This window comes from Pituophis catenifer, unplaced genomic scaffold (genome assembly GCF_029215685.1).
Source record: "Pituophis catenifer annectens isolate HBS135680 unplaced genomic scaffold, rPitCat1.0.hap2 SCAF_2, whole genome shotgun sequence".
Taxonomy (NCBI): Eukaryota; Metazoa; Chordata; class Lepidosauria; order Squamata; family Colubridae; genus Pituophis; species Pituophis catenifer.
The window spans coordinates 109,559,649-109,703,827 of NW_027256882.1; positions in this window are offsets into that span (position 1 = coordinate 109,559,649).

Here is a 144,179-nt window from a genome sequence, read left to right on the forward strand (position 1 = left end):
TCCCATATTTTTGAACATTTAAAAAAGTTACATTTTAAAAATATAAATATAAATAATAACAATATCAATATTAATATCTGTATGTTTTATTTTACTAGCTATCTGACAAAAATGTTTAGCCAGGTTCTACTTCTATTTCTCCAATCAGCCAGAATATGGCTAGACTCTGTGGGTCTAGGACAACTTGGCACAACCAGCTCGATGTGGTCAGCTCACTGCCTCCAGCTTGCTACTGCCAGCTTGCCACCTCCAAATCACCTCTGTCAACTCACTGCTGCCAAGTCGCTGCAGGACAACTCCACATGGCCAATTTACTGTGTGGACAACTTGGGTGGATGGAAGGAGAGCTGGTGGCTGGGTGAGAGAGCATATGGGCAGAGTGCAGAGTGGCAGTAGCAGCCCGGGGCTTTTCATTGTACACCACTGCTGCCACCAAGCTCCAGGCCAAAGAGGCTGGAAATGGTAGAGGTGGGTGGGATGGGCGGCAGGGAAGAGGCAGCAGCTGGGACAGCCCATTTTCATACCCCTGCTCCAACTGCTGGCTGCACTGTGTTTTCCCATTCCAAGCTTCTGTCAATAAACTAAATATCAATTGATTTTGTGTCCAAGGTTTCCCAGCATTGCTCAAGGTGAGGTGGGATAGTGAGTTCTAGTTATTTTCATTTGAGCATAATTTCATCTTAGATTTTTCCTTTGTTTTTGCTCTATGTTGAACCTGCATCGCCTTCCTTCCTCTTCTCTTACCCTTCCTCTCATTTACCTCAGTTTTTCTTTGGTCATTGGGGGACACATTTCTATAGAAATGTACATAGTGATTAAATATACACTTATATTGCCTTTAAATAAACCTAGAGTTCCTTCCAAGGAAGGGTAGTTTCTCTTTCAAAATGGACGGATTTTTATTTTAGTTTCAAAAGGTGTCTTTTTGAGCATAACAAAAGTGATGGGTGAATAAGAAAGAACTGCAGTTACACACATGTACTGTCTGTTATGTCTCCACTCCTTGAACATTCTCAATTCTTCTTCTTCTTTAAAGCACAACTTTGTGACAAGGAATGTGTTTTAAAATTCAGATGGTCCCAAATTCTGTCCTCCTCATTTCTACTTAGAAGCCCTTGACTTGCTGGCTTACTTAGGAATATTGAGAACTGCTACCCAACAAAGAGTTCAAGTCAACACTGTATGCTTTATTACCTTTCTCCTGGGCTTTTTAGGCTTGTTACCACCCTTTGGTATTACTAGTGTTCCCTACATTAAGAGAGACTGTCTACTATTTTTTTATTCAACAATTCACTTGTCAGTGGGAAATTCCATGTGAAATGTTCCCCTAAAAAAGTCCTGTATTATGTCTGTAGGTATCTTGAGAGTCAAAAGAAAGCCCATCTTAATCATTACTCCTCAAGATTAGCACAATAACAAAGCACAGCCATGGAGACATGCCATCTGAAAGGACTAGTTTTCAAGCCAAAACAAAGTCTATTTAATTTATCCATATTAGAGAAGAATCTTGATCTTAGAAAAAGACTATGATAGAATAAGGCACATTTGAAGACAAGATAAATATAGACAGTAATCTAATCTTAGAGTAGGGAGTACAGCTACTGATGAAATGTTAAAACACATATGTGCATACGCACGTACATGCACACACAGAATATATATATATGTGTATATATTTCAGTATATTTCAGAATTACAGGCGGCACGCCCTCCTGGAATTCTGGTTTTCACAGTCTCTTTGCTTGTCAAACCTAATATCAAGTGAAATAACCTAATTTGACTTGGCAAAAGCTCATACAATATGGGCTTGATATCTGTGACACAGTCTTTTGAAGTTTCTTATAAACAATGTTTTCTCAGCTTTGGAACAGGGAGTGAAATAATAAACAATGTTTCTGACTCCAAAGCTGCTGCAGAAACCTGCTGATCAGCACGCAGCTCATCAGCAAGAGCAAATCTATGGTTAGGCTTCCATATAGGAAAACAATGCTAGTTACACTCAATCTTAGATGTGGCCATGCACAGTGTGTTAAAGATGATGCTTTGCTGGGTCAGCACTTGGCAGACATTAACAAGTAGCTTTGACTGAGGAACATGATCCAACCCATTCTGGTTAGGAAATTAAGTGTAATTTAAATGACCACAAATTTGGATTTTCAATCAATGCAGAATTTTGCACTGTCGGTTGCTTACATTTGAAGTAGTTTGTCAAAATAGGAAAGTTCTCATTTATGGATTGTCAAATGCAATGTGGAGAATCTGTATTTATATGTAATGTTACTGATGCAGAGGGGAACTTGCTACTGCTTTGTGCTTTTTGAAATTATTAATGGACTAAAACAAATTATATTGTTGGTGATAGTGATGATGGCAGTAACAGATTCTCTCAGTTTTATCCTCATAACAACCTATCCAGACAATAAGGCTGAGAAATAGGGATGTCTCGGGATTACTAAATAAGCTTTCTGGCTAAAATCCAGTCTTAGAAATCCCAATTCAATATGCAAAATACTGTATTATATTACCTCTTAATTTAGAGCTGTGTTTCTCAAACTTGGCAACTTAAAATGCATGGCCTTCAACTCTCAGTATTCCCTAGCCAGCCATGATTTAGAGCATGATTTCACAGGATCTAGGAAACATTGAATGGAACTGCCAAACCAGCATCTTCTGCTAATTTTAGTGCTCTTTAAAAGATAGTTCAGAGTACAATTTGCACACCTGATCAGAGATGCCCAGAAAAAAAAAATAGTATGCCTATTGGGACCGTGTTTCCAGAACTGATTTTTTTTAAATGGACAAATATTGTTATGTTTTTGACATTTGCATATTAGTAGAATAAAAAACTCTTATGGTAGTGGGTAATCTCTTTTATTCTCTTTATTTTTTTGTGTGCTACTAAAAGTATTTTTATCACGTAGTCTTTAGTCTGCAAATAGGAAAATCAATCTCTCCATGTTATACAGCAGATTTGCTGTGTACCTATTTGTTTCCTACGCACAAGTTACCAAAAAAAACCTCCAGTTAAAAGGACCCCAGGTAGAAGAACTAAGACAGTAATTTGTCTGAATTTACTGAGAGTTTTCCTGTCCAAATGTAAGCAGGATGGACTTTGCATAAAGAAAAATAGACAGTAGAATTATAGACAAAGCCTACTCACTCCCCGTTTTAAGACATTCCCAACATCAATCCTTTTGCTGCTTAAAATGGATATTGAATAATTCACTAGGGCTGTAGCAGCTCTGCTAAGTGGGAATTTCCCACACCAGAATTGGGTCCTTATCAAAAACTTCATCAAATTGTACCTTTGTACATTTTCTATATAAATAATTCAAGGCTGCTATTGCCAGACATAGAGAGACATGGTGGCTCAGTGGCTAAGACGCTGAGCTTGTCGAACGAAAGGTTGGCAGTTCAGCGGTTCGAATCCCTAGTGCCGCAAAACGGGGTGAGCTCCCATTACTTGTCCCAGCTTCTGCCAATCTAGCAGTTCGAAAGCACGTAAAAAATGCAAGTAGAAAAATAGGAACCACCTTTGGTGGAAAGGTAACAGCGTTCTATGCGCCTTTGGCATTTAGTCATTCCAGCCACATGATCATAGAGACGTCTTCGGACAGTGCTGGCTCTTCGGCTTTGAAACGGTGGTAGCACCGCCCCCTAGAGTCGGGAATGACTAGCACATATGTGTGAGGGGAACCTTTACCTTTACCATATTGCCAGACATAGTAAAAGGCCTAATGTTCTGATTCTATATGGCTAGGGGAGCACATCTCCCTAGAATTTATGGTTCTGTTTCCAGTGATAATATATGTGAAATGAAATGTCTTCAAAAATCTGACTGGAGATTTCATCCCCCAACAGAAATTGGAAACCAGCAGAGAGAACTCTGAAATGAACAGGGGTAAAAGTGTTAAACGAAAGTAAGAAGAAAACTACTATGCCAATAACACCAAGTCTTCTGAAGTTCTCAAATAATTCTTACTCCTTTCTATAGATATTCTTACATATCAACAAGGAACGCAGTTAAAGGCAGTAAACGCAGTTAAAGGCAGTAAACGCAGTTATCATTGAAGAAAAGGAAATCCAGGGAAATATCTGCAAGTTTTAGCAAAGTGGTACATCTTCAGAAAAAAGGTATGGTTCTTTGGATTTTTGTAAACTGGACAGGTCAGTGATTCCTCCTGCCTTTTTATCTTCCAACAGATATCTTCCAGAGATAACAGCTACTAATAGTCTGATTTTCCTCTTGGTGTAGAAATCCAGTTTTGAAATCTAGTCTAGCAATTCCATAGAGTGTGCCAGATTTCTAAATTGGACGTTAACCACCCAACCACCACTTGGCCTGTTGACTTTTCCTTGACTTGTTCTGTACCCTGAACTAGAAATGTTATTTCAGAGGCATATGGTTGAGCTCAATGACAAATAGTGCTGCATTAGATAGCAACTTGGACTTAAATGCCAAACAGGCAAGAATAGATCTTAGCCATGGAATCTCACCTTTCATGTGTTTTAGGATTCTCCTTCTCTTAAAAGAAATGGCATGGATTTTTACCTTCTTTTACAAATTTACATCCTGGTATCAAATATTTCTATGCCCAATTCCCGGTAAACCTAACTATTGATAATTGATAGATCGATAAGGAAGGAACAATTTCCTTTATTACTTTCAACAGGAAGCGTATTGGTGTTCTTTCCCTGTAACTCAATCAGGCTGAGAATGCCATGCATGTTTTTAAATTAAATGGAAATTAATACTGTCCAGAAGTTTAAAGTCAAAGATCAGCAGGACTTAAAAACAGTGGATATCTGGTTTCATGCCAGAGGCTTCCTTTTCGGTGGAAATGACAAGAATCTAATGGCTAAAGGACTTCCTTTAACTCTTAATGAATTAGAGGAAAAAATTACCTATAACCAGCAAAGATTTACATTCGAACAGCTGGACTCAAGTAAAACATAGAACCATGGTTGATACTCTCTCATATTTTGTACATGGCCTCGGGGTACTTTATGAGCAATAAGCTCTGTACTCTAAACTCATCCTTAATCATGAATGGTGCCACTGATTTCCAGGGAACTCATTATGTGAGTCAGAAAGACTAGCTTCAGAATTTTTTTTGTAAAAAATGTCTCTAAAAAACATTCCATCAGATTTTCTCCCAAGCCATAATAATAACAAAACCACAATCAAATTGAGAATTCTAGTAAGAATCTCTGTAAGCAGGTTCTTGTATGCAAGTCGTTTTACTGAGAGTGACCAAATTTGCTGGAAATTCTTGGGATAGTACTCCCACACATTCAGGGGAGCAGGAGTAGGTAAGGGGAAACTGCCCTACCTATTATGATGATATGTTCTTCCAATGAACGAAGCTCAGTAGCAATCTTCCTGTATTGAAGAGGAGGCATATTTTAGTTACAGACAAAATCCTTTGCATGCAAAAGTGGCCTGACATTTCATTTTGCCAGATGGACAGATCTTCTAGTTCAGGTCACTTCTCCGCAATGTCTTCCAGACACATTGTGTACCACCTAAGATGTCAGGGTTCCAAGTAACACCCCCAGCAGAAGTAAAACTCCAACACAGGCATTTTCTTCAAAGTTCCATTTTATTAGAGTTGTCATATTAGCACATCTGGGAAAACCCAAATCTGAAAGCCCTCCAGGTTTCCCCACCCAAATCAAAATTCCTTCCCCTGCACCCACATGTCCATCACATGGTCCAATCATATCCCCGTCGCACCTAGAGTTACCAGTCACGCCTCTCCAGGTGCAAGCTGAACGTCCTTGACTCCCAGGGAAAAGAATGTTGTTATGGCTATACATTTCATCCTGGCTCCATCCACTCCCCCTCCTGTTTCCCACAGCATGCCCATCCACCAAGTGAAGATCCAAAGTAAAAGATGGCCTCCAGGGCTGACAGAAGAGACTGGCCTTTTATCAGCTCAAGAATGGCTGAATGATGCTAGAAGATGCCACTAGTCACTAGTGGGGAAATTTATTTATTTAATAATTTTTTTACACCACCCTGCTCCCAATGACTCTGGATGGTTTTTATATAAAAAAAATATTCTGAACAACAGAGTGATAACAATAACAACAACAACAACAACAACAACAACAACAACAATACGCCCTACCTGTATTTGAAAAGTTGTGGGAACATAAAATGGAAAAAGTTGTAGAAAATGAGACAGTGAAGATCTTGTGGGACTTTCAAATACAGACGGATCATCATTTGGAACACAACACATTAGTTATCATAGTTATTGTGGGCCGAAACATACAATTTATTGATATCGCTGTACCAGGCGATACCAGAATCGAAGAAAAAGAACTGGAAAAAATCATGAAATATCGTGACCTGGCCATAGAAACTATACAGTTATGGATGAAACATGTAACAGTGATACCCCATTGTCATCAGGGCCCTTGGTACCATGTCCAAGAATTTTACAAAATACATCAAGAAATTGCAGCTTCCTGCAATAACACCAGTGGAACTGCAAAAAACTGTGTTACTTGGAACATTGTATATTTTAAGAAGATACTTGGTTGACACCTAGGATGCTGGCAGCAACCAGTATTAACCATTAGCACAAGTCAATCATATTTATGATACATTTAAATGTTCAGTTGACTGAGTTTCATGTTTAATGAATAAAAGAGATAATAATAATAATAAAACAAGGAACAGTCAATGGCAAAAGCCGGCAACATCAAGATGCAAACACATACTACCCAGAAGGGAGGTTCAATCAGTCTTATCAAAGGCCTATGTTATGAACCAAGTCTTCAAGCCTCTCAACAAGATGAGTGCCATCTGGATTTCAGGAGAAATCTTATTCTAGAGAACAGATACTTCACTAGAAAAGGTATAGTGAATGGATCAAAACAAATTACATTGTTGTTGGTGATCGTGATGAAGATGGCACCAATAGATTCTCTCTGCTTTATCTTCATAACAACCTATCCAGAGGATTAGTCTGAGAAAAGGGATATTTCAGGATTACTTCCTAAACTTCTTGGCCAAAATCCAGTCTTCGAAATCCCAATTCAATATGCAGAATACTGTGCTATATTACCTCTTAATTTAGATTAGTATTTCTCAAACCTGGCAGCTTAAAATGTGTGGCCTTGAACACCCAAGATTCCACAGCCAGCCATAATTTACAGTTCCAAGACATTACAATAGGACTTTGACAGCATCACTTGACTGGCCAGGGGTTCAAATGTTCAACTGGGTATCACTGGCATATTGATGACACTGGACCTTATGTTGTTGAATGATGTTGCCTAGCAACTTCAGGTAGATGCTGAATAAGAGTGGTGAGATTGTTCAGCCTTGAAGAACCTCGTACTACAGGGGTCTCAAACTCAATTTCTCCTCCTGCCAACATCAACTGTAACTGAGCACAAAGATAGGAAAAGAAACACTGTAACACTGTGCCCCCCCCAACCCCTGTAGTCAGTCTAAGATACAATGGTCAATGATATCAAAAGTTGCTGAAAGGTCATGAAAAGTCTGGATAACTGCAGCATCCCAGGGGAGGGTTCTACTTACCTTTACTACCAGTTCGCAACCAGATCGCGCATGAGGGCTTGCTTTGCTCTTGTGCATGCCTTGCTTCTGCGCATGCACAGATAGCCGATGATGACATCTGGAGCGGTGGGCAGAGCCTCTCACTGGTTTTACTACTGGTTCTTGTGTACCGGTCCAAACCAGGGGCAACCCACCACTGCAGCATCCCCATTTAGGCCCTGACAAAAATTATCCTTAAGTGTGAACAATGCTATACTTAGGCCTAAACGGTTTTTTAAAGATAATCTGCTTCTTTCTGAAAATTTCCAACATTTTCCACAATCTTCCTCCAAAATGGGAGTTTGAAAAATGATCAGAAATTAGCCAATAGAATTGGGTTTGGTGGTGATTCTTAAGAAGGCATTATATTACTACCTTCAAGGCAGATGGAACTACTCTCTTACCTAAGGATGAGTTCATCATTGCTTGGACCAAACTACAAATCATCTCCCAGAAGGCCTTGAACAACCAGGTAGCCCTTGACTTTAAAACAAACCTACCTTGGAGTTACTTATGGCTACTTACAGATGGTTACTTACAGATTTGAAGTTCTGATGATTGCCCCCCCCCCCAACCTCTGTGGGCACATGACCAGACTTTGGGTGTTTGGCAATGAGGCTGCATTTATGGCTGTTTGCAGCATCCTGAGGTCACATAACTGTGTTTTCCAATGTTTTTGCCAAAAGCCAGTATTTACTTCTAGGTTTCAGCAAAACTGCACCCACTGGTTTGCTTAACAACTGTGATGTTTAATGATTGCTGTGTTCAGGCTCCATTACAATCATAAGTCGAGGACCACATGTATTCTAACATATTGGTTGCCAGATTTACAGTCCTTGGGATCCTGTCTCCTTCAAGATTTACAGATTCAAATAATATGGCAAGACTCTCTCCCTCAGCCAGCCAGACTCCAGCTCAGAGAAGATTTGAGTGATTTTATTTGACAGATACCTAGAATAATCCTCACAGAAACCCTGTAGACTGGCTCTTTTGAAAGGGGAAAAAAAATCCAGTCATTTTGAACACCACTGGCCACTTACCTACAAATGTAGTAAGAGCAGAAAAATAATTATATTTTTCCATTCTTATTGCCGTGTATCATTTCCAGTATTGGTTCACTCCAATGGCCCTCTAAACATTGTTTTCTGTGCTTCATCTTCCAGCACATCTTGGTAAATCAGAGAATCTTCTGAGATCATCGTTCAGAAAAAATCCACACAGGAACTATCGAATTCAAAGCACATTTTCTGCAAATGATCTGCCTGTCAGGAAAAAGCCCAAGGTTTCTCTGAAACTCAATGGGGTGGATTAGTGTCTGGGCAGACTGATAGGTCCAGCTTCCATGCCTGAGAGGGAATAGTACTGGAAATCTCAAAGGTGATTAGGAATGGATATGGCCATAACAAAGGACAGATTTTAGTGTCTTCTGCTCTCAGATTATTTTGCAATTGCCTTGAGACAAAAAGCAGATCCAATTTCTCTCTGTATCCAGGTCTTACTTTGGTTATGGATGATCCCTCCCACATTCCTCCCGTCAATTTTTTTAAAATGCACATGCTGTTCCATTATGTTTATCTTATTAATTTGCATTCTGTTCCATAGCTTACTTCAGTGTGAAATGGTACAAAATTGGATACGAGAAATAAACCACAAATAACACAAGGCAGAGGGACTATTAATTAAGGCTCCTTTCAGAGTTGCAGAACATGTTATGAATATTGGCTAATAAACTGTTTGCAATCTTATCCTATTAAAGGCTTCTGTCTTCCATGTTGTTCTTACCTCAAGCCTGGATTATTATCATACACTGTATTTTACATGGGGATGACTTTGAAGGCAGTTTAGAAACTTCAATTAGTCCAAAATGCAGCGACCAGACTTTTGTCTGGTAGTTGCAAGTCAAAGCATATGTCTCAGATCATATATCAATTCCACTGGCTTCTATTTGCTTCCATGGCCAATTCAGAAGGCTGCATTTTGCTTTTAAAGACATACGTAGTTGAGAACCAGATTTTATTAGGGATCACTTGTTCCCATCTAGGACAGAAGGGAATTAAAACCTATGGCAGAAGCCTTGGTCTCAAAAAACATAAGGGTTTCTTTCTAGTAAACCATAGCCATTGTTACTGCTTTTTTCCCCAAAAGGAACAATGTTGAGTTCAATCCCTTCCACTGCAAAAAGGAACATGCTTCTTAAAAGACTTTTAGAATAATTCTTGTGTACCAGTTTAATAATAATAATAATAATAATACGGGTTGCTGACAGCAGCCCATATCAACCATCAGCGCCAGTCAATAATATTTCTGATACATTTTTAAATGTTCAGTTGACTGATTTTCATGTTTAATGAATAAAAGTTTATCATCATAATAATAGTTTTTATTATGGTCACAGACCAGCATTAACCTGTTTACATTACAATTTATATTCTTGTTGCAATCATTTTTTGTTTCTTTGACTTAGCTTTAAATGTTAGTTGTGTTTTGAATCTACAATAAGGAACCAGAATCAGAAGTTGAATTTGTTATAAATATGTTAAAAATAATTTTCTTTACAGAATACTTTTGGTACCATTTCCCTGTTTATAGGGAAAGGTAGGAAATGGGTATCTCTACAGATAGGTAGGAAATGGGTATCTCTACTATAGAGCTGCATTTCCAAATGCGTGCTTTCCGCTGAACACAATAAAGAACTTGTACGTTTAGATTTGTTTCAGATTTCTGTCTCTGTGCATTTCTAGGCATTTTTTTCCCTGCGATGTAGATATTAAATACTACATGCAAAGGAATCACCATAAGATTATATATAACAGGGTTATAAAAATATATTTATGAATTTTCAAATGATTGGCTTAACTGAAAGAGCCCGCTTTCAATATAGTATCATGAACAGATACTGAGAATGCCCAATTTAAATCTGTTTTATTTTGTCTGAAAACAGACTTGCTGAATTGTATTGAAAAGGGCTACATCTGTCAAAAATGGTGTAGGGTCTGCTTGGGAAGGGGGTTGGACTAGATGATATACAGGGTCCCTTCCAGGGGTGAAATCCAGCAGGTTCTGGAGAACTGGTAGCGGAAATTTTGAGCAGTTCAGAGAATCGGCCAATACCATCTCTGGCTGGCCCCTGTAGTGGGGTGGGAGTGGAGATTTTGCAGCATCCTTCTCCTGCCACACCCACCAAGCCATGCCCACAAAACTGGTAGTAAAAAATTTTGGATTTCACCACTGGTCCCTTCCAACTCTATTAATCTGTAATCTCTGTAAATATGTGATCACTGATTTGATCTAGCATTGCCCAACAGTTTTACCTGTTACTGAAATCGTGTCTTTATTCTGTGAAAATTATGATTCTCAGCATGAGGTTTTGTTGGTTTCCCTGCCCATGACTTCCATAAATTCATTGGTTTTATCATGGTGATCATTACTCTCTGTATCCTGTGATAAGAAAATGACTCAAGGAATTAAAATAATTTCCTTCATGTGTTGATAAAGTTGCAGATTTCTGCAAGATTTCATCTTCCTGAACTACTAGTTAGTTGGGCATTCCTTCCAAATGAAGAAGTATGAAATATCTTTCCTCGCTTTCCATTTTAATTGGCCTTGTCCACAACATTCCCATTTCTATGAAATTTGTTTTGATAAAGATAATGTGAGTTGTACTGTCAAATGCTAACATTGCTATGGGCTGGAAAAGGGAAAACAAGCTGAAATTAAATCCAGACTAGAGGGAAATGCCATTGGTTATTAAGAAACTGGACATGGACTGAAGTTCAGACTGCTGGATGAGGGCTGCAGTCTTCCCAAGACAGCAGGTCTGCAGTTGGGTATATTCTTTGATCCTCAGCTGTCTTCAGTTTCATATGTGGCTGCTGTGCCTATTTACATCCTTACACTTAGGATCCGAGCTTTGACTGTTCCTGAATTAGTTGAATCTGTTTCTTCATTTTGCAAAACACTTAGCATTTGATACTCTTGTAAAAGAGTCCTGAAGTCCTGAGCCACCAGGCCAACAGGGCCTGGTGGCTCACCAGACTGATAGCATTGTGATTAACACCAGCTGTCTGCAGTTACTGTAAGTTCGAATCTCACCAGGCTCAAGGTTGATTCAGCCTTCCATCCTTTCTAAGGTAGGTTAAATGAGGACCCAGTTTGTGGGGGCAATAAGCTGACTTTGTATAAATATACAAAAGTATGAAGGCTATTGCTTAATGCATTGTAAGCCGCCCTGAGTCTCCGGAGAAGGGCGGCATATAAATTAAATTAAAAAAAAAAGTTGCAACTGGTATAAAATTCAGCAGCTAGTCTGTTAAACTAATACTGGGATCAGTGTGGCCTGTACTAAAAGATCTGCCAACTGCTTACTGGGAACAATTTGAAGTGCCGGGATTGATCTTTGAACAATTTAGTGCTGATTACTTGAGAAACCTTTTTGTTTGGTGCCTTCAAGTCAGTTTTGAAAAAGCCCTTGCAGTTTTCTTGATAAGATGATCAGAAGTAGTGGTTTGCTATTGTCCACTTCTCAGGGATAAGAGAGAATGACTGGTCCCAGGCCACCCAATTGGCTTTCTGGACCCAAATTCACAGTCTCCCAGTTTCTAACCCGATGCCTTAACACTGTACTGAACTGGCTCCCACTTGAGAAATTATGTCTCATATTATGAGCCTGTCTTCCAGCTCAGATTTGTAGGAGGGGCCCTTTTGAAGATGCCTCAGTTCTTCTTTTGATGCGTGGGAGTGGTGCAGTTCTCCTGTGCTGCTCCCAGCCTATGGAAAGCACCCTGTTAAGTATACTTGGCTCCCGCTCTCTGTCTTTGGAAGATCAGCCAGGTTTTTAATTCTTAATTAATAAGACTACTCTCTTTGATCAGGGTTTTAATTGTTAATTAATTTTGAATCAGCGGGAATGTAAGTTTTAAAACTTTTTGTTCCTGTTAGCCTCTATGAGTATGCGATTGCACAGAACAGTGGAATATAAATTGGACATAAAATTAAATGAATAATGTGCCAAATGCAGGCTCATCCTAGTTTTATGTAATGCAATTACAATAAACGCTGTCTTATTTTTAGCTCTTCTGTGAGTCACTCCAGCATGGTTTGTCTTTTTAACTGCTGAGTTGGATGTTTACAGTGAGGTTTTTCGCTCAACAGCTCCCTTCTTAAATACCATTCAGATTTCACAACAGTGAACACAGGGAGTCACTTATTGAACCAAACTACTGAGAAATCTTGATGTGAGCCTGGCTGAGTCTTACAATGACCTCTAGTGGACTGATGGCATCAAACAAGTCTATCAAACAAGTCTATCAGCCTCCACATTCTCCATGCCTCTTGCATGGCTGGCTGGCTGCCTTTACAGACACTCAGAGATTTATTGTATGATGACCAACCCATAGTCATGGCATCCATTGCATTGTAACTGATAAATAAAGGAAGGAACTACAAAACTCAGGGGTGGTAGAGAAGAGTATGGACTCAGACTTAATAGATTGGGAAGGGCTAGCTTGCATTTAACCCAAATTGACATTTGGTATATAATTTTCTATGGGAACATCTTCCAAATGCTTGGCTTGTGGCAATTTGCAGCACCTCTCAGGGCCAAGATCACTGGTAGAAATCTCTCAACTTCCTTTCTTGACATTTTCGAAGGTAACCAAATCAGCCTTTAAAAAAAAAAAGTTAAATGTCTGAGTTTCTCATGCCCTACCAGGAAAATTTTTATTCACTGAATGGGGGGGGGGAGGGAGAGAGAGAGAACGAGAAAACAAGCTTTGCATTTTTGCTTACTGTATTTCTCTGTCTTGTAGCAGACTGGAAGAAGACAAGGGGGGTGGGTGGAATCCCACAAAGTTTACTTCTGACTCAAACCTTTTCTAATTACAAACAGGTTTTCTTTATCTAAAACTCTCATGAGCATTTACCCAATCAGCATGCTACTCCATTACCTAGGATTAACTTAGTTTCAATGTTTGGGGTTTTCCAGCTATAATTTAAAACTTGACCTTATTTGAGAATCAAGGGACTGATCACTATCTGGAGCAGTCTTTTTACTTAACCTAAGCTCCAGATTCACGATAGGCAGAACAGGGATATCTGCTTAGCAAGGACTTTACGTGTTTTAGGTATAACTTCAAGCTATTTTCAGAGGCTACTGAAGCAAAGCAGGTGGGGAAGAGAGAGCAGCAAAACTGATCACTATTTTATTGGCATATTAGTATATGCTCCAATCAATCTCCCTAGTCTTGATACATGGAAAAAAATAAACATATAATAATGGATTCTTTTTATTATCAATAAATTCAGACATCAAAAGCTAGACATATAAGCAATAATGTTGGTATAACAATAAAAGAAGCCCATCTCACAGGCTTGAATTACAAATTGAGGTCTTTCTCAATATTTATTGTGAAATCTGGGGTTACAATGGTATTTCCAAATTCATCCATTTAGGAAAGCCAGACTAGACTACAAAAAAAGATGTTGAGACTTTGGAAAAAGTTCAGAGAAGAGCAGCTAAGATGATCAAAGATCTGGAGACTAGACCATATGAAGAATGTCTGCAGGTTTTGGGTCTGGCTAGTCTAAAGAAAAGAAGAATTAGGGGTGACATGATAGCAGTATTCCAGTATTTGAGGGGCTGCAACATAGAAGAGGGGTCAACTTATTTTTCCAAAGCACCAAAGGGCAGGACTAGAAACAATGGTTGGAAACTAATCAAAGAGAGAAATAACTTGGAATTAAGGAGAAACTTCCTAACAGTGAGAACAAATAACCAGTGGAACAGCTTGTCTTCAGAAATCATGGAAGCTTCATCACTGGAGGTTTTTAAGAAGAGGCTAGACAGTCAGTTGAAATGGTATAGGTTCTCCTGCTTGAGCAAGGGGCTGGACTAGAAAACCTCCAAGGTCCCTTCCGACTCTATTCTATTCTAGACTAGACTATGTTCCTGTTAGATTCCAGTAGACTTCTTTGATAAGTCTTCCAGGGGCCCGTTTTCAATTTTATTAATTTTTATTGTTTATTATTCAAATTTATTGATTTTATTCAATTAACTGCAAGCTCTTCTTTTCAAATCAGTTCCATGATTTATTCTCATGATCTACATAATTACATAGACTTACACTACATAATTCAATAGAATGAAGATATCTTGATAGCCATAGTTACAGCTGTATGGAATAGAGGGTTGAATTCTTTTTATGTTCCTTATGTTTTACTCCATTTACTTGGTCTACTGTACTACCGGAACAGGATAGCCAAATGACTATTTGTGTATGATGAAGTCATCACAGAAACATGGCAGCTTACTTAACATACTTCCTCTTTTTATTAGGCCAACTTCTTTGCAGATTTTTGTGACTCCATTTTATTTTCTCCCAACCATTGTCATATGGCCAAGCATAAAAGCCTCTTGAGCTTCTGAGCGGAAAACTCAGAAAGCCAGATACAAGTCTATTAAGACTGGATTGTTACTACCCTGTTTCCCCCAGAATAAGACATCCCCTGATAATAAACCCAATCTGGCTTTTGAGCGCATGCGCTAAAATAAGCCTCCCCCCCAAAAATAAGACTTCCCCAAAAATATTTAAATGCAGAGCTGGAAATCAGGTAAGATGGCAAGAGGAGCCCCATCTTGCTCCATGTGCCCCAAAATAATAAGACCTCCCCGAGGCCAAGCGCTTATTTCGGGGTTCAAAAAAATAAAAAACAGGGTCTTATTTTCAGGGAAACACAGTATTTTTTTTTCTGAAAGTAGGTAGTTACTAGCTATTAATAATTTGTTAAAAGGCAGTGGTATTTTGTAATTAGGCAATGCTACCACTGAAAGAATTTCCATGACAAACATGTTAGCAGCCTAAAAATCTACTCCAAGTTAAACCAGTATAACAAGTGGTTAACAATGGTTTCTTTTGAGTTGGCATCTTATCGTAGGAGCAGAAGCAGTGACATGACAGGCATTGCTGTCAAAATAAAAAAAGGTGACAGGTTTAGCAAGGGAAAAAGTTATTAATAAGACTACAGGTAGTCCTCAACTTAAGATTTTTTATTTAGTGACTATTCAAAGTTACAATGGCACTGAAAAAAAGTGACTTATGACCATTTTTCACACTTATGACCATTGCAACATCCCCATGGTCACATCATTTACATTCAAATGCTTCACATATTTATAACGGTTGCAGTGTCCCAGGGTCACGTGACCATCTTTCGCGACCTTCTGATTCACTTAACAACCATGTTACTAATTTAGCAACTGCAGCAATTCACTTAATAAATGTGGCAAGAAAAGTCGTAAAATGGAGCAAAACTCACTTAATAAATTTCTCACTTAGCAACCTCTTGGTTCAATTGTTGTCGTAAGTCAAGAACTACCTGTACTAGGTTTGGGTGGAACAAAACCCTGAATAAGCATCAGATGGTATATTTTTGCTACCCAGGTCTTTGGGTAGCCCAAGTCTTTGGCCCTAATTACAATTCTTGATGACAACAACAACAACAACAACAACAACAACAACAACAACAGTAATTTCTACCTCTGCCCTTGTGACTTTTCCCCAGCACCATTGGAGATGCAGCCAATTTCACTGCAATGGAAGTTTTTAATGAGCAGGATCAAGTTTCAAGGTCAAACCTCTTCTCAGCTCTGTGTTGCAATCCGTGGCACAGGGTAAAGATTCTCTGCAAGAGGCAAAACCAGTTGGATACGTCCATCATGCCCCAAGGCTCAAAAATAATTCTTTAAAATACCTTTGACATTTCTTTTTAATCTCGTGATATGATATCGCTGCTCTATTTCCTCCCATTCTCCCTTCACATTAACTGCCCACAACATATTCTTGAGATTTGTTTACTACTGATTTAGATATCTTGTTATTGAAATAATTATCTTGATTAACACTAATTGCTAATTATTAATCTCACAGTTATAAGCTTCCCTTTTCTTGTGCACATATTTGACATTAGTCATTCTGAAAAACAAGGCACGGGGCAAAATGTATAATTATGAGGCACAAAGGACTCAAAGCTAAAGCAATAAAAATCAAAGAGAGGAGGGTGGAAAAAAAATGCTTTCAGCATTCCTGTATAATAAATAGGACTTCCTGTGTCACAAAGAACTTTATGAGAAGGCAGAGGTAGGATTCCTGACCGCCCCCTCCCCGCCCAGGGAGAAATGGTGAAATTAAACCCCTGCCTTCCAGCAAAGATGGCATTTTGAAACTTATCTACTCCATGCCAAACGGCTGTTTCAAGAAGGCAAGGAGACAAAGCTGAAGCTTATGGCTCCACTTTGAAATTAATATATTTTTAAAAGGCAAGGCCAAGCTTTGAAAAGAGAGTGAGAAATATACAAAGAAGATACGGGAGGCTCCTTTGCTTTCTTCCAGAGGAGGTTTCACTCACATAACAGTAATAAAGCCCAAGTGATAGATCCTCCTAACCAGTGGTGGGATTCAAGTAATTTAACAACGGTTCTCTGCCGTAATGATTTCTTTCAACAACCAGTTTGCCAAACTGCTCAGAAAGTTAACAACCGGTTCTCCCGAAGTGGTGTGAACTGGCTGAATCCCACTACTGCTCCTAACTCAAATCGGTGCTAGATTGTGGAGGCCTCTAGCCAAAGCTGATTTTAAAAAAAGATCCATCAATCCATCAGGCATCCAGCACGAGCCCAGTCTTCTCTCTCAAGGATTTGTCAGGGCGATTTTTGAATAGGCAAACAGAATATTTAGAGTGGACTGGCTGATCAGGAAAGGTATAAAGTTTCAGGAGAATCCTGACAACTGACACCCCGTCTCAAACTGTCTCATATTTAATGTACGTGACAGCTCATATTTATTTTTATGATTTCAGTTTTTATGACTGCCCATTCATTCATGAGTCTAGTGGCTAAGAAGTATTAAAAGAAATATTTTAATTTAACAATTAAAGTGGATTCATAAAGTCACGCCTGATCCTTAACAATTACAATTTCTCTCTCTCTCTCTCTCTCTCTCTCTCTCTCTCTCTCTCTCTCTCTCTCTCTCTCTCTCTCTCTCTCTCTCTCTCTCTCTCTCTCCAATAGAATTGTTTTAAAAAAACAAACATTGCAATCTCTTCTTTGTGTATATAAAAAGTAACATCATTGGATGGGCGAAAATTTTGCCTACAATATAGAATTGGAGAAATGGGAAAAACTATGGGAAATAAACATTAAATTGATTCTATCAACAGCATTCAAGGAAAACCAGTTAAAAATGGTTTAACCGGTTAAACCAGTTAAAAATTTTAAACCAGTTAAAAATGTTCTACAGATGGCATTTTACACCAGTAAAATGTTTGCTAAACTTGCTAAAATGTTTCCTAATAACTCTCCAAATAGTTGGAAATGTAAAAAAATTCCCCGAACCTATTACCATCTCTGGTGGACATGTCCTAAGGTGAAAAAATATTGGGCTAAAATTAGAAGGTGGATAGAAGAGATAATTGGTCACGATGTGGACTTGAAACCAGAGATGTTTCTACTGGGGATATTGAACAGAACCTATTAGATATTTGATTATGCATATAATTACAGCAGCAAGGATAGTCTACGCAGAGTCCTGGAAAAATGAAAAGGTACCAACAGAGGAAGAAATAATTAAGAAAATCCTGGACTGTGCAGAGATGGATAAATGATCGAAAGAAAGAAAAGAAAAGGAAGATACAGAATATCAAGTATGGACTATGTGGTACGAATGGCTGGAGATTAGGGAAAGTAAAAGTGAATAAATGATGTGACAAATGTGTAAAATACTATAAATGAATAAAACTAGAAATAAAGGGATGACAAAGATAAAGATAATAAAGGACGAGAAAAATGGGGAATGTAGAAAGTGGAAAGTAAGAGGAACGAAACTGATACATAAAAAGAAACACATATTGTGTGCCTACGTTTTGTTAGTTGTGTTGTATTGTGGTTATAAAATTAATATTTTTTTTTAAAAAAAGTAACATCATTGGTATCAACTTTAAGCAAGAAATAAATGTACCCCTTTGAATTGTTCATTTTTACTCTGTGTATCACAGTCCTTCTCATTCTTTAGGAAACACAACTATCCAAGACGGACTTCTGCAGCCAAAGTGATGAACAAAGCCCAGGAATGCTGTTGTCAGTGCTCTCATTTTGCCTGCACAAGGATAATCAGGTTTAAAAATAATGTATGTGACCTCTCTTCCTTTCTTGTGAGCCTCAAGAGTGGTCATGACTCTCTGTCTGAGAAGCCTCAGTTTAGAGACTTCTGTTATTCTTCACCTTGGCCCTGTGTCCCTGAATGATTTCATTCCAGATCATGGCTTTCAGCCACAGGAATTTATAGTCAGTTGAGATTACATCCAAATGATGAGATACACCAGTAATGTCCTGTTGCAAATTCCATCCGTACATACCATATCCCAGCACCTTATCCAAGGAAATCTTTTAGCAACATTCACATGATGCACCTTTGGTCACTTACTCCCCCCTTCCCCCTCCCCAAAGATGCCTTTTTTTTTTCAGGGTCTGTTCAGCAGTTCCCAAGAGTCACCATTAACTCGAAGGCACAAAATAAAACATTCCAGATCTACGTAGCTATTCCAAATGCTGTCCCTCTGTTCATTTTGAATCTCAAATCGCCTGTCTCATGCTTTGCTTGGATGTTTCATTATGCTTTTGAGTTGAACATGTCAGAGATCCAGCCTTAACTTATTGCCATTTATGTACATTAGGTAATCCTCGACTTACACCGTTCAAAGTTACAGCGGCACTGAAAAAAAGTGACTTGCGAGCATTTTCCACACTTACGACCTTTGTAGCAGCCCCATGATCATCTGTTCAAAATTCAGATGCTTGGCAATTGGATCATACTTATGACTGTTTTGCAACCTTTTGACAAGCAAAATCAATGGGGAAGCCAGAGTCACTTAACAGCCCTGTTACTAATTTATCAACTGCAGTGATTCATTTAAGAACTCTGGCAAGAAAGATTGTAAAATGAGGCAAAATTCACTTAACAAACGTCTTACTTAACAACAGCAATTTTGGGCTGAATTTTGGTCATATGTCGAGGACTGCCTGTATTCTCTTTGTAACTTCTGCATAGCCCTTAGAACAATGCTGCCTCTCTTGCCAGTCAGCGGATTGTCTTGACCATTGTTGATTATCTACCTTCTATCATCAGGCTGTTTTGATTCTGCTTTTCAAGAGTATAACATGCAGGTCTGTCTCTTTTATTTTCTATGCCTCAGCTAAAATTTTACTCCAGAACCTGATCTCAGTCCCTCCTGCCATCATTTCCACAAATTTCGTCCTTTTTTTACTCTGACCCCTCTGTCCAGAAGTCTATAGCAGAAAAAAGGTTTGCCTCTTGCCAAAGCAATCATTTGGATTAAGAGTGATTAGTAGGTCATTTAATAATTAGCAGGTCATGTATCTATATAGTGGGTACATATCATTGCTTTTTCATTACTAAATTGCAGGAGTTCAGGAGGTGGGGCAATCCTTTTTGAGAATGTAGCACGTGTAGAAACTTATTTCATCTCTTTTTTTTTTTTTTTAGTTTAACTCAATGACATCCACCCACAATTATGCCAAACCCTTCCATTGGAAATGGCTTTCTCTTCAATTCTAGTTCCGACAACTTGCTTGCTCTTACATGCTCTTCAAAGCTTTCTAAGACACTGGTTGACAACGTGGTGCGTTTAGGCACTGCCTTCTCAAATTGTGCCCACAGAATCCCGCCCGCTAAAGTAAAATTATATTTAATAAACAGAAATGCTCCAAATCACACAAGAATGCAAATCTGTCTGCTCCTCTAGATCCACCCTACCAAACCTTCCAAAATTTTTTCTCTATAAATGACATTTGATGTGCCTGACATGGGTGCCCTTCAAGGGATGAGCTCTGTCTGGAGCATTCACACCAACCTCTAATCTCTCTTTAGTTATTTGCTTGTTGCATTGTATGTAAAAGGGCACAATTTAAACAATTATGGTATATCTCTGCATAGAGGACTACCATATATTCAATGGCAGATAGGGAGGATTTGATTCTTGCTGTTTAGGCTGAAATTGTTTCCAAGAATCAACTTGTGCACCATTCTTTGCCATATGACATGGGAATTCCTTCTCTCATGCAAGCATGCTTAGAAGCCTTCAGGCTCTGGCTCCACATTGGTTTCTGAATTAATTAGGAATCAGAAGAACAATTAATATAAAATGAATTAATTATCAAGTGGAACTAGCAGGGTCCGCCCAACATCAAAAGGCCCTAATAATGCTGATTAAAGGGATGTTATTGCTTTCTGAGTCATTAGTCTTTTGCAACAACCCTTGCTGCTAGATCAGAACTTGTAAATGAGAGTGCCTATGGGGAAAATTTATGAAGAAAAAAAAAACTGCTTTGTAACAATTCAGGTCGTGACTGATTGGCAACAGACTTCATACAGGTGTTTTTTGCAGCCCCGCCCAAAAATGTCATGGACCAACTTTGGGGTTTTTGTTTTTTGTTTTTGCATGCAAAACTCATGTCTTTTTTTCCCTAAGCTATAGTCCTTAATCTAGTTAACTAAATAAATTGGACAGTTATTTAGTTGACTCAGCCTTCCATCGTTCTGAGGTGGGTAAAATGAGGACCCAGATTGTTGGGGGCAATATGCTGACTCTGTAAACCACTTAGAGAGAACTGTAAAAGTACTATGAAGTGGTATATAAGTCTAAGTGTTGCTGCTGCTGCTGCTGCTGTTACATGAAGGATGTTCCTTGGGGTCTGAAAAAGAGAGGTAACTGGTGTGTGAAAGGAATATGTTAGCGCTTCAGAATGATAAATAGTTCATTGTTCTCAATGTCTCCAAAGTCACGGTGTTTAGAGGAAGGAATTGGCTGCACTTTCATCTAGGACAGAGACTGAAGGATTATAATACTTACCCTGTATGTTACTTAAATTTCATATACAAGTGTTGTGGTCCACCGGCAGCCTGTGGAGCTGGCAGCAGAGTTGGACAATGAGGAGGCTGGGAGGAACATGGGCCAGTCCTGGTGTCTGGGGAAGGCTCGGACGAGGGCTCTGCGTCGGAGGCAGAGATGGGGCCAGGGCCATCTGGGAGTTATGTGCTGACTCTGGAGCCTCCAGAGTCTGACGTCAGCAAGGCAGAGGAACAGGGGGAGCCTGTTCCCAGTGCGCACATGCACAGAGCTGCCAGAAGGCAAGAACAGTTAAGACAAAAGGGGCGACTTGAGAGTAAGGCTTGGAGATGATTGGTTCCTCCCATAAAACATAAAGGAGGAGCAAAGGCACCTTTGCAGAGTGAGCCTTTGCAGGAAGCAACTTTGTTCATGCTGGTTGGTTTAAATTCTGAAGCTCCATTTTTGACTCTGTGCTCTGTGTGGCCTTGCAAAGCTACTTGCCAATTAGGTCTTTGGCAGAGTGTCAAGGGAGATAAAGGTGGGAGCTTATCAGCCTTATCCCGAAGGACTGTGGCAGACTTCTGTTGGACTCTCTACAAACTATTTGTGGCTCATCATAGCCTATGAATGAACAGAATTCACAGCCGTTGAAATAAAAAGAGGGTTTTTGGGACTAATTGTGTGCTTTTTACTGTCTCAGGAAGCCTAGGTCAGAACAACAAGCACAATCAGATTGTAAAGTTTCCCTTGGCATGTTCTTGATCACACATTCAGTTTATCAGTTGTTTGTGTGTAGCACATTGTCTAAGACTAGGAATGAGTCATGGCAGTGACATATTGTTTATTCCGTTACCTGGCTCCAATTCCCTCACTCCATTTGTGTATCTGGGGCTCTAAGAAAGCTTCTGGCATTGTTCAGATGTTAATCTATGGAGTTATTATATATATATATATATATATATATATATATATATATATGTATATGTATATGTATATGTATATGTATATGTATATGTATATGTATATGTATATGTATATGTATATGTATATGTATGTATGTATATGTATATGTATATGTATATGTATATGTATATGTATATGTATATGTATATTTACATATATAATTATAATTATATATATATATATAATTATATCATTTTTGTTATATTATTATAAAATACAAATAAAATGAAGATAATAGGGAAATGGGTGAGGGAAAAAAGATGGAAAGAGAAGCATGTCATAAGGGGGAAAAATATCTTCCAACTTTTTTCAACTCAGTCGAATAAAAATGAAATACAGTGTCAACCCATACTAACCATTTCAATAACAATAAACTTATCTAATCAGTAAATCCCAAAGTCAATATTTCATTTTTTTCTGTCTTGAGCACAAAGTCTAGAAGTTTCCAAGTAGAAACAAAACTGGATATATTCTTTTAATTAAAGCAGTTAATTTAGCCATCTCTGTTAATTCCATCATTTTTTCCATCCATTCTTCCATTGTGGGGTTTGTTGCATCTTTCCATTGTTGCACATAAATAATTCTCGTTGCAGTCAGCATATACAATAACAAAGTTCCATATTTTGTTTCAAGTACTTTGTCCAGTAGCCCCAAAAGAAAAGTTATTGTGTAATTGTTCTGTGAACAGAGAAAAATAATCACTTAGCTGAACTTGGCTTATCTGAATGAAACTTGGCTTATCTGAATGAGAGTTTGCTAAGGGCCCAGATCTACTTTGGGTTTTTATTTAAATGAAAAATGTTTGACAGTATTTTATACAAGTTTGATATGATCAAGATTTGTTTGAGGAGAAGATACAGATTTACAATTTTAATCCCTTCCTTGTGTGGTGGGCAGTTTCTATAAACATTATAGTGTAATGGTAGCCTTTGACATGAATTATGTTGAACACTAGTGTAGGCGCTGTTGCTCAGTGCCATCGAAGTAGATGAGAAGTATATTCATTTCCTCATCTTTCACCCTAAAGTTGGATGGGCGGCAAATGAAATTCAATTGTTTGTTGGTCCTTGGATTTGTAAAATAGAAAAAGGAGGCTAGAACTTTAAGGAGATTGAAATCAGAAATTGAAAACCCCCAAAGCAGCTAATTCTAAGTATAATGGAAATGTATGGACAAAATTTTGAGACTTTTGAGGGAAAAAAGAAAAAAACTGGGTAGTTGAGATTATGATTGAAGATAATCTGGTAATAATTACCACCTTGAATCTGGTTTCTCATTATAGCTCCTGTACTGATGGAACTAGAAAATACCATTTTTCCCCAGTTGTCTGGCTTGTGTAAGGAGTCTGTGGATAGTTTCATTTCCGAAATAAATTTCTCCTGTTATTTGTTAAACAAATCATAGTAGCCTGATTCATACATCATAGACCCTTATGAACAATGGACTACAGACCATGATCCATGTTAATGTATCATGTTAAACTAAAATCGAACAAAAGTATATGTGAGCACGCTCACGTGTGCGCCAGGGGTGGGTTCTACTTACCTTTACTACCGGTTCGCAAAGGTAATAAGCTTCTGCACACGTGCAGATCGCCAATGATGACATCCAGGGCAGTGGGCAGGGCCTCCCGCCAGTTTTACTACCAGTTCTTGTGAACCGGTCTGAACCAGGGGCAACCCACCACTGGTGTGCGCCTTCCTCACTTTGTGGGTGGGGAACAAAGCCAGAGAGTGAGATAAATAGGACAGGCTAACGCCAGGGTGGACAAGCCTAGCCTGTGGTCGGAACTACCCGTTTGCCCGAACTGGTCCAAACCGGCAGCAGCCCATCTCTGCTAATAAATAATATATCAAGTTATTGTAGTATCACAAAGACATTTGAGCTTTACTTTTTAACATTCTAAGACAGAAGAATTCCAAACCTGGTTGCCTCTAGGTAGGGGTATGTGTGTGTGTGTTTATGTATATATATATAAAATTTTTAAAAAGTGGGCAACATTTTAAGAGTTGTTTTCTGAGATATGAAAATCACTTGAGCCCATATGAAATAAGTTTTAAAATTTGATTGGTGGGCACTAAATGAAAAACAATTTCTTTAGTGTCAGCTGCTGGCACCTTTTAAAAAAGATCTTTGTTGTGGCCATAGGCAATGCAGCTGATGTTCTTCAGCATCTTTGGCTCACGTATGATTTGATTCCAGAATCCATAGAAAATGCTAACCCCAGCTCTTACCTCCACAGGCTTTCTCATGGTGGTAACAACAACATCCCACATTTCTTCCCAGAAGGCAGTCAAAGCAAGTAATAATAAAATATACAGTAGGCAATTAAAATATTCCTTCCTTAAAAAAAAAGGAAGAAAAGAAAAAAAGTTTTTTTAAAAAAAAATCAGAAAGGCCTGGATGAAAAGGCAGATCTTGATTCCTTTCCTAAAAGCAAAGAGAGAGAGAGAGAGAGAGGGAGGGAGGGAGGGAGGGAGAGAGAGAGAGAGAGAGAGAGAGAGAGAGAGAGAGAGAGAGAGAGAGAGAGAGGGAGAGAGAGAGAGACTTTTTTGGAAATCCTAAGAGAGAATAACTTGGGAGCATCACAGTGGTCTTTCTCCTATGCACCCAAATGATACCAATCGCCAGAGTGGTGGGCTGCTGCCGGTTCGGACCAGTTCTAGCGAACCGGTAGTTCTGACCATCAGCTGGTACCGCCCACCCGCCCCCACCCTATCCTGTCCTATATTTCCTTCTTTCTGGTTCAGCTGATTCGCACAGCACAGCTGATTTCCGCACCTCCACTGTTCTACTGACTGGGGCTGCCTTAGAAGGTAAGCTTCAAATTGCTGTACTTTGAATGCTGTGCACAAAAGCATGCGCTCACAGAACTGGTTGTTAAACTGGTTGCAGCCCACCACTGAATCCCCATCTCCATGAAGCAGGCCAGAAAGAAACCACCTTGATGATAGTAAACGTTTTCAAGAAACCCAATAGAACAAATAGAATTGTCTCCCACCAGATTTTTCAGAACATATGCATAAGGTGACCAAAGCAGACTCAGACCCATATCCTGGTTCAATGCCTAACTGAATAGGTTTGCCCACTTCAATATCTTTGTCAGTTCTAAGGCTGGTTCTTGTACATGCTGTCATTTAATTTGATTTATTTTATATTTAATTTTAGCCTCATCTTTTTGCTGGGCTCCTTGATTTTTATTACTAGGGCTTGAAAATCCTTTGCATTTTTGGCTATCAGAGTGGTGTTATCAGCATAGGATTCTTCCTCCAATATTAAAATCATATTCATTTTCCAGTCGAGCTTTCCTTAATACGTATTTATTTGGCATCTAGGTTGAATAAATAGGAGAAGAGTATACAGTCTTGGTTCCCTCCTTTGTCAACCTGGAGCCAGATTGTTTCATCATGTTGTGTCTTTACTTTGCTTTCCCAGTCTATTTAAGGTGCTTATAAAGACAATGAGCTGTCCTGGGATTGCTATTTTTCTGAGCACTTTCCATACCTTAAGGTGACTGACACAATCAAAGGCCTTTCTGTAATCACAGTACATAGTGACTTCTTTTTGACATTCTTTGGCTTTTTTAATTATTCAGCATACATCAGCAATGATATTTCATGTAAAGCCATCTTGAACATCTGGCATCCATGTAGGGCTCTAGTCTGCATTGGATGACCGTAGTATGCAAAATTAAGAATATTGTAAAAGTGTTTGCACTCTCACTTAAGTCTCTCTCTCTCTCTCTCTCTCTCTCTCTCTCTCTCTCTCTCTCTCTCTCTCTCTCTCCCTCCCTCCCTCCCTCCCTTCCTCCCTCTCTCTCAGAATAGGACAAGCAGCTACCATGATTACATCCACATCAGTGGTGGCTTGGTCCCGGTTTGGTCTGGTTCTATAGAACCGATAGTAAAACCGGCAGGAGGCTCCACCCACCTGCCCCGATGTCATCACAGGTGATCTGCACATGACGCATCATCTGCGCATGATGTCATCATGGGTGATCTGTGCATGTGCACGTGCGGTCCCATTGCGAACTGGTAATAAAGATAAGTAGAACCCACCCCTGATCCACATATTCTGTCCAAAATGGAACTCCAAGCCAAAACAAATCTGAGTGATTTTATTCACAAAATATGATGTGGAAAAGTAATGCCATCTATTCTGCTATGATACCTGGGCCTGGCAAAGCAAGAAGCAACAATCCTATTACCAGATAATATATTTAGGTAAACACAATGAACGTGCCACCAAAATTCAGCAGGAGAAATGGGCTTCAAACAGTGAATTTCAAGAAGATGCTGGGAGAAAGACAATCAGGATTTAAACCTTGGGTCATGGACGTGGAGACACATGCACACATACACACACACGCAAACAGCTAGGCAGTTAAGAGTTTTTAGAAAATGATTTTCTTTGTCATTAGGGCTTATTATATGCAACAACAGCAATATGTCTACACAATTCTTGACTTTCCCATAGTAAACCTTGAATGCAATTTGAATTCTTAGAAAATTACTGCTCTGGTTGAGGGTGTAACCCTGACATCTGTGATGGCAGAAATGGAGCATTTGTTGCATCTCTCACCATGCAATGTGGGCTCAACCACCTTTATTTTGAAATTTCAGTAAATTTCTATTTGCTGTCATACTTTATTCTTCGCTGTTTCCCTGCAAAACTAGGAGGAAAGATGACTTACTTCTGCAAAACAAAACAGTATCTGTTCTCTAAGCCAAACCTTTTCCATATACCAAGAGGAAGAAAGAAAATCCCAGAGTGCGTTCAGGAAACCATTCAAAATTGTTATGCATCTGGGCAGGTGCATTCTCATTGGATTTAGTGTAGTACCAGAATTCTGCTTATTAAGCAGAAGATGAAGACAGACAGGAGAGTAGATTGTGCGTTGCCATATATGTACAAGCTTCTCATTACAGAGCATTGTATTAGAGCAGCAAATTGTGATAATATACCCACTACCCTGTTAGAAAGGGTTTGCCCAACAGGCAAAATGCAGGTAGATCAGTGGTGGGTTTCTACTGGTTCGCCCCAGTTCAGGCAATCCTGTAGCGGCGGTGGAGGGAGACTCTGCCCACTCACCTGGATATCATCACAGAAGCTCTGTGCATGTGCAGAAGGTTCTGCACATGCGCAGAAGCGCCATGCATGTGCAAAGCAAGCACAGACTCGCACACTCACAGTTCCGAACCGGTAGTGAAGGTAAGTGAAACCCACTACTGAGTTAGACAACATTTCTGTAGTTGGTTAGGGGAAGTTCTCCAATCATGGTTTTTAGACTGGAGGACAGAACAAGAGAAGACCTCTTATTTCTATTCCGCTTCCCAATTATAAGGGCTTCCATTTGGAAAAAGGACTGGTGATAGAATTCATGAGCTTATAAAACAGAATTCTTGTTATGCTCTTTCATTAGCATTGTGCTATTGAAATGTAGACAGCCTTATTGATGTAGTATCTTGGGTGTGCTTTGATAAATTCCTTTATGATTTTATAGTTTCTTTAATTAGCAGCACTCATTCATTTAAATAAATTATGAGGTTACACATGAATTATTTTGTCCTATTTTTATTTCTTCTCTCAACATAACTTCGTTTGCCTTGCATCAATTGCACAACTAAGCTACTGCACTGGTCACCTGCTTAGCTAGGTTTTTTTTAAAAAAAAAAACACTGGACTAAGTGCCCTATTTAACAACAAAGACGTTTCTCCCACACATGGTACCTACAAAAAAGTCTCTCTGACAAATAGCCTTTTAATAAGTGAAGTGAATGCTGATGAATAGCTGAATTGCAGGGCTTCATTGCTCGGGTGTTTAGAAAAGGTTATGCTTGGGGGATGTAATACTATGGTTTTGGTTTTACTTTTTGTCTTTTCTCAGGCCATTTATTTAGTCCTTACATAGGACTTTTAGATAAACATAAAAAAACCAGGAAGCAATTTTCTTATCTTTGCTTGAATCCCTGGACAGAGTATATCTTAATGAAACATAAAAGAGTTTTTACTAAAAAGGCAAAATTAGGGCTCAAGTAGCAATAGGTTGAGCCAACTCCTTGGATGAGGCTCAGTCACAGACTTCTATAAGGCTCCAGATATCATCCTGAGAGAATCCACATGCTTGACTCTTCCCCCAACGCATCCTGAATTCCAAGACTCAAAGCTACATGAATCCACATTCCAGGCTAATTCACCTTTTACTAAGCAAGTCCAGTAGGATTTCCTACAGATCATGTAATAGGACAATCTAGGTATTCATTGGTCAATTTCACAACTGAGGACCCAGTTGTGGGGGCAATAAGCTGACTTTGTATAAATATACAAAAGGATGAAGGCTATTGCTGAGCACATTGTAAGCCGCCCTGAGTCTCCGGAGAAGGGCGGCATATAAATCAAATTAAAAAAAAAAAAATCTGCCTCCCAGTTAATTCCTCTCATTCCTGGGTTGGATGAACTTGCTTTGTCTTCAAGCAACTGGTAAAGAGTAAAAGGCCAAACTGTTGTGCCATTCCAGCAAATTACCCTTTGAAGGGTAATATTCCTGACACATTTCAGGACTAAAGCTGGTTTGTTTGTTTTTTTAATTGTAAATAGAAGCTGATAGTTTTTGATTCCTCTCTGCTGGATTATTTAATATGTGCATTGATTTGGGAATTTAGGCTGATGTAGTCTTTCTGCTTACCTGGTTGCTAAGATAATCAAAAGACAGACACGGACTATCCTTCTCTTAGAGGTGTTACAGATGGATTCTATATGCTCAGTCTGAGGTTTATGAATGTGTGTAAATTACATTAGTATTAAATCTTGTAAACCAACAAGAGCAACATATCTACTGTTGAAATATATAATGATGAGGTCTATTGAACAATCCTAATCTGCAGATACCCTCTGGATTGCTGTAAACCATGTTCTGTTTGGTTAAACCATGTATAACCCTTTCACATTTTTCCACTGCTTTCTCTGTGTTTTTCTTACTCTGCCCCCCCCACCAAAAAAAAAAAAGAAAAAGACTAGAGCAAATATTGAATAGGTCTGTTCTCTGGAAACATCTGTCATCCTTGTTCATATGAATGTTAATAATTCTTAGAAAAGGATAGAGTTGCTTTTGGAATGTGGAACCATCCCTTTCAGTCTACCTTGAAACTAGATCAGTCACCCAAAATAAATCAATTAAATGAAGTTTACTAATTGGTGGTTTTGCCATGTTAATGGTTATGTTTCAAATGTAGGCCTCATCTCTTTCAAGCCCTGCTCTTTTTGCTCAGGATTGACCATACTCTATTATGGTAATACATAGAAATGTAATTTTCATGTGCTACAAGGCACCATCAGAACCAAGAACAGGGTTCCGATCTCCAATAAAGGGCTATGTTTCCCATATTATACATTGAGTGCTTAAATGTGAATAAAGAAAGATGTCTGAAGAAAAAAGAAAGATAACTATACCAATGTTATGGTAATAATAGCTAGTTATACATCACTTTGAAGTTTAGAATATGCCATCAAATTATTATTTCTCTTACACTGCGGAGTAGGGTTTGGGGTTTTTGTTCCCCCTCCCTTTATTCTGATAACCAATTTATTCCATCATATGTCCTTGAGTTCAGTGGTGGGCTCCAACTGGTGTTACCACCAGTTCTCTTCGCGCACGCACTTTGTGTGCAATCGCCACTCCATGCAAGCGCATTAGATTTCTGCCCAGCTGAGGTGCAGCAATCCACTCTGCTGTGCCTATCAGCTGGGCTAAAAAATGACACATAAAGGTACGTATAATACAGCTCACAGTCATAGAGAACCAGTTTGCTGACGTCACATCATTACCACTACCGGCTCGCCTGAACCGGGCTGAACCAGGAGCAACCCACCACTGCTTGGGTTGATAGTGAGGGGAGATCAATTCCTACTATTCAGGCTCTGAAAAAAACTGTAAACTAAAAAACAAGCTAGAGGTGGGTTTGGGTTTTTTTTTTTTTTTTTTTTTTTTTGGCTTACTTTCCTATGCAGGCTGTAGGAATCCAGGAGGCCTGGGCATGTTTGGCCATGATTCCTCATTGGTGTCTGACTTAATTACAAATTGAAACAGTAATTCATTCTTAAATAAATTAGTTATGGTTTCATTAAGTGCAACAGGTGTCTTGCATCTGTAGTGTAAGTAAGTCATTATAAAGCCCATCAATTTTGGCTACACAAAATGCCAGTTGAGAAAGAAATGGAAAATTAATTTGGACTGTCCTGCAGGTATTGGTGAAAAATCATGTTGGTGGCATTGCGACATAGCTGGAAACATTCCCATGGAATAGAGCTTCAATTTAGCTGTTTAAATTCTAACTATGGCTGTAGGCAACTATCATTCAATTCACAGTATATAAGCAGACTGTCATAAAACAATGCATGGGACTTTCCTGTGAGAATAATATCCTCCAGTGAGAATATTATCTTAATCACTGCCAGCATGGCATGAATTTCAGGGTGCAGATGTTCCTATAGTTTGAATTACTGCAGACACTAATTTAGAAATAAGAATCGATATAGCAATAAATATATTCCGCACTCCTACACTCAAAAGGATTTTATCCATGTAAACATAGTTGGGAATCTTGGTCACATGGTTGTACATATTTAGGCTCTAGAAGACCTGGTTGCAGAGCAAGTTTTTTTCAATTTTAGATCTATTTGCAAATAAGATCTAGGACTATCTCAATCCTGTGTCCAAGCTTTCTGATAAGGAATATGCATTCTCAGCATGCACTGAATGCTTACTGATTGTTAGAGGAAGACTCATATATCCAGAAAGGGGGGAAGAAGAGGAAAAGAGGAACCTATTAGAAAGCAGTATAAGCTATCAACACCATAATTGATATGGCAATGATGTTGAGGGTAAAACTTCCCTCTGCATAGTAGGCAACAGACCGGACAGCAAAGAGATACGTTTCTGGTTAAACACACAGATACTCACAGACTCTGAACGGTGAAAAAAAAACATTCTTTACTCAGTGAAAAAACAAACTTGGTTTCTCAAAACAATGATAACACGTCTTCGAATAATCACTCTCCAACACAAAACATAGTTTGCTTACAGTTCTCTTCAGTCACACACAGTCCCTCTTCAGGAGATCAATCATCAAATAGCAGGAGCAGGAGCTCCCGGGCTTCCTGTCTACTTTTATGGCTGCCTGATAATAGCACAGCCACTCATTCTTCTTATATCATTTAAAATCACAAACATAGTTTTTCTATATATTACCTACCCAACCGTAGGATAAATATCCAACAAATGATATGTTGTCATAAGGCAACCTTATTTGGTAAGCACCATTCCATAAAACCTAGAACTGTAATGACATTACAGTTCCTAGAGCAAAGATACCTTGCAGTCATTAGGGGATGGAAAGTGCAAAACACAAGTTCCTGAAATATTTGGCAATATTCTGGCTCAAAATCTAGATCTCCCCATTAGTTTTTCCAGTAATTGATGCTAGGACAGGGGTCTACAACCTTAAATACTCTAAAGAGCCATTTGGACCTGTTTCCCACAGAAAACACGGGGAGCCACAAGACCTTAATGGGTGTGGCCAACTCGACATCACTCACTTTCACAAGTCACATGAACTCCCCTAGCCACACCTACCCAGCTGATCATTAGGGCAGAGAACCTGTTGTTAAAAAACAATGGGAATACAAAACCCTTTTGACATCTCTCTCTCTCTCCCTCCCTCCACCCTCCCTCTCTTCCCCCCCCCCTGTATTTCTCTGTCTCTGCCCCGGCTGCTTCTCCATCCCCTGCCATCACCCTTACCTTCTCAAGCCAGGTGAGGAGTGACTAGGAGGGGAGGGCGAGGGGTGGGGCCAGCCAGTGGTGGGATCATCCAACAGGGAGCCACAGCAGAGGGCCCAAAGAGGCACATGCAGCTCCAGAGCTGCAGGTTGCAGACACCTGTGCTAGGAGATAGATTTGGGAAAAGAGGATAAAAGTGAGCCCAGAAGAGACTTGAACAAATAGCAAACCTTCACATTTCTTACTAGGGACATAATAAAGATTATGTGTCTATAATAAATTGAGCAAGCAAAACAAGAAAATTCTGGTCTGATCCCAATTAAACATCAAATCATCTCATTTTAGGAAAGCTCATTTCCTAAATAAAGTGGGAACTCTTTCCTCCTCATCCTTGTTTATTTGAGATCTGTCAACCTACATACCCACGCTGAGGCTGTCATCCACATTCCACAATGGTGACCACAGGAAGTAGATTAAATATTTTTAAATCTCATTCCATTCTGAGCACCGTATTTGAGATCCACAGCTATTGAAAAAAAAATCTTTTTTGCTCTCTGAAGATTCCCAGCACAGCAGAAGTTATGTTGGTTACATATTGCTGCCTAGGGTGTAACAAATGAAGAGTAGAAACCTCACTAGAAATTTTTTTCCCCTTTTCACTGACGTCTGAATCTTTTTCATAAATTTCCACCCCAGTAATTTCCAAAGGGGAGTATGTATAAAAGAGGAACTGGTCATGTCACATGTGGTTTCATATTCATTTTGCCATCCAAGCTTCCAAGGCTGGGGAAGACCAATAATCTAAAGACAGGCTTATAGACTTTGTGTCTAGACCTTTAATTAAAAGTAGAAGATAAACTATATAACATAAGAACAAACAGTGCTCATACAGGCATTAGATACCTGACACAAACAAGAATTTTGTAATTAAGGACACTGGTCAAGAAATGAAAAGCAGCAAATATTCGTGACAGAGTTAATCAGAAAAGGCATTCTCTTTCAGTGGTCACCACATAAGCAAAGCATTCTGTTTTTTTTAAAAAAGAAGAACAGAAATTGAGCATAACTTGGTACCGTGTTTACTCACTGGGTCACAGCAGAGGTTAAGCAAAAATTTGTTTTAAGAAACCAAAAGAACACACACCATATGATTCAGTAAGCCACATACCACATGTTGTTAAAAGTAGGAGAGAGAAAGGTTTCGATGTTTTCGTGGCTGTGTCATTTTTTCTTTGAAGTGGGACCGGGTGCAAATCTGACAGCTTTAAGTTTTGACCATGTATTGTTCATGCTGATTGGCAAGGATCCTACAGCTGGGGGCACCAGTTTTCAGTGCACATTTCATGTGTTCGGTGGTAATCAATGAATCCTTTTGGAATCTGTTTGGATGCCCTTCAGCTCAAACATGTTTATTTAGTGAAAATTACATGGAGTACCCTGCTGGAAATTGCATTTAGTTTGGGTGACCACATAATAAGAAGAATGTGGCGCTTGATTGAAAAGGAAGCAAGAGAGAGGAGCAAAGATGATCATGGGTTCAGAATGCAAGACACATGTCAAGAGACAGCAAGAACAAGGTTTATTCCAAGGAGAAGATTAATAGGGTTTTATAATTATATATGCTCCTTTTCCAGTGCTGGTTTGTCCTACTTTGATGCTAACTTATTCATGTCATCCAAAAGATCTACAGTTTTGACATTAACATGAAATAAAATTGGTGCTGGTTTTTATTCAAGTAGGTGAAAGTGAGTAGGCAGAGCAAGGAAGAATTACAGAAATACGGGGAAACCTCTAGCCTTTGGACCAGATACCTCTCCTTGGACCACATAGCACTGAATCAGTTCCAAGGCCCAGCTTCTTCCTTGAACTTCACCTTGGAAAAAGACAGAAAAGTGGGTTCCATTTTAAGGATTTTTGGCTCAGAGAGGACTCTTTATCGAGCAGTGCCATCTTTTGCCACTACTCTGTTGTTTCTCAAAAACATGGTTGATCAACAAGGAGTGGGGCAGTGGTTAAATCCAATTTTTTTTATTACCGGTTCTGTGGCCGTGGCTTGGTGGGTGTGGTGTGGCTTGGGGGCATGGTTTGGTAGGTGTGGCAGGGGAAGGATACTGCAAAATCTCCATTCCCACCCCACTCCAGGGGAAGGATACTGCAAAATCTCAATTCCCTCCCCACTCCAGGGGAAGATTACTGCAAAATCTCCATTCCCACCCCAATCCTGGGGGAAGGTTACTGCAAAATCTCCATTCCCACCCCACTCCTGGGGGAAGGATATTGCAAAATCTCCATTCCCACCCCACTCTGGGGCCAGCCAGAGGTGGTATTTTTGAACTACTCAAAATTTCTGCTACCGGTTCTCCAGAATCTGTCAGAACCTGCTGGATTTCACCCCTGGAATGGAGGGTCAAGAAGAAATATTTGTTCTCTTCATCTTGCATCTTATTCATCTGTGATGCTCCTGATTTTTTCCAGACTCTTTGTTATAATTTTGCCATTTAGTCCATACAGTGGACTAAAGCACTGTAATTAACATCTGCTGCTTGCAATTACTGCAAGTTCGAATCTCACCAGGCTCAAGGTTGACTCAGCCTTCCATCCTTTCAAAGGTAGGTAAAATGAGGACCCAGATTGTGGGGGCAATAAGCTGACTTTGTATAAATATACAAAAGTATGAAGGCTATTGCTTAACGTATTGTAAGCCGCCCTGAGTCTCCGGAGAAGGGCGGCATATAAATTAAAGCAAAAAAATAATAAAATAATAATAATAAAAAAAAAACATGCAAGATTGCAACCACCGTTTTCTGCAATGTTTGTCAAACTGGCCGGGAATTCTAGGAGATTTGGTCCAATAGTAGATAGGGGAAAACTGAATGTTTCCCAATTCAAACAGGTTAGGACAAGAAAGGCTATTCTGTTCATAATGGACAAAATCAATATACATGTTTCATGCAATATGCAGATATTAAAATCACCCAGACTTCACAAGGGCACGAATTCTCCCACTTGTCTTTCTTTTTTCCATGTCTTCGGAAGCAACTAATTTAGTTTCTTTTCCACAGTTTTGCCATATGTTAAAGCTCTCCCTGTTTTACTCTGCTTTTTAACTTTGCATTTGTAATGCAACTTAAATATTCTGTCATCATTATCTATGACCTTAATAGCTAATTGTCTTCAATTTTTCACTAATGAGATGCCACAGTAAGGGGTAATTAAGTTGGTACAAGGAATATAATTTGGAACAGTTCTCCCACAAAGATAATTGAGCTTCTTATTTCTCTGCTTGTTCTGGTCCTTGTTAATAGCTTAGTATAGAATGGTTAAAGTTCTCCACTTATCTCTTTAATTTCCAGTTAAATGATAGGATGCCTCAGATTTTATTTGCAAAGGTCTGTACAAGAAGCATGTTTGCAAATGGACTTTCAACTGCAACAGATTTGTTGTAGTATGACTGATCAGACAGCACAACTAAGAAGCATCTATATCCAAACAAAAGCATTGGCTGACATCTTAAAAAGCTTTTCTACTGAAAGTGGATAAACTTTGACGCCATTGAGTTTTAAATGTGGTTTGGATGAGATTTAATAGTATGGTAAGCAGTTTTTAAAAGGGTTTCCAACTGTAAAACTGTCTTGTAATCATTTGACCTTTGGCATTTTTCACAATTATGACATACTAATAGAAACTGCATTTTATTCAGGCCTCATCCTTAGAACACAATTTACAACCACTGGTTGATTTATACGGATTAGTACTTGGAATTCTGCCACTCCAAAATCCACAGGGTGTTGTCAGATTTTTGAATCAGCTTACTCCCAATTTGTATTTCATCCCTTATTTGTTAGAAATTTAAATTTAAATTTAATCACAATTATATGTATTATTTATTGGTTGTAAGGGCTAATGACACAAACTGCACCAATTAGTTGTTGGGACAAACTGGAAAGAAAGGAATTTAATTAGTTCAATTAGTTGAATTAATTAGTTAAATATTCTGGGGTTAAATATGGCAGCAAGGAAGAGAATGAGTATACAAATATATTGAGTTTGTTTGGTGTTTTCATCATCTTGAAAGATGTTAATAGAATGTTTGATACATATAGTGTTTTTCATCCAGGTAACAGCTTTTATTAAAGGCTGTAAACATTACACTAGATTGTGCAATGTTGCACTGCTAGAAATATTCAGAATTGTTATTGTTTTTAGCTCCAGAAAAGGACCCATTTCTGGCTGAAACATTCTAGATACATACATATTTAAGCAACACTACAAAATTTTATCTTTTTTCCCCTTCCTATTATCACATGTTATCAGAAACAAATCTGTGCTTCCCAATAAGCATACATACATTCATACTTAAAAAGTAATGCATTAAATATGCCAAAATGGAGTCTGAGAATGTATCAAGTAAAATTTTGAATGTTTATCAGCAAGTACTTACACCTTTCATTCTTTCAGACCAACCACATAAAAGCAAATATTACTGTCAAAATTTAACATGGACAGCAGTGGGAGGTGTAAAATTTGTACTAATATCTCTCCTGTTTATATGAATACTGTAGAACCTTTAAGGATTTCTGACTTGTTGGCTCAATCTGAACTGAGTTTGTTGCTAAGCCATTTGTATCATGAGAGATTTATGATTGGTAAAAAAAAATCAATAACTATTTTGTTATTTTAGGATAAGAAGAAAATAATTATTCGATTTTTGTAGTTACGAATGAGAAACTTTCCTCTTCTTAGCTTCATGGCACCATAAGTAATTTTATCAGTATTTTTCCTTTTAATTATATGACACAGTTTCATCCTGTAGAATATTGTTTCGGGGAATCTCTAGGGAGCCCTTGAAATTGATAGCATCCTGGTTTAATTTTGGCCACATACATGTTCTGTAATGAAAGAATAAATTTGCACACATAGAGGAACTTACACAACCTACTTGAGATAGTCCTCTAGTATTGAAATTGAATAGCATTAAAATTGAAGAATTTATTTAATATGTGGGCATAACCAAGACTCTTTACTGTAGCATGATGTAAGGAGATATGGTTAATTGAGAGGCTACTTAGATTGTTATTTAATTTCTGGAAAAGCCCCCCTTTTTTTTACAAAGTTTATTTACTGAAATGTTTTTGTCGTCGTGATATAAAAAATATATTGAGATTCTAGAAAGAGTACAGAGAAGAACAACAAAGATGATTAGGCAACTGAAGGCTAAAACCTTTGAAGAATGGTTGCAGGAACTGGGTATGTCTAGTTTAATGAAAAGTAGGACTAGGGATGACATGATAGCACTGTTCCAATATCTAAGGGACTGCTACAAAGAAGGGGGGGAGGTCATTCTATTCTCCGAAGCACCTGAGGGCAGGACAAGAAATAATGGATGGAAACTTATCAAAGAGAGAAGCAACCTAGAACTAAGGAGATATTTCTTGACAGAACGATAAACCAGTGGAATGGCTTGTCTTCAACTGTTGTGGGTCCTCCATCTCTCCATCCTCTGGAGGTTGGACAGCTATTTATCCAGAATGATATAGGGTCTCCTGCCTGAGCAGTGGGTTGGACTAGAAGACCTCCAAGGTCCCTTCCAATGCTGTTATTTTGTTATTGTGGTAGTTTGACCTATTAAAAAAAATCTGAACTATAACAGCAATAGCATCTATTCCACTGTCTTTAGTATTAGGAATATTTTTCAAAAATGGATCTTTGAGAAATCACAGCTCAGACAGTCAGTAATGAGAAGCTAGCTATCAACAACATGCTTATGTTACTAATAAGAATAAACATAGATCAAATGAATCTCTGCCTTATTATCCCAATCAACTATAATGGATGCATTGGTGATTTGTTTGTAAGGTGATCAACTCACATGATTCATCTGCCATGCCTGAGTTCAACTGATGCAGAGAAACAAACAAACAAATATAGAAGGTTAGAAATGAGTACCAGAAGTGATAGAGGAAATGGCCTCTCATACTTCTAACCATGGGGGAAAGAAAAAGTTCAAATCCAAATCCTGATGTCTGGGGGGAGCCAAACTGTCTGACTTAGTCCTGATAAGTGGGACCACTAATGGTTTGGCCAGACATCCTTCCCTAATTGACGTAGTAGTTCTTGCCTCAGGATGGTTTGAACTACATCAGAAACAAGCGTAGCTTCCTGGCTCAGCTTTGAGGTAAAGGGTAGCAGTTTGGATCCAGTCAAGAAACAAACACTGAATTTTAATTCACTGTTCAGTAAGGAGAAATGTTTTTAGAGACTCAGAGATGAAGTCTTGAAGTATATAAATTCCCACCTTCTCCCTTGGTAGGTATATTTTCCACTAGTTTTTTTTCTTCTGCCAGTTTCCCTCATTTCCCCTTTCCTGCATTCTCTCCAAAGTACAAATTGTGAGTAGGAAAAAGGAAAAAGCAGTATTTGCGGTTAAAGTTGAAAACTGGCTCTAAGCCATCTTGATTTTCTAAGACCCCTTCTGAGAAGTAAGGACTGCTGCAATCCAAAATCAATGTTACCCTCCTGTGTATCCACTTTATTGAGCTAATTTAGGATAACCTAAGAGTTTCTGCAAAATCCCTGATGACCACCAATGGCAGGAGAGAGAGAGAGAGAAAGGAGCTTGCATAGGAGCCGTGGTGGTGCAGTGGTTAGAATGTAGAATTGCAGACTAACACTGCCCATTGCCAGAAGTTCGATCCTCACTGGCTCAAAGTTGATTCAATTTCCCATCCTTCCAAGGTTGGTAAAATGGGGACCAAGATTGGTGAGTGTGATATGCTGACTCTGTAAACTGGTTAGAGACTGCTGTAAAGCATTCTATATACACTGTTGTGAAGCAGTGTATAAATGTTATTGCTATTGCTATATGCATTTTTGTAGCTCAGATATGGTAGCCCTAAGCTTGCATTAAGGCTGGAAATCAAAGTTAATTGTCAGTTCAGTTCCTGCTCTAGAGTAAATACTGCAATACTCTGGAGCTTGAGGTAATTCCTCTTAGGTGGGAATTCTTCATCCCAGGTCTTGCAATTTCCACATCTTGCCAAGTGGCGAGATGTCCATGTACCTTACTGCCATTCTTCAGGAGCAAAGAGAAAGAAAAACGTGGCACTCACTTCTGTCCAGAAACTTACAGTTTCTTTGTTTTGTCATTGCAAACTCAACAGAAGTGAGCAAATGGGAGAACCCTATCTGAAGCCCTAACCCATTTGACCTTTAAATCCTCCATTTTGTCTTCTGCTGAGGCAGGAAGGACGCCCACTTCTGTGGTAGTGCAAGATTGCAGCACAGGGTAAGAGGGGTAAGGTTTTTGAAGCAAAGTGCCCTGAAACATTTATTCATTAATGTTGAGGAATTAAACTTTCTCAGAAAGTAAGATGAAGACTTTCGTTTGAGCAGTTCCTCATTTTGCAATGAGTATTCCCATGCATTCTCAGAGGTTGGGTTGCTTAATCTAGGAAACATGTTATTTCAATTGAGTGGAGAGTAATACTCTGAATTCATTTAAAAGATTCAGTATTGTACTAGATTCGGTAACCTATGGAAACACTCACTGTACAATATTTTAAGTAATGAGCCATGCAGTTTTCTTGAGATGATTTAGAAATCTATGGCTCTGGTGCAAATGGCTCTGGTACCAAAATCCACATGACCATGAGGGCAGCATAAAAAAGCAGAGAATGCTAACTCTTGGTTTCATGATAGTCTGGATTTTGAGAGCATGGATGCAATAGCACAATGGAAACGATTGGCCGTTACTTCTGGTTTATTTGTTTTCTGATATTTTACGCTACCAAACAGCCTTGGGATTTCCAGGTAGTCTATCATTCAAGGGTAAAGTTGACTCTGCTTAGAACCTGAGATCAGCCAAGTTCAGTTAGATATTGCTATCTCCAGAGATTCATGACTAATTTTCAAGGAGGAATTAAAATGTATCAAGGGAGGTTCTTCACAGTACAAAGCCAGGAATTCAAAAAGATTCAATTTCCCCCCAGAAGTCTTTAATTTTCCTCTTTTGGTCTACTGTATTTTTCAGAGTATAAGACGCACCTTTTTCCCCCCAAAAAGAGGGTAAAAATCTGGGTGCATTTTATACTCCGAATGTAGCCCCGCCCAGGGTCACAAACAGAGATTTCAGAGGCTGAAAGAAGCCTCTGAAAGAAGCTTCAGAAAAAAAGCCTCAGAAAGGCTTTTATCTAAAATAATATGGCAAGCAACAAAAGAAGAATCAGTAAAGGTTCTAACCAAACTATGCTAACAAATCTGGAGAATGACACAATAACCAACTGATCGGAAGAGGTTAATCTACTTACCAATACCAAAGAAAGGAGATTGAATAGAGTACAGATAGTCCTTCAGAATAAAAACCTCTGAAAGAAGCTTCAATAAAAAAGCATCTGAAAAAAGCTTCAGAAAAAAAGCCTCCAAACAGAGCTTCAGAAAAAAAGGCTTTTTTTTTTCTGAAGCTCTGTTTTGGAGGCTTTCAGAGGCAGAAAAAAAAGCAAGGCACAGAGCTCACAACCAACTAACCTGTTACTAAAATTCACCTCTGAGAACAGCTGATTGGGGGTATTCCAGGAGGCTGATCCACCCACTAATCAGCTTTTTTCTTATTTTCCTCCCCAAAAACTAAGGTGCATCTTATACTCCAGTGCATTTTATATTCTGAAAAATATGGTAATTAGAAACCTATAAACAGGGACGTGGTGGCTCAGTGGCTAAGATGCTGAATTTATTGATCAGAAGATTGGCAGTTCAGCGGTTTGAATCCCTAGTGCTGCATAATGGAGCTCCCGTTACTTTTCCCAGCTTCTGCCAACCTAGCAGTTTGAAAGCACATAAAAAATGCAAGTAGAAAAATAGGGACCACTTTGGTGGGAAGGTAACAGCGCTCCATGCGCCTTCAGCATTTAGTCATGCCGGCCACATGACCTTCAGACAACGCTGGCTCTTTGGATTAGAAACGGAGATGAGCACCGACCTCTAGAGCTGGGAACGACTAGCACATATGTGCGAGGGGAACCTTTACCTTTACCTTAAACATGGAAAACAATGGAGGAAAAGCTAAGAAGAGATGACCATACAGTTATCTGGCTTTTGTAATCATACTTGAAATGAAATAAATTGAAGTTTATTTATACTAGCAGTATGTGTATAATTATTTGTAAATAAAATAAAATAAAAAATAAAACAAAATAAAATAAAATAAAAAGGACCTGGTTTATGGGGGCAATAAGCTGACTTTGTATAAAATATACAAAAGTATGAAGGCTATTGCTTAACGCCTTGTAAGCCACCCTGAGTCTCTGGAGAAGGGCGGCATATAAATCAAAATAAAATAAAAAATAAATAAAAATAAAAAAATAAAATAAAATAAAATATAAATAAGAATAGTGGAGATGACATAGTTTCCAACTTCTACTTTGGAAAATTTCCAAGAAACGGCTGAGCTTTGTCTGAGAATTATCCAAGTACTTAAGCAATCTCAATGTAATCCAATTTGAGACAAATGAATGTTCCTTTCCTCTAACGCACATTTACTTTCTCCAGTGCACATTAGTGGGGAATTCTTCAAAACGGCTTACAAAGTGATTTTCAAACTGAGTTGGTGTACTTTGATTTATCTAGCCAAGTGCTGATTAACTCTTTAACTTCATAAAAACCATGAAATTGTTCCAGATCATCCCACAGTTCTTAATTCCTTTATGCCAATGTGATTGCCGTATGACTTCTCTTCCCCGAACTAATCCAGGCAAAATTAAAATAATTTGAAGGTAAAAAAAAAAAGTCTTCAGTAAAGGAGAGCCACAAGTCAAGAATGCCAAATGATCCAAATTATGTTTTAAACCAGACTAAGCAGGGAAATGGAGAGTGAGAACCACCCTGTATATTTTTGTTATTGCTTTTGTCAGTTCTTAGCTAATATGACTTATTGGTTGATTGATTGATTGAATACTTTTATTCCCAACCCCCAACAGGAATTCCAAATAATGAACAAAATCAAAACACAATTCAAGTACTTAAGCCCACACTTTTGGTCATAAGTTGTGACAGTTGTTAAGTGGGTCACCACATGACTGCACCCAAATTAACAACCCTTTTTTGCGATGGGTTTTTCAAAAACCGAAATCCGAAAGTAAATGCCGGGTTTTGGTAAAAACATTGTAACTTGCAGTCATGTGATTGCAAATGGCTGTAAATGGAAGCCGATTGCCAAGTACCCAAAATATGGTCACGTGACAATGGGGCAGAAGGCAGCCATCACAACTTCAAATCCAGGTCATAAGTAGTCTTTTTTGGAGACTGTTATAACTTCAAATGGTTGTTAAGCATTGGACAAAGGTGTATGAATATATGCACATCTATTCCTACAGATTGAATAGATGATATGAATAAATTGCTGTATAGACCAAAAAAGTCCAAGGTTAGTATTGAGCTGGGATCTATCTGTCTGTCTGTCTGTCTGTCTGTCTGTCTGTCTCTCCCTCTCCCTCTCTCTCGTCTATCTGTCATCTATCTAGCTATTTAGCCTACTAAAACTCTCCTGTTTGTCTTTGTTTCTTTTTTGTAACCTTCAAATGTGTAAAATGGTACATCACAGGGCAACCTAATTATCTCAAATGGGCTAATTTAAAGAATGCAATCCAAACCCAAAACCCATTACTCTGTGAAAAAGGATTGGAGCTTCAGCACTACTGTGTGCTTTGCTGCCACGCTTCCACAGCCATGTGACTTCATTTCTGATGCTCCCTGACAGCTTCTCACAAGTCAATTGGGAAACCAGCTGGAAATGATTGTTGACACTCCTTGCTATCTATAGCAAAGTCAGTGGGGAATCTGGCAAGAAACTGCAAGTCCAAGTCTAGCAAGTAGGTAAGTGGCTGCTGCTAGGTGTGGGAGTGAGCAAAGGGTTGCATGACAGTAGTGGGCAAGTGGGCAGGGAGGTTAGGGGAGGATCTGCCGGGTTGGAAAAGGGTGTGTAGGTTTCTTACATAGATCAGGGAGGGTGAAACAATGCAATTAAAATTATTGACTTAATGGGTTATAGGCAGTGGTGGGATTCAGCCAGTTCACATCACTTCGGGAGAACTGGTTGTTAACTTTCTGAGCAGTTTGGCAAATTGGTTGTTGGAAGAAATCATTAGGGAAGAGAACCAGTTGTTAAATTACTTGAATCCCACCACCAGATTATAGGTTGTATAATCTGCATTTAATACTCAGCTCCATCACTTTCCTTCATTTATAATTCCTGCCCCATTATTTTGGTTTTCTAATACTGTTAGTTGTTAGCTCTATACAAAACATAAACTATTGAAATGCCTCAGAAAAAGAATAAGGATCTGGGTTTTTTTTTTTCAGAATATTGAAGAAAGATTATGCTACAGTGGGACTCCTATAAAAAGCTAGACAGATTCCTCTTATTTGTAGATGAAAGGAAATCTACGTTTTCTTTTCTCTTAGATGCTAGATTTCTCTCTGGCAAGAAGGATTCAAAAACAGAGTACTTGAAAGAATATTATGCAAGGATTCTTGCAAAACCATTAGAGTTGTGTGGATCATTCTAGCTAATTAGCAAGCATATCTGTGGCATTGATCATACTAAAAAAAATTGGCATCACACAGTAAGCATTTCTCATTCTGTGTTGCCAGTACACACACACACACATCATGTCCTGAGAAAAAAGAACAATTACAAACAGTAACTGCAGCAGTATTAGCAAATTGTGTTTTTTTCCCAAGAGCTAAGAGCTTGCTTGGCTTTGAAGCATCTTTTGTTTAAAGTTGTTAAAAGTTTAATGCTGGAGGCTTGCCTTTTAACATGTTTTTGGTGGTGATGGCCACAATGGTTGGGCTGAGAAAAATGAGAAGATTTGTTGTTTTGCCTCTTTTTCCTAGATATTTGTTCTTGGGAAGGATGTCTAAGGGTAGAAGGACAACAACTGCTACAATCAAGGCAAATATGAGGTTGATATTGAAGAAAAGAATTCTGGAAGACAATACAGTCACTGGTGACAGTGAATGGATATCATCACATAGGCATTCATGTTGAGAGTGGAGTGATAATCTAAAATTGGGTTGTTATAAGTTGTTCTCTGGGGTCATATGAGGCAGAACACGGATGACTCATCTCCATGGATCTGAAAACTGTCTAGCTGCTTCAATGGAGCTCAGGTGCCTAATATTTGATGACAATCATTTATTACACAACTGCTCCTGCTAAAGCCTCATAGAGGAATGGACCAGTCTGATTTACATGACTTTCTATGCTCACTTATGTATTTTTAGCTAACCAAGAGAGGCCACTTGGATCAGCTTTTTAATCCATGGAACTTCAAACCTCACTAAAATTAGTAAGACTTTTTTCTTGGCAAGATGTCTGAGATCAGCTTGTTAGTGTATAAGATTGCTCCTTAAGCTCTTGTCATTCTTAGCTGTTATTTCACAACACACGCTCATAAACAAGGAGCAGAAATATTTGTCTCGCTTTCAACATAGACACGCATATCAAAATACAATTCTGCCCAATTTAGCAAAGTGAGAGCTCCATTTTCTATAATCTGCCTTGGCGTTATTGCTCTGCTTATTATTTTATTATCGCTCTGCTCAACTCTGATTATGTGAAACTCTGTGTTGCCAGACTATAATTATTACAGCCCAGCTTCTCCTTTTTCATTTTGATCCTTTGAAAACCTAGTCATTATCCAGCATCAGACTGGCTTCCCAAAATGTCAAGATTAAAATGGGCCATGAAAGCTTAGGCAAGGGTGAGTCACTGGAGCAATTTGAACCAATAAATATCAAAGCCGTTTCTAAGAAGCAAACAATTCATTTGATACCACATCATTCAACAAGTCTTTCAGAGGATTTTCCTCTGTAGGGTTACACCCTGATATTTACATCCTGATCTCTCCCAGTATGCCGAAGTAGTAGTTTACCTCATTAATGTGATGCTTTGTCAAGCAGGCATTTCTTCTTGTACAGCACGCCAAATTGCCTCCTTCTCACAGAGCTCATCAAATGATCTGAAATATCATCCACTCTCACAATGTATTCTCAAGGCCTTGGCTTGTACATACTCCCTTGGCAATTAGTGATATTTTTATTAGCTGATGTGGGCTCTTGGCCAAGAAAAAGAGGTAAAAGCTTTTGGTTCTTTCTTTGCAGATCAGTCATTGGAAGGCAAATGTATTATCAAAACAAACAAACAAACATTTTGCATAAAGCTGGCAATACCAAATTAATACTGACCATAAAAGCTGACCACACAAAAGCCCTGAGAACTTTGTAGTGAAAAGATACAGCTCCTTTCTCAACAGTTTGTAGATTTTCCGAGTAAACTTGACGACAGAAGGATACACTTGTCAGTGGTTTCCTTATGTACAATTACTAGAAAGATTTAAAGTAGATAAAAGAGCTTTTATGTTGAGGACTGTAAGACTAAATTCGAAAAAGAACTGTGTACAAATGATGAACACGTTATTGCTAAAGCATATAAATTTCTACTTAAAATTGAAACAGGAGAAGGGCAAGTGAAAGAATGTAGAATATAATCAACTAAAATGCTGATTATGATATACAAATGGAACAGTGGGAAAATATATTATTTATTTATTTGTTTACAAATAACTTTAGACAGTGAACATAGTCAACACACCTTTCTCCTTCTATTTTTCTCAAAACAACAACCCTGTGAGGTGGGCTGGGCTGACAGGGAGTGACTGGCCCAAGGGCACCCAGCTGAATTTTTGAAAAGATTGATATTTACAATATGTTATATCTGAAAGAGAATGTTTATAAAATGGCATATAATTATTATATGTCACTAGAAAAATTGTTTAGAATGTATAAAGTTATTTCAAATTTATGTTGGAAATGTGGAAACCAGGAAGGAATATTTTATTAAGCGTGATGGTCATACAAAAAAAATTAAACAATTTTGGACTCAATTACATATATTCAGACGGTTTTAAATTGAAACTGGAGGCTTTTCTTTTTGGAGAAATGGATAAATAGATGGAAAAAAGTCATGGAACTTTATTTTTTACACATGAAAACTGCAGTAAAGCTATTATATGCACAAAGTGGGGCAGGAATATTAGACATTACCTATAATGTAGAAATAAATGGTGAAGATGATGAAACTTGCTGAGATGACTGAAGTTGGCAACTTTGATCAGGAAAAATATTTATTTATTTATAAAATTTCGATTTTGCCCACCTCACTCTCAGAGTGTCTCTGGCAATTTACAGCTAAAAGTATTAAAATATATATAAAGGCACAATACATAACTAGTTCAATAAAATGGGACTCAAGTAAAAACATTAATTTTTATGCTGATTGAAAATCCCTTGTAGACTTTTTGTGTGAAAGAGAAATTGTGGGAAAATGAAATTATGATACCAGATTTTGAGGATTAGGAAAAAAAAAATTATAGAAAAACTATAAGTCATGCTGTCACCGTAAGCTAATTTATATCTATACCTATGTTGCAAAGAAAATCAGAAACTGCTTTTTAATACTTTCTTTTTCCTTTTCCTACACTTTTGTTTTTGTTTTTTTCTTCTTTGTTTTCTTCTCTGTTTTCTCTGTTTTCTTTATTCTAAATTCTAATTCTCATTAGTTTTTATCTTTAAAAGAAATAAAATTATAGAAAAAAAGATAAATTTCATCACAAAAATACTCAGTGTTCTTAAACTTCACCAAACGCTTATGGGATCTTTTATTTCATGCTTGGAGTAAGTTTTTTACATACTTTTTAAAAAAAATTTGATTTATATGCCGCCCTTCTCCGGAGACTCAGGACGGCTTACAATGCATTAAGCAATAGCCTTGATACTTTTGTATATTTATACAAAGTCAGCTTATTGCCCCCACAAACTGGGTCTTCGATACTGTATATGTTTAGTGATCAGAGACGCAAGATTCAAATTTTCATCTTAAAGCATAGTCCTATGCTTTAGTCCTACATACATACATATACTTGTCGTTCCCATGAATTCCTCCTGAGACCCTGCTAAAACATTTATAATCAAATACCTATATGGATTTCATCATTTTCTATGAAATTTGCAATCTGGAGTTGTGATTGGAATCTATTTGGTGTACAGTTAAGAATTGGGTTTTTTTATAGTATACTGTAAAAAGCTTTATACCTTAATGTATTTTTCTAGACTACTATAATTAACTGTAATAGGGCTGGCTTAAAAATGACTTCAGCTTATTAGAAAAAAAAATTGGCTGTTGTAATTGCAATGGTAGACAGCCAAATTTGGCAAAGTGGTGGCTCATTTTCCCTTTGAGCCTTTATTCAGGTTGCTGTTCTAATTTAGCAAAACTATATTCATGTTACCTCACAGGAATGTGGGGCTAATTGTGTTTGTTCTGGTTTTCTTGCTTAAATGTGTGCTTTGTGTGGCTCTCCTGCTTTTCTACTGAATTTTTGGAGTATTTTATCTAAAAAAAATTCCACTGACTTGAATTATTGAGACCATTTAATTGGGATAATATCTGATAATTATTTAACTAAATGAATTCTACCTGCTTATTCAGAAACATTATGCTAAATCTGTAATGTTGGCAAGCATCTTCTTATGACGAGTTTTCACTAAAGCCTGAGAAAATATTCCCCTCTATTCATTGACTTTACAGTATAATTGTTTCTGTAACCTTGATTTGACAAAATGTGACAGGACATGTATCATCAGATTTATAACGTGAATGGGATCCTGAATTTTCTAAAGACATCAATACAGCTGATCAGGAAAGAACTGATGTGTACACATCTGATTTTGCTTCTCCCAGTAATATGATCACTTTATAGAAATGGTATCTCATATGCTGAACTACCTACATAATTCTAAATTAACTGTAATCCTACCCAGAGAATAAAAAACATAAGAAGATAGGGAAAAAATCATGGAATGAGATATTTTAAAAAGTGAATTTTCAGAGGTTTCAAGCATTTTTCACAATATATATTATTAAACTGAATTAATATACAATTGTAGGGTCCAGATATTATTCTAACATATAGTTTAAATGCATAGGGTCACTTACAGGAATATGAAATATATTTTGTCTTCTGGCCACTGCCAAGATGTTTCCTCACTTTTTTTAGAGGCTGCACTAAAATATTTATAGTTACTAAGTATATATTGCTTATTCCAGTTAAAAATATTTCCCATTTGCTGCAATCTGCTGTTATTTCACATTATCTAGTTTAAAAAATTATATCACATTCTGTTTGTGTATATAAGAGTATATGTGCTTTAATTAGGCACTACTATTTTATATAAGTTTTAAGTATTTGCACAAGAGGAAAGCAAGCAAGCATGAACAAGCTATAGTCCCATATCAAATGTTACCTTCAGCTTTCTTATTTTTAATAATTCATTGACAGATGTCCTCTGGTATAAGCAAGATACTTTTAAGCAAATATGTCATCTTTCTCAATTATAGCAACTTCTGTCATTTTTAAGGACTCAAAGAAAATGCTTGAAATTACAAGCATTTTTGCTGTTGAAAACTCCAAGATTTAACTTTGCCTAATAAAATATATGGGTAAAAAAAACAAACAGCTTTATTGACTGAAAATAAGTGGCCAAAGTTAATGTTTTAACTTGGGCTGTCCAACCTTGGCAACTTTAAGACTTCAACTCCCAGAATTCCCCAGTCAGCATTGCATAGGTTGGATGCCTCTGCTTTAACTAATCCTGAGGGAAAGAGATGCAAGGTAAAGTTTGAAGCAGCAACAATAGATGGCCTCCTAGCCACATACATTGCATTGTGTTTTACTTTTTTTAAAAGACTAGTTTATTATTATTATTTTCAAAAAAAATATTTTTTTTTTTTTTAAAAAGGAGAAAGGTACCATTCATTAATATTAGTTTTTCTGAGGCAGGATTCAACTTTCAAAACCAATACTGAGGAGGATTTGAAGTAGGATTAAATAGGAGATTAAATCCTTACTTTTCTCTTTCAGAAACAGATTATATTTTCAATGCATGTTCAAGGCATCTATGTGCACAAGAGGGTAATAATGTACAGAATAATGAATAAAAGATGAAAATTTCTGGAGGCACATTTTCGCGTTAAGCAGTACATCACTGAAAATCAGAGTGCTGACTGTTAAATCCTCAATGCTTTGGATCAGAGGATGATGAAGTTTTCCAAAAACCTATTATTTCAGAAGTTAGAGAAGATCACCTCTAGTTCTATTCCCTCTTTCTGATAAAGAAACAAAATTAAACTAAGCCTGCTGATCAGATTGTAAACCTAGCTTGTCCAACTTTCTTTTTACAGTGGCCTCCCAGAAATCTATCGTAAGGCTAGAGATAGGATATGAGCACAATAGCCCTTTCTCACTGATGGTATTGAGCAACCTCTATACCTAGGCTGATACATTATCACATTCAGCCAAAGTAGAATTTATCTTGTATGAAACTGTATTATTGTATTGATTAATTTTATTGCAGCACTTTTTCTAAATTCTAATGCATGCTGTGATGTAAGATAGTGGCATTTGAAGAATCCACTGGAGTTGTAAAGCGAGATACATTTTTAAAGAACTTAATATAAAAATAAGTTATTATTGTTTGGCATACCAGAAATTAAGAATGAATCACAACCACTGCATGAAACTCTAAATCTTGGGCACAAAGTCCTTTTTTCCATTACATGAGTAATGAGCCTCTTATAAAAGAGTCAGTTTGGTATAGTGGTTAAAGTACCAGGCTAGAAACCAGGAGCCTGTGAGTTCTGGTCCTGCCTTAGACATGAAAGCCAGCTGGATGACTTTGAACCAGTCACTTCCTCTCAGTCTCAGATGTCAGTCTCAGATGACAAGCTGGTTGGTCAATTTCTGTCACAACCAATGAATCAACTCTTGGAAGATCTGGGAGGTGGGGGGGGGAAGCAAAAACACAAACTGACTCTGTATTGCAAGGAAATGCTGGGGGCTGGGGGTGTCTCTTATGCTTCCCAGAAAATCACTGGTAATTTTTCTCTTCATTTCCTGTATAAGTATTGTTCATAAAAATGACTGTGGTAGTCCTACACTATATGTTAGAAACAATGTTTTGGAATTTGTCCAATAAAGGATTCCTATTATTCTATTTTTACTTTGCTCCAAACAACATCATTACTTGAATCTAAAAATGATTAAAGTGGAAAAAAGTTCCAAATGTGTGTTAAATCATTGTGTGAATTCTTTAGGTTTCAAATATTTAAAAAAAATAAAAATCTCCGTCATTGCATGAGTTTATACCATTTTCTGAAACATGTTTTCCTGCCAGAGTAAATGGTTTGTGCAAGTATCTGCTAAAGCCAGGGTCTGGTTTTTGCCATTCTTCTTGTTTTTGCTGTTTTCCAGAAATGCTTAAACGGTGCAGTTTTAAATTTTCTCTCCGTACAGTGTCAGTATAAATTTGATGAATCCACAAACTATTATCATTTGAAAATTGCTGACATTTGCCCAAATTGCTATATAATTCACTAAGATAAACCTCAAATCCAACTTGTTACATCAAGTATGCAGTCTCTGAGGTGATACATTGTACAATCCAAGGATACCTGTTTGAGAATATTAAATAAAGAAATTGCCATTATCTGAAATTAAAAGAGCAGAAAAAAGTGGGAGAAAATTGCCTGCTCATTAATCACAGGACTATTTTAGTTCTATTTTAACTATTGTGGCTCATGAATATATAACACACTCTTGAGAAAATCATATTCCACCTTGAAATGGAATCGTCACAGTGGATGGGTCAGTGTGAAAAATTAGTCCTTTATAAGAGCGCATGCAAAGCTTGTTACATTCTAGGAATAAAAAGCAGCTAAACTAATAGAATAGAATAGAATAGAATAGAATAGAATAGAATAGAATAGAATAGAATAGAATAGAATAGAATAGAATAGAATAGAATAGAATAGAATAGAATAGAATAGAATAGAATAGCTTTATTGGCCAAGTGTGATTGGACACACAAGGAATTTGTCTTGGTACATATGCTCTCATTGTACATAAAAGAAAAGATATATTCGTCAAGAATCATAAGGTACAATAATTAATGATAGTCATAGGGAACAAATAAACAATCAAATCATATTAGGAAACAGTCAATATAAATCGTAAGGATACCAGCAACAAGGTTACAGTCATACAGTCCTAAGTGGGAGAAGATGGGTGATAGGAACGATGAGAAGATTAATAGTAATGCAGACTTAATAACTAGTTTGACAGTGTTGTGGGAATTATTTGTTTAGCAGAGTGATGGCGTTCGGGAAAAAACTGTTCTTGTGTCTAGTTGTTCTGGTGTGCTGTGCTCTATAGCATCGTTTTTAGGGTAGACGCTATATGGACACCCCTGTCCCATTTATTTTCCTAAGGCTGTAATCATATGAAAACTGGGAATGACTTTCAATCTGAGCAAGGCTAGGTTAATGTCAGGGTTTCAAGTAATATACCTATAGCAAACAGAACTCCGAGGCAGGTAGATTCCTTAAAGAACAGTTTTATTGGATATATCATATTGACATGGACTGGTGAAAACTGACTCTAAAGGTTCTTGCGGTTTTCACCTAATTAAAAGTAAAGCTTTCCCCCCTTTCCCAAACAATCAGTCACATGATCCAATCAAAGTGCTATCCGGTTGCTTAGAAACTTCACTCCTCCTTTCTTCAGCCACCTGTGGGTATGTCCTTGGTTCCCAGGGGAAACTATTTTGTTCTGGTTACAAAACCCCAACTATCTCTATTTCCCCCTCCCTATCCCTTATCACCATTGTGGCAACACTGAAGCCTCCAAGATGGCCTCAGTCAGGCCAGTTTCAGTTGACAGTTTACTTTTATGTAAAAGGTTCTGCTATAAGGAATTCTCAGCCTGTAAGGATAGAGCCAATGTTCTGTGTTCTTACTTCTGAATGAATGTGCTCAAGATGACTGACTGTGCTAAGTAAGTTTAGATGCCAGCTGTTGAAGATGTTGAATGAATGTGGCAGTAAAATCAATAAATGTAAGTCAAACTGTTCCCAAATTTCTCAACATGTCTTAACTATTTTTGTTCTTAATTTCTCTCAAGAGAAAATGCATAGTTGGAATTACTTCCTCTATTTAAGGAAGTAATTTTGTTGGCTGGAAAATTCCATTCAGTTCTCTTCAGTGCAGAGAGCCAACTTCTTTTCATATCCATCCAGCCAATTGTCCATTTCCTGTGGCATAAAGCTGAGGACATTTTGGTGGAATTAAACATATATATTGAGGAACTTCCTTTGAGAGAAAACGGGAAGACAGTTTCTTAGTGAGCAGAAATGCATTTCTTGGTTTCCCTGCCCAGGGCCGGATTTAGATGAAAAGAGGCCCTAGGCTATTCCACTTATGAGGCCCTTTCACCTATAGTGAAAGTGTAATTTTAATTTTGCTAACAATTTGAATGCAGGGAATGTAGGCCCCTTTTGATCTTGAGGCCCTAGGATGAAGCCTAGTTAGCCTATAGGAAAATCCGGCCCTGTCCCTGCCTTTACAGTGTACTGCATAAAGGGACACATTTTATAAGGGCAGCATCCAACAGTAGAAGGAAATACCAAGATCTGATCTCATATAGAATGAGCCACAGAGGAAGGGGTTACATCAAGACAAGCTTTCTCTGGGTAGACAGTAAGGAAAGTATGATGTAAATATGTCAGCTCCATTACCAAGCTATGAGGAGAAGAGAGTCACTCTGTGAATGGGGTAGGTGGTATCTAAATTTGACAAATAAGATACGCTTTAAAAAACAAACATTTAAGTTCACAATGGACAGAAATTCCGCAGAAGAGGCTCAGATGGACATCCCTCTAATTCACAAGAGTTTAAGGAAGGGGAGGAGGTACAGCACAATCAGAATTGCAAGATTCTTTCATTATGGCCATTCTCAATAAATGTAGCTTTAATCTTTTCCTGTTGTTGATTTCTTGGTCTGACCTAACTGGTGAGTCCAAAAATCTACTAGATAAGCTTATTGATGGTAGTTTAGCTTAGTATTTGTTCAAAGCTTTCCAAAATCAATTGTCCTCCCAAAGTAGTAGGACTAAAACTCCCATAATTCTCTTCCATCCCAGCTATAAAGAATTTATATTTTATGGAATAGAAATGTTTTTCAGAAAACATTTTGATAACCCGATAACCCACTGTTAGTAGAAAGACAGTGTGTCAAATCAACAAGCAAATATCATGTATCTGGACATTTATATACTTTAGAAAAAGAACTTGTTTCTCAATTTAGAAGAAACTGTCCTTGAAAATGATTTGTTGCTAATATAGTCATTAGTGTCGGCACTTTTATATATGAACTTTCTCAATGAAGTTCAGAGATCTCAATTATATGATGATTATATATTGCCTAAGAACTGAAAGTTCTCCTCAAGTGAATTTTGTCAAAGAACCATTTCTGGAGTACATCTAATCCGCTGTATTCTTGCCTGACATATAATTTTTTCTGTAATTAATAGGAAAGGAAATTAATTGCAGCTTCTTACATCTGGGGGTGGCATACATATTCATCCTATGGTTCTCATTCAATGTAAATAACATTATGCAGAGTACAAAAAAAGGAATAAGAAATAGTAAGCCCAAGAAATTATAGGCATGAGATAAGAAAAAGAAATATACTTAAAGTAATTTATACCAACATTATTTGCTAAATTTCTCCATAGCTTTCAACTATGCAAGCTTTTGCTAGCAAATCATGCTAATATAATGACCATATAGTTTTTAGTATATTGACTTTTGTATTTAAAATTGTTTGCTCTTTCTTTTTGAGGATCTCACTAGCTCTATTCAAATGCAACTTTCTCCAGTTTATCTTCTTCTTGACCCTTTCATTCTTTGGTCATATATGTCTTTTGCAATTCAATCAACATTTATTCTCTCTCTATGATCTAACCAATCAGTATATTTCTTTGATTATGATCACTCAGATTTTCATTCATTTAATATCCAATCTTCTTGTCCACATCCTTATTGTACTACACATTCTTCTTAAGTATCCCATTTTCAATGAATTGTATTTATTGTTGCTTTTCTTGACATACCTCACACTTACCAATTACAAAGTAGGCATAAGCCCTCTCTTATTCACAGCCATTTTAGGAATTTTTTTACATTTACTGCTTTCTATTAATGTTTGCATATCTGAAAAAAAAATCTTCCATTTCCCCATCTTTAATAAACATTCTATTAAGATATAAATTTGACTACTTGTTCTTAATGTTGGAGTGAATATGAAATCAGTTCTAATTTCATAGTGAAAATCTTGATGGTCCTAGAAATGTAAAGGAGGAAGTGAACTCCACCATGAGTGCCATTGAACTTGGAGTGGTCAGATGACCGGAGTATCACAAACACAGGTAATTCCCAAATTAGTGCTTTCCTGTTTCTGCACTCATCTGTGCATTTTTAAATTAAAAAGAAAAGAAAAGTAGTATTTACAGGCTCAGTTAAATGCACCTTTGTATATGCATATTATTCTAAGTACAGTGCACATTTAAATATTCATTTTAACATGGATGGGAGCCAAATTGCCTCATTTCAAAATTCAAAGGAGTGAATAATCTGAAAGACCATGTCATTTAGTTCAAGTTATTTATTTGACAAACACAAAGACCAATTTGTTTAAAATGCAGACTAAAAGATTTCCCAATTTATGGGATGCACCATCCTCTACTTCAGGGGTGGGGGGGTTATCCTTGGTGCTCTCTGAGTTTGCTTGTTTTCTTGCAGACGTTTCATTACCCTAAGTAGATAATATCCTCTACTTTAATATTGCATATTCCTCAAGCAGACGTATGTTTGTTATTAATATCCATTGAAAAGGGGATTTATTTATTTACATCTTTATCATAATTAACTCATAGTGCATTATGACAGTATAAAATGTATTAAATTTACCTTGAGATAAGGTAAATAAATAAAGTAGACAAAAACTGTAATAAATAATAAATAAATAAATAACTTTATTGTCATTGTACGTGTATACGTACTATACCCATACAACGAAATTCACTTAACACCCAAAGACCAGGTCCAACGCACATAACAATCCCCAAACACACTCCCACCCACCACAATTCTCCACCCCTAAACCACCCAAACATCCACACAACAGACCAAGTAGTACTGTCCAACAGCTCACTGATGGTGGCCCTTTAGTTCATTGTTGAATGCAATTATAGCTTTGGGATAAAAGCTATTCAGAAAACATGTGGTCCGAGTTTTAATTGTTCTGTATCTTCTGCCAGAAGGCAACAGTCCAAAAAGATTGTAAGCAGGATGGGAAGAGTCTCTGAGAATGTTATGCAACTTTCTCAAACAGTGAGATTCAAAGATGTCGTCCGGGGCTGGTAGCTGGAGTCCAATGATATTCTGGGCAGTTTTAATGATTCTCTGTAGAGAATCCAATTAGCTAAATAATAGGTTAACTCATTTGACAGTCCTCAAAGGCCCACTGGAAAAAGATTTCCATCACCTTCCAGAAGATCACCATTTATAGGCAGGGAAGCTCTCTTAGAGAGTAAGGTGCCATGCTGGAGGAACAGTTTGTTTTCTGGTTTTAATTCCCCTGTCCCACTTTACAAAATAATCTTAAATGAGAATAAAAAAAGTATGGCCTATTCAGTCTTATTATCTCCAACTGTTTAGACTGGTGTGCCACCAATGTTTGGATTACTGTAGAACACATTGTCATCCAGATGTGTTGAAGTACAGGTCTCACCATTCCCATCCAGATGTTCTGACAGTAGTGTAACAGAGTTTACTTCATGTTCAGAAAAGTCAACAATGTCTCACATGTATGAGCTCACAATGGCTATAAGCTCTCTTGTGCTAGTCTTAGATGATCTGTATTTCAATGGTAGGTTTCGGACCAGTTCTATAGAACCGGTAGTAAAACCGGCAGGAGGCTCCGCCCACCGACCCTGACATCATCAGAAAGCTACTGCACAGAACTGCATGCGCAGCGTAAAGGTAAGTAGAACCAGTGGTGGGATTCTACTGGTTTGCACCAATTCGGTAGAACCAGTTGTTAAGTAGTTAAGCAATTCAGATAACCAGTTGTTAGAAGAAATCTCCTTTTGTTTTTTTCCACTTTACAGGGTTAATCCTGTAAGGAATTACAACTTTCTGGTGTTGTTTCCTAGCCTAGCCTTTATTGCCCTGCTTACAGAAACTGCCTCTCCATTAACCCTTATTATATTCTTGGCAGTACGCCTAGACTTACTCGGAGGGTTTTTTTTTTTTTTTTTGCTTGACTTTCTTAAAGGGGAAGGGTTGTTTTAAACTTTTTACACCGCTGTTGGGAGGAAATACTCCCCGTTGGAGTTCTTCCAGCCAGGGTGCAATGATCAGCACTTTGAAGAAATAATTGAATAACGAAGCAGAAGCTTTTAATGACAAGGAACCAAGATGAGTGACATTCAGCAAGGCTTCTTGGCTAGCTAGAAAGATTGACATTCAAACGTGAGTTTACATACCTTTCTGACATTTGGTATAAAACTGGTTTTTGGTGAAGTTTAATTCTGTGCATGGTGATGTTTAATCCTGTGTTTAGTGATGAGATAATTTTCCCTATTCAGCTTTGTTTGGAAGGAAAAATGTTAATCTCTGTTCCTGAAAAGAAGCAGCTTCGGAAATCTGACTAGTTTCTGTGTCTATTTGTTCTGGTAATTGGTTTAACAAGCAAAAGATACTCTGTTTGCTCCTTTGCTTCATTCTGGAGAGCTTAAATGACCTCTCTGCTAAATGGTTTCACTTTATGCGCAAGAGTTGGTTGCTGATAGTTATCATTGCATTTTAACTATTTTAATTCCTCAAGGTGCTCTGCTACCCTGCCTGATTTGTAACTCCAGTTTACAGGTATTTCTAATCTAATGATTGGTATTTAGGGCAGCTTTTTGCAAGCAAAGAAGCTTTTTGTATTTTTCTACAGGTAATCTTTACTTACAACAGTTACAATGGCTCTGAAAAAAATGACTTATGACCGTTTTTCACACTTACAGCCATTGCAGCAAACTGTCATTAGGGCAAAGAAGCAATGCCACATGACCACTGGCTGCACCCACCCGGTCACATGAAGCACCACAGTTGTAAAATGAGTGACACAGTTGTTAAGAATGCTGCAATGGGCATAAATGATGAGCGGTCATAAGTGCAAGGACCAGTCAAAAGTGCAAGGACCTGTCAGAAATCACTTTCTTCAACCCTCTGGGTAGTCCCTATGTGCATATGGACTACTCAGAGAGCTGAAAAAGTTATTTTTGACTGGTCCTTGTACTTTTGATCGGTCCTCGCACTTACGACTGTCCTCACATTTTACATTTTGCGCCCTATCTTGTCACCGTGGTGAAGAGAAGCACTTGTGAAATGAGTGACACGATTGTTAGGAATGCTGCAACGGGCATAAATGTGAGGATTGTCATAAGTGTGAGGACTGGTCAAAAGTGCGAGGACCGGTCAGAAATGACTTTTTTCAGCCCCCTGAGTAGTCCCTATGCACATAGCCACAGCTATCTGGTCACATGACCACAAGCCACGCCCACCCAGTCACATGACCACTAAGCCATGCCCCCAAATAAGCCACGCCCACAGAACTGGTTGTTAAAAAAATTGAATCCCACCACTGAGTAGAACCCACCCCTGCTGTATTTATATGTGTGTAAATAGGTGTCCAAACTTTCAATTAAACATGGTTTTGGTACTATCAACAATTAGAAATTGTTCAGGGAGAAGAGATGGAATGATGACCTAACATCTTTTTTTATGTAACTGACTGGTTTGAGGGTTACTACTATAATTGATCTTTTTCCGTCATGACTTCCTTCCAAGGTCAGAAAACCTGGACCTGGAATATCCATGGGCAGCTTGTTTCCATTCCATTATTTCCCTCCTGAAAGGAAGTTATTGTGGAATGTAGTCTGGATTTCCAGGAGGGAGAAATTCCAGAGGACCAAGAGACAGCAAACTTTAGATGGTTTGGCTGGAAGAAAGAGAGTTAAGACGGCGCCTCCCTAGCAATTCTTAGAGTATAACTCTAACTATGTGAGAAGTTGCTTTAGTTTGGCAAGATTTCTGGCTGTGGATGAGGAGCAGTAAAGGAAACTGCTTGGAAGTAATCCTATGTGTCTTTCTTGGTTTTTTGGGTCTGACAATTACAGAGATGTGGAAAAAAAAGATCTGCCCCACCATTAGGAAAAAGGAGGAAAGTGATTTGGGATATCTTTGAAGAGACAAAATGGGACTTACCATCCAAATGCTTGAATAATTGGGTTAAGTTTGAATGCCATGCTTGACCAGTGTGGTAGGAATCGGGCAATCCTGCTTTGGCTTAGGCATCAAGAGACATGCTGGGTAAACTGGGTAATGGGATCCAGGTGCTGTGACACTTTTGAAATCATATAAAAAAAAGAGCTGCACATATAAAAAGCACTGCACATTATTTACAGTATTCTCTTAAAGCATGGCTTATTATTTATAGGTTTTCTTTTTTCTCTTAGTTACTTTACTTGTGTAACCAGATATTTTTACAGTTCAATAAAGACAGCTCTTGACCAGAAATTGGGTGCGAGATGTCTTAGAGTACTCCAGGTTGTTAAAGGTGTATTAGAACATGTTAGCCATATACATTCTCAATCTGCTGGTTAATTGTGATTTGGTTGGCTATCTACTTATATTCTAGAGCTTATACTATATTGGCTTGTTGTTTTTCTGTACTTATTTTCTATATTCAGAGGAAAAAACCCAAAAGAACCATCCAGTTTCAGTTATGTTAGAATAGAATAATTTTAATGTGAACTGGCTGATAGACTTATTGGGGCATCTATTAAGGACAGTTTTCTTCTATTAAATGTATGTAATATAGCTAGTAGCACTGAGAACAAAAAATAATTACCATATATGCAAGCATGCAGAAATTAAAAGATACTTAAATATGCATGCACACACACACATTAAAATTCAGGTGACTGAATTCCCCCAGACCTGTTTTTAACATGCATGCATATATACTTACATACAGTCTCCTAATATTGAATTCCTTCCCTCATCCCTCTTCTTCCAAAAACATTCCTACTTTGCATTGTCTAAAACTTGCTCTGTCTAGAATTAAGCTGAATAAATAATTCAGATCTATTTCTTCTCTGTTTTAAGCTTCTGGGCACTACTGTATTGGAAATTCTACAGTGAAATTGCTGGTCCCTCTTTCTATTAAAATGTTATAAAGATTTTGTATAACATTTTGTAGAATACTTAGGGAGGAGATTTTCATCTGGACTCAAAAGAAGCGATATTAGTATAAATATAATATAATATAATATAATATAATATAATATAATATAATATAATATAATATAATATAATATAATATAATATAATATAATATAATATAATATAATTAACATAACATAACAACATAACATAACATATAATATATAATATAATATAGGCACCTGTGATTGAGAAAGTCAATTGAAATGTATGGCAAACATCCCAGTATGCATAAATTGTAGTGTCTTTGTGTGTGATTCAATTCAAAGGTAATTGGAGCAAAAAGTAGGAACAACTTGTGAATAGCATGACCTCAGTCTTTGTCAGAACCTTAGTATAAAATTATTCATTAATAAATCACTTGTTAAATAAATCTCATGCTTCCCAGATATCCTGAATCTGTAACCTTCATAATTTTTCATGGCAACTGAATGCATGGAAATTACCTAGCAAAGGATGAAACCACCCGGGAAAGGAAATTATAACTCCAAGAGTTACAACACATAAAAAGAAAAGCGAGAAAGGGAGGCAATATTGAAAAATTTGGAAAGTCTAGGGATACTACTGTCTTATATTTTTTGAATCCTGAAATAAGTGCTTGGCCTTATTTTCAGGGAGGTCTTATTATTTTGCGGTGCGTGGAACAAGATGGGGCTCCTCTTGCCATCTTACCTGATTTCCAGCTCTGCGTTTAAATATTTTTGGGGAGGGCTTAATTTTTTGGGGAGGCATATTTTAGCTCATGTGCTCAAAAGCCCAGTTGGGCTTATTATCAGGGGATGTTTTATTTTCGGGGAAACGGTATGTATGATTTGCAAAACTGTGGACAATCATTAGACAGCAGCAAAGATTTGAAAACTTTGACCCAGAGTTGTATATGATAAAAGACAGAAGGAACAGCTCTTCTACAGAAAAAAGGTGTAAAGAAGAGATAGCACAAATAATCAGAATTGTACATAAAGGATTAAGAAGTTTGATCACTAAGCTAGAGTTCTCCTGAAAAGTGAAACTAAATTGCCCCTAGAAAATATCATAGAGCTGAATGGATGAGAAGCAAAACATCTTCAAAGAAAAACAAGAAAGTCCAGTTGCCTCTTGAAAAAGCATCTTTGGAACACTAAAAACAAAACTGTAAAAGTTGATGAAGTATCAACAGAACTGATTAAGATCTTGTAAAATGATGCCATTAAGATGATACATGTGGTTTATAAGCAGGTATGGCAAACAGATTAATTTATATTCTAAAAATAAAAGTTATAAAATGACAAAGTAGAAATAATACTAGCAATAGCACTTGGACTTTTATACTGCTTCATAGTGCTTTACAGCCTTCTCTAAGTGGTTTATAGAATCAGCATATTGCCCCCAACAATCTGGGTCCTCACTTTACTGACCTTGGAAGGATGGAAGGCTGAGACAACCCTGAGTCAGCCAGGATCAAACTTCTGGAGTAAGCAGTGAGTATAGAAAGCAGTACTGCATTCTATACTGCTTTACTTTTTTAAGCACCATGGCTCTTAAAAAAATAATAAATAATTGCATTTATTTCACATGCTGAACAGAAAATGCTAGGAATTTTACAATTCAGACTTCAACAATACATTGGAGTACAGTGTATTGTTGAATACACAATACAGTGGAGGTTGAATTCAAAACTACAGCACTAACATCTTAAGCTGATGGAAAAGACAAGAGAGTTGTAAAAATAGGCTGTTCATCCTGATTTTGCTTATAATCCATGCCGATGTCTTTTGGGACTCACAGACATCAGCTTGGCCAATATGGGAGCCTTTAGTCTGATTCTGCACAGCTGTTTTTGTATTTTTAATTATGTACAACATGGTTTAACTGATACAGATTGATTTAGGACAAGGGGTCAAACTCGATTTCATTGAGGGCTGCATCAGGATTGTGTTTGACCCTGAGGGCCAGGGGTGTGTGTGATTGGGGGTGGCCATTGATATGGTGGATATAGTCTGCTCACTTGTGTTCAGGGGCACCTGGGGTAGCCAAGTGCTAAACCAAGACTTCACTTCATCATAATCTCCTTCCTTCCTTCCTTCCTTCCTTCCTTCCTTCCTTCCTTCCTTCCTTCCTTCCTTCCTTCCTTCCTCCCTCCCTCCCTCCCTTCCTTCCTCCCTCCCTCCCTCCCTCCCTCCCTTTTCTTTTTCCTTCCCTCTTTATTCTTCTTTACTCTTCCTTCCCCTCTTTCCTTATTTTTCCTTCAATGCTCTCTTCCCATTTTCCCATCATTTTCTTTGTCTTTCGTCTTTCCCTTTCCCCTTTCCTGTCCCTTCTTGCATGCTCAAATGCAAAAGGGGAAACATTTCTCCTTTTGTTTTGTTTTTAGTTTGTTTTGATAGCCCTCTGCCAGCAAAAATGGAGCTCGGGGGTGTGTGTGCCCTGTTTTCATTGGTTGAGGGCTACAGGAGGCTGTTGTGGCTGAAAATGGGCATGGGTGTGTGTGTGAAGTCCCCCACTGAGCTCCATTTTCACTGATAGAGGCCCCGAGGCCCGGTCCTTTGCTGTTTCCAGGCCAGCCCTGCGGGCCAGATCTAAGCACCCCATGGGCTGAATGAGGCACGGGGCCTTGAGTTTGACACCCCTGGTTTAGGATAAGGAACATTAAACATCTAATTAAATAAGTAATGGAAGTTACTAGTGATTTGAGGTTTTAGAAGAGTTGTTCACTCTTAATTGTTCACCAGACCAAAATGCTCTTCAAATTGAGGAATAAAAAATGTGTATATGTTTCCCAATGAAAGTATCCAAATATTGGGAGGGAGGAGAGGGCACTCATTGTCCATTCAGTTTAGGGCTCCTATATGTGCTAAAATTTAAGTTTCTGGTACTGGTTCTAATAATCTTATGAATAAGCTAAGGAACGAGTGACTATGAGCGAATTTTCTATCACTTTGGTACCTTCATTCTTACAAGTAATGCCCCAGTTGATGTGTCTTATTTATACTTTGTGTAGTACCTCCATAAAGAATACATAACTTGAAGACATGTGCAACTATGAAGAATTCTCTGCTACTCTATTTTTATGTTCGTGTATTGTTGATCAACCTGTGTTTTTGTAAGGTAAATATTTCAGTTTCTGCAATCCTGAGCTGCTAGGTCAACCAGCAGAAAGAGTGGAGCCTAATTCATCAATGGTGACATTCCATTTAATCAACAAACTGACATAACAAAGAACACTTGCTCTTCGAGCTCATGCTAATGCCCACTTATTCTAATCAAGCTGACAGACTGAAAACTGAATTATGGATATATTTTCCAAAAGCCAGAAGCAGGCATAAAGAGGTATGTGTGTGTGTACATATACATATTACATATTACATATTACATAAAAGATAAGATAAAGATAAAGAAAACCCTTATTGTCATTTTTTTTTTCCTGTGGGTTCACTGGCACACATTAAAAATGAAATCCTGTTGCCAGCTCTCAGAAGTGTACACATACATAACACACATATAGATATGCTATATACATACATATGTATATACCTATACTTTAACATATAAATACATACAAATATTAATCACTGTCCATCTTGGTTACATAGTGTAAAGTTGAAGCCTGAGAGTTCACAAGATTGATACTGTATGGAACAAAACTGTGGCTGAATATACATATACATATTGTTGATATTGGTTGATATTTCCAGATATTGGTTCATGATATTTTTAAACCTGATGTATACTGTAGAGTACTATATAGCAGTACCTGACATGAAGGTACTAATAGGGCAGTGGTTCTCAACCTGTGGGTCACGACCCCTTTGGGGGTTGAATGACCCTTTCACAGGGGTCGCCTAAGACCATCGGAAAACACATATTTTCAATGGTTTTAGGAATAATTTTATGGTTGGGGGTCAACACAACATGAGAAACTGTATTAAAGGGTCACGGCATTAGGAAGGTTGAGAACCACTGTACTAGGGGAAAGGACAGAATTGAACAAAAGAAGCAACCACACCTGTAAAGGAAAAAGACACTAATGCCTCCCCCATCTCCTTTAGTTAGGTCTATTATTGTTTCAATTTTAACCCCATGCCATCTGTAAATTAAGTCCTTCCAAAATAAACATGGCAGTCTTTTTTTTTTTTTTCTGAAGCCAAGAAAAGACTGCTGCAAACCACATTTCAGTAGGTATGGCACTTTGTGGTTTTAAAGCTTTATTTCTTGATACCCATGTGTATTTTGTGGTTCTGTGGCATGAGGATCACCATTTTTTCAATGTGCTCCAAAAAGGATCATGCTAGAGCACGCTGACCTTGCTAGTGTGATTCACAACAACCACTTTATTGTATTCCTCCAAGTGGGGCTCTTGAAAACTTCAGAAACTTTTGTTGGGCCTAAATATATAAATCAGATTTTGTGTGTGTGTGTGTGTTTCACAGGCTACAAATATTGCACATATAATGCTATTTTTGCTTCAGCTGAGTTAGTTACTAATTTGCTTTAGAAGCAATTATAAATGCTCTTTGTGACCTTGAAGTCCTTAGTTAGCTAATGGATGGATGAAATCCGCACTCACACAGAAAACAACCTTCTTTGTAAGAACAATTGCAGAGGCTTTCATCTGAGTCCCCTGCTTCTGAAGCCAGAATAATGGAGGGGCTGATTTTCTTTCTTCTTTCTTCTTTCTTCTTTCTTTCTTTCTTTCTTTCTTTCTTTCTTTCTTTCTTTCTTTCTTTCTTTCTTTCTTTCTTTCTTTCTCTCTCTCTCTCTCTCTCTCTCTCTCTCTCTCTCTCTCTCTCTCTCTCTTCTGAATTTATTTTGTTGGCTTTTTAATTTGATTAAGCTCTATTGGAACGAGTCTTACACTGTATAGGCTGCATTTTTAAAAAAAAAATCTGAAAAATCTGGTTTCTAATTATTTTTATTAGCCATTTTAGAAAGAAAAAAACCTGATTTCAGAAAAAAAAAAAGTGCCAGTCTTGGTCTAAATCAATCACCCCAGATCTTTAAGATTTGTGAAATATTTTCCAAGGAATTATGTCCTTGTTTACTAACAAAAACTTATAATTAATGAGTGGGGTTTCAGAGGTAAGACTGCTAGATTACAAAACCATCTAGAAATTGCAAATTTGCATTAGCATTAGCAAATAAGGACTACCATTTGCAAGGATGTTGCTGATTTCCCTAAATAGGTCAAAATGGCTAATGGGGGGTGGGGGGGATGCTGGAAGTTGAAATTCAGCAAAATTTGGAGGGCCAGATAGAGAATTCTTTAATCCAATTTACAGGATTCCAGCCAGTGAGAGCCAAGTCAACCAGCAAAGTATGAGTGAGTGAGCAAGTTTTTGACATGAGTGGACAGGGCAGAGTTTGGGAGTATTTTTTTTGGGGGGGGGGGAAAGAGTATTTAAAATGAAGATGGTTATTTTAGAGTTCATGCTACGTGTTTTGTACTTTTGTCTTCTGCAAAAGGGCTGGAAACCATACTGTCAGTTTCTATCTATCAGACGGAGAGCTTCAAATAAGGATTAGGGACTGCACGAATTCACCTCTGCAGGAAGGAGTGGAGAATTGTCTATGGAGATTCTCAGTCATCCAGGTCATAGTTGTCCCAAGGATGCTTGTTTCGCTTCTCCTCCAAGAAGCTTCTTCACCTCAGAGAGAAGCGAAATGTCTTCAAAGAAAAACCAGAACGTCCAGTTGCCTCTTGAAAAAAACACTTTTGGGACAACCATGACCTGGATGACTGACAATCTCCATAGACATATTACTATATTAATTTATTTATTCCATCTTTATTATTTTTACAAATAATTCAAGGAGATGAACATACCTAATATTCCTTCCTTCTCCTATTTTCCCCACAACAACAACCCTGTGAGATAGGTTGGGTTGAGAGAGAGTGACTGGCCCAATGTCACAGAGCTGGCTTTGATACCTAAAGCTGGATTAGAACTCATGGTCTCCCAGTTTCTAGTGTGGTGCCTTACTTAAGATGTTTCACTTCTCCTCAGAGCTGAAGAGACTTCCTGGATGAAAAGCGAAATGTCTTCAAAGAAAAATCAGAAAGTCCAGTTGCCTCTTGAAAAAAGCACCATTGGAAGGAGTGGGGAGATTTCTTTTAGTGCAGGAATGGCCATTTGAGTGAATTTATTTTATTTATTTATTACCCAACTCCCACATAGGTGACACTGAACATGAAAGAACAAACTGAAAAAAAACCCTGTTGGAATGTACCCTCTCATCATCTAGATTCTAGAATGTTAATGTGGAATGACTGCATCTTACGATCATTAAGTTGAGGCACGTATGTAATGCAGACTGAATTTTATGACATTTTTGCAGTGGTTAAATAAATCAGTGTGGCCATTAAGTGAATGCTGCAGATGTTAAATGAATGCAACAGTCATAAGTCTGAACCCTATCGGTGTTTTTTGCCAAAAGGCAAATAATGGCCCAAATTCATCCTCATGACCACAGGATGCTGCAACCAATCATAAAGGCAAGCCAGATGCTGAGCACCTGAACTGCAATCACATTACCCTGGGTGGGTGGCACAGCATTTTACAACTGCCAGAAGTATTTTACACACTGTAAAGTACCCATGTTGGGCCTGTTGTAATTTTGAATGGTTGTTAAGTGTCTGGTCATAAGTAGAGGACTACCTTTAGGCCTTAGTACTTTTTGTTATACAGTTTTTCAATGTAATTTTTGTCAATGATGCCAAGAAAGTTAAATAGTTAGTGTGTCCTTCTTTGTCCCCAATTTTTCCACATTTATCTTCCCTTTCGATTGTCTATGTCCCCCTCTGCCTGACCTTAAGTCAATTAGAACCTTTGGTTACCTTTTCCAAAAATCTTCAGGGCATCTTTTGTGCTTCTTTTTATTTTATTTATTTATTTATTTTTATTAAATTTGTATACCGCCCTTCTCCTGCTGGACTTTTAGTTCTTAGCCACATTTTTTTCAGTTAGTTTGACCAAACCAAGTCATCTGGTATCTTTATTATAAGAAGTAGGCCATAAGCCAGCAGGTAGAACTTACACAATTCGTGGCGCCTGCTTAAAGTGTCTGAAAGTATTACTCTTCAGCCTGGCCTGAGGCAAAGTATTACTCTTCCCTCTCATAAAATTTTAGAGACCCAATCCCAGCCCCTACCCCCAGTTTACAGACAATCAGACAGACAGACAGACAGACAATCCATTAGCATGCTAGCTCTGCTTATAACAGGAGTAGAAGGAATTCAAAGGATATATGCCTCATTTTAAATACAGTTTAATTTTTATGCAGCTACAATTGTGGTATGAAATAAGGACATATAAATGTGAAATTGGGAGAAAACCATAACCATAAACCTGGACTCTGAAAATCTGTGAGGGCAAATCTACCTTAGAACTATCAGACAATCCTATTTTCTCATAAAAGGTATGATTTTGCAGCCCAGGGACCTTAGATTTGGACTGTATAGAATTCATGGGAAAGACCTGTTTTGATCCACTAATGCAAAAAAAAAAAATCATTTTTATATTTTATTTGAGGAATTGGTCACATTGGAGTTTGCTCAGCTTTTTGCTTTTCAGAGTGAAATTTGTTTGCCCAATTTTTTTACCTCAGTTCCTATTTTTTAAAAAAGAAAGGAAAAGGAATGAATTTGTTTTCCTGTTATATGCACTTAGCACTAGTTCTTTTTCAATTGAGGGAACATTTTGCAAATTGTTCATTGATGATGAAAAGCATCTTGCTTTCTCTCAGTGCTTATTCTCTTAGTAATATTGTTCCAACTGCCAATAAGATATAGTAAATCTCAGTTCTTTTAAATGCCTTGAATAATTGATGAGATTACTTGCAATAGACTGAATAGCACATTGGTTTTTATTACCTCAACAACTGTCTTCAGCCCATTTACAAGACTTTCCAGAAAGCTTTACTGAAATGCTGTTATAACTTAGGATTCAAATACTCCATGTCCATGACTGCTCCATTTCACCAGGTCCATAAGCTGAACTGACCACATTGTCTGTCAGTATAAATTAAAGTTGCAAATATTTATTTCTGTACTTTGCTAAAACAAATGTCACCTGCCAAATTCCTTCAGTGCCAAAAACTCAAATGCAAAATCAAGATAATAAAAATGAGAATGGAAATTAAAATTGGAAATTAAGCAAAGCATTGTGCTTCATAAATTAGGAATTGATAATTTTCTTTAATACTGGTAGACTTATTTAGTGACTGCTTCCTTTAGCTCAGTAACAGCCCTATTGAAAAAGTACCTTTGCAACCAGTCCTCATATTTATGACTTTTGCAAGTCCGCAAAGCAAAGGAAAGCTGAATAAGATCATAGTTGGCGTTTTACTTAGCGACCAGCTGGGGGTTGCTAAACAAGGACTACTTATATATGAATCTCCCTCCCTCCCTCCCTCCCTCCCTCCCTCCCTCTCTCTCCTCTCTCTCTCTCATTATATTATTTATGTCACATGTGCTGACTTTGTTTACATTGATTTTATTATAGGCACTGCTCAGATCCCATTATGGAGGTCCTCTTAATTGCAGAGATAATATTAAGTCCAAAACCAGAAGCATCTCATAAATGCCTACTTTTTGCTAAGTTCAGTTTATGTGCTTTTTCCTCTTACATTTTTAAAATGAGGAAAATGTCATAATCAGATGTACCATATCCAGTGTATGGTTCATTCTGGACATAACCTGCAGGGTGAAATTGGTAATTCAGCTTTGCCCTGGGTGACGTACTACCCAGAGTTTCCAATTCATGACCAGTTATTAGAGTCTTGAGTGGTTTATCTACCTAATCTAGTGTTTCCTCATTGTTCCACCATGTAGTTCCCTAGAGTCATATTCCTTATCTCATATGCCATAAAAATTGATTATGGGGCATACAACAGATCTTAACTAATCTCTCAGCAACATCACAAAATAAGGCAAACACTTAATCATTAGAAAGATCAAGTGATGTTATTGACCCAAGGTACCCCTTCATATTTTCCAGTATACTTGGAAATTGCAGGTACAATTGTGCAATTATGATATATTTATCAACTGGTTTACAATAGTATAGAATCCTTCAGTAGTAATCCCATTTTTATCATTTTGTATAACAGATACTGTCTAGGTATAGCAAATAATAGCAGCCAACATTCAATAAAAGGCTATTGGACATTGGTATGGAACAATGATTGTTTCTGATGTAACCTTTTTCTCCTCTGCACTTAGTGAATTCAGTGTATTTATCGTTTCTTATTTATTTGTCATTTAGAAACAATCTACATAGCTACTAGGGACCAAACACAGAGAGGAACAAATGTTTTAGATAGATTTCAAGTTGATGGTCTCTGAACCAAATGGTGATGGCTATATGGAAAACACTGGATTTTCCTAATCTACCACTCTCCTGATGTCTTACGTATATGTGCAGTCTTATAATTTACAACTAATATGGCCAAAGAAATTATAGGGATTGTGATGCTAATTACTTTGAAAGTTGCCTGTTGGGGAGGCCTGTTGTACAACATTGCACAATTGTTTTGTGTTCAGTATTTTGTGAAATACTTTAACTCATAAACTCAAAAACAGTGTTGCCTTTGGGCTTCCTTATCACCATTATAATTTCTGGGTGAGGAAGACATGGCTGTATGACTTCAATGTTGGAATATTTAGAGGAGTGAAATCAAGTGAAGTTGCTTTCTACTATCTAAATCTATCAATTACCTTTCGGCAGTGTTGAGTTTGACTATTTCCCTAATATAGTTAAACTTTTCTTGAAAATAATAGTGCATCAGCTTCATTTAAAATGCTTATTTTATCAGTCATTTTTTAAAAAATACTGCTATTAGTAATTAGGACTGTCTGTACTGAAACATACTATGACACAGCAAATGGCTTGTCTTAGTTGGTCAAAGGTCTCAAAAAATAAGTGAATTTCCAAAAGGGTCAAACTTGCAGTGTGGGTTATAAGTTAAATCAACCAGCTAGAGCTAGATGGTAACCAACAGTCTATGGCAAAGTTTAGACAGATTCAAGATTTCCAAGTTTCTGCTTGTAGTTAGAAGATAAGCAGTTTCACTTAACAAGTCTATGGAAATTCTCAGTCCTCCAGGTCATGGTGCTTTTCCAAAAGGAAACTGGACTTTCTTGTTTTTTTCCTTGAAAATGTTTCGCTTCTTATCCAAGAAGCTTCTGAAGAAGCTTTTTGGATGAGAAGTGAAATCTTTTCAAGGGAACAACCAAGAAAGTCCAGTTTCCTTTTGGAAAAGTACCTTTGGGACTTTGCTTAACATATTCCAAGGCACAAGTGAGTTCAATTCAACATAACACATGTTTGATTGCAAATTAATCTTTTAAAGAATTATTATCAGTCAAATTTGACCATGCCTTCAATGTGTTACAGTCCCTTGACAGACCTGGTATTTATCCAAATAAAAGAAGACAAGTAAAAACAAAGTCTCCATAAATGGTAAAATGGTTCTTTGCTTGGATTGGATTGGCTGGTCTGGACCACACATTCAGGCTCAAATCCATTATTGGTTCTTTCCTTGATGGGCATTTACCTCTTATAATACCACACATCCACAGGTGGTTGATTACAATGATTAAAGAAGTTTTTGATGATTCTCTTTTATCAAACTAATCAGAACAAAATAATGAAATGCATACCAGGTTCTCTGCTTGAAACCATTTCACTAAGGATCTTTATCTTATTCAAAAATGCCAACTAATGCGCTACAACTTAATTATAGATTATTTACACATATCAAATAAGAGAATGTGATAAATAATATCAGTCCAAAATGTCAGCGTGAACCCTGCACTTAGTAATTTTAAACTGCAAGTACAATTTTCTGCCTGGGGAAATAGATTGTTTAGCAATAAATTTTGCTGTTTATGATTTCTTTCACTTATCTCATACACAGAACATTCTTTAATTTTGTGTGAGAGAATGTGTTTGTTTACTTCAAAAAGTAAACAGAATTCCTGTTAACCAGCATTTCTGGCTTCTTAAGGGAATCAGCTCGACCAAGACACTACACAGAGGGCAGAAAAGGTGAGTCATGGATCTTTCTGCTGGAAAACATACTGAGAATTATTTATATTATGCATATAGTGTATTATACTCTTATAAAATCACTCATGTCTCAGAGTTGGGCTCTAGGCAGGTCTAAATAAAGTGTCAGTCTTATGATGTGAGTCAGTTACTCCCGCGGACATGACAAGGATTAGTTCAGCCCTCTGTTCATTGGATCCAGTTCTCTCTTGGGTTATTAAGGCAATCAAGGAGGTGATCTGTAGTTTGGCACATGCTATAAAGTTGGCCTCATTGAGAGAAAGAGTGACATCTTCAGTGTTGAAGGAGGTACTGGTGCATACTTTCCTCAGGATTTTTCTGATCCAGAGACTTCAGACAACAGCTGTTCTGTTGCTAACCTTCCCTTTGCTCAGAAAATGGTTGCTCTGCAATTGCAGAGAACTTTGGAATAGGATTAAATCTGCACTGATGAAGACATCAGTGCTATGGAGGTGACAGGCTTTACTCTGCTGATGCAAAGGGGCAGTGTGACCCACTTCAACAAAGCAATTTGTCTCTCCTCAACTCAGTAAAGCAATTTGTTTCTCCTCAGTTCATTTCATCCTTTAAAAAAAAAATCCCTAGATAAATTGCTTCCAAATAGGATGATTTTGTGTGAGAAGGAACTGCAGCACTTGCTGAGGGAGTTGGTCAGTTCATGCTGCAGGAGTCCCAATTTGTTGAAATTCCCTCTTGGCCTATGTTGCAAAGAAGTCTGAAAGTTAACAGAAGAGCAACATAATTTTTTTGCTTTCTTCTTATAAGCAAGGGGGTTCACTATGCTACATGCAGCAGTTTTGAAAGGATGCTTTGCTCAAAACATCTTTTGAAATTTGCTGACATGGAAAACTTAGCAGAGGTTTCAGGGTGTAATATGGGTTGCAAATGGCCAAATAAAATGTGCAATTTTGAAAAAGGAATTTAAGATATCCCATCAGAGTGTTCCTCTACAGAACAGAAAATAAAATAAACAAAACAATATTCAGAGTGATTGTATATTTAATAGTCCCAGAGCATGCAGACTAAACTTTGTTACCAAACTCCTTCTCTCACAATTGAACATCTACTGTAAATGAAGTACAATGATTTCCCTTCCATGCATTATCCAGGTTTGATCTGAAACATAGTCAACCAAATGACTTAGTCAGACGAACAACTTCTACGGCCAATCATGCAGAGAGTTAAAACCAAACAATATAAAAAGGTAATAATAGAAAGCAAAGGAGCTGATAAGTTGTGTTTCATTGTGGTGATATAAAATTACATAAGTTTTTAATTTGGAAAACATTTAGAAATCTGATTTGAACAAATTCAACTGTCAGCCCTAGAGGCCATCTTTTCTTTTGGATCTTCAGGGTTGCCACACTTAGTCTGTGGGAAACTGGGAGGGGGATTTGCATGGAGTTGTTAGAAGTATTTAGCCATAACAACATTATTTTATCTGAGAGTCAAGGATGTTCAGCCTGCATTTGGAGTGGCGTAACTGGGAGGCATCTCCAGTTGGGATGGTGGATTGATTGGACCATGTGATGGACATGTGGGTGCAGGGGAAGGGACTCTGACCTTCATTTGGGTGGGGAAAAACTGGGAGCTTTCAGATTCGGGTTTTCCCAGATGTGCCAATATGACATCTCTAATAAAATGGAACTTTGAGGAACTGCTGGCCTTGGGGTCTTCATTGGTTGGGGATGTTACTTGGAACCCTGACAGCAACAACAATTGGAATGAGAATGGCTAGAACAAGAATAAAACATCAAGAGGGCACCCAGTGGAGAAGACTTAAATCTAAACAGCTAAAAGCACTGCTAAACCAGAAGTATTTTCTCCTCATCACTATCAATTGGATCCCAAAGGTAATGATATTTTTTCACATTTTGTATTATGTTTATGGTGAATCTTACTTGTAAGAGAGACTCTTGCGAATTGTGTTTGTATTATATTTAAAGGCAGAAACAAATAGCATTTGAACAGTGGATCACTCAGGTCTAAGGCTCAAACTGAAATACAAAACTTTAAAGAAAAGCTTAAACATCAGAAACATAGTATATAGAATGATAATACTTTGACCCAAGCCATGTCAGAAGTATGTATATTAATGAGGATCTGGGTCCGAGGGAGACCACTGTGCCTCAGATAGCCGGATGTGAGTCCCTCCTTGTGAGGTGGGGCCGTGGGGTTCAGATGGGCTTGCTGCTTATGTACCTGGCTCCCTGCCGCGTGGCAACAGCCCTACCTGAGTTACTCGACGTGATAGCCACGGTGGCAGTAGATACACCCAGGCTTTTAGTCATGGATGATTTCAACTTGCCATCCGTTGGTGAAACATCTGAGGTGGCTCGGGAGTTCATGGCTTCCATGACGGCCATGGACCTGACCCAGTTAGTTCATGGCCCTACTCACAGGGGAGGTCACACTCTGGACTTGAGTTTTGTCTCTGGCCAGTGGTTGAGTGGTCTTGTTATAGGGGATATAGACATGTAAACCTTCGCTTTATGGCGAAGGTTGTTGAGAGTGTGGTCGCGCGACAGTTTCCACAATTCCTGGAGGAAACATCTTATCTAGATCCGTTCCAGTCGGGTTTCAGGTCTGGGCACAGCACGGAAACGGCATTGGTCGCGTTGGTTGATGATCTCTGGAGGGCTCGGGACAGGAGTTGTTCCTCTGTTCTGGTCCTGTTAGATCTCTCAGCGGCTTTTGATACCATCGACCATGGTATCATGCTGCACCGGCTGGAAGAGTTGGGGGTGGGAGGCACCATGTTGTGGTGGTTCTCCTCCTTTCTCTCCAACCGGTCGCAGTTTGTGTTGGCAGGGGGGCAGAGGTCGACCTCGAGGCCTCTCATCTGTGGAGTGCCGCAGGGATCGGTCCTCTCGCCCCTTCTGTTCAACATTTATGTGAAGCCGCTGGGTGAGATCATCCGTGGCTTCGAGGTGAGATACCATCAGTACGCTGATGACACCCAGCTGTACATCTCCACCCCAGGCCACCCCAACGATGCCCTTGAAGTGATGTTCCAGTGCCTGGAGGCTGTGCGGATCTGGATGGGGCGGAACAGGCTCAAACTCAACCCTTCCAAGACAGAGTGGCTGTGGCTCCCGGCATCCTCATATAGTCAGTTGACTCCATCACTGACTATTGGGCCCCACTGGGGGTCTTTGGCCCCCACTGAAAGGGCTCGCAATCTGGGAGTCCTCCTGGATATGCAGCTGTCCTTGGAGGAACATCTGACGGCTGTAACCAGGGGGACCTTTTGTCAGGTTCGCCTGATTCACCAGTTGTGGCCCTTTCTTGATCGGGATTCCTTGTGCACAGTCACTCACGCCCTCGTCACCTCTCGCCTTGACTACTGCAATGCTCTCTACATGGGGCTCCCCTTGAAGAGCACCCGGAGGCTCCAACTGGTCCAGAATGCAGCAGCGCGGGTAGTGATGGGAGCAACATGGCGCTCCCATGTAACACCGCTCCTGTGCGAGCTGCACTGGCTCCCGGTGGTCTTCCGGGTGCACTTCAAGGTGTTGGTCATCACCTTTAAAGCGCTTCATGGCATAGGGCCTCGCTATCTGCGAGACCACCTGCTGCTACTGACGACCTCCCATCGACCCGTGCGCTCCCACAGAGAGGGCCTCCTCAGGGTGCCATCAGCCAAACAATGTAGGCTGGTGACCCCCAGGGGGAGGGCCTTCTCTGTGGGGGCTCCTACCTTCTGGAATCAGTTGCCCCCTGAGATAAGGAGAATCCATGACCTCAGTGCCTTCCGTCGTGCCCTTAAAACCCATCTTTTCCAGCAAGCCGGGCTGGCTTAAGAAGAAATTTTTAAAATTCTTTTAATCGGTTTGTGATTTCTTAAATTCTGGGCCAAATTTATATATATTTTTAACTGTTTTTAATATTTGTATTCTATGTTCTTATTTTGCTGTACACCGCCCTGAGTCCTCAGGGAGAAGGGCGGTATATAAATTGGAAATTAAATTAAATTAAATTAAATTAAATTAATGAATGTAGAAGATATTAGTAACTTTTAATATAATTGATAGATCAAAAAAGCTTTACACAACCATAGTCAGTTTAGTAATAGATGTATCTATGACTAAATATTAAATAACAGAGGGACAAAGTAGTAGTACAAGATGAAGATGGAATTGGAGAAAAGTGTTTATTTTATCATGCTATTTATTTTTAAAATTATAAACTTGGATTTTGCATACATGGAGATATTCTAGGCTGTTATTTCCAAAATTATATGCATGTCAACTTCCAGTTTGCATATATGTAATATAACACATTTTGATAGCTATATTCCTGTCTTTCATTGTAAATCATCCAACTTCATTCTAAAACTACTACTGGTAAGTGAAAATGAAGCCGAGCATGGATTCATATACTGTTATAAGTGTGATTTGCTCCATTTTCAGATTTGCATTCTAAATTGGTATATGAATTCAGTGGACATAGTTGGGACACATGAACTTATTAGATACATGATTTTATTTAAACATGCAAGGGTTATTTTTTTACTTTGGAAATCCATTTAATAGGAATAAACTTACAAGAGTGATTGTTGTACACAGAGAAAACCAACCAAAACCTTATTCTTCTGCCTCCTAGATATGAAAACAATGCAAGGTTCAAGATCCTACCTTATTAAAGTAATTAATGAATTAATAGTTTTGATAACTCTTTTGCACAACTGCTCTGGTCAAATACATTCATTTGGTATTGAATCAACATAAGACATTAGATGTATCTTATCAAGGAACATGCATGCAATATATTTCTTCTCCCACATTAAATACCCAGTTTGGTTGAACACTACTTTTGAAACTATGTTTTAAATCTTGGTCTCAAGTCAAGCTGTTCTGATCAGACTTATTCCAACATGACTGGGACAGCAGAACTTATGTTTAGCACATGACACCAAAACCACTACAAGTGAAACATACTTACTGATATCAAAGGATATTGTTATACACGTTTCAAATTTTTTAAAAAATGTGAGATATATAATTGTCCCACTGTTCATTTCCTGTATATCATCAAGCAGCAGTAAGATTTGGATAAGAATTCATGTTCAACTTAATTTAACTCAAATAAATTTATGAAAAAAAAAAGAAGAATCCTGATAAATTCTGCCAAGAAAAACACCAAGTATTTGCCTTGTGTTCATCCCAGCTTTCCACAAAATGGCTTTATCTTGAGATTAAGTTGGCAGTTGTGACAGAACTAGGGCAATTTTAATGTTGAGAACATACCACACACACACACACACACACACACACACACACTCATATATACATACACAGTACACACACACATACATATAGACATCATTTTGAACCTAGCCTTTTGATCACACATCTGCATTAGCAAATAAATGACAGGTCTCTACAGTAATCACAGGCAAAGCCCCACCAAGAACAATCTTATTTGTTTTCACAATCTCTCTTATACAAAAGATCTCTAGTGATCAAACCACCTGCTTCTCTCGGTGTCTTTTCCTCCAAATGTTTAAACAATTGGAACAGATAAGCAATTTAGCCTACTTCCCATTATAGTATTAACACAAAGCCAGGTAGCCTTACATTTACCAGGCAAATAATTAGTCACCAAACAATGAAAAAAGGAATCCCATCATCACCTTAAGTCACCTGTCAAACACATAACCATTTGTATCTTTTAAGACATTGCCTGTTTGCTGTGTGGGCCAAGATTTGGTTATGTTTTCATCATTGCCTTCCAATCCAGACTCAAAAAAAAAAAAAAAGGAAAGAAAGAAAGAAAGAAAAGAAAAGGGGGAAAAAAAGGAACAATCACAGTCCTGTTGTTGCTTTGACTTGAAAGTCCATTTTAAAGAGAGCATTAGAAAATGCTTTCTTGTGGTTGACAGATCAGATTACCACAATTAAAGTCAAAGGTGTGGTGATATTTATCCTGCATGTTATGACACATGAAAGAAAATGATTCAGGGAAGAAAAATAATTACACATTAATTTGTGTTTGGCAGCTGTCTTGGCCCACAAACTAGAGATAAAAGGTATTCTTGTTCAGCAGACTCTTTCTGTTCTTAGCAGGCTTGTGTTGTAAGATGCTTTGAGAAGAGGGTTGAATGTTTGCCATCGTACTTTTTAAAATCAATTTTCTCCTCCTTTTCTCTAAGATTAGGCTCTGCCAGAGATAAATCCTAAATTAAGGGGATTTTTCCTCAATTCAAACTCTTATGAACCAGAAGGTTTATGGGACCTTGAGATTAAAAAAAAAGGGGGGGGGAACCCTCCTCCAGGCCTCTTCAGTTATAGCTTTTTCATTTCTGGAAGTATACATGAAATTGTTTCCTGTTAACCCTTTTGTTATATGGTTGTGAACCATCTAGAATTATTATATGAGATAAATGGCCATATAATTCTTGTACATATATACATTCATACATGAACTTGAATGAGAAACATTTGCTTTTCTGGAATCCTACATCTTTTAAAATGCTATGAAAGCTTGCCTTTATTACTGAAGGAATTTAATACAACTCAATTTTTTTAAAATTTCCATGCTTTTTTGTTAAACATTGGTGATAGACTATAGAATAAACACCTGAAAGAGGAATTTAATGTCCTTGTTACAGATTCACTGTTTAAAAATTCTGTATAGATCCATTATAAATTCCAGAGTCACTTTGGATAGAGAATTGGGCAGCATATAAAATTAAGTAAATAACGTATTATTAAATTCATATGCCACCCATCTCACTGATACAATGACTCTGGATGGCTTACAATATAATTTTAAAAAATGCTAAAACAACTAAAATTACAAATATTGAATGGAAAAGTTAAAAGTCAAAAACCAAGATGATCGGCAGCCTGGGAATAAAAATCTTCTCTACCTGGTCAGCCACTCCCAACATAGCAGGTTGCTGTCGGGCCGTAGGCCAAGCGGCAGAGCCAAATTTTTAGGCTCTTCCAGAAGGCCAGGAGTGTGGGGGCAGACCTCACCTCCAATAAAATACAGGTAAAAAGTGTTTGAAACTATGATAAATCTCCATCAATGACAGGACCATTCCTATCATTAGTCATGTTAAAGTGCATGTTCTGAATGTCATGAAAGGGCAACTTATTGATATTAATTAACTGCTTTGGGATTATTCTTGTGGCTGACAAGAAGGATTTGTGGGTTTCCTGCTTTTTGGCTGAGCTTCTGAGCACCTGACTTGAAAAAGAGGAACATCGTGCACCTCAATCATAAGTGGAAAATACCTTAGAGCAATGAGAACATTTGAGATAAACAAAAGTGTTTTCAAGGCAATTGAGATGGTCTCTAGGAAACTCTTCTTATATTTTACCTGTTTTTGTGGTGGCAATGACAGTGAATCCAAGGTCAGTACTTCTTTTAGGAAAGCTGTAGAAAGGAGCTGAGTGGGAAGAGACAAGAGTAGCTATCCTTTCCTTAATCTTTTGGGAGTACATGAAGAAACAGATCAAATCATTGCCTGCACCTTTCTAGATGGAGATGCAGATACCAGTGTAGTTTGTATGTCAGATCAAGCAGCTGCCTTTTCTTCAAAGGAAATCAATGTGTCAAGAGAACATTATAATAATCAAGAACTCTATTTTCCCATGAAAGAATTCTTCCCATGAAAGAATTTAATGTACATAAGTATGCAAAGGAAATTTTCATTATAGTGCTCATTAATTATATTATAAAATAGCTAAATGCTCTCTTATTCAAGCCTACTCAGAAGTAAGTCCATGATTTCTAACTCAATCTATAAACAGTCGGTGATCTACATTAATAAAGGAGAAGGATGCAAAAAATAAACACACTCAAATTGCCTTCAATACACAGATTAGAATTTAGAAGATTCAGGGTCCACCTTTTGTGTAACTTTCTGTGAATCACTTTTTCAGTACCCATCCTGTACCACAAAGTTGTTGTTATTCTGAGGATAAAAATGAAAGAGGAAGTGTCAGAATGCCATACTGAGTTCCTAGGTGAAAGGCAGGAGAATAAATGAATAAACAAGAAATTATGGTTTGGTCAACTACAAAATATAACAAAATAGTAATAGTAATAAGATTTATATAACACTTCACAGTGGTTTAGCTTACCCTTTCTAAGCAGTTTACAGAGTCAGCATATTGTCCCTAATCTGGGTCCACATTTTACTGACCTCGAAAGGTTGGAAGGCTGATGTCAACCTTGAATCGGTCAGAATCAAACTGCTGACAGTCAGCAGAATTAGCCTGCAATATTGCATTCTAACCACTGCACCACCATAGCTCAAAGTGAAAAATACATGAAAAGTGTCTCCAAATATCACTATAAAAATAATATGACAGTTTTAGAACCATCTATAGAAAGACTGTACTTTGGTGACTGAACAGTTGAATGTGGATTACGGAGACCCAAATTCAAGCCCTTACTTGATCATGGAGCTTTCTGTATGACTTTGCACAAATCATTGTCTTTCAATCTTTATGTGGCTGCTATGGGGATAAAAGTAGGAGGAATCCTCTTATGTAGTGCCTTGCATTCCTAGAGAATCCATACTCTATAAGGATTTAATTATAATTATATTTGATTTCACAAAAACTTTTGAGTCTAGTGTAGAAACAAACTAATAATTTCAACAGCTGAATCAAAATAGAAATAATATGCTTCTTAGGTTCCAGCTCAGGAAATGAATAACTACGGCAGTTTGGACTGCAATTTCAAATAATCTTAAAATGCAATTCCAAGTAAAGTGTGCTGAGAGAAATTACTAAAAAAACATGTGGTAGCACTCATCATTCTTAGAAAGCTATGAATAAAGCTGACTAACAAAGGCCATTTCTGCTATTGTCTCAGATGATCTAACTTCACTTCTTAGGCTAAGTATCCATCAAAGGCAGTAAAGATAATCGATATAAACTGGTCCACCATCAATAAACTTTTTTACTTTTCGGCATTAAATGTCAGGTCCTAGATCTCGCTCAGCCTTTAGACATAACCAACCTTTCATTCAGAGTCTTGGATGTAACAAAAATGATGACTGATGAAAAATCTTCCTAACTTCATGTAGAGGTGAAAATATTCAGGGCACATATGAACTCTTACCGAGCAAAGTTTAGGAAATTTAAGCAGAATCACTAGTGCTACTCTCCGACACTAAGACGGGGTGGGGAACTATGGCCCTTTCATTACCTGTGGACTTCAACTTCCAGAATTCTGAGAGTTAAAGTCCACTAGTCATAAAGGGACCTCTGCACTAAACCATCAGATAAGGAAAGAAGCACTTCTAAATCTCTCTCTTCTCAAGGGTGCCTGGTGATCCAAGTGATTTCGATGGTTCAATGATTCTTCTAAAAGTATCTAAAATCTTCACTCCAGTTTATACAAAGTCTTTTTTTTTTTTGGCTTCCATTTTTTTTCCATTTCCAGAGCAATTTTCTCATTGCATTTTGGATCTGGGATAAGAGAATTCTCTTATGATGTCTTTATCTGGTATTTAATGGAAGTATGCGAACACAGGACGCTCACACACATTAAAAAAAAACATTAAGTATGATACCACTGTACTCCATTCATGGAAATTTCACCAATTTTCCTCCTCCTCCTCCTCCTCCTCCCCCTCCTCCTCTTCAGAATTTTTTTCTCCACAGCACTAATTTCCATAATCCTGTGGTTCTTCAAAGCTTCAGAACAGCTTCAAATTATCTAGAAAGAGGAATTAAGCTTCTTTTCTATGATTTACCTCAATCCTGAATGGATGGTATGCAGAAAATCTCATTCCCTGTCTCTCTGTTTTCATAACAGGTATGTCTGAGTGTCTAGTGCAATATATTGTTTTACAGTACACCATAAGAATAGGAAACTATATATTTAGTTTCCACTTCCATCCCATTTTGCATAGGTTAGTTTTGTTTTTGCCCCTGCCTCTTGAATGTTGATCTTGTTTGTCAGGGTAAGTTTTACTTATGTTCACTTAAAGAAGGATGGTTCAATACATACAACTTTGTATTTATATACCTTATTATTCCTCCTCCTCCCTCCCCTCTCCCCCTCTTCTTCCTCCTCCTCCTCTTTTTCCCACAATAACAACCCCGTGAGGGCTGAAAGAGAGTGACTGGCCCAAAGTCACCAGCTGGCATTCATGCCTCAGGCAGGACTAAAACCCATAGTCTATTGATATGCTTACCACCTTGAAATACTTATAAAGTAATAAAAGTGGGATAAAAATATAATAAATAAATAAATACTTATACGAGTAGATAGTAATCATATTGTAACAGTGTGGCATATGGAAATATATCTGAAGTAGTCGACCACTAAATACTTAGCTATAAAAGTATGCTGTAAACCTCTCCTGTATCCAAATTGTCTAGTACATTTTTCCTACCTTGGAAAGATGTTTCAAATCAGATTCATCATTCTCTCTGAGGTTACATGGTTCTCATAGTAGTTCTTCTAGGAAGCAGGCCAAAACCACTAGGAGGTTCATAAACAAAACAAGGGAGAGAAGTTTTAGTTGTTTCTTTCTTTCTTTTTTTTAAAAGCAGCCTTGCAATAATTTTCATCAAGGAAATAAATTTAGCATATCCATAGTAATTCTGAAAATAGAAAACAAGAAACCTCTTTAGTATCCAAAGAGAAGAAGAAAAGAAATGGAAACACATGAAACAAATTGGAAGATGAAAGCTAATAAAAGTAAATGAAAGGAAAACCTTTCTCGCTCTTGACTCCTCACCCCATTTTACTGCGTGCTTTTTGTTATTATGTTGGCCTAAAAGCAGCAAAAAATCAAATGAAGATAATTTTAAACTGCAATTTGTTCATCAATTTAAGACTTGTAAATTTGTGGGAATAATAAAAGTATTGTCCAGAAATGGGCATGACCACAAAGTAATACTGTACATTTTTTAACAGTGTGGTCTGTATATCTCACATGATACATTGTTGAAATGAAATATGAGCAGACCTTAAAATTCCTGCATAAAAACAATTGTCTGGAAGCCATTTTGAGCACCCAATGAAGAGGAGAGTATGACTAACAAGTAAAGTCAACTTTGAAGGTTACTCTAACACCAACAGATATAGCATATTGAATTTCTATCTTATCTATATCTCTATTTGTGGCATAGGTTTAAAGAACCAGGGCTGTACACTGTTCCACTGTCCCTAGGAGTTGCATCCCCCAACTGTAGGCTAACCACAACAAATCTGGATAACAAAAATCTAGATGACCACTTATGTCAGAAGAGGGAGGGAGTTAGGGAGGGAAAAAGAGAGAGAGAGAGAGAGAGAAAGAAAGAAAGAGAGAGATCGATCTAAATATACTGACATCTGAAAGTTATCCAAGGATTTGCAGGCCTGAAACAATAACCTCACCCCCTACAAAACATCTCCATGGTAACAGCTGACACAAGACTTGAGAAAATGGTTCTGCAAACATCCTTATCATGTAGTGGCATATATAAAGGCAAGTGCTTCTGAGTAAATAGTCATTTGCAGAAAGTTGTGCCTAAAATGCAGAAGGAAGGATATGCCCAGGATATGAACCTAAAGGAGGTGTGAGAAGTACTGGCCTAAGGAGAGTGCCCTGCCCATGACTAATGCAGAGGCAACCCTGAGTTATTAATGGGCAAATAGGTCAGATCATTCTAACTTGTGACCTGCAAGCCAAAGGCAACCTATCTGGTCAGGTACCTGGCTTCTCTGTGGTTTGCCTAATAACTTATTTCTGTATATTCAGATAAGAGTGGGCATATCTGAAAACATAAAAGGGGATGAGATGGCTCAGATATTAAAGATGCTGAGCTTCTCAGCTGGAAAGCTGACAGCCCAGATTCAAGACCCAAATGCCACACAGCAGGGCATTCCTGCTCCAGCTCTTCCCCACCTAGCACTTTTGAAAGCATGTAAATGCGAATAGATAAATAGGTACCATTTTGGTGGGAAGATAACAGCATTCTGTGTGCCTCGGCCACATGTCCACTATTGAGATAAGCACCACCCCCTAGAGCAGGGGTGTCAAATCCGTGGCATCACGGCGGCGTCATGTGACAGATTGGGACTTTTCCCCCTTCTCTAAACTGACTGGGGTGGAGCCAGTATGTGATGCATGTGGCCCGTGGGCCGCGAGTTTGACACGCCTGCCCTAGGGTCAGATATGACTGAATGGGGAAACCTTTATCTTTACCTTTACCTGAAAACATGATCAGCCCCAGTTCCCATTATTTTAGTATTCAGCTAATTTTGGTCCATTTCTATATCGCTTTCTATATTTAAACATACATGTCCACACTATTCCTTGAACTAGTGTAAGCAATTTCTTTAATATAAAGCAGTTTGGTGTAATGGTTAAGGCATCCAGCTAGAAACTGGAAAACTATGACTTCTAGTCCTATTTTAGGCATGAAAGCCTGCTGGGCCAGTCATTTTCTTTCTTAGTCCAACTACCTGAAAGGATTATTGTTATGGGGGAAATAGGAGGATGAAAGAACATTGTGCATGCTCACTGCTTTGACTAAAAATAATAAAGCTAGGATGGATGGATGATGGATGGATGGATAGATAGATAGATGGATAATAGGTAGGCAGGCAGACAACACATGATAGATAGCATATTAGAGCATTTTTTCCTCATATATATAATGTATAAACACACACATTCACACACAAATTTTATCACAAAAAATTCCAAAATTTGCATGTTCAGAGATGTTGATTTCCAGCCATTCATACAGATTTAGGCTTGCTTTAAAGGGTGAACCAGCAACTCCAGCAAATCCTGAAGAATCACAGTTCATGTGGAAGGTGGGATAATCAACAAGTGAGTTAAATGCTGGGCAGTTCTGCCTTCTCAATTTTGGAATTGGAATATCACATCTGCTGCTCTATTAAAATTTCTCTGTTCTCTAAACTTTGTCCATATGATTTCTTTTCATGCTCCATCTGCAAAACGTTCTTTGTCAAATCTCACATCAGTGAGATGCAGTCAAATGCTTCAAGAATCAATGTGTAATTTTGCATATATTAGCGAGTTTATTAAAGATTTGAGTTGGTTGTAGAATTGCCCAACATTAGGATTATTAGAGGACAAGCATGTGAACAAATTCCCATGTCTTCTGGATCAGAAGGGTCAAATTACCAATGAGCAATTACCAACCTTTTAAAGCTCCGGGACAGATATGCTCAGTGAAATTCAAGATACTACTGTTCTATTTTTGGAAACTGTTCATGTTCCAAATAAATTTTTACTTCTATAAAGTTTTCAAGTCCACAATTTTGTATAAGTTGAAAAACTGGTACCCTTTTTGGTTTGGCTTAGACTCTCCCCATAGAGGTGCATTTCTTTCCTAGATAATAAATATATAATAAAACGCCGGCATCTCTTTGTGGAATAATTACTACACCCTTTTTTAAGTACAAAGCTATACTGCGGGTTTGTCAGAGTGACTCTGTGCCAGTGTGACCCTTCAGTTCTGCTTTTCACCCTCTGATCTACCTAATTTCCAGTTTCAAAAAGCTCCCAGCCAAATTACTCAGCCTTTACTATGTCTGCCAACATTCCATTTCAAGAAGGAGGAAAAGTGAAGATATATTTGTATACTATGAAAATTCTACGGCAGGAGGGGTAGAGTAGGGTGGGATGATGGTTTAGAATGAAAGAGGCATTCCCATCTATTGAGATCAGTGGTGGGCTTCAAGTAATTTAACAACCGGTTTGCCTAGTGACTGGTTGGGTGGGTGTGGCTTGGGGGGTGTCATGTGACTGAGTGGATGTGGTCAACTCAACGTCATTCACGGCAAGGTGCGGCGGCACAGGCAGGCCGATGCTGCAGAGACAGGGTGATTCCTATGTACCATTCCAAGCCCCTAGTCTAAAAACAAGGGATACAAGTCTAATTCATAGCCACCACAAGACATTTTAGTGTCCAGAATTAAAATCCAAATGGCAACATCCCCATTTGGTATTCATTTAAATTATGATGGTATAATTTAACTAAATAATTGGTTAATTGCTGCCTTTCAGTATGAACTGAAGACAATACCACTGAGGTAGTAGTCTGCCTCACCCTGGCATATAGGAAAACAAGACCTTGTTAAAATGAGATACAAGAGGGATATTGTTCCCAAGTACCAATTTATATAGAAATAACTCTATCACAGCTTTAAAAAAAAACCCTGATGTGAACATTCATTGGAGGTGAAGCACCCAAAGCATGGGCAGGATTATGCTAGCAAAAACCATGTTCAAATAGTGCAGTCTAAAATACTCACAACAGTAGAAAATACCTGTCTGACTCCATTTTAAGGGGATAAAATTATGCTCCAATGGACTCTCTCCACCTTGTTTTGAGGGAAATTATTTTTAAAATTCCACATAAATTTTTCTTTTGTTTTCTTTTTCTATTGTTCTGAGGTTGATGGCACAACCAGTTGTCTGATCTTCTCTAGATTATCACTAGAAGAACTTTAAAGTTCGAAAGTGTACCACTGGGAAATCTTAAAAACAAGATTTGCAAGATGCAAGATTTGGGAGGATCATATACATACATACATACATACATACATACATATACACATATATTTGGGAGGATTATGTATATGTATATGTATATGTATATGTATATGTATATGTATATGTATAGTATATGTATATGTATATATATGTATATCAGAGGTGGGTTTCAGCAGGTTCTGACCAGTTCTGGAGAACCGGTAGCGGAAATTTTGAGTAGTTCGGAGAACCAGAAGTAAAAATTCTGACTGGCCCCGCCCCCATCTATTCTCTGCCTCCCATGTCCCAACTGATTGGGAGGAAATGAGGATTTTGCAGTAACCTTCCCCTGGAGTGGGGTTGGAATGGAGATTTTACAGTATCCTTCCCCTGCCATGCCTACTAAACCATGCCCACCAAGTCCCGCCCACAGAACCAGTAGTAAAAAAATTTGAAACCCATCACTGGTATATATTCTTATTTCTTGTGTTAATTTTAGATTTGTGTGGCATGTGTGTGTGTGTGTGTGCGTGCAATGTGGTTTGATTTATGATGTCATAGTTTATGAAATCTAAATTGAGATTATATATAATGTTTAAGATCCCACCCCCCAAATAAATCTGGTAGGAAATGAGTTACCTGTAGTTCTTATTTTTCTCTCTCTCAGGCCCCCTTCTCACTTTTAAAAATTATGCAGGACCCTAAGGAGCTTTTGTTTGCATAGGTTACATTTACCATATTAAAAATTAATGGGCACATTAAATGTGCATTCATTGTTGTTAATACTTTTCAGGATTCTTTGATGAGCTATTAATATTGCATTATTTTTTAACATAGGCTGATGACTAATTTCGATTTCACAGATCCCTGAAAGGGTTTGGGGGAACATCCCCCCCCCAAGGAGTGCAAGGACCATATTTTAAGAAATAGTGCAGTGAAGTAATAAAACTATCAAATATTATGTGTGTTTCAATTGCAAAACCTGCCAAACGTATGAGCTGGTGACTTAAAACATTGAGATTAAAAAAGGACTGCAGAGATAAGAGGCATGATGTGATTTCTAAAACTAAAATTGAAACCAAAATAAAGGTCATTTCATCCTTCTAAATATTCTATTCCAGTGTTTCTGAACCTCAACAATGTGGCTGAGGATTTCTGAGAGCTGAAGTCACACAACTTAAAGTTGCTGTGGTTGAGAAACACTCTTCTAATTCATACCAAGCTCTTTTTTAGGCCTCACATCCATATGCCATGGTTCTGGTAAACTTGGAAAATGGTTTTCTAGTTATCTTGATAAATTAGCCTACTAATATTAAGTGTAATCAATTTATTTATTCTGTTTATTGGCTTTTTTCATACATATACAATGAAGTCCTAAAGAGAAAGGATGTAAAGCAAAGATGCACTTTATTCTACATGACCTTGCAATTCTTTAAAAGCCAAAATACCTAAAATCTTTTGTTTATCTAATTCATTTCAATCCAAAATTCCCACAAATGCCCACAATATATGATTATCTTTTTTTTCTTGAGAGGAGCAAATATCAGGAACTGTATTAGATCAGGGACACAAATGCTGTGGGAAAGGATTATGTCTAGGATGTAAAAGATCATGGGTTTCATTATGGGATTAAAATAGCATAAACCACAGATTCCTCTCAGCGCATGGACATTCAATAGAGTTCACTAGCATCTGTCTTTCTCTTCTTAAAATATGTGTCAAATATGCACATTTGGGAAGTTATATGCCAAGATGACATTTGTGAAACAGTATTTTAAAAAAAAATTGGTACAAGCTAAATATATTTCAATCAGTTATGCACAAAACCCAAACAAGGGTAAATTGTTTATAAATCATATATTAGGAGAAAGCAAAGACTTCTTCATATTGCATAGAAGTTCAACTTCCAGTGACTGTGTGTGCATATGTATGTAGTTTTCTTGGGAATAATACAGAAATAGTTCAGCACTACATTTTGTGGAAGTTTTACATTTTTCAAGACTTGGTTTCCCACTCAAGTAGTAACTGGATACAATTCTGGAGGGACCAGCCACAGTTGGTTAGGTGTGCTCACCTATTTGGGACTGTAAGTTATGATAGCCTATGTGATGGAGATTTTCCACCCATTTAAAAAAAAATGCAAAGAAATGAGAAAAAAACACAGTAATATATGCCACTAACCAGATAAGGGACGTGGTGGCTCAGTGGCTAAGACGATGAGCTTGTTGATCAAAAGGTCAGCAGTTCAGCGGTTCGAATCCCTAGTGCTGAGGGATACTTGTCCCAGCTTCTGCCAACCTAGCAGTTCGAAAGCACGTAAAAAATGCAATTTTTTTTAGAAAAATAGGGACCACCTTTGGTGAGAAGGGAACAGCATTCCGTGACCCTTTGGCATTTAGTCATGCTGGCTACATGACCACGGAAATGTCTTCAGATAGCACTTGCTCTTTGGCTTTGAAACAGAGATGATCACCGGCCCCTAGAGTCGGGAACGACTAGCACATATGTGCGAGGGGAACCTTTACCTTTAACCAGATTTAGAATGAACCTTCTGATTAAATACCCTTCTCCTTGTGTTTGAAGGTCTGTTCCCACTTTCTCTGAAGTCACTGCTCTCCTCAGGCGAGGCTTCTTGATTCTTTAAGGTTTGGGGCAGGGGTGAAATTCAGCAGGTTTTGATAGGTTCTGGAGAACTGGTAGCGGAAATTTTGAGTAGTTCGGAGAACTGGCAAATACCACCTCTGGCTCGCTCCAGAGTGGGGTGGGAATGGAGATTTTGCAATATCCTTCCCCCAGGAGTGAGGTGGGAATGGAGATTTTGCAGTATTCTTCCCCTGCCATGCCCACCAAGCCACACCACACCCACACAACCGATAGTAAAAAAAAAATTGGATTTCATCACTGATCTGGGGGTAATTCTATGAGATTTATTCCTTCTAAAAATTCTGCTTTGACTATCTTTCACTTTGGAAGAACTAACAGGTCAGTCACATGTAGTTAAGAAGGTAGACTTAGGCACCTGGAAGTCCAGATTCAAATAATTAATTCTTAATTATGGAATGTCGCAGAGTAGCATCGGGACTTTTTCTCTGCCCAACCCATCTCACAGGTTTGTTGTGAGAAAAATCACACCAGGAGGAAGTTTATGCACAGTGCCTTGAGCAACTTAAGAAGCAAATGTGGCTTTTTAATACATAAGGTACCCATTTCAGTTCCAATTATCTCCTGGTAGGTGTAAGAAAGACTTTTGCCTGAAACCCTGGAAACGGCTGCCAATCACCTGAATGTATTTATTGTAGAACAATGGTTTAATTCACCCACTAACCCAGCTTTGTTTTTGTACCTCCCACACCAAAATGAAATGACACTGTTGAAATTATATTATGAAAGCAGCATAACTACCCATTTTTGGCAGCACAATCTTCCTTTCTTTTAGGTTTTTTTTTTTGTAGAAATCAGAACTAAAACCATTAAATTAATCCACTGCAAAGTTTAAATGTTTATTTTATGTTGGTTCTTAATGCACCTATCCTTTAAAAAAATGTTTTAAAAAATCTTCACAAAAATTCTACCCCACCTACCCTGACAATGTCACTTTGCTACTGACCACAACCACTTTGTCCCCTTAAGAATTGCTATTTGTCTTGCCACAAAAAGATTGCTTTGCCCCTGGTTTAACTGAATATAATGTGTCTCTTTATATTTAAAGTAAGATAAAAAAGAAAGCCACAAATATAAGTTGTACAGTTATCCACAGAACAATGAAGTCAAATAATGGCACAGTAGAAAGCAGGAAAGATGCAGGCCAAGGCAAAGAGTAGAAATGCAAATATAAAGGAAGCCAATCAGATGTACCGTATTTTTCGGAGTATAAGATGCACCTTCCCCCCCACCCCTTGAAAGCAGGACAAGAAGCAATGGGTGGAAACTAATCAAGGAGAGAAGCAACCTAGAACTAAGGAGAAATTTCCTGACAGAACAATTAATCAGTGGAACAACTTGCCTACAAAAGTTATGAATGCTCCTACACTGGAAGTTTTTAAGAAGAGATTAGACAACCATTTGTCTGAAATGATATAGGGCTTCCTACCCGAGCAGGGGGTTGGACTAAAAGACCTCCAAGAACCCTCCCAACTCTGTTATTCTGCTATTCCCCAGACACCTCCTGATTCTACAATAGGACACTGGTTTCTTGTATGAGAATTTTTCTGCATTTTTTGTGTGTGCATTATAAGAACTTCTCTACAGTACCATTCATAGTATCCTGGATTTGCATGAAGGCATATAGGGAATTCTGCAACATGTATGAATAACACGCCACTTCTAAGACTCTTGGAAGATGGCAAAACCTTAGAACTTTTCAGCTTCAAATAGGGAAAAATAGTGAGCCCCTGGGTATATACACAGGGACCTAAGCACACTTTCGTTGAACCTGGATGGGCACAACCGCTTTCAACCTGGGAACATGAATTGCAAGGAGTGTACCAGCAACATTTTAAAGGCTTTGTGCCAAGAAACTGTACAGACAGCAAGGCGTCTCTGTTGCCACTACAAAGTGGATGTTAATTACCTAAAACAATACATGTAATAAGCACACATAAAAAAGCCTCTCTTATTGCCATAGTGTACCCACTCATTTATTACAGTTGCACAGTTACTTAGCCTGCAGGGTTCGTAATTAGCTGCTGCACAAATTAATAAGGGACCCAAGAGAGAAAAAAGACACCCACCTAAAAGAATGTTAGGAACCTTTTATCTGGTATATAAATAAATTTGAGGAATCAAGCATTTCCTTTCATTTATAGTCTATATATACAATGCATATATTCACACGCATAAACATACACACAGCATTTATTATTAGGAGCACCCTCTAGATAGGATAAAATTTATGTTCCTATTTAATCTAGCTTCACATTAGCAAGGAATGAGGCTGCTTAGTACTCTAGTTGCAATTAAAGATTAGCTAAATAAAGTAGTTGAAATATTACCAAACTGTACTGGTGATGTCACTGAAAACTCTACTCTTCACAAGTGTCTAATAATAAACTTCATATGTATGTAAAAGCCCCCCCACTATAGACAACACCAATCTACTCATGGATGGTTGGTTCAATTGACTTTGGAAACGTGATTTGGAGAGGGGAGGGGCTGCATGTTGCCTCCCACCTGTTGAGATTTACATGTGCAGGTATCATCTGTACATTGACTACAATGTAAAGCCAGCTGATGGTCTGTTTATGCAAGATAGAACAATGCCAGGCATGACTTAATTATAATGATAAATGCTTTCCTCTTAGTCTCTTTTGCCTGAAGAATTAAGATAATCATTTGAACCTCCCACAAAGTCATCAGTTAAGGAATGACAGGAGTTTATATCCCCAGTTTACAGATTAGAGAAGAAAATGAGAAAATGACTTTTCAGCCAACTCTGAACAGTTGTTGGAAGAGCTGCAAAGCATAAACAGTATGAACCCCAGAACACTGATGCTATTTATGGGACCATCTCTCCCCAGTTATGTCTTTCAATCTTGTTAGATCTGGCAGGATAGGCATCTCCTGGTCCATCTGCTAGGCAGTATCATCTGATAGGATCTAGGAAGACAGCTTTTTCTATCACAGAGAATACCATTTTCCCAGACTAGCCCCAACTCTCTCGAGTCTGGGGCCTTGAAGACATGGGAGATCCTGTTTCATAGTTATATCAATTGTTGCTATTGATTTTTTTCCCTCCGAGCTCCTATTTATATTATTTATAATTTTTTTTAGTTATTTTTATTCTGTTTTTGAATAGCTGCCCAGAATCATGCATTTGAGATGGGCGATCTCCGGTGATAATGGCACTATGAAGTTCATTCTTTTTGTGTTTTACCAAATAATTATTTTGTATTGGGGAAAAGCTCTTGGCTGGAGTTCACCCAACTAGATTATATTCCTTCTCTGTTTCCCCTTTCCTTGGAGTTTTACAAGGTACAAAGCAAAGGAAATTTGTTGGCTGTCTAAACCTATCTAAAATTGAATTTTAGCTTTCTACAATTGGATGTCTTTAGATTTTTGAAATTTGTCTCCCTTAATCCTACAGCACAGTCAACAAACATCAAGGCAAAAACAGTTATCAGCACTATAGTCCAACACATTGAAACAGCTGCAAGCACTGAAGGCTGAATTATGCCAATCTCAAAGGTGCAGCAGAGCTACCCTTCTCTTTGTTTTCCTACTGGCCTCCTAAATATGCTTTCGATCCCAAATCCTCTGAAATAAAATTGGAATGCATGTAGGGAGTTGAATGGGAGAAGGAAATTAATCTAGCAGTTGTGTTCATTTTGCTAGTAGAAGAGCACTGTTGGATCCAAGCCATATAAATGAATGAGTCAGCCAAAAATTGCTTCCAGCTTCCTATTCTAAATACACAAAGAAATGTATTTTTAATTGCATCTGATATTTTGGCTGACAGTAATCACCTAGATAACAATATTGGATACTGAATAATATTATTGCGTGTCTATTTAAAACAAACAAAACAATTGTAAACTTCTGGGATATTTCTGGACAGATGATTACCTTTCAAAAGATTCTATTCGGTTATTTTGTCTGATTTTAGCAGAAAATGTGCAAAAATAGAAGTCATTAATATCCTATATAAAAGTATCTGACTGAAACAGGAGCACTGGCATCCATAGGAGACGTCCAAAAAAAGAGACTGGAAGTTGTAACAACACAATTGAAACTATTGAAACTACCTTGAAAGTGTGTGCAATGTCAACGCACATACAAAAGGGTAGGGCTTGAATTATAGTTCTTGAATTATAACCTTCCTTTTTTTTTTTTATCATTCCCGAAAATGATGGTGAACAGGACAGACTGTACAGAGCTGTGCACTCTGCTTGCTGATTGGTTGAAGCACAGAAGTTCCTGTTCTGTGCTTCACTGTTAGAGAACCCCCTAGCCCAAACTTTAAAATTCTCCAACATATAACAGGAACACCTAATGCAACTGTCTCTGAATGAAAAACTCATATATTCCCTTGCATGCAATGCCGGAGAAGTCTGCTAGAGCCTTTAGGCATTGTCTTCACAACTGAGTGCTCCCTGGCAACATTTCAGATTCTTTAGCACTGCCCCAGCTCTTTATTTCCGAATTATCTTTGTGGAACTATAACTGATGCCATTAGTTTTCACTCTATTTTGGCTATAAGCAGTTTTATAGGGCTGTGCATGTTTCAAAAATGATTCAGAAGATATGGTTTGGACCAGGGGTGGGTTCTACTTACCTTTACTACTGGTTCACAGTGGGGCCATTCACGTGAAGGACGCTCATACGCGCGCTCTTCTGCGCATGCGCAGAATCATTTTAGTGACGTCGGGGTCAGTGTTGGAGCCTCCCTCCGGTTTTACTACCAGTTCTATTTACTACTGGTTCTATTTACTACCGGTGCGAACCAGGGGCAACCCATTACTGGTTTGGACCTTATCTGAGTACAGCCATTTTCTTCTATTCATTAAAGCAGGATCTGAAGCTCAGGAAAAGGCAATACTTAATTCCAATCCCCTCCAATGGGGAAATAAACAAACAAAACACCCTTGAAACACTACTTGAATGGAACTGAGTAGTGTTCTCCAATACTGCTGATAAAGTGAAGAGCTGTTTTCAGATGAACCCAGGAAGCAGTGGGAGATAAAAGATGGCTATACACCAGTAGTGGGTTTCACTTACCTTCGCTACTGGTTCAGAACTGTGAGTGTGCACATGCGTTTGCTTGCTTTGCTCGCGTGTGGTGCTTCTGCGCATGCGCAGAACCTTCTCTGCATGCACAGAGCATCCATGATGACGTCCAGGTGGGTGGACAGAGCCTCCCACTGCAGCCGCTACAGGCTTTCCCGAACCAGGGCGAACCAGTAGAAACCCACCACTGCTATACACTCCATACTGACCCTACTCATGTTCTATTCTTCCAATACTTTCCCTTCATGTTAGTAGATCATAACTGTTCTAATGCAATTACACCTTCCTTCTCCAAGTTATCACTTCTCAGTTTCCAAGAATTCTGAGAGTGGAAGTCACAATCCAAATGAAAAGAATAAATTGAGGAAGTTCACTGTAGTCATAATAGCCACCAAGATCTACAAAGCTTCTATCTAGAATATTTGCAAAGAAATTAATCACATGTATAGCAAAAATCCTAGCTGTGTAACCAGAATGATCTGAACAGTTAGGGTGGGGGAGAGGGAGGATGTAAATATTTTATTAACTGTTATCACTTAGGATTTTTTTTTGTCCATAAAAATCTGAAATATAATTCTCCAACTGAGATATAAAACAGTGATTCTGCCCTAATGGAGTAATTAAAGTTCTTGTGCCATATTTAATTTTTAACTAGGGACAATCCTAGGGGTCTGGCATATTGAATATTTCCAAATCTATTTTGGAACCTAAAAATGTTTCTTTCTTCAAATGATTTGCAAAATTATAAAACCATTGGCTACAATTTTCATGTGTATTACAAAGATCCCTTTTCTCCATAAATAGTAAACAGATGTCCACTTACAATCATAAGAAGAGCCATCCTGGATCAGGCTTAGCATTCTTTTCTCACAGTGGCCCACCAGATGCCAGCAGGAATCTCAAAGCTGAACATGATGACAATAGTGCATTTTACCCTACATTTTCCAGGATCTGATAGGAAGATTGTTATTAAGAATCTTACCTTCCAGGTCAGGGCTTAAAAATCTGCTTTTTAAAGTAACCGAAGCTGATTATCATCCTATGCTGTGGTGATGAATCCCCTAGGCTAACTAGGCAGAGGTTGAAGAACTGTGCCCTTCCTATAGGTAGCAAGTGACATTTTGTTCTGTTGTAGATGAACATTCATTTTATTTAGGGAACATTCATTTTATTTAGGGAACTTGTACAACTAATTAGGCATGTAGTCCTCAATGGAACTGCATCTACATGGAGGGAAGAATGCAGTGGAGTACCCCAAGGCTAAGTTTAGGCCCAGTACTCTTCAACATCTTCATCAATGACTTGGATGAGAGGATAGATGGGGAAGTCATCAAATTTGCAGATGATACCAAGCTGGCAGGAATAGCCAACACTCCAGAAGATAGGCTCAAGATACAGAAGGATCTTGACAGACTTGAACATTGGGCGCTATCTAACAAAATGAAATTCAATAGTGAAAAAAGTAAGGTTCTGCATTTAGGCAAGAAAAACAAAATGCATAGGTACAGTGTATGTGGTACTTTGCTCAATAGTAGTAACTGTGAGAGGGATCTTGGAGTCCTAGTGGATAATCATTTAAATATGAGCCAACTGTGTGCAGCAGCTGCCAAAAAAGCCAACACAGTTCTGGGCTGCATAAATAGAGGGATAGAATCAAGATCACATGATCACATGCCATTTTATAATGTCTTGATAAGACCACACTTGGAATACTGCATCCAATGCTGCTCGCTACAATGTAAAAAAGATGTTGAGACTCTAGAAAGAGTGCAGAGAAGAGCAACAGAGATGTTTAGGGGATTGGAGGCTAAAACATATGAAGAACGGTTGCAGGAACTGGGTATGTCTAGTTTAATGAGAAGAAGGGCTAGGGGAGACATGATAGCAGTGTTCCAATATCTCAGAGGCTGCCACAAAGAAGAGGGAGTCAAGCTATTCTCCAAAGCAGGAGAATAGGAGGGTAGGACAAGATGCAATGGGTGGAAACTAATCAAGGAGAGAAACAACTTAGAACTAAGGAGAAATTTCCTGACAGTTAGAACAATTAATCAGTGCAACAACTTGCCTCCAGAAGTTGTGAATGCTCCAACACTGGAAGACTTTAAGAAGCTGTTGGATAACCATTTATCTGAAGTGGTGTAGGGTTTCCTGCCAAAACAGGGTTGAACTAGAAGACTTCCAAGGTCCCTTCCAACTCTGTTATTCTATTCTAAAGTGAATGTTTTATGGTTGTTGTTAACTTACAGAAGAAGGAAGGAAGGAAGGAAGGAAGGAAGGAAGGAAGGAAGGAAGGAAGGAAGGAAGGAAGGAAGGAAGGAAGGATTCTGATGAAAATATGGGATTGATAAATTTATTTTGTATGGCCAGTTCAGTCTGAAGCCATTCAATTTACAGAACAATTACAATAATTGAGATGAAAATCCTGGGTTGATGGGTAGAAATACACAAAATGGTGAGACAAAAATAGTTGTGGCTTAGTTGGCATTGTCATTGATTGATGCTGTGAATACATCTTGTACATGAAGGATCCCTAGGATATCTGGTACCAACAGAACACTTTAGGATCTCATGGTTTTTCCTCAATTTCTTGTTCCACTATTTTTCTACCTGTTCTCCTGTCCTATTCTGTTGAGGGGGACAACCTTGAATTCTGAAGCTTAGAGACATGGCTGGAAGGTGCTCTTATCAGGCATCATGGATGATTCCAAGATAGGCAAATCATTTCTGAATGATTCACCAGTTCGCTCATGGTTGTGCATGTGTGTGCGTGATGCTTCTACACACGCGCAGAAGCATCCGGGCGGTGGAGCCTCCCGCCATCACTGCTACCGGTTCGCCCTACTCGGGGTGAACCGGTAGCAATCCACCATTGGTCCACAGACTCTGGTTCATGCTGTGTATCCTCAAAGGTAATGAGATTTTTGAAATGAGGTTTCATAAACCTTCTTAAGCTCAAAACTATGGGTTTTTCATCAAGGATGAGGTTTGCTACTCTTTTCACATATGGTGATGATGATGATTTTGATATTTGGACTTCACAAAGAAAGGTGTAATTCCTCATTTTATCTCAAACATATTTGTTTTCAAGAGAAGTTCACCCATTTGCTTGTGATGCATAATGATCAAGGGATATACATGGATGGGTGAATTGTACTTAATACTGATCTTTCTATGATGTATATTAAAGAAACTGCACAGAAATATGACTCCTTTTTAGTGAATTCCATATAAGCAATAACGGAATGTACAATATCAAGAATTCAGTAAGTCAGAAATGTTTCCCCCCAAAACCAAAACATGCTTGCTTATCAGTCTGTATTCAATTTGAATAGTATAGTCTTTCAAAAAATCATTTTCATGCATCAAGTCTTTTTCATAGCTCTTGTAACATTTGAATTCTAATTCCATACCATAGGCCAACTGGATTCCATGGGAAGTGACTTCCTCAAGACTACTGATTCATTTGGTCAGATCACAGATTTGCAGTATACAGTATGTGGTTGCTAAATTGGCCTTAAATCTTACTGAACCATCACAGAGATGCTTGCCAACATAATGGGTTAATTGAATTCCATCAAGCAAATTGAGTCAATGGTTTTCATGGTGCTGTTGGTATCCATACTAAGCATGGAATCTCTCATGCAATCATTGTTTGGTTCCTGGTCAGGTCAAAGTCTACACAATGACTTGAATTGGAAGCCACAAAAATCTCAGGCAGGATCTCAGACTTAAAGTTAACCCCAAACATTGTCCAAATGTAAAAGGTGCAGGAAATCTAATTTGGTGGATATTTGTACATAAGATATGATTATCTGACTTGGGGCAGACTGACTGGATTATTACACAACAGGAGTTGTTTCTTTATTTTGAACTAAAACGAATACATTTCTTGCTGATATAATTTTCTCTAACACATACATACCCCCCTTTCCTTTTTAATTTCCCTCAAAAGATTGCCTCAGCAAGACCGGACTGCCATTCTTTTACCTCCTTCCTTGGCAACTTGCAGATTGGGCAGGAGCCAAATCTAATGCAAACATGATCATAAGGGTCAACATGCTCTTGGTTCCAAGCACTTTTAGAATTCTAATTGTGATTCGGGGAAGTTATATTCCTGACAAAACAATTGGGCGAATGACTCATAGTTTAACCAGCACCTCAGAAACACAATATTTTTCATTATGCTGGAAAGGACTGTGTGTGCACAGCAGCAGGCACGTATGATGCACACATTCTGTCACAAGCCTCATATAACCCAATATTACCAATAATCCATCAGGATGCGGCCAAACTTTGCATGAGATCTGATTCAGTTCCAAGGAAGGCAGACAAGAGTCAAAGGGAAAGCTAAGAGATGACACATTTGGAAATAGATCACTACTAGAATCCACAATGGTCATGCAAAGATCCAAAGACCAGCAACAGATGGGTGAAAATATGCTAGGAGTCATATCCTGGAGATGGTAAGCAAAAATATTATGGTAGTTTATCTCATAAAGCAGGGCAGGCCAGCAAGGCCAAACCAGCCAAGCCAAGCAGATTGGCCAAGCTAAGGGAGAAGGAATCTATTCTGCAACTTCTTCCAAAGTTGTAGGTTAGCCTGAAGAACCAAAACTAGAGCAAGATGTTTACAAGATCAACTTTAGTTCATTTGGCTCCTTGGATCCAAATGCTTTGCTGAAATCAAATTATGCAATATTCATGCTGTTCCCATGAATCTTGACTATCTAAATGTCAAATGCCAACTAATTATTTCTCTTCCATGCTTCCATAATCATTTATTAATGCTAGTTACGGTGGGCTGAAACTTCTCCAAGGTGGTAATGTTTGGGTATCTTTTGACTAGAAAAAAGATACTAATCCCCCCTGGAAAAGTCTAGAGATTCAATAAAATTTTTAAAGCTGACTGTTGTCAGAAAAGATTCTTTCTTATAGAGCAAAGTATTCTAATAAATGCTTTTTCCTGTTAAAGCATTTTTCAACGTTTTTCAGGATACTCCCTATAATAGTGATGCTACATCTTTACACATTGCTGATTTTAGGAGATTTGAAGAAAATGGGGCGGGTGAGGGAATATGGTCAACCTATACAAGGAATTTTGATGAGATCGGTCATCTGTCTATTCTGTGATTTTATCTACCATTGAAAAATGCTAAACCCCTCCCTGTACTCCTCTATCACCCTTTAAAAAAAGTAATATGGATATTCAAACCAATTTTCCATGGTCTGAACCTCAAGTCCTGTGTAAAATCTTCACATACAAAAGCATTTAAGTAAAACTATTTTCTGGGAGAAAAGCCATAAGGAAGGTCCATTGCCTTAAACTTTTACTGGTTGGAAAAAGACTTCTGTACAAAGTTGGCCCAAATCTAGTCTAGCAGAAAACCTCCTATATTCTTATGCAGAAACTGGTGAGACAAACAATCTGTAAAAGAAGTAACTCTTGTCAGGATTCCCTGTTCAGCATGAATATGACCATGTGGGAAAGGAAGGAAGTGATGCTTCTCTCAGTGTGGGGAGAACCGACCTAGTGATTGCTCACTTGTGACTTACTCTTGTAGAAAGTTAACATCCACCCCTCTCCTAGAAGAATGAAATATTTTGAGAAATGTTTTTTTTAAAAGGCAGAATATTATATTTCCCTGGATGAGAAATTGGGAGTCTGACAACAACCAATAGAATACATGTTTTTGTACAGGAACAGGAAGCTCAAGTGCAAAGCCCAAGAGAAAGTATCAAAACCCCTCACTCTCAACTCCATGTAGTCAGCTGCCCAGAACCCATGTGCTTGGTAGTTCTGTCCATCATTAAACCATCTTTTCCAATCAGCCTCCATGTTTCCAGTGTCTTTCTTCTGGCTTGGAACTGAACCAGATGGATATTTCTTCCCACAGTCTCCCCATTCCATCTTAATCACAAATGCTTATGTCCAGTTCACCAATGTCATTTAGATTGGAGAAAGGAAGGTCTAGTTCAATCTTGTCCAACTTTGATCTTTCCAAGTATATTCAACTCAATTTCCATTCTATTTCTTGGTGCCTTGGAGGAGATCAACTGGGATTGGGGATCAACTCTTGGTGCCTTGGAGGGGATCAACTTTATCTGCACTCCAATTACCTACTCTACTTTTTTTTTAAAAAAAGAAATGGATAAAATATGCACGTAATGTTTCTCTGTGTTATACACTGCTAGGACATTCTGCTTCTGCTGTTTCCATCAACTGAAAAGCAGTCACCTCCTTTCCTTGTTGGCTTGTGAAGCAGGTAAATTGATGCTCCTTGGCCACAGCAGAGTCAGGTAGATTACAGGGCACTAAGCAAAACTTGATCAGCAGACGTATTGGGAGAATATTTCCCTGGGGAGTTGCTTCCAGGCCACAAAAGATTTTTTTACTTTATTGTAAAAGGGATCCTATGATTTCTGCCTGCCTTCCCATCTCCAGTTTATGGAACATGTCTTTAATAATGGCATTGTTTGTGGAAATTAGATAGTTATTGCCTCAAGGCAGACTTTAGTTGTAATCTAGTGAAAATTAAACATATTGACATTACATCGAAATCAATGAGAAGGAAGTCTTTCACTAGACCATTTATTTTCAGTAATTTCAATGAGACATAAGCACACCTAATTTTCTCTAGGCTGAGTTTCATGGATTATATTACAGTAGAAATACACCAATGCAATCCCAAAAGCTATATGTTGCTATAATGAACCCTTTTCCTTTTGTCAGTGTGGTTTTGAGCATCCAAACATTCAGATGTTTAATATTATATTTAATTTTAAAGCAAAATTAAGATTCCATGCAACAAATTAAAATGGGCAAAATAGCTATTAACATCAAGAGTATCCTAAAATGTTATTTTTGTTGCCCATGTAATCATCAGCCAACAAAAGAAAACTATTATAAGAATTATACATAGTTAAAGTCCACATAAATAATATATTTTTAAAAACATTAAAAAGTTAACAAAACAAGCACGTGTATCTTTATGGTATGTGAGTATAATATACGTTCTGCCAAAAAAAAAAAAAAAAATCCTACCTTCCATTGCAGAATGTACAGGGCGACGGGCTTGCAGCTAAGTGACATGTGCTGTGTCCCCAAATATGCAACAATTGAACCCTTTCAAGTTTTTTAATAGAACTAGGAAAGTAAAGAATGTACATTTGGAATAGCCTTTTAGTGGAAACACAACTAAAGAAAGAGCTGTGGTGCAAAAACCAAAATTGACACTCCAGAACTGAGATGAGAGGTAGGGTGATATATAATAGTTCACCAGAGGAACTACAATAATTGCTGGTCATTAAGAAATCTCCGATCAGTCACTGTCAGCCCAAGTCACCTCAAGGTATAGATGCGAAGTTGCAATTTAAGAGGAACCATTATGAAACTTAAAATTTCATAATGACATTGAGCAGGGGTGAAATCCAGCAGGTTCTGACAGGTTCTGGAGAACTGGTAGTGGAAAATTTGAGTAGTTCAGAGAACTGGCGAATACCACTTCTGGCTGGCCCCAGAGTGGGGTGGGAATGGAGATTTTGCAATATCCTTCCCCTGCCACGTCCACCAAGCCACACCACGCCCACCAAGCCATGCTCACAGAACTGGTAGTAAAAAAAATTTGGATTTCACCACTGACATTAAGCCTTTTATTCTTGCAATAAAAAGATGTAATTGAATGCATAAAGGAACTTGAACCAAGCAAGAATCCCTTTTACTAATATTTTGTTTCCTGTTACCCTGCACCTCACTAGGTAGCATATAGATATAAACAAAGTTTCAATTGTTTCAATATATGATAAAACAAAAGCTTAATGTTACAATGAATAAATAAATGTCTTAATAATATTACGAAATGAATACCCTGAGACAGTTCAACTAAAATGATTTCAAAGAGTTTTTCCCTGCTTTCCTTTTCCTTCCTTTTAAAATATAAACTATAATTGAATTATTTTCAGTTTTAAAAATAGGATTTTCCCCCCTAGCCTGGATTTTTTCCAAGGCAGAATGCTTGTACCAGACAATATTATCGGAGATGCAAAAGAATTATTTACACACACATGGCTATTTGGTAATATGGCACTATGTTCACTATGCTGAATAGGCATAATATTGTAATAATACTATAAACCTTAATATTCTTACATTTTCTTCCCCATCCCTCCCAAACCCCCAGGGTGGATAACTTTTCTATTTCATATTATTAATAATAGTCTCTCTCAAATACACAAGCACACAGAGACCAATTATAGGCCTGCTCTCTATGCCTCCATAGCTGCTTAGGCTTTTTCTCTTTGCAACCACTTTAAAACAAAGATTCATTAAATATCCTTTCTAAAATGGGGGAAAATAATCAGAAAAATAACCTGATTGATCTAGAAGGGATCATCGAGGCTGAGGTCGAGGGATGTCTTTCTGGGATCCCTATTCATGAAATGTTTGATCTGCCTAAATCTGACATGATTTTTTGTTTAGAGACCTGTCCTAAAAAGAAGGAAGTGAATCTTGTTTATCACACATAGATAATGAAAGAAACTAAATATTAGTTTAATAGTAGCCAAATAGTATCGCATCTGGTAAAAACTGCAAAATTACCATAAGATTGAATTCTTACGCATGCTTGCTAATAAACTATAAACATAGTTTCTGCCAGTACAATCTACTTCCAAACAAATATGTGCATTTTAAGGGACTGGAGATGAATCTGTTTTCTTGTAGATTCTGCAGCCATTCTACCAGGGGTGAAATGCTATTGGTTTGGACCGGTTCGCCTGAACCGGTAGTAATAAAAGCTACCAGTTTGGGCAAACTGGTAGTAAAAGAATGCTACCGGTTTGGACAAACCGGTATTTCTGATGATCAGCTGTGCCACGCGATTTATATTCGCTAGGAAGCAGGAAATCTAAATCGCGTGGCACAGCTGTCGTCCCCCCCACTGTTCTACTTACCTTAGAAAAGGCTTCTTAAGCCTCATTTTTCAATGCTGCGTGGTAGCACCTGCGGTGTGCATGCATGCAAAGCATGCATTTGGCGCGCACTGTGCATTCGCACGCACAGCAAACTGGTAGCAGACTTCAGAGCATTTCACCACTGCATTCCACGTATGCTACCGATGAAATCTGCACTGTTGACTGCTCCTGTTGCTGTCTCTAAGATCTAAGCTCTGCCGATTAATTATCTTTTCAAACTACATTCAGGATTAAAGGAGGCAAAAATCATGTCTCCTTGAATAGCTGCTCATTATATTTTCACGAGAAACCCCAAACCAGATTGGTCCTCTTGAACTTGTCTACTTTGTATAAATTTCAGTAATTCCTGAGTTCAATGCTAAATGCTCTAGGTAGTAATTATTGTCACACGGACTTAAAATTAGTCAGACCTCATCACTGAGTTATTCTTCATTATTGTTTCCCAACTGCCCTATTTCTGGTACTAAAGTTCAGAGTAAAAAAAATAAAAATCAGAAACAGTGCAACTCCAGCACAGTTGGAACATTTGATACAAAGTAGTGAACATCAGTATTTAAGTATTTCCACTTAAACTGCTTTTGCAAGCATTTGTCAGACTGAGAATAGAATCTTTTGTGGGATAGTCAACAATTTCTTCTTCCATCAGGGCTGGAAAAATCACAAGAACATCTTGACATTTGTAGGACAGCTTTTCTGCATGTGATTTCAGCTAAAATTAGGATGGCAAGAATTAGATAGGATTTTCCAAGCCTCAGAACACTTTTGACTCAAACTCTAGAGCTAATGTTTCAGGGTTATATGCCAACAAACCAGAACAAGATGCAAAGCTCCTTCTACAATAATGGATACAAAACCATAATAATGACCTTGATGTTGAATGAGAGTGGCATGATGGCCATTCTGGCCAGAAGAACTATACTTACAATCTGAATTTACCCAACAAATTAAAAAAAACAGCGGAGAGGAAGCCGTAGTTCAGTGGTAGACCACATGTTTTGCCTGACGAAAGTTCCATGTTTCATTTCTGACATCTCAAGTTAAAAGGTGGATTGCCTAGATAACTACTATATCAGAGGCATACAAGCCCTTACTCTGTTTTATTCCTTTGGCGCTTTTGAGCTATGATGTGTACTAATTGCAGCTACTCAAGAATTGCTTTCATTGTTGAACTATTTAATCAATTTAGTTCAATAAGAACTTAATGACCTTTAATCAGCTGATACAGTAAACCAATTTCATTCAATCTTTTTATTCCTGCCCAGATTCCTATACATTTCTTTTGAAGTCTTCTCCAGGCCTTGTATGTGTATGAAGGAACCCACCCCTCCATTTTTTTATTTTTTTTTAAAAGAGATTTATGCCATATCTTTAAATGCAGACTCTGGATTTCTGCATGGACCACAAAAAAACAATCCAGGTTTTGGATTTAGAATTGCAATTTTTTAGCATTTTTCCACTTATCCTTCTCTCTTAAACTTGCTCAATTTGGAGGTTATTTTCTATTCCCAAATCCCATACTCATCATGTGCTTAAGGAATGAATATAAGAAAATATTTTCACATATTAATATATTGCTACAACACACAAGCATTTGTGGAGTGAGGTAAATGGAGATAATCAATTATTTTAATAAAACTTCTATGCCTAATCACAGGTGACTGTAGTCTATCTTGAGAAAATGATGAAGGTCCATGCATCACACTCTAGCTCACAGGCCAAGAGTTAGTCCTGGCTTTGTTCTGTTGTGTTCTTCTTCACTCAGTAGACCACATGTTGGTCTTTGTCTATCACTTTTGTAAACTATAATTTCTGTTTTCTGAAGAGAAAACTCATTTCAGATGTTGGCTTAATTAGCAGACACAGAGCAGCAATATCACACAGTTATCTAGAAATTGTCTGTTCTTTCAAGAGACAATTCTAGAGTTAGATGATGGGCAAGCTGTCTGAATTGCTTGGAAATCTCTCGTTTTTTTTTTCAGAAAGAGAGGATATTGGAAGAACTTGGATAATTTCTTTATGCCAATTCAAAGGAAAGTCAACAGTAGTAGCCCTTGACAGAATGTATCTCTCAGGGTTTTTCATGTCTTGAAGAGAGAAAAGATAGAAAACTCTTCCAACTCTTCCTGTCTTGCAGTCCTGCTATTGGATTAACAACTGCTAATGAAGTGAAAATGAATAAATGATGGGGATGGACTTTCATGGAATAGTGAAGACAAGTGAGAAAAGTTAGGAATTCTCTGTCTTGGATCCATTATTCAGTTGAGGTGGGATTTTACCAACCTCCTAAGCTTTATTTCTGATGCTGTCTTGTAAAAATCTTCCTTGAAATATTTTGTTTTAATTGATGAAAACAAGTGGGATGTAATGGCCAAAGAGTTGGACTGGGACTAGGAAGATCCTTGTTCAAATGTATCCTTAATCATGGAAACTCATTGAGTGATGTTGTGCCAGTTAATGTCTCTCAATTCAGCCTTTTAATGTAGTTGTTCTGGAGACAAAATGAAAGAGAAGCTCTTTATAAGCCACCTTGATTTCTTAGAGAAATACCAGGAGATCTCTTTCTGTTTCCTTCCTTCCTTCCTTCCTTCCTTCCTTCCTTCCTTCCTTCCTTCCTTCCTTCCTTCCTTCCTTCCTTCCTTCCGCAATGTCTCCTTCCCAAAGTCCAATCATATACTCACCTGCCATGAGAAGATATCTCATTCAATCCCAGAATTCCTCTGTGTCCCTTGTCCCCATGATTTTGACAACATTCAAACCCAAGTGGCCAATATTTGTGGTCACTTCTGGAAAATTGATTGTGTAGAATGCAAAACAGGACTTTTAAAGACATGCTCACTAAAACTGCTGTAGCTTCATAAATAAAATAAGAGCCACTGCTAAAGTTACTGACATGAGGCATAATTTTCAAGCGGCTATACAACTACTGGTCTTGAAACTAGCAATTTGAAGTTGTATCTTGTAAGTATATAAGTGAGAAAAGTATTATCTGCAATTGCCAAAAGTAATAATTTGATATTCAGGGTTACAATAATTGCTGCAAACTATCCAAAGGAACAGAGCAGTAATTCCTGTTTAACAAACTTCAGAAGAGGTTTTTTTTTTGAAAAGCAAGCTATCATCTGTAATTAAGTTTTTTTTAATTTGCAAGCCCTTTGAAGTTCTATCATATTGAAAACATAAAACAAGAAGTGTGTCTCCTTTTTACAGAATCTGATGAATGAATCTGAAGAGAGGGTTAGATCTCTAGAGATACTTTTAAAAGCATCTAGTGTTTTATTTTATTTTTAAAAAGCAATAGCACTGGCAAGAAAACTTAAAATGGGCACTTGTAAAAGTGAATTAATATGTCAACAGCTTCTGTATTGATGCAAAAAAAAAAAAAGCCTTTTGACAGATTTGGAAGAACCTTTATTTTTGTAATTTCAGTCTTCATGCTTGTAACAAACTCCTTAGGACATTTTAATTAATTATGATTAAGACATCCGTTAGGAGTTAGCATGAATTGTATTATATCAGCTTCATGAAAGCAGAGCATGTATTGTTTTTTTGAGCTGAGACACAGTCGGCTGTTACAAACTCACCCTCTTGAAGCTGTCCCTAGATGTATTGAAGAACAGTTTCCATAATCTCCAACTACTGGTAGTCTAACATCTGCAGAGCTTCAAGTTTGGAAATTAGTCATACAGGGCAGTTTTTCTTACTCTATGTGGCAAGACAGGTAAAAGTTTTTCTTCCTTTTCCCTTCTAGATCCATCTATCCATCACATTTTTGTATGTATGTATGTATGTATGTATGTATGTATGTATGTATGTATGTATACACACACACATATATGTCTGTTTATGGCCTCTTTTGTAATCTTCCCTTTATGACACCTTGTTCAAACAACATCATGTTGGTGAGCCTTTTGGGGATTCTATTTAATTCTGGCATTGAAAAAGATCATAGTATATTAGAAGAGTTATTCCTTAACAAATAGAATAATTTTTGCTTCTAAATATTTTACTGATATTACATGTTACTGATTTATCTCCTTTGGTATATACAGGTAGTCCTTGACTTACAACCACAATTGAGCCCAAGATTTCTGTTGTCAAGTGAGACATTTGTTAAGTGAGTTTTGTCCCATTTTAAGACCTTTCTTGCCACAGTTGTTGTTGAACCATTGCAGCAGATAAATTAGTAACCCAGTTGTTAAGTGAATTTGGCTTTCCCATTGACTTTGCTTGTCAGAAGGTCACAAAAGGGGATCACATAACCTTGGGACACAGAAATGGTCATAAATATGAACCAGTTGCCGAGCATATGAATTTTCATCAAATAATCATGGGGATGCTACAAAGGTCGTAAGTCACATTTTTCAATGGTGTTGTAACTTTGAACAGTCACTAAATGAACTGTGGTAAGTTGAGGACTATGTGTACTTACCTAAATACTTGCTAAATTTGGTATAAATACTGAACTGATATTCCTTAAATAGATGGGTAACCAAATTTTCACCCGTTGGCATTAATTCCAATTTGGACCAGGTAATAGAGTTGCTAAAGAAACCTATAATTTACAGGAACACTGAAATAGTAAAATGAGGTTTCAAAAAAACAAACAAAACCAAAACTCAGTTATGTGCTACATAGATCTCTCAATCTTATCTAATAGCACAAGCCACACAAATATTAAAAAGCAAGGATGAAAGCAAGCATCCTTGTCTAGTTCCTCTGAATAGTAGAAAAGTAAGAGAGAATATGCCAATAAACTTTACTTTAGTTGTAGGTTACTCATATAATGCAGGGGTGGGCAAATGTGGCCCTTTTACAACCTGTGGACAGCCAAGCTGTCTCAGGAATTCTGGGAGTTGAAGTCCACATTTGGGGCCACATTTGCCCACCCGTGATATAATGTCTTAATCCATTTTATGAATTCCAGTGGAAATCTGAATCTATTTAACCCCTAACAACAGAGAACTAAAAGATATGGGAGAGGAGAAAACAGCATATAATTTTGTATAGATATATAGAAACCCAACCATTTCATCCAGAAGACAGAGATATATTCAACATAATTGTCTTCTCTTGGTCAATCTATGCCTTTTGGAAAATTGCAATGAGAAAATTGCAACAAGACAAGAATACAATCCCATCCTTGTGAAAACTCACTGTGAAACTCACAGTGAAAACTCACTGTTATATATCATACTTGATTTGTTTATCTTTTTTTCTGATTTATATAGTTTCATAGATTATTCTTAATCATTATGCAACTGTCCATTTTATAAAACCTCCAGGTTTTACATAGTTTATCTCCTGTATCTTGAGCCTATCGAATTTTATAAACGTTGGCATTTTCAGACATGTTATTAAAAAGATTATTAAATTTTAGATACCTGTTTACTATTCTGTTAGAAAGTTTTATTCAAAAATGTTTATTTGTTCAACTTAATATTTATTAAATTTTAGGCATTCCTACACAATCTAATTGAAAAGATTTGAAGGATGGAACAGTGGGAAAATCAATGTCTGCCATTTTAATCTGTTCACTGTTCATCTGTTTAATAGGAAAATGTTATGGAGGAAAGTGTCAATGTCATGAACCTAGACTTGGAAGTAGATTTTGTTGACATTACTTAAAGATTTATTTGGGCTTCCCCTTTTTGATAGTACACTGGTGTATTGTAGAATGGTCTAAGGATTCATGAAGCAATTTTCTCAATAAAGCTATGTAGATCTATGCCTGGTCAAAAACTGGAAGAGTTGTGCTGTGAATCCCACGTGTGTGGCTCTGAGCTACATGTTGTAGAAACACAGGATATGTATAGACTAAAAGAATAAATCATTGTATAATATTTCTGCACCAGAATTTCATAACAGGTATATTTTTTCCAAACCTAGAAAGTTGGCATTGCCTTTAACCCCTCCCTTCTCCCAAAGCCTATGGCCATGTTGTAAATTAAATATGAGAACATAGGTCCACAAAGCATTTGCTCCTCTTTTGAATTTTGATCATTTTCTAACTAACTCAGAATATGTGGTGATGGCCACAAACCTAGATCGTTTTGATAAAGGGTTAAATTTAGATGAATGGCTGTTAGTCAGATTAGCTAAGTAGACTTACTATAACAGTGGCCAAGTACCACAATTTTTCCCCTTCTGAAATGTCATAAATCTTATGTAGCATTCGAGCTACATAAGGTTTTGTAAAAACCTTGCTGTACCTTGTTAGAGTTTGAAATCTTATCAGAGTTCAGTTAATTTGAGGAAAAAAGAGAGTGTGTGCTATTAAAGAGACAGCATGCATAACTGTTGGTAATCTTACTAAAAAAAAGCCAGGATGGGATTTGCTTTAACACCTGAGTTTAATCTGATCCATTGTGTTTAATGTTCTTCCATTAGGGTAGCATATGGTTAATTTCTTTTCATTGCTAAAGCCGATCAGCCACAAAGGAAAGGTTGACAACCATAGTTTTATTCCCTACTTTGGGCCAACTTTCATTCCCGGAGATAGGTGAAAAGATGAGATAGTAGGCCCATTCAGTTGATGTACGGGACAGTGCAGGAGATTTCCTTAATAAACCCAACATACCCATTTTGAGATGTTATCTAATCTGTCTCAAAGAATCCAGGGTTGTTTCTGTAATGATTTGGTTTCAGTACTACCTAAATTTAAAATGTGTATAAGTAAGAGAGACAGTTTGGTAATGAATGGCAAAGTACACAATTCCTTGTGAAAACCAGTGTTAGTAATTTTTCTTCTCTTCATTGAGAGAATCTGCCTCTTTCAAAGCAAAAAGGACATTTACCATTTATTTATTTTATTTATTTATTTTGTCGAGTACATATTAGATAATATATATAAGTATACCCATGAATTGAACACATAAAATGAATACAATTAAAGGGAGCATTAGGACAGGGATGGTAGGCATGCTGTGCTCTTATGCATGCCCCTTACAGACCTCTTAGGAATGGAGTGAAGTCAACAGTAGATAGTTTTAGGTTAAAGTTTTGGGGGTTTTGGGATGAGACCACAGAGTCTGGTAGTGCATTCCAGGTATTAACAACTCAGTTACTGAAGTCATATTTTCTGCAATCGAGTTTGGAGCAGTTCACTTTAAGTTTGTATCTATTGTGTGCTTGTGTATTGTTGTGGTTGAAGCTGAAGTAGTCATTGACAAGTAGGACATTGTAGCAGATGATTTTATGAGCTATGCTTAGGTCATACAGAAGGCGGCGTAGTTCTACATTTTCTAAACCCAGAATTTCAAGTCTGGTGGCATAGGGTATTTTGTTACGAGCAGAGGCGTGGAGGACTCTTCTTGTGAAATATTTCTGGACATGCTCAATTGTATTAATGTCCAATATGCAGTGCAGGTTCCAGACAGATGAGCTGTATTCGAGAATTGGTCTAGCAAATGTTTTGTATGCTCTGGTTAGTAGTATAATATTACCGGAAAAGAATTACCATGATACCTCACTGGGATGCAGTCAGATTGTTCACCCAGTCAGAATTATCTTAAACTCCTTATCATCTTGGCTGAAAGTGAGGCTCTTCCTATCCATAATTTATTTTATTTATTAAAGTTATATAATTTCCCCCAAATTAAAAATCTGTAAAAATTCACAAAGGAAATTTGGCTTACAGGATTAATTGCACATTTCCAAGTTCCATATAAACCTTCTACCTTTTATTCAGAGAAAACAAAAAGTATTTAAAGGAATTAAAGTTCTGCAAATATATATTCTGTATAAAATAATCATTATTTTAATATGTGTGATCAAGAGGGAGAGATAACATTGAAATTAGTAGTCAGGATAATTTTCTTATACCTCTTCAGATATTCCACAACCGAAAAATAAACTAGCCCTATGCTTGAGACCTTCACTCTTCATAAACAAGGCATAATCTCTGCTCTTATGAATATGTAGTTTCTGCATATGATCAAGAATCCTAGTTTTCCTGGTTTCTAAGTCTCTCACAGAAAACAGATCAATCAAAAAGTTTCCATGGTCTTCACTGGGTTAGTATTACAGGACATGTAGGCAATACAATGCATTAATGCAATCAGAATCTCTTTGCACAGGATGGAACATACATTTAACAAAATAAACAAATAAATTAGGAAAGATGCTTGGTGTCTTGGAGGCAGAGATGCTTTGGAAGGAGACCAATTTTCAGAGGCTGCAGTTGCACTGCCCAATGGAGCAAGTACTTTTGTAATCTGGGCTGGTAGCATTTTGCCTTGGCAATCACATAGGTGTTTGCAAATATTAACAGCAAGTCATGTTAATTTAATCAAAGGAGGAAATGCATAAACAACAGTCTTCCATGATTGTAATACTATATTGTTGTTAAACAAAAGAATTCTTGAATGGCAAAAATGCAAAACTTAACTTTGTTTGCAAAAAAGAGCAGCATGTGACTTCTCTTTTTATCATATCACTATGAAATATTACTTGTTTAGTATTCAAAATGAAGGATGCCTTCCTTGCATTAAATCAGAAGAACAAATCAGAGGAATCATTAAATCAGAAGAACAAATCAGAGGAATCATTAAATCAGAAGAACAAATCAGAGGAACACCCATGGGATCACCACTCTCAAGATTCATAACAGAGAATATAATGCAGCGTCTAGAAACTATAATACTCCCACACATATGACCAAAAATATGAATCCAGTATGTAGATGGCACTGGCATTAATAATAAATAAGAAACAACTAGGGAAGAACCATGAAATAATGAAAAACATCTTCAGCAGAATAAAATTAATAAGGAAAGAAGTAAACAACAACACACTGCTTTTTTTTGGACAGCCTTAGAATAAGAAGAAACAACAGCAAATTAGAAACACAACTCTATCTAAAACAACCCATTAACCAAGTGTTCTACTATCAACCTTCCATAAGTGGAGTTTTTGAAGAACATTATTCAGATGAGTACAAATCAGTGGTCAAATCCAATTTTTTTTACTACCGGTTCTGTGGGCGTGGCTTGGTGAGCGTGGTGTGGCTTGGTGGGCGTGCCTTGGTGGGCATGGCAGGGGAAGGATACTGCAAAATCTCCATTCCCACCCCACTCCAGGGGAAGGATACTGCAAAATCCCCATTCCCTCCCTACTTCTGGGGGAAGGATATTGCAAAATCTCCATTCCCACCCCACTCTGGGGTCACCCAGAGGTGATATTTGCTGGTTCTCCAAACTGCTCAAAATTTCCGCTACTGGTTCTCCAGAACCTGTCAGAACCTGCTGGATTTCACACCTGGTACAAATGCACACCGCAACCCAGAGTACCAAAAAAGAAGAAAAGAAACAAGCCACCTTTGTAACATCTTCCAACAAAATAGAAGCATCTATAATACACAATGTAAGGACTGTAATAGCCACTATGTAGGACAGACAGGTAGAAGATTAGCAAAGCTTAAGTATGAACACCAAGTATCAGTCAGAAGACATGATGAAAATTCCTTAATCTCATAATACAAAGACAGACTCAACCATAGTTTCAATTTATGAAACTGCTCAGAGTCATTTATTCAGTAAGATGCATGTCATATCAATTTGATCAATCCATCAGTCAATCAATCAATAAACTAGGACACTGTGATCATCCTAAAGTAAGCCAAATCCAGAAACATTAGGAAATTCTTGAAAGCTCAGCATTCAGACAAATCACCCGTCAATAGACACCTAGAAATAAGCCACATTTACATACCATTCAAAAGACAACAAAAAGCTAAGGAAACAAAAAAGACAAGTACATGTCCATTGCTGCAATCAATACCCACTAAGCATGGTTTAACATCAGACAAACAATCAAGCAGAAAACAGTTCCTAATTAAGGAACTACCAAGGAGAAAATTGCATTCCCATCAATACTTTCAGGGTTAACTACTGTATATAAAGTCAACCCCACACAGCACTGATGATGTTACAATTAGTCCTTCACTTACAACCAGTCACTTAACAATTTTTGAAGTTATGACAGATTTTAGAAAGCTATTTATTACCCTCCCTTAAAGTTACAGCTGTGCAACCCCTCACAGTCATGTGGTCACATTTTGAGAACATGGCAACTGGGTCACATGACCATTGTCATGTGGCCAAGAGATGCAACATTTCTATCCATTAGATATGTGTGACCACATGGTTCATTTAATAACCACATGATTTGTTTAATGACCATATGATTCAGTTAAGATGATCAAATTCAGTCATGTGGTACCTGGATTTACAACTGCAATGACTTATGATAAAAATGCCGAGCTACATTATGCTTATAAGTCATAGACTACCTGTACCTGATAAACCAGAGTTTCCCAATGTTTCTGGCTTTGCAGACCAGTGGAGGGGGAAAGGGGATGGTTCTGCATGAGTTGCAGGTCCATTTGCGCAAGCAGTGTGTACATTAACCTGCCGTGCACTTAAATGGAGTGTGCACGCTCATCTGTTGCTTGTGCAAGTGAGGATGTGCATGTGTGTGCACTCGCTGACCATTTCTGCAGCCCAGTTGCAAACCCTTCATGGACCTCTAAAGAGGCATGGAGCACAGGTTGGGAACCCTGTGATAAACTACCTATTCAATTCCGAGCTACACATATTCTCTTCTATTGGGCTCAACTAGTTGTTAAGGATGGCAGATGCAGAATCAACATCTTTTAAGTCTTTTTTTTTTTTGCTTCTTTTATTCTCACTGCTTATTTTATTGTAAATCGTACCCTGTATTTTCTGTCAGTTTTCTCACAGCATTTTTATACATTTTTTGCAATTGTTTTGATTTTATTATGAAACATTTGAGATTTTTTTTAAGAAATGGGAAGCAGTACAGAAATGTTTCAAATCAATCAAACAATCCTTTTGTCTATCGCTAGGTGATGCTGAAGTTCAGAAAGTTGAGGATATTTAATACAGCATTATAATCAATCAATTTAGTTTATTATTTAGTCATAGACCAGAGACCAGAACCAATAAAAACACTCAGTAAATATACCATTAAAAATTCTAGTATAAAATAATAAATAACAACTAAAATCTTGTCAGTTTAATACTAAAAGGGAAAGACATTATAAAAAAGCAAAACCAAAACAAAGTGAAAGGTAATTAACATTTTCTGATGTTTCAGTGATGCGTTTTTCCATATATGCAGGCATACCTCATTTCATTGTACTTTGTAAATGCAGTGTTTTTATCAACTGTAAAAATATTAAGACTTGCTGACGACTCAGATAATGATTAGCATTTTTATCAATAATGTATTTTTCAATTAAGGTATGTACATTGGTTTCTTTAGACATAATGTTATTGAAAACTTAATAGACTACAGAATAGCATAAACAGAACTTTTACAGGATCTAATCTGAATCAGTCACTGGGACCAAAAGTTTATTCTTCCAATCTTTTGGGCTCCTCCTCCTTCTTCATCAGGAAACCTCTGTCTCCAAAATATGTGCACCAGCTCTTCTGCATGTTTTATTTATATGGTGCCTGGTTGTGTGTAACTTTTAATTGTCAATTAGGGTATTGATCTCTGGCTATTAAGTCATTGATTATTGTTTGATTGTGTCACTGCATCCTTGGCTCCTAAGCTGGTGGTAAATCAGCACTCCTGTTGACTGACAAGGGACCTGTTTCCCAAGTTTTAATAATTTCTTTGACTATTTTTGTCCCTGCTCAGGCAACATTCATAGTAGCTATGAAATTGAATATTCACTGCAGTGTGAGGCTACTAATGAATTTGGGTCTCCTCATCTAACTGCTCACTCGTGTTCTCACAATCTGGCAGTTAGTTTCCTCCCTATCTGTCCCGCATAGTCCCAGCAGCAATTTATACAAGGAATCCAGTAAATTTTACATGTACTGGAAAACCAAACAATTTATGTGACTGGCTTTATTGTGATATTCACTTTATCACAAAGGTCTGGAACTAAACTCACAATATCTCTGAAATGTTCCCATATAATTGAACAGGAATATTGCTACCAGCTCTGGGCTGCAAAATCTAAACAAAAACAGAAAAGATGGAAAGAGTCAGATCTTTCTGTATGCCTTTTCTGCCACCCAGTGGCCATCTGGATTTTTGCAACCCAGACCCAGAAAGCTACTTTATTTTGATACTACCAAAGAACAGATGTTTCTGTGGTACATTTTTTTTCCTTCCACAGAACACAAAAGATACATTTCTTTTGCTTGGGGACTACAATCAGTTCCCCATGGCACTGTGCAATGGACATTAAATTGTAACTCTGTTATTTAAAAGAGCTAGCTTGTGGTAGTGGTTAAGGCTCCACACTAGAAACTAGGAAACTGTGAATTCTAGTCCCATCTTAGGTACAATGCCAGTTGGGTAACTTTGAGCCAGTCACTCTCACTCAGCCGTAGGAAGGAGACAATAGCAAATCACTTCTGAAAATCTTGCCAAGAAAACTGTAGGGATTTCTCCAGGCATTTGCCAGGAAACAAAAATGATCCAAAGGTTTATGCACACATAAACATTTCATTTAAAATGACTCACAACTGTGCAGGATTTTTTTCCCCTCACAATTCTGTTTAGTTAGTCCTAATAACATTATAGATTATTATTGTTGTAATTGTGATTTTTGCACATTTAGTCAAGGATACTGGCAGGGATGAAATCCAACAGGTTCTGACAGGTTCTGGAGAACCGATAGCAGACACTTTGAGTAGTTCAGAGAACTGGCAAATACCACCTCTGGCTGGCCCCAGAGTGGGGTGGGAATGGGGATTTTGCAGTATCCTTTCCCTGCCACGCCCACCAAGCCACACCCCACCCACCAAGCCACGCCCACAGAACCGGTAGTAAAAAAAAATTGGATTTCACCACTGGACACTGGGTTAATAGAACAGAATATTATTGCCCTCAACATACAAATAAAATACAGAATAGAAATAAAAAATAAAAAATGAAGCAAAATGGGTTGAACCAGCCTTACATCCAATTATTCAGATAGGTCTATAACAGGTCCAGATAGGTCCTGTCAGATGATAGGTCTATGATAGGCCCAGATAAGTCTATCTATGAACTATCTCCTCATTTCATTTTCAGATTTTGTATGGAGAAACAATTACATTTTCACTTACCAAAGAGTGCAGAAAAAAGAATGGATTGAGGCCACTACTTTTTCTGTCTATAAGTCTTAAGTCTTTGAGATCACATTGTGTATGTTTTAGTCTTTGCTTCTTAGGTTAACATTTTTAATAGGAAGAAAGGGGGAAAAAAACAGATGTCTTACAAAAAAGAAAGAAGCTTTTCCTAACTTTCCGTGTACTTGGATCTTTCATTTTATGAAAACAGTCAAGCTACAACCACAAGATTTCACAGATAAGAGAAAAAATGTGGATTGCACTTAATTCAATATTATAAAGGAATACTCTTATGGGGAGACAGCAAGCTGAGCCAAAGCCAAACCAAGACTGCTGACTGATCTGAAAAATGTGAATATTTTTCACACTGGGATACCACATCTCATAATGCTCCATGTGTGCTATAGTATATAATTATGAAATGTTTGCATTAAGTAACTTGGGTGCCTAAATACAGATGTTCCTTATTGACATTAATTGGACATGACATATCTTTGGCCTGCTTTATAGCAGTCATCGGGGCATGCATTTCCACTTTACTCATATATATTCTACAGGAGCTCTGTTCCATATCGACCTTATTAACAGTGAAAAACATTAGTGCCCCAGCTATCTGTCATATATATGTTAAAAATGCAATTGGTTCACTTTGAAGAGAACATTTCTTAGGAAACATTCCTTACTTTATTTTACTATTTACTATTAAGTTTATTTCTTTTTTAAAAACTACTGTTTAAAATCTACTTGCATGAAAAGAAACATGAAAGTGCTTTGTTACCTTACCTTCAGGGACTTCAAATTCATTTAGCAAGCAAGTTAAATGCATGTTAATAGCATCACCATGATCAGCCTCCTAAATTACTCTTCAGTTTGTTCTAGAGGGGGAAAGATTTGATAAACCCAGGGGTGAAATCCAGCAGGTTCTGGAGAACTGGTAGCGGAAATTTTGAGTAGTTCGGAGAACTGGCAAATGCCACCTCTGGCTGGTCCCAGAGTGGGTTGGGAATGGGGATTTTGCAGGATCCTTCCCCTGCCATCCCCACCAAGTCATGCCCACCAAACCACACCACTCCCACCAAGCCACGCCCATAGAACCGGTAGTAAAAAAAATTGGATTTCACCACTGGATATACCTCTTTGCCTCCAAACCAGCTGCAGATTGTGGGTTACATTCCAGGTGCAAAGGTTAGTTAGAATCCAAGACTTTAGATCAGTACATCTCAACTTGGATAACTTTAATACATACATTCCCAGAATTCCCTCAGCCAGTCCACATTGGAGAATTCTGGGAGTTGAAATCCACACAAGTTGCCAAGGTTGAGAAACATTGCTTTAGGCTGAATCCTACAAAGTTAATTGAACTTAGAACCCATTTAAATAAATGGATTTTGGCAAAGTCTAAGTATATGTATTTTAAATTATTTTTTCAATGGCAAAAGATATTTAATAGTACAACCATGAAGAATAAAGAAGAAATCATATTTGTTCAAACTGAAAAATCTTCAAAGTAATTTTAGATTAAAATTGGATATAGGATACATTTAATTACTTATTAGCATGAAATCAGTAACCAATAATTACCTACAATAGCCAATATAATATGAAACATCAATCAGAATAATTAATGTACATTTATTTCAAAGGTGAAAAGTCTTATAAATTACAAGACAGAGACAATCTTACTGCATGATTTTATATCCTTTTCACTGATTAAAAACAACTTTCTATTGATAGCTGATGGTGAATAATACATATTTTCCATAAATGATCAAGTTTATTATGTGCCAAACCTTCTTATATGTATTCCAAGGTTTAGTAACTGTTTACAGTTAGGAAGTTAGGAAAGAGTAACTTTTGACATCCTCACATTTATAAACTTCATAGGGTCTGTAAAGCAAAAAGGAAAGCTGAAGTAAGATCTTAAGCACAGTCTTAGTTTTATTTATTGGCTGTTTTGCTTAATGATCAAATTGCAGATCCAAATTGTGGTTACTAAACAAGTATCATTATTTTAATATAATGTCATTATTAAATAATAATTATTTATTATGAATACATATTCATTTACATTTATATATTGAATTTGTATATTAATTTATATTATATATAAATTATATGTATATAAATGCATATAATTAAATAAATAATTAATTACAATGAACTCATCATTCTCTGTACCTTCAGTCAGCCTATTTCAGATGCAATAGACAAAATATTACTTCAGATTCTATTCCCAAATGCTGGAGAGTTTATTATTTATGAAGAAGTTCACCCAATTGAGATAATTTGCATAATTTACATCCATTTTATGGGTTGTCTGCAATTACCAAAATGGCATAAGTAAACACAAATGACAATAAAGTTTATTGCATAATTATGCAAATATCATAAATTACATCAATGATGTGAAATCAATCAATCAAATTTAATAGATTGCCACCCTTCCTTCCAAGAGATCCATTAAATTTAGATTTGACAATACAGTCTACATAGCAAATAAAGTTAGGTTGATTATGGAGGAGGAGGAGGAGGAAGAGGAAGAAGAGGAGGAGGAAGAAGAAGAGGAAGAAGAAGAGGAGGAGGAGGAGGAGGAGGAGGAGGAGGAGGAGGAGGAGGAAGAAGAAGAAGAAGAAGAAGAAGAAGAAGAAGAAGAAGAAGAAGAAGAAGAAGAAGAAGAAGAAGAAGAAGAAGAAGAAGAAGAAGAAGAAGAAATAATAAAACAAATTGAACCTATATTCCATGTAGTATCTAAATTGCCTGAAACCTTGGAATGCAGATGGTAATTGAGTAGATGTGACTCTATATAAGGCAGCCCATGATTTCTGCAAACTGGCAGCATTGAAATTTACTCACAAAAGGAAGAAATTTCTCCATCCCCTTTTTTTCCAAAACCCAAAAGCTCAGATTAAAGTTTCCAAAATGAACTTTCCTACCACCACCTCCTCTAAGACTCCAAATATGGAAAGCCCATCCAGCAACATGATTTAATCCTCTTCCTGGCAATCCCTCAGGTACATTCTTTCGTCTCTTCAAGTGATTATCCAGAGGGAGTAGGAAAGAGGGAATATCACTTCCAAACAAACTTGAAGATAATGGAGTAAAAGCAATTTGCTCTAAAATAATGGTAAGAACATGTGGGGTCCTTTGCAAAACGGGGACTTTGCAGAAATTGGCTAATTGCAGAATTAGCCTTTTGCTGGGTGGCAGTGAAATAGCTATTGCCTCAGTGCATTTAACTTTTCTTTATTAAATACTTGGCAGGCGTATGTTTCAGTGTTCTGCTGGCCCCCCCTCACCACTACTGTGTTGGCTCAACAGATCGGCTTTACTTGCTCCTTCAGCGAGGAGGCAGGAAGTGGTTTTTGCTTTGTAAAATCTGAAATCAAAATAAGCTGGCACAGAGCAGACCATCTCCTTGATTATACAAAGCTTCAACCCTGAGAGGCAGGAATTTTTCCACATACCCTTAAAAAGTCTTGGCAGAAGGAAGACAACATCACAAGGGCCTCTATCTGTTTGTGAATCATGAACGCATTATGCCAGAATCTTGTCTTTAAAAAAGCCGAATCTTGGAAAATGTTACTCAGAAATCCAGATGTAAAATACTTGGGTGTGTTTGCTCTGAATGTCTGTTTGCTGAGGTTCTTTAAGGTGAAAGCTATTTAAACGGTGGAAAGATAAGAAGCTGGCTTTATTTAGCAAATGCTGCTCCTGTTTATTTATATGTTCTTTAAATGAACACAGCAGACACATACTTCTGGAGTGTGGTGGTGTAATTTGTAACCAAGAAGCAATAGTATCATCAAATGTTAATTGGCTTCCTTAGAAAGAGAGAGCTGTGACATCATATCACAAGCTGAAACACAAACTCTTCCCACATGTGGTAAAGTCCAGTGGCTAGGAAACCTCTCCCAATCTATCCAGGGCTTTCCCTAGTGATACTGTTTTTTTGGACCTATTGAAATAAAGGCAAAGGGAGGAGGAAGAGAGTAACTCTCCCTCTGTTGCTCCATTTGAAGTACTACTATGGCTGCCTAAGGATGGGGGAGCTTTCTGGAAAGGGAATAAGGGAAAGGACGGGCAGAATCAGGAGATTTGAGAGGAGAAGAGGGTGCTTCATCTATAAGAAGAGAGGTTGGTTGATTTCTGCATGATGGACAAGCTTGGAAAACATTATGTTCTTTGTTCATGTGTGCATAAACAAACAAGAATTCTGATGACCTTTAAGTTATCTAAGTGAGGACAAGCTTGTTTTTACAGAGGAGGAGAAGGAGGAGTAGGGGAATGAGAAGGAGAAAGAAAGAGAAGGAGGAGAAGGAGAAGGAACCTTACTACTAGAGATTCTGGGTGGTTTACTAGTCTTGAATGAAAGAGATTTCATTTGGAAGAGCTATGGATGAAATCCTATTCAATGTTCCTGCTTTTGTTTGTTTCCTTTTCAGAATTTCCAATTCCAAATTATCTACAAAATTTACATAGATTAATTGATTTGTTTCGCCTTGAACAGACAACAATCTACTTCCACAGATGTGTACAATAGATCCTGAACAATTTGGACTAATAGACAAGAGTAATGTTCTCTAATGCTAAAAGATATCCAGCATGTGTCAAAGTAGCCAGTTACCTAAGGAAATCATATTAACATAAATGAATGACAATGTACTGACACTTTATGTGAACATATTCCTGATGAGCAGAACAGAAGTCAGAAAAAATAAAAAAAAAAATAAAAAGGGCCAGTCTGGTCTAGTGGTTAAGCACTCGGCTAAGAACTAGGAGATTGTGAGTTCTAGTCCTAGGAGATTTAGATCTAGCACCCGTGATGGCACAGTGGTTAGAATGCAGTATTGCAGGCTAATTCTGCTGACTGCCAGTTGCTTGGAGTTCGGCAGTTCGATTCTCACTGACTCAGCCTTCCATCCTTCCAAGATTGGTAAAATGAGGACCCAGATTGCTGGGGGCAATATGCTGATTATAAACCACTTAGAGAGGGCTGTAAAGTACTGTAAAGTGGTATATAAGTGTAAGTGCTATTTTATTGCTATTGCTACCATGTTTCCCCAAAAACAAGACAGGGTCTTATTTTCTTTTGACCCCCCCCCCATAAGGGCTTGGCCTTTTTATCAGGGGATTTTATTATTTTAGGGGTGCAGGAGACGGCAAGCATGGGACTGGATGTCCCGTCACTCCTGTCGCCTCCCTTCCCTGTTCTTTGCACTGGCCAAGCAGCCCAACACATCCCACCCTACCTCAATGGCAACAACTGCTTCCCTTCCCCGCCGTCTCTTTATTGAGGGGGAGCAGGGGGGCAGGTGGGGCGGGGGAGAAGCAAGATGCGTGGAGCGAGACGTGGCTCCCCTTGCTATCTCTTCTCCCCTCCTGGTGGACATGACAGGGCTCCTGCCCCTCACTTAGCCACCTGCCCCCTTTAGGGATGCAATTTGGGGGGTGGCAGTAAGGCAGGTGAGAAGCAGGACACTTGTCTTACCTTTCCAGCTCCATCATGTTCCTCATCATTGTGTCCAGGGAAACACGCTGTAACAGAAAACCTTCTACTGAGTTCAATCAAACTTCTCGAACTCAAGAGAAGGTTTTCTTTTACAGCATGTTTCCCTGGAAACAATGGCGAGGAAAGTGATGGAGCTTGAAAGGTAAGACCTGTGTCCCGCTTTTCGCCCACCCCACCTGCCACCCCCATATTGCATCCCATTGCCATTGGGGTGGGCAGGGCCAGATTTTCCTATAGGCTAACTAGGCTTCAGCCTAGGGCCTCAAGATCAAGAGGGGCCTACATTCAAATTGTTAGCAAAATTAAAATTACACTTTCTCTATAAGTGAAAGGGTCTCATAAGTGGAATAGCCTAGGGCCTCTTTTCATCTAAATCTGGCCCTGGGGGTGGGGTGGGATGTGTTGGGCCACTTGGCCAGCACGAAAAACAGGGAGGGGAGGGCATGTCTCCCCTCCAGCCTCGTCTCCTCAACTCATTTGGGTTGCACGGCAAGCAACCAGAGGAAACGGTGGGACTGGCTGCGCATGCGTGTAAGTAGTTGGTGGTGGGGGACTTATTTTGCGGGGGTGGCTTATATTATCGCATGCACTGAAAAGCCCAATTGGGCTTATTATCTGGATCTGTCTTATTTTCGGGGAAACACGGTAGTCCTTCGTTAGACATGAAAGCCAGCTGGGTGACTGGGTGGGCCAGTCACTCTCTCAAAACTCAACCTCTTCCCAGGGTTGTTGTTGTGGGGAAAATAGGAGGAAAAAAGTATTTTGGATATGTTTGCCACCTTGAGTTATTTGTAAAAATAATCAAGATTGGAAAATAATAAAAGTAAAAGTCTGCTTTTCTCTCCACCTTGCTTGACATTGCCTCCAAAGAAATGTATCTAAATTTAGACTAGCTAGAAAACATTGAATAGTAGGAAAACAAGGTACATGACTTATGAGTCTGATAAACCAGAGAACACATCACTAGCACAATTAAAACATCAAAGGCAATTCAAATAATGCAATCTGCTTCTCCAAGAGGTTTTAAGTCATCCTTCCCATTTCCATGAGCTTCTCTGTATGCTTTGCCCACACCCAACCTCAAACGCCAATGCCCTGAAATAACCTGGCAGAGTTGTCTACAACACACTTTGCAACCTTCGAGTCAGATATGCTTCAAATGTATCGCAAAATGTGGAAGGAAAGAAAACATGACAAATTAGGCATCCATCCCAAGTGGACATTTTCTTATCCAAATTCAACCCTGAAGGGAACATTTCACAAAGATAAACAAAGGAAGAGAAAGGGTGGGGATACGGTTAGAATGCAACAGAACACATTGCAAGACCTAAATGAAATCAAGTCACAACAGTTTTGCCTTTAACGATTTCCACATTTGGTATGCACTACCATAGCCCAATTTAGCATTGCCCAAAGTAAAAGGATACATTTGTAATCATTACAACAGGACTTATCCAAGATTTACCATTCCATTCTTGTTGCAAAAGGTAGATTATAAAGTTAAGACTGAAACAGGAGGTTCAAATGAAAAGTCACCATTTCCTTGGGATGAAAAACTAACTAAAAAAAAAAAAGGTCAAACATTATGGATTTGCAACAATATTCCTTCTGATAAACAAAAAAAATATATTTAAAAATGTACTGAAAATCCTATGTAGTCCAATTAAGGCTAAGGAAAAAACTAGGGAGAAGTGATATTGTAATCGTATCCAAGTCAAATGACAGGAGAATTACAAATCCAACCCTAACCCTCAGCTCTGGATAGGGCAATAAAAACATGCTCTGGTGAATGCTACCCTGTTTCCCCAAAAATAAGACCTCCCCGGATAATAAGCCCAATTGGGCTTTTGAGCACATGTGCTAAAATAAGCCCCCCTCAAAAAAACAAGCCCTCCCTGAAAATAAGCCCCCCCCCCAAAAAAACAAGCCCTCCCTGAAAATAAGCCCTCCCTGCAGCTGGTCCTTGCCATTTCCTCTGGTTAGGGTTAGGGAGACAGAGCTGGAAATCAGGTAAGATGGCAAGAGGAGCCCCATCTTGCTCCATGTGCCCCAAAATAATAAGACCTGCCCAAAAATAAGGCCAACCACTTATTTCGGGGTTCAAAAAATATAAGACAGGGTCTTATTTTGGGGGAAACACGGTATTATCTGCCATGTCCTATAATGTTGCCTTCATCTTCATCTTCATCTCATTCAGCCTGTACTCCAAACAGACCTAAATCACTGTTAGCCATTTTAAAGTTAAAATAGTGCTTTCTCCCTTAAGCAGCCAACAAGCTCTAGCAGTTTTACAAGGGTACAATTTGAGTAAAAACTGAAACTGTGAAAGGAACATTGGAGTCCTAATGGACAATCACTTAAACATGAGCCTGTAGTGTGCGAAAGCAGCCAGAAAAGCTAATACAATTCTTGGTTGCATAAACAAAGGCACAGAATCAAAATCACGTGAAGTATTAGTACTGCTTTATATGGCCTTAGTAAGACCACACCTGGAATACTGCAGTTTTGGTGACCACATTACAAAAAGATGTTGAGACTTTAGAAAAAGTGCAAAGAAGATCAACTAACATGATTAAGGGCCTGAAGACTAAATCATATGAAGAACAGTTGCAGGAATTGGGTATGGTCAGTCTAGACAAAAGAAGGACTAGGCATGACATGATAGCACTATTCCAGTATTTGAGGGGCTGCCACAAAAAAGAGTGGATCAACTTATTTTCCAAAGCACCAGAAGGCAAGGCAAGAAACAATGGATGGAAACTAATAAAAGAGAGAAGCAATCTGGAATTAAGGAGAAACTTCCTAACAATGAGAATAATTAACCAACTTGCCATCAGAAGTTGTAGGTGCTTTATCACTAAAGGTTTTAAAGAAAACACTGGGCAGCCACCTATCTGAAATGGTATAGGGTCTTCTGCTTGAGCAGGGGTTGGACTAGAAGACCTCCAAGGTCTCTTCCAGCTCTATTCTGATTGATTGAATGAGTTGTTTCATCAACCACTTTGTCTGTGGCACTGTCAGTGATCTCTAGGTAGCAGGATATGTTTGGTAGTTACTGACCATTTTAGATTGGTATGGTAGTCCCTTCTAGTCCCTGAACTTTGTCTTTTGGGTTCATTTCCCTGTGGATAATGGGAAAATCTGGGTCTTTCAATCTGGACTCTCCCCAGCAATAGTGGTGGAAATGGGCTGGACCGTGAAGAAGGACCTGCCTCAGCCATTTCATGGTGCAACCTTCCTGCCTGCACACCTGTCATTTGTTATTTGGGCTACTTCTAAACATGGATATACTGTTCTTCCAGAAAAGTATTACATCGTTATTTAGAAACAGCCTAAACAATAGTTGACAGGCAAAGTGAAGCAACACAAGAGAGATCTTTCTTGTGTAACCTTGCCCTTGTGTTTGTCAGCTATTTGGCCTGATACACATCCTGGTCAGCTCAGAAATTTGGTGCATAAAAGAAAATCCTTCACCACCTCAGCTGCCACTGAAGGATGATGAAATTCTTCATTTGAATGTGCATCCAGCTGGCTTCAATACACTACAGCAGAGTTGGGCCATCCCTGCTTATTTCTATCTCATCTTGTATTACAAATGTCTATTTCACAGATGTTTCTCTTATAAATTGAACAAAGGCCCCAACAGCTCTTTTTTCATTTTTCTGCTTAAGAGAAAGAACACACAATCAAAGTGACCATCAGAATGATTAAAAAAAAAAAGTAGATTTATTCATTTTTTTCAAGGAATACTGCTTAGCAAAATGAGAATTTTAATCTGTTAGGTAACTTCTCCAAACAATTTTGAGCATCAAAATTGCTGGATATAGTGTAAATGCAACTAAATAAATCTGGGTTTCCCCCTATGTTTAGAGTTCAACTTCTAAAATTCTTCAACCGGAGCAAACTTTGCTGAGAACTCTGAAGATGAAGCTCATTGAACTTAATGGTGGCCAAATTGAGAAAAATTTATGGTTTCAGAATCTTCCCTCACTAAGCAATATGGTCTCAAAGCAATGATACTTGTAAATGATAGACCCTTGGTAGTACAGTGGTCTAAGGCACCCTGTTATTAAGCTGGTTATTAAGACCAGCTGCCTGCAATTACTGCAGGTTCGAATCTCGCCAAGGCTCAAGGTTGACTCAGCCTTCCATCCTTTCTAAGGTAGGTAAATTGAGGACCCAGTTGGGGGGCAATAAGCTGACTTTGTATAAATATACAAAAGGATGAAGGCTATTGCTGAGCACATTGTAAGCCGCCCTGAGTCTCCGGAAAAGGGCGGCATATAAATCAAATTAAAAAAAAAATTAAAAAAATAGGAGTGGAATTTGTGAAAATATGAGTTAAAAAGTACATTGTAGGAAAGGAAAATAATTTATTTAAAATATGCATGTTTATATACACTACATCACTTTAAATACTTTCAGTCTTGTTCCTGGCTAGTACACATCTGAGTTCCTTTGGAAATAATTTCCTGTGTGAGATAGGTGGCTGTGATTAATACATGTACTTTATTATTTATTATTTCTATCTCATAATAGAAAAGGATGAGTTTTGTAAGGCATGTTCAACCCAGGCAATATAGGCTGGGTTCTAGAATCATGTGTGATGAAGGGCCTTCTGGAGTCTCTTATCAAGAGGCCTAACAGGCATCAGGCTCTGCTCCAACAAACTGACAGGTTGGAACAGTTTTCAGGGACAGATCCCTGGGGGGGGGGGGGCTGCCCTTGAAGCTATGAAGGCTGCATCTTGTAGATAAATGCTCTGTTATCTTGTTTTTAAAAGATGAAAAGGGGTAGCAAAATGCGGCCTGCTTTACATCCTAAGATTATTTCAGATTTTCACGACCTTATACAATCACACCCCAGTTAGAGCCCATGTCTTTCTTTTTGAAGAATATTAAAGTAAAAACACATGGCTTTTCTTTTTTTTTAATGTCACCAGGCTAGGAGAAACATGCATAAGCTAGGATTATTGGCTGACTGTTTTCATAGATTCATATTTACTTTTCAGCTTGAAAAAGAATTCCTAATACTATCAGTAGATGGAATGCAGATCATAGTGATATGAAGATGGGAACTGTACATGTATGAAAAAACATGAGTGGGTTTTCCCTATAAAAGTGGTGCCTTGCTGTGTGTTGTTGAAGATGGTGTCTTTGCAGCCCCCAATCATTTACCCAGTCCTCAATAAATAGCCCACAATTGCCCCACAGAAATCCTCCACTCCCTGCAAGTGGTAACATCATCATGATTCCTTCTCCTCTGTTGACTAGCCCTACCAAAAGCCATTTTCTGTACTAATCAGTTGAGCAAAGAAAAGTGACCTATGGAATTGCTGCTTGGTGAAACTTGTGAGCCAATGATCCCATTTCAGTCTGGCTCCAATCAGTTTACCAAATAATGCTTTAGAATATTTGCACTATTATAACAGACCTGTCCTGAAATGGCTTCAAACTGAGCCTTGAAGACCTGGATATTCTCACACACACACACACACACACACACACACACACACACACACACGCCACGACTTGAACTAAGGTAAGTGAAGGGCTCCTTTTGATCGGTGTGCATGGAAACTGGTGGTTAGTCCTTCCAGGGGAACTCTTATTATGTCTTTGACTCATTGCTTTTCCTATTCTGTTTATGTAGTTTGCCACCCAGAATCCTCCATTACAGATCAGTTTTAGGAATATGATTTATAAATAAACCAATATAAGCAGACAGGCCCCACAATTTATTGCACTCATGAAATACGATTAATACAATACAGTCTGATGTAGAAAACCCAGAATTAGCCACAGGTCAATTCTTTTTTTTTTTTCAGTCTTGTTTGTAAACAACATTTTAAAACTATTAATAGGGATTATTTCAATATGTTAGGTAAAGCATGCCTCTGGAATATCTTCCTTTACCTCATCTCCCAAGGAAACATACCACAGAACAATATGAGCTGGAAAGTGTTATCAGTGTTTTCAAAATAAAGTATAATGTGGCTTCATACAAGGCTGCTTCTTGCTGGATAATTGAAAAAATAAGTTTATGTAAGAATGCAAGAATAATCCTGTTGGATCAGGCTGAGGCCAGCATTTTATTTGTCACAGAGGCCAACTTTTTTGACACTTGTTTTGGTAAAACTACCACACTAATAGCAAGAGCAAAACTTTCCTACGAGCACAAAGTGGATAGGGAGGGTTTATTTTTTTGATAAAGAAAAAAAAACTTTAAATCAAACGTAGACTTTTATCTTTTCTCTTTTTTTCTCTTTTGAGCCCAGTAGCTCATCAGCCTTCAAAAGGGATGAACAATTCTCACTGCCAAAATATGCTTTCTGCTGCTCACCGGGTTCATCCCGGCAATCAAATTCAGATTCAGATTCATGACCCAACCCTTTTCTTTTCAATGTGAAATGTATCCAAGTTGATTCAACCTCTTTTGAATATTTTTGGGTTTATTTGGACCATAATTCCTTAAAAACTGGCAGCCAATCGGCACTTCTCCTTTCTGGCCACGTATGAGCAGATAACACTACAAGTTAATCACTGTCTGCTTGCTGGCCAATAACTGAGTCCCGTGCCTTGTCAGCCTCTGCAATCCATATTTAAATATACATTCCATCCTCCTTTTCACAAAAAAATAAATAAATCGCCACCACCATGATAAAATTGCCACTATATTATGGTACTAACCAAACTTTTGCTGCTGGCATGCTGGCAATTTTGTCTTTTATTACTTAACTATGCAAGGCTTTTCTAGGAGTTGAGAGGTAGACAGAGTTAAAAATTTCCTCCAATCACAGCACAGTTTGTCCTTTAGGCAGATGACCTTTAGGGAAAATTGCATCCACAGGTACAATACCACCAAAATTACTTGCAATGGCAAGCTTTCTTTTTTGAGTTCTTAGCTAAGTAAACTTATAAAACAGCAATTCTTTTTATGATTGCCTTTCTGCTTGATTTTTTTTTTAAAGCAGTAACTTTTGCTACGGAGCAAAATATAGAAAATTGCCGTTTGGGGTACAAAATAGGTAAACATTAGAAAATATAGATAAATAGAAAAACAAACCAGTGTTTTTCCACTTCGGCAACTTTAAGACATGTGGACTTCAGCTCCTAGAATTCCCCAGCCAGCATGCTAGTTGGGGAATTCTGGGAGTTGAAGTCCACATGTCTTAAAGTTGCCAAGTGGAAAAACACTATTCTAAATTGATGTATTCCTCTGGGTCTAGTGTTCTGAACACAGAATTCAAGCTGTGACATGCAGGGACAAGGAGGCAATTGCCTTTGTTTTTTGAGATGTCCATCAATGTTTCTCTTCCCGGCAGCATCTCCAGTCTTGTCCTTTCACATCTGCAGCATTATCCAAAGGTTATGCTAGAATCAGCTTGTTACTATCTTATCTTCAATTGCATTCTAAAAACAGACCAAAGGAGACTTTGGAAAGTCAAGAGGGCAATCATCACTTCACGTTTCTGAAGCTGGGTCACTTGGCCCATCTTAAGGGACACTCTGCTCATGGCCATAAGTCTCTGCCGATTCCCAGAAATATATTCTGCAATATGTAAAAATAAAAAGGTGTCTGCAAAAATGAAAAGTGCTTCTTTGCTCAGACGTTACTCAGTGTCTCCCTGGCATCTATTTTTATCAGGTAAAACCTTCGTATCCAATATTTTACTTCAGGTCACTAAAGCATAGTCCTCCCTGCCATTAGATAGAGGAAAACAGTCATTTGAAAAAGGTAAATTCTGTACATCGCATCTGTACATTCTGTAGAAAAAGTGAGATTTATTTAATGCAATATTAATGTGATAGGTTAGAATGAATTCCCATTGGATTGATTTTTTAAAAAAATGATTTTGAGTTAAACTGTGCTTATTTTTGGCAGTGAAATAAAAAGAGGTAAATTCAATTTTCTCATTATGAAGTTTTTTTTTATTGATGCCAAAACATCTTAATCCAGCAATAAATTAAAAAATAAAAGTTAAGGTGAAATTCTTCAGGTTCAGATCCTTAAAAATGGACTTTTATTGTAGCCTGACCCTGAAGATCATCGCAAGTTATCTTTTTTAAAAAAATGCTTTCAAATTGGAGTTCTGGAGAAGACTCTTGAGAGTCCTTTGAATTGCAAGGAGATCAGATCAGTAGATCCTAAAGGAAATCAACCCTGACTGTCCTTTGGACAGATACTGAAGCTGAAGTTCAAACACTTTGGCCACCAAGTGAGAAGAGAGGAGTCATTGGAAAAGACCCTGATGTTGGGACAAATTGAAGGCAAAGGTAGTTAGGTAGCGTCATCAATGCAATGAATATGAATTAGGACAAACTCTGGGAGATGAAGAATCAGACACGATTTAGTGTAAACAACAACATTGTCTTAAATATCCAAGCAGGAGATTTTAAAGCATTAACTGTATAATTCTATTTAGGTATTTACAGATATAGACAAACCATGCCTTCTCCTACTGCACAGCCTATTTCTTTCAAAACTTGACGATTGTGGAGTTTCCTAAATAGCAATAGCACTTAGACATATATTGCTTCACAGCCCTCTCTAAGTGGTTTACAGAGTCAGCCTATTGCCCCCAACAATCTGGGTCCCCATTTTACCCATCTCGGAAGGATGGAAGGCTGAGTCAACCTTGAGCCTGGTGAGATTTAAACTGCCAAATTGCAGGCAGCAGAAGTAGCCTGCAATACTGCATTCTAACCACTGCACCACCACGGTTCACAAATACACTTTCTGTATCCACTCTGAGTGAGTCTAAATGGTATAAATATTTGTAAATTTTAACTTGAAATTGATAAAGCTTCTTGATTGGTTGAGTTCTACCTCCCTTAGCTGTTTTTTGTGCTGCTTTAAACTCTGATCATTTTTCAGTCAAACATTACTAGGAGAACAAAATCTCTCTGCTACTGTTCTGCAAACTAGACGAAAATTGCTGATTCAGCTCATTCTGTCTTAACTTGCAATATAAGTCAAATAAATTTGGGATATGGCTTAGCAGAAACTATTAAATTTCCATAAAGCTATGCTAAAGTTTGGATTCTTGGTGTTTTTCTTTTACAATATGTTGTTTCAATAATATAATTACAAAGAATTCTCAAAGCACAATCTCTTTGTACCATGATTATGAAGCTAACAAATTTCACAAATATTTTTTTCTTTCTCTAAAATGATATAAGAAAATTAGGGCTGCCAATTCTTATTATCAGAATATTGGAAAAGTGATGCCTAAGTAGATTAAAAATCACTAATAGCAATTAAGTATTTAAATTTTTATCTTCTCTTATGTTAGTACTTGAGTTAGAAAAATCACGATATGTGCCAACAAAAATCTTGGTTTAAAAGTTGCATTTTATTTTGAAAATGTTTATGGATGTGATGCAAATATATTTAAGAGGTACTACAACAAACAACTCTTGGTTGCTTTTAATAAAGCTCTTTCAGCTTAACTCTTCTGATTTTATGTATGCTGCTTAATACTCTGTTGCATCATTGATAAAACTGCTGACAAAAAAAAGAAGAAAATATAATAGCTATTTAAAGGCAGAATGGATACAAAAATAAAATTGTTCCTTATCTCTTATCTATAAGCATACAATCAGTGAAATGGTTAAACCATCCAAGTTTTTATGTTGCACTTATTGTCTCTTTAGACAAAACCCAATATTCATAATCCAAATAATTATTCTTTATACATATGAAAAACAAGAATAACTTATTTCTCCTTGATCAAAAACACAAATGTCAAATTCTTGCATTCTAGAACTGAAAGCTTGTCTAATTAACACAACAGGAGAGGCATTAACTTACTTATGAAACTGCCTAGAGTGAGGCAACACAGGAAACTTTACAATGGTAAAAGATTAAAATCACTTCAAACTGTTCAGTTTAATGTGCTCTATGTATTGTTCTGTTAGTTTCTTGTTATAGAAAGTATTCTTGTTTTATTTTTGGTATGATTTGTTCCTTTCTCCTCTTTCTTCTAGCATCACATAAATTTTGTACTAGAATCTGCACCCAATATTTGTGATTTCGATATCACAACTTTATTATCAGCTATTTCTCTGCTTAATTCAAATTCCTAATGTAGAGGAGCAAACGTGGGGTTGCTAAGGATAGCAGAGGACATGAATGACTATTTGACTTCCTTCATGCTTTCTAATTCACACCAATGAATTAGAATCCAACAGGTGGAATGAAGATTTACATATTCAGCTTTGTTTTTCCAAATATTAGGAGTCATTGCTCTTAGATTAAAATGTGGTTTTAAAAATAGAGAAACATCTGATAAATAAATAACATACTAGTTTTATTTATGTATTTATTTCAAAGATTTATATAGTTTCTTATCTTACCCAACATAACTCTGACTGGCTCAGAACAAAATACCCAAATAACAAGCACAAATGAAATAACTTCACACAACCAAGGCACCATCACATGCCTGGGGGAAGAGTGAGAAGTTCATGCAGGTATAGCATTAAAATTTACAAAATCATCATCTCATTTTTTTAACATTAACCCCTGAGATTCAGAGTTTTTATACGTTCCTAGCACCAAAGAAGTATCTTTTATATATTTAGTCTATTTTTCCTTTATTTCCAAGATCATACTGTGCTATTTGCAGCTATCTGCCATACTGAACAACCAGTATTTTCAAGATTTCTTCCACACTAATTGTACAATAGAATTACCAAAGAAAAAAGCCTATTCCTTTTTTCAAAGAATGGAAGAACTCACAGGAAGATTTAAATTAAGCAGAAACAATATATTTATTTTGTTTTCTCTGCAAAACATAAAATGGCAGTTCTCTGAAGACCGAATATACCATTTGGAGAAAATGTCAGACTATTATTCCCTCTTTAACATACTTTGTAAGCAGCTACACTTCCAGACTGATTATAGGTGAAATGCCCAACTTCATTTGACCTCCAGAGTTAAGTACATCCTTGGGCAACCACTTAACCCAACACTTTGGGAATGTAAAGTCTTAGGGTGCCTTTGGCCTTTCTACTGGTTTCCTAATCTGCTTACAAGATCTTCTTACTCTTTGACCTTTTGGAAAAACGTTTGCTCCACATAAACGATGAGGGCCTTAAACTATTGTGTGGTAGCAATTATCCAGATCAGAAAAATATTGCAGTTACCTCACTGTATATCAGGGCTAAGGAAAGGGAGAGAAGAGCCAACCAAGTCATTTTTAGTTACAGGGTTCCATTTTTTTATATTATGCAAGCCATTTACCGGTATACTCTAAAGCTATCAGCTGTCCACCTTACCTCAAGGAGTTTGCTGGCCAAATTTTCATCATGGAGAATCAATAGAGTAAACGGTTGGAGTGGCAGAGCTAACCAGCCTCTGAGAATCAAAAACAGGCTGTGTTTGCCACCCAGAGAACTGAGGAACACATTCAAACAACTGTATTTGTTGTGTGTTAATCCATCAATGTTAATTAGATAAGGGACAATGTAAGGTAAATATACAAACTACACAGTGCCCTCTTGCATTAGTGACAGCCTTTGAAATTTAACAACTTTCACTGACAAGTTAAAATTGGCCTGAGCCCGAAAGAAAACAAAAGCTGATTACTGGAGCAACTTACGGGTATCTCAAACAAAAGTGCAGTCAATTTTCTCTGGCACCTTTAGCCAAGTTATGGTACAACAGTATTTTTTATGAATTTGACCTTGCCAGCTTTTCCCGAACAAACTTTGCAGTCTGACAAATGCAACCTGTTCAGCAGTTTGAGTGTGTCTGAAATGGCTATAATATATCAACTTAACTGAATAGAACTTTTAAATAAGGTGAAGGCATTGCTGTCAAGAAAGCTAATTAGGTTTGCAAAGGGATACATCAAACTTATTGAAGTATTGAACTCTCAGAGGTTGACATCATCAGTTTCTATAATAAAATTATTTTAGTATGCTAATATAGTAGGAAGAAAATTATTAGGGCTAGCTTCTCATCCTTCAAAAAATAATTCAGAGATATGCTTTGGAATGTGTGCAAGTATAGCAGCTCTCTACTATTAATATAAAAGTCCATTTTTATCCCATGGTTTCTAGGTGAGGGCTTTAAAAAAGGTGCTGCTGCTTAAAGACTTCCTTACCTTTTATGAGTAGCTTCTATAAAGCAGCAACCATTTTTTTCCCCAGACTTCCAGAGAAGTTGTAAAAGTTCAGCTTCCTTAAGTAATAGAAGAAAGTATGATTCTTATCCTTCTTTAAGATTCAAGCATTTTTTAAAATCCTTTGCAGAGACTGCAGTCCTGGAAGTGATATGAGGTAGATTTTTTTCTAGCACTTTCTGGGTCTCCAGAAAGCTGTACTTAATTATAATGTTAATTCTTTGAATTAAAGAAGGAATAGCAACTAACATTAATAGCAAAGTATCTATTTTAAGCTTAATCTATATTCCCAACTACCGTATGCTTTTAGACCCTTTGTAAACTTATGTTGGGTGAGCACCTTTTGGTGGTTTGGTTGCCTCCTGATACTTGGAACAAGTGAAATTGACATGACAATGATTCTGTGAGAATGCCCACACTACATATTCAACATTTTAAATGTTCCACTGGGCCCAAACAGTTGGGGACTGTATCTGTATAGTTGCATCTCATCAACTGTATAATTGCATCTCATCAACCCATAGACTGATGAGATGCAATTATATGGTATGATAAGACTGGACAAAGAACAAGTGCTTCCTGAGTTATGCTAAACCAACCAAATTAGTAAAGCATTAAAGCAGCCATCTCCTTGGGAAGACTCAGGTGCCTGTCTGTGAATGCATGATACATACTGTATATAGCCACTTTGCTAGCACTCCCTGCAGAAGGTTTTGTACATGCAAACACATCTGTAAAAAACCAGGAAGGCCTTTGAAGTAGCCATCCAAACATTCCAAAAAATACTGCTATTTTAATACTTTGAGCAGAAGGTCTTGGATCATACTAAGCATTGTGAAGAACTCTTATGATAGCCTTTCTGTATAATCTTTTATTTATTTCCAAACTGCTAGACTTGTTAACCTAATATTTTAAATTCATGCTGCAAAGATATTTCATTTGGTGTTACAAGGCCATTATGATTAAAAGAAAACCTTTCTGTGGGGCCGTTATTTGAATCTTCATAACGTTTTTTTTTTTTAAAAAAAACCATTTCAAAGCATGGAATTAATCTTTTCGTAGGCATAATATCAGATGTGGAAAAAATAAAGGAACTGTGTCTGATAGCAAGAATGCAGGAACTTTGGCAAATGTTTTTTATAGTGTCAGTATTCTAAAATGTTCAGGTTGACTCATGAACATGGATGTCTGGATTGTGAAATGGTCTAAAGATGCTCACAGATTTTGGTATTTTTGAAATTGTTTTCACATGTCTTTTTTCTTTGATAAAAGCTTTTAGATATAGTATCTGATAGAGGAAAAAAAACAATCTACCAATTAGTTCTCCAGGAGCTGTGGTGGTGCAGTGGTTAGAATGTAATATTGCAGGAGTTTGATCCTGACCGGCTTAAGGTTGACTCAGCCTTCCATTTTTCCGGGGTTGCTAAAACGAGGACCCAGATTGTATGCTGATTCTATAAACCACTTAGAGAATGTGTAAAACACTATAAAGTAGTACATCAGTCTAAGTGCAATTGGTATTGGTATTCCATTTGATGCGAGAAAGCAAATTAGTACTAATTTACAAATTAGTGCAAAAACGAGAATTTTGGAGAACTGCTCAGGGATGAAATGATGTTCTTGTGCTTGCTGAAGTAGGTATGAGCGATTCTTCATTGTATTTTCATCTCTGTAGCAGTCTGCAGCTTCCCCCATTTACACTTAATGATAATTAAGTTGGCAATTTTGTATTTGGATTCCTTAATCTAACCCTCTCAACATGTTTATTGGAATTGGGAGCTGGATCAAGCTATGAAACCTCTAATGAAAGCACCCACTGTCCTTTTAGGCGGTGATACATTATCTGTTCTGAAGTGACATTCGCTGTTTGAAGTTGCAATTATCTTTTTTTTTTTAAAAATAATCTTTATTTACATTTATCAATAAAAAAGAAGACAACACACTATATAAATGACAAACAGAACAATAAGACCTGAGTGGTCAATAAGCCTGAGTGGCGTAGGAGGCTAATGCCTCCTAAGGCAGCATTTAACATCCAGCTGCCTGCAATTACTGCGGGTTCAATTCTCACCAGACTCAAGGTCGACTCAGCCTTCCATCCTTTCTAAGGTGGGTAAAATGAGGACCCAGTTTGTGGGGGCAATAAGATGACTTTGTATAAATATACAAAAGTATGAAGGCTATTGCTTAATGCATTGTAAGCCGCTCTGAGTCTCCGGAGAAGGGCGGCATATAAATCAAATTAAAAAAAAAAAAGACAAATAACATATGCCTATAAGTAGTACCTTAATAACTTAATATTCGGTACAGTATATCTATAATACATTCCGAGGGAGATAGAACAACCTAATTTACATTTATAAATCACTTAGGTCTATCCGACCTCGCTTTACTTGTATAATATAAATTTTTCAATAAATACAACTCCTAATCTGGTTTGGGTTTTATTTTTCTCTTTGATAGCCAAGTATATAGTTTTTCCCAAGATAAACATGTTTGTGTTTGGTCTCTATCTTTCAGTTTTTTCGTCAATTTATCTGCTTCCGCACAATCCAAAATCTTCTTTATAATTGCTTCCTCTGATGGGGTATTTTTATTTTTCCACATTTGAGCATATGTTAATCTCGCTGCTGTGATAATGTGTAGCGCAAGGTACCATGAATCTTTTTAAATATTTTCCGGTTTGGAGCCAAGCAAGCATGCCTCTGGTCGCTATTCAATCTCTTGATCTAAAATCTCGTTAAGCCACTTTTTTATTTTTCCCCAAAATTTTACTGCTTCTGAAGTTGCAATTCTCCATCCAGCACCAGCACAGGAATATATTTAAATTGTTTACCAGTGTAAACCTTTCAGCTACCACACCTGGATTATATCTCCATCTGAAAACCTCCAAAGATAATTCAATAAATTGCAACCTGCATACACTCAAAAGCATGTTAAACATTTTCCACTTGTTTTATGGCAAGAGCCAGAATAAAAGGGATGATTTTGTGCTTAAGACATGGTACTTATTAGGCATCTCCTATTTAGAAATCAATTTCTGTAAAGAACATGACAGGCGCGTGTCAACCAGGCCAGAAAACCACACATCATTACAGACTGACTTCATTCAGAAACTTCACCCAATCATAGATGCAGAAACAGACCAGACATATAGAACTATGCAAGGATAAAAGATTTATTCAAGATATACTGTATCTATATTCCATAATAAAATAAATGAGCATTTACTTTTTTTTATGAATAACCAAACTCTTCTGCTTGTGCCTCAGAAACCGCACACATATTTTAGCAATATGTGAACTTCATTTTCATTCTCTAGCACTGGGATTTAAACACTATTAACTTGTATAAGTTTATTTATAAGTTTACTGTTACTGGAGCATTAATTGCTGCGGTAATGCTATTTATTTGGGACTTGCTGCTATTTTTATTAGTGTGAAATGTGACCTTTGTTATTGCCAATTATTTTAGTGAACTTCTGACCTCTTCTGGCCATATTCCTCCTCCCTTTTTTTGTAAGAATAATTTAATAATATCTTCCCCAGACTTTAACTTTCGCATGCCCTTGAAAAGACGTTGAGGGTGGTTTTCATTTAAAAAAACCCCTAGAACTACACTTAGAAGTCTTGTTCATTTCAAACCATTATGATATCAAAAGGGCGAAAACAAGCAAGTGATTTAAAGGAATAAGCTGGATAAATAGCTGATTTGACTGACGATCTGGTAATTGAGCCTATTATTGTGCAAGATTATTACATTCTTTGGAAGAAGGAAGAATTTTTGGCTCTCATATGCTCTATGAATCATATCCTGCTAGTGTATATCACTGCAAGACAAAGTTGGAATTAAGACAAACTCGAAGTTATGAAAGACTGGAAAACGAAATGGCCAATAAAAAGAACCACAGATTTACTATGGTTTTCATAACCCATGATTTCAAAGTTCAGCTCCTAATTCTAAGAAGCTACAGTAGATCTTTATTTTAAATCTTTGTGGTAGTTCACAGATATAGTCTAAACTCTTGGTTGGTTGAGGTTTGTAGAAAATTTGGGGACATGTCATCCTAATCAACATTCTAGCAATTGTTTCTTGAAAATAAAATGCAGATGTTCATGCACAATGCAAAACTCAAATGTGTAGATCATGCTAAGGTGTTATCCAGGAAGAGAACTGGTTCAACACTCAATTCATCTTTACACAATGGAATGCAAATTGTATTGTTTGCGTGGTATGAGTACAGCCATAATGATAGAAAATAAACTCTATATTCATTGCCATTGTCATGGCTCATTCAAGACATATTCATTGGCTGTTTAACCTCAGAATGGACAAAACCAAACATTTTTACAGGCTATCTTAAACATGGAAGGCTTTGGAGTTGGCTGGCAAGAGATACCCTTGTGAAGTTGTACAGGTAGTCCTCAACTTATTTATTTGTTTGTTTATTTGTTTGTTTGTTTGTTTGTTTATTGGTTTGATTTATATGCCGCCCTTCTCCGGAGACTCAGGGAGGCTTACAATGCGTTAAGCAATAGCCTTCATACTTTTGTATATACCTGCTTAGTAGGACTTTCGCCCCCTCTAAGCGGTTTTCTTTTTTATACAAAGTCAGCTTATTGCCCCCACAAACCGGGTCCTAATTTTACCTACCTCGAAAGGATGAAAGGCTGAGTCAATCTTGAGCCTGGTGAGATTTGAACTTGCAGTAATTGCAGGCAGCTGGTGTTACTTAACAGTGCTTTAATCTGCTGTGCCACCAAGGCTCTTATGACCATCATGGAGCCCAAAATTTCCATGGCTAAACAAGACAATTGTTAGGTTGCGACCATTTTACCACAGTTTGTTATGCTAATCATGGCAATTAGTAAATGAATCGTACAGCTGTTAAGTGAATCTGGCTTCCCCCAGTTGACTTTGCTTGTCAAAAGTCATCTGGAAAGGTTACAAATAGTGATCGCATGATCCCAGGACAGCACAAGTGTCATAAACACATGCCAATTGCCAAGTGTCTGAATGTTGATCATATGACCAGGGGGATGTTGCAATGGTTGTAAGAGTGAAAAATGGTCATAGGTTACTTTTTTCAGTGCCATTGTAACTTGGAACGTCATTCAACGAATGGACTACCTGTAAGTGTCTCTGCAGTTTGTCCACCTGCAATTCCTTTCAACTTGTGGATATATAAATCAAGCAATGTCATAATTTTGAGTTTTCCTTCTTAGAACCTCCATACCTAGAAACACTCTGCAAATGTGAAAAGAGGAAATAGAATAATTGACTGAGACCCTTTTAATGCTGCCCTTTTAAAGAAGCAAGCTAGACATCGAAGGTTAACTCCATTTATTAAAAGTTAAAGGGTAATTCACCAAACTATATCTTCAATTATTGCTGAAAAATGTAACTCTACTACTTCAACTCAAGTTGCAGGATTGTACTCTGAAGCCAATAGTACAAAAAGCATGATTTTTTTTTTTTAAAAAAACCTTAGATTAAAAAACACCAGCAGGATTAGCAAGGCAAAATGCTACATTTCATCCTATATTATATGCCATTGCCATAAAGTTATTTACTTCCTCTACTCCATTTTTCTTACTTATCCCTTGTGTACATCTACATTGTGGAACGGTAAATAATAGATACCAGGTATTATAGGTTTAGTTACATCAGGGGAGTCAAACTCGCGACCCGTGGGCAGATGCATCACGCTCTGGCTATGCTGACCCCCGGTTTAGCGAAAGAGGAAAAAAGTTGTGATATGTCATGTGACGACAATGTGTGTCATCGCAAGTTTGATACTCCTGAGCTACCTGGATCAGTTCAACAAGTTTTGTGGATTTTATTTGTTATGGTATTTAAAATTTATTTCTATCCATTCCATTATATTTTCTCTCTGACAGGCTCTCAAGTACTGGAAAACTGCTACTATGTCAACACTAGTCCTTCTCTTCATTAGACCAGGCATACCTAGATCCTATTGTAACTGTTTGTTGTGGTAGAGAGCTTTTTATGTCAGAATTATATTTCCTGCCTACACTCTAATAGATACAGTCTCTTTTAGATACCTTCTTAATGTAGAAAGTTAGCACCCACCCTTCTCCTAGAAGAATGAAATATTCTATGAAATATTAAAAAGGCAGAATATTATATTTCCCTGGATGAGAAATGGAGAAACATATTTTTTTAAGGCAGGAAGCAGATTCACTCTTAATAGCCCCCACCCTCCTCAATAGCCCACAGCAGATGTCAGCACTTAAGAGATAAAGAGATGGCAGGTCTATTCATAAGCAAATACCCTCACCCAAGATCCAACAAAGGTAGGATTAGCCCTCAGCCATAATAGGAATTGCCCCAAACCCTCTTCATTACATCATTACCCAGCAAGATTCAACCAAGCCTGGGACTCAAGACAACCTATAAAGTTATCCCTGCATGGCCCCATGGGAGTCTGACAACCAATCAGCATACCTGCCCTTACACAGGAACAGGAAGTTCTAAGGCGGGGCCCAAGAGTGGGTATATCTTCCATGTGCTCATTTTGCCCAGGACCCAAAAAACCCATATGGGCCTGCCCACCATTAAACCATCTTTACAACAGCTTCCATGATTCCAGTGTCTTTCTCCCCACTTGGAACTGAACCCAGCTGAACATTTCTTCCAACATTAATCAGCTGGCATTTGGAAGAGAGTTGTGGCAGTTACCTCTGTAGCTATAAGGCCACAGGCAAAAGAAGTCTGGGCTAAAGGAACAACATTTACACATGTATACTTTCTATCAGGGACTCCATCTGAAAACTTTTTCACCCTCACCAGCTTTAAAATTCTGCTTGTGGGATTTTGTCGTGTATAAATGAGGGAACCTAATAAATACTATAACCTGAAATGGAGAGTTTTTCATTCTTTAAGGAAATTAATGTCACCTAAATAAATGAACATTCAAAGACCAAATGAAAAGTCATAATGTAAATGATATATCAGAAGCCAGTTTCTTTATAAAAACATCTTATTAAACAGCGAGAGGAGCAGCCTCGGGGAATAGTCAGAAACTATAAAATATACTGACAAGTATGGGTCTAATATATTAATAAATTCTGCAAATTAGAAACAAGGGATTGGATGAAATGAAGGCAAGTGATGGGGCCAACTCATTTGTTCAACTCAATTTGCAGCCTAATTCTCAGAGGTATTTTGGAGCCAATTCATTCACTGCTTTCAAAGATTGTTTGTATCTGGAGGATGACAACATCTCCACTGAGTGAAACAGGAAAGGAGGTAGGATGCTACGGAACCAAAGTTCTACTTAATACAACTGTTCCCGCTTTAATAGAGAAGCTGTTCTGGGTTCAATGAATTGGTTCCTTCAGAGTACTCCTAAGCACCTCCCACCCAACCACTTCACTCTCTCTCACACACACACACGTACACTGCTGTTAAGTCTCCAACCAACCATTGAGGGGGCCTGCCCAGTGGTGAAATTCAAATTTTTTACTACTGGTTATGTGGGCGTGGCTTGGTGGGCGTGACTTGGTGGGCATGGCAGGAGAAGGATACTGCAAAATCTCCATTTCCATCCCACTCCAGGGGAAGGATACTGCAAAATCTCCATTCCCACCCCACTCTGGGGCCAGCCAGAGGTGGTATTTGCCGGTTCTCCGAACTGCTCAAAATTTCCGCTACCGGTTCTCCAGAACCTGTCAGAACCTGCTGGATTTCACTTCTGGGCCTGCCCCCTTGCCTTCAAGGTCCCCTTCAACAACTGTCTAGGAAAATATCATGTCACAGTTTCCCTCACTCTCTTTCTAGCTGCTTCATGGGTTGGACTTCCCTTATCTTGACTCCTCTGAATCCGATCCTCTTCTTCTCTACTACTAATATATGTCAGAAAAACTTGGCCTCTGGGTTTTTTTTTTTTTTTTTTTTTTTTTTAATCTTAAACCTTTGGGAAGCCATTTTCCCTGGAAAGTTGGGAAGCTATTAAGAGTGGTTCCAAAGAAGCTTATAGAAATGTTTCTTCTCTGCACAACTGCCTGGCAGGGGGAACAAAGAACTGGCAAGGAAAATATTGAGCCGAATGTTGAGAAATCTCAAAGTAACTAATATTCAGCCCATCTCTGCTTCTACTCCCTGGATTCTACTTCTGAGGCATATGGTTCTCCTTCTCCTGCTACAAGTTTGAAGCTGCCCAGCATGAATCATTGGGCTCCCCTTTTGCAGAAGTAGTAATGAGAAGGCAAAAAGTGGAACACTGAAAGTGGTAAATGCTGCAGCCCCAGTCAGGATAAGCCCATAACCTTAAATTCAGAGTAATTGAATATGGAAAACAATGTTATTGTTGTCTTTCAGAGTGGGACCAGGATATAATTTTGGGGATTGAGGGTGGGGGAATGAACTCTTCAGATCCATAGGTAGGTGAGAAAATTTCATCTCCTCCAGGAAATAAGTTCAAGTGTGAAAAGTCCAATTCAATTGCATAGAAATTTTGCACAGCAGGACTTAATGGAAATAGACATCTAAGTAGCCATGTGCCCTGGTCCAATTCTCTTATTAGAAACTGTCTACAAAAGCATAAGAAAACCCACTCAGCACAGGTTTAATATCTCTAATAAGTGGCCACCTTTTAGCCTCAGGAAAGGGATAGGTATTCATCTTCTTAAATTACTTTTTAAACCAATTTTTCTTCTTTTCCCCTCATCTCTCCCCCTCCCCTTTTTTCAGCAGAAGGGGAGGGGGAGGGTGGTGAAAGAAAACAGAGGCAATCCAGATGCCTTTGACGGCTTTGATCAGTTTCGATGCAGACAGCCAGGCTGCCTCCTAGCACCTCTTTAACTACAGCTTGCCAGTAAGAAAATGAGCTGTTTTAACTCTGCAATTATAGTGCCTGCTGAATGCCTGTCATCACAGCAATAGGAACCTGATCTGAACTGTATATCCACTGGAGAGAGAATTACAGCAACTAGGGCAGAAAGTTAAATACCCCCTATGGCTGTGAGACTCACATAAACTGTAGAACCCACAGAACCGCCAACCCCCCCCCACAAGCCTCCCCCCCCTCTCTTGTAGGCACCAGAGTCCTTGATATATAAAGCATAGGCAGATGGTGCCGCCTTTGGAGTCAAACCTGAGTAAAGCCCAGCTCATGGAAGGGATGCCTCATTTTGGATACAGCGATGCTAAGGTGCATCTTTTTCCCAGCAAGAATGGTCCATGCACTTGTGAGCCATAGCAAAGGAGGGGAGAAGAGAAACGCAGACACCTGAAACTGAAGGGCAGAAGAAGTCCTATAGCACAGCGAGGGTTAGGTGGCTCCCTTCTCTAGTCTGCCCAAGAGGAGGAGCCCTCTTGTCCAGGGCTGCTTTTAAAAGGAATGAACGGACAGAAATAATGCCTCCTTCCATTGACTTCATGCCTATGTCCATAGGTTTTGCAATTGCCATTCTTTATGATTTCAGCAACAGAGTGGTCAATGCCTGGAATGCACTAGCTGACTCTGTGGTTTCTTCCCCAAACCCTCAGAACTTTAACCTTAGGCTGTCTACTGTGGACCTCACCCCATTCCTAAGAGGTCTTTAAGGGGCGTGCATAAGCGCATCAGCGTGCCTACCATCCCTGTCCTAATGTTCCCTTTTATTTGTATCCATCTCATGTATTCATAGTTATGTCTATACTTATATCTGTTATCTAATACATGCTTGATGAAATAAATGAATAAATGAATAAATAAATAAAATTCTGCCTGCTGTTTTCTTGACTCCGTTCTCTTGTTTGCAGTTCTAGAATTCCCTATCAGCATCTCATCTAAATATCCTGATGGTCTCCCATTGAAGGGTTGATTTGGTTTAGCTTTTCCGCTCAGGTCACTCAAGACTGCTCAAAAGCAGAGGATATTTTCTCTAAAGGAAATTACTCTAAACAGGAGGACCTTTTGCAACCTTTTCCAGCCAAGATTTGAACCTAGCACTTGAGTGTTATTTTGAGAGGAGCCAGGACAAAGAAAGTAGCTCGACCCACCTATCACTGTTATCTGAATATTTCATAATTCATAATAGATGCCATGATGACATTTTAAACAGAGTAGCAAATTCTGGGGAATTCTGGGACCACATTGAAGATTGAGAGGCCCATCAAATAACTTTGGACCAATCTTTCTACCCAATCCACCTCACAGGGCAGGGACACTGGGTAGAAAATGGAAAGGGGAATACAGTTTAAAACACAATTCTGAAATCAAAATGGGAAAGGAAAGCTCTGAAATGTGAAGATACACACCACTTCCTCAAATTTTTGGGAATAGGTTTCTTCCCAGTTTCTCCCTTGTCTTTCAGTTTCAAACTTCTGCTGCTCTAGAGTTCCTTTGAATTTTCAATTCTACACAAGGAGTTGGGCCAAGTAAAATATTGCCTTCCAATTCAGAAGCAAGGAAAGGAGCCAGGAAAGAAGATAAGCTGGGCCACAGCCATAAGAGTAAACTAGTTCAGATGCCTTTAGAAAAAGCACCTTTGGGAGATGATGGGATATATTGAAATACCTAATGGTTATGCTTGTTGACCCAACCCATTGATGGTTGTTGTTTTTTTTTACTTCAGCTGCTGATTATATGTGCATTGTTTTCATAGTTATGTGTTTATAAAATGCTTTTAACTGTTGTTAGTCCCAGAGCCATGAATACGAGATGGACAGGTAAGAGAGCGCAGGAAAGAAAGAGAGAGAGAAAGAAAGAAAGAAAGAAAGAGAAAGATTTCTATAGCTTCCATGAAGTTGGTTGATGACTACCTTTATGTGGTCAATGGACCTTATCTTTGATTACATGGTAAAAAATTTTCCTAAGCAGACTTGTAAAACCTCATTTTTGCAATGGTAAGAATTGAACTGAAGATGCTTTCACTTAGAAGCCCTTTTCCCTCTCTGCTGCCAAAGGGACATGAAATATGGTTAGCAACTGATATTTCCAATTATTTGACTGCAGGAGGCAGAAAACAGTGATATTTTGATAATATGACTCTAGATTCAGAGTCATATTCTAGAGTCTAGAATATGACTCTGAAAATGACATATCTTGCATACCATATATTTATATACAGTGTGTACCATCATAAATTATATTATGCAGATCACAGCAACTTGTAGTGGCATTAAACAAAATGCCAAAACAGTCTCTTCTATTCTAATGAACTGAGTATGTGACATTATTGTTCTTAATGTAAGCTGCTCAGAGTCCCCTGAACTACGAGATGGGTGACAAATAACTTTGATAAATAAATGAATTATTCCACAGAGTTCTTCCCGCCCATTCTTTTGCACAATAACTTTTCCTAGAAGAAATTCTTGGTTGCAATTTGTTTCCAAACCCAGAATGAGTGCTATACACCAATACTTCTGACATTTAACTTGTGTCCTCAAAATATTGAGGAATCCTGAACATATCATCCAAAGAGGATTGTATTTATTTCCCAACTTTACCTGCAAAACATCTAATCAAGAGTAGGATTATATTCTGCTTTAATATAAATGGAATCTCTCCCCCTCCAATTTGATAGAAAACAATTCAATCATAAAAATACTGAATTGATCCATGATAAAATTAATGAATCATACCCATTGATCAGTTGAAAGCCCAAGCTGGAAATTGTTGCTGAATGGTTGGATAAAAACATTATCCATTAATCCGAAGGACAAGATTATTTCCTACTAATTTTCTGAACAATACAGACTATATAACTTGTTTGTTTTCTTATCAAGT